The 134696-nt window shown below is 37.6% G+C and overlaps 1 protein-coding gene and 3 pseudogenes across 1 annotated transcript; 3 read left to right on the top strand and 1 right to left on the bottom strand.

Moving 5' to 3' along the window:
* The first annotated feature begins 11237 nt into the window (after positions 1 to 11237).
* On the top strand, positions 11238 to 45757 carry LOC141501221 (ceramide synthase 4-like). Its single transcript, XM_074205016.1, has 11 exons — positions 11238 to 11310; positions 18169 to 18357; positions 18969 to 19086; positions 20846 to 20964; positions 21159 to 21216; positions 23315 to 23365; positions 35263 to 35355; positions 35929 to 36057; positions 39846 to 39952; positions 40285 to 40441; positions 42892 to 45757. The coding sequence occupies exons 2-11, from the start codon at positions 18185 to 18187 to the stop codon at positions 43066 to 43068; spliced, it is 1182 nt and encodes a 393-aa protein (XP_074061117.1). The 5' UTR covers positions 11238 to 11310; positions 18169 to 18184; the 3' UTR covers positions 43069 to 45757.
* Positions 45758 to 45854: 97 nt separating this feature from the next.
* Positions 45855 to 46769, top strand: LOC141497658 (ran-specific GTPase-activating protein pseudogene; annotated as a pseudogene).
* Positions 46770 to 80879: 34110 nt separating this feature from the next.
* On the top strand, positions 80880 to 91660 carry LOC141499558 (dnaJ homolog subfamily C member 9 pseudogene; annotated as a pseudogene).
* A 35214-nt stretch (positions 91661 to 126874) lies between these two features.
* On the bottom strand, positions 126875 to 128413 carry LOC141499559 (deubiquitinase MYSM1 pseudogene; annotated as a pseudogene).
* Positions 128414 to 134696: the final 6283 nt, after the last annotated feature.

Genomic DNA, 134696 nt, shown 5'->3' on the forward strand with positions numbered 1-134696 from the left:
CAGACTCCTATTTGGCAGAACTGAGTTCTTAAATAAACTGAATGTAGCATGTATATTTAGGTCACATAATGAAAGGATGGAATTCATTGGGGAAAATTCTGATGCTGGGAAAGATTGGGGCCAAAAGGAAAAGAATGGGATAGTGTCATTAAAACTGAACATGAACTTACACCAACTTCAATAGATAGTGGAAGATAGAAGAATTTGACATGCATCACAAAAAGTCAGATATCACTGAACAACTAAATACGAAAATGCATATATAGATCAATTTCTAGGCATCTGAGTGCCTAGAAAGAATTGGAAAGGAAGGAGGAAGATTTGAAAGCATCTTATGATTACAGGTTCATAAGTAAGAAATCAAATTTGACCATGGCTTATGTGTCAAAACTTGGAATTGTAAAACTGGCAAATTACCCTTTGCTTGACCCACTCAAGAAGTTATATAATGAATTCAAGACTTTTCTAAAAGGGTAGAAGCCACATCAAGTCAAAACTGGAACACAATGGCAGCATATGAAACATGACGTAGAAGTAGAAAGGTATTAAGTCTAACCCATATTCCAGAGTATATTGGTATGGAATTCTCTCCTCATTGGTGGAGATCAATTCTCTGAACCTTTGTGAGCAATAGACCACAGTTGGTCAGAGTTGAAAAAAGGGGAGCTCCTTATTGTCTCTTGAGTAGGATCTTCAAGTATTTTTAGGTTTCAGGTATTCCTGGCTCCCATATTCAAGAAAGAAGTTGAACAATATCAACCTCACTTCAGGTTGCCGAAGGGAAAACTATGGAAAGATGCTGCCATGAGAGAAGTTTAATCTCTTTCATGTTCCTATCCATAGTTTTATGCTAAAGACTTCAGAAAACTTGCCCTTCTATGGAATTTGGGAAGTTCTCCTTACTTGGTATTATTTATTTTCTTACATAGACTAATTTCTCTGGTTTCTTTTGGGGTTTTTTTGCTATTAATATGAATAAATTGGATATTTGGTGGGAAGATAACCAAGCCTTGCATAGAAAGCTTGAGGTCTTGCTCTACTGAAATAATGAAACAGCCTTCAGACGTTAGTTTAGGGGCAGCTAGGTGGTACAGTGGATAGAGCACTGATCCTGGAGTCAAGAAGACTTGAGTTCAAATCTGGCCTCAGACACTTTTGGAAAGTCACTTAACCCCATTGCCTTGCAAAAACCAAAACGAAAAAAGAAGTTAGCTTCTAGTCTGATAGCTCCTCTCTCATAAGACAGCAGAATGACCAATCTCTTAGTCCAAATTTCCTGCTTCACTTTCTGACAGAAAATAAGGGGGGGGTAGAAGTTGGAGATGCCCATTTTGTCTCTCTTTGAGCCACACAATGATTTTCCAAGCTATATGTGGGGGGGACAGTCCTCAAAATCTAAGATTAATAAATTCCTATGGTGAATCTAGAACAAGCGAGGGAGAAAAACAAGCAATTAATAATCATTTTTGATGTATAATCAAAAGAGTTCAGAGAACTTCCAAATATTATCTCATTTTATGCTCACAACAACCTTGTAAGGTAGCTATTGTTGTGATCCTTATCCTACAGATGAGGAAATTGAGGCAAATAGAGGATAAATCACTAAGTGTCCAAGGTCACACAGCTAAATTCAGATCTTCAGGCACAGTCCTCCATACACCACTTTCACTTCCCACCCTACCCCAAGATGACCTCTCTATGTGCCTGACACGTACCTAGTAATTGTATGTCATTTTCCCCATGATAATGTGCAAAAGGGACCATAGGTAGGGACCATGTTTTTGCCTTTCTTGCTACTCCAGTGCTTAGTAAAGTCCATGGCACACAGAAAGTGTTTAATAATTGCTTGTGGGTTGAGCAAAAAATGGGTTTAAGTGAAGTCAGGAGCAGGGAGAGAGAGCACAAGCCTTCAAGGACTCATCTGGCATTCATCTCAGGGGCTCAATTCCTGGAAATGAGCAATGAGCAAGAAAGGGGATTGAGGCAAAATCAGATCATTCAGCAGCCCCATTGAGATAGAACTTTAGGCACTTGAGTGGGGGGAGGTTGTTGTGTTTGAAGGATGTACTCTTCAAGTTCTTCCAAAGGCAACAATAGACCCTGTCCCCCAAGTGAGCTTGAGGATTTTGGAAAGGAAATCAGTTAGTGTTGATTCCTTTGATTAAACTCCATTCATTAGGAGAGCTATCCCTAACAGCTAAGTCAGATTAACAAAGATGATCAGTGAAATCTAGGTTACCTATAGATTTGGTAAATAGATTGAGAGAAGCTTATTATTTAGTAGCAGATAATTTAGAGTAGGAACTTTATAGGAATAAAATAATCATAGGAATATTAGATTCTTGTTAAAGGCTAAGTTCCCCTTTCTGGCAACTGGAAAAAGGAGGCTTGTCTAAATATTAACTTTCTCTTTCCAGTCTAAGTGGACAAGCTTCCTATTTTCTTGAGCTACAACCTAAGTTGAGTAATGTAATCTTGACAGCTAGAAAATTAACATGGGGGAATAGCAGGATTTATTGCTAACCACAAACAAGTTCTGCTTTAAAGTGAGATTTCCAACTACAAAAGACATCACCTTAAGACAACAGCTTCAGGGTGGCTAGGTGGCACAATAGATAGAGCACCTGCCCTGGAGTTAGGAGGACCTGAGTTCAATTCTGATTTCAGACACTTAAAAATTATCTAGCTGTGTGGCCTTGGGAAAGCCACTTAACCCCATTGCCTTGCAAAAACCTAAAAAAAAATAAAAAAAGACAAGGGCTTCTTTGTTGATCTCACTTTGACCTCTAGATGTGACCAACAGCATAAATTTGGGTGAAACAAGCCTGGGAGAAGAAAATGATTCAAATGATCAGCCCCGCCTAATTGAGTTCTGTTTAAAGCAAGTTTCTGTAACTTTTTAAATTCCTCTCTTCTGTTAGAAAAATCAGCTCTACAAATTACTCCTTATTTAGAGGAATCAGATGACGTGGTTTTATATACAAATTTTAGATTTACAGATAAAATCATAAATACTAGATAACTTTGTACTGCAGTTTCTTTTTATTTCAGGTCATTAATTTTACCAACAGGTCATTAAATTTACACTGGTTATGTTAACTTTGTAAAGTTTCATCCAAGAATTTTTTAACCCCTTCTCATTCCTAAATTGAATTAAAAGAGATGATCAAACATTTATTAAGCACCTACTGTGTGTCAAGTACTAGTATGGAAAGAGTCAAAGATATTCCCCTTAAAAAAATCAAAAGATAGGCTCAAGGAGCCTACAAGGAGGTGACAAAACATAAATAATCATATATATTTGGCAGCTAGGTGACACAGTGGATACAGCTCTGTACTTGTACTAAGAAAGACTCATGTTCAAGAACTGAACATACATAAATACAGATGGATAGGCAGATACACACACACATATATATACACATACAAATATAACATGTATATATGTGTGTATATGTGATGAGGGGGAAGTTAGCTGGTACAATGCATAGAGCCCCAGCCCTGGAGTCATGAGGATCTGAGTTCAAATCTGTTTGACACTTGACACTTACTGTGTGATCTTGGGTAAGTCACTTAACCCTGACTTCCTCACATCCAGGGTAATCTCCAGTTGTCTTGATTCATATCTGACCACTGGACTCAGATATCTCTGGAGGAAAAAGTGAGGCTGGTGACTTAACACAGCATCCCCTCACTCAAATCCAATTCACATGCATGTCATGGCATTACCTCCCTGATATTATGGTCTTCTGTAAGAAAAAGCATCATTATATGTGATAAATTGAAGGGAAAGATGATAAAAGGGAGACTGGGAAAGCCTTCTTGTCAAAGGTAGAGCTTCAACCAAAACTTATAAAAAGCCAGGGAAGCCAGGAGGCAGAGAAGAGGAAGAAGGGTTTTACAGACATGCAGAGCAAACAGTAAAAATGCCTGGAGTCAGGAGAAAGAATATCATGTGAGAAGAACAAGGAAGTTAATATCTTCCTTGGTGTTTGAAGAGCAATTAGTATATAGGAAAATAACAACAACAATCTGTGCTTAAAGTACAGAATAAAACCATGGTCAACATACAGGAAGATGGGGGGGGGTTTTTTTAAGATTTTATTTATTTTGAGTTTTACAATTTTTCCTCTGATATTACTTCCCTCCCCCACCCCCCGCAGAAGGCAATTTGCCAGTCTTTACATTGTTTCCATGGTATACATTGATCCAAATTGAGTGTGATGAGAGAGAAATCATATCCTTAAGGAAGAAACATAAAGTATAAGAGATAGCAAGATCAGACAATAAGATATCAGTTTTTTTTTTCTAAATTAAAGGTAATAGTCTTTGGTCTTTGTTCAAACTCCACAGTTCTTTCTCTGGAAGGAAGATAGTTTTCAGAGTCAGAGGAACTATCCTTGAAGTCTGGAGGACCTGAGTTCAAATCCAGCCTCTAATACCTACCAGAACTAGATCAAGTTGTTCTGATTCCTATCTGGCCACTGGACACAGAAAGTGAGGCTGGTACATAACACAGAACCTCCTCACTCAAATTTAATTCATGTACTTGTCATAACATCACCTACCTGATGCCATGGTCTTCTTCAAGAATAAAGGACATCAGTGCAGCAATCAGGGATAATTTGGGGCTATCTGTAACGGAGAATATCATCTGTATCCAGAGAAAGAATTGTGGAGTTTGAACAAAGACCAAAGACTATTACCTTCAATTTAGAAAAAAACTGGTATCTTATTATATAATTTTGCTATCTCTTATACTTTATTTTTCTTCCTTAAGGATATGATTTCTCTCATCACATTCAACTTAGATCAATATGTACCATGGAAACAATGTAAAGACTAACAGACTGCCTTCTGTGGGGAGTGGAGGGAGGGAAGCAATAATAGGGGGAAAACTGTAAAACTCAAAATAAATAAAATCTTTCTTAAAAAAATCATCATCATCAAATTGCCAATGTTCACTGGATTAAGAAGAAATCAAAGGAGTCCCAGGAAAACATCTACTTCTGCTTCACTGATCACACTATGGCAAGTCCTCAAAGCAATGAGATTGACTTATTTGTTTTCTAAAGAAACTGTATCCAAGCCAAGATGAACATAGGTCAACTGATAAACCATTGGGAGAGGAGTACAAGAAGTCTCTGTACTGTCATCTCATTTATTTAACTTATATTCAGAATATATCATGTGAAATTCCAGGCTGGATAAATAAAAAAAAACAGAATTAAGATTACAGGTAGAAATAACAAAAATTTCAGATATGCAGATGATGTCACTTTGGTCATGGAAATCGAAAAAGAATTAAGAAACCTTTTGATGAGAGTAAAAGAGGAGAATGTAAAAACTAGCTTAAGCTTAATATCAAAAAAAGTATTCTCATGACAACTGGTCATTTCCTGGCAAATGGGGAGGAAAGGGGATGGGAGAGAGTTTTGAGGGGAGAAGGAGGGACAGAGAATGGAAGTAGTGTAAGATTTTATATGCTTGGATTCAAATGTAAACAGTGACTGCAGTCATGAAATTAAAAAATTCTTGTTCTTTGGAAAGAAAATTAGGCAAATCTGGACAGCATACTAAAAAGCAAAGACATCACCTTGCTGACAAAGTTCTGTATAGTCAAAGCTATGATTTTTCCAGTAACAATGTATAACTGTGAGAGTTGGACTATAAGGAAAGTTGAGTGCCACAGAATGGACTCTGGAATGTGGTTCTAGAAATCAGAGTCCCTTGAACAGCAAGGAGATCAAATCAGTCAATATTTAAAGAAATTAATTCAGGCTATTCACTTGAAAGTCAAATACTGAAGCTGAAGTTTAAAATTTTTGGCTACATAATGAGAAGGCAGGACTCATTGGAAAAGACCTTGAAAGGTTGAAAGCAAAAACAAAAGGTGATGACAGTGGATGAGATGGCTAGATATTGTCATGGAAATAATAAACATGAACTTGAATTTGAAAAATAATGGAGGACAGAAGAACCTGGAGTGCTATAGTCCATGGGGTCACAAAGAGTCAAGCATGACTGACCGAACAACAACAAACATACAAAACTTAAAACAATACAATCAATGGGAAAGCAGATAAAGCATATTTTGGATACAGGTAAAGAATTTTTCCCCCATTGCATCTTTTCCCTCCCTTCAGTTCACTCCTTCCCCCACATTGTCCTTTAAAGGATCAGAACTTGTTTCTCAAAATTTGTTGTCATTGAGATCTTTAATAAATGTCTGCATGGAGTTATGGGGAAATCTCTTCCTTATGAATTGTAAAACTTGCTCCAAACCACTCTCCTAAATTAGTTACTCAATTTTATCATGTTCTGGGAAAGGGGTTGAGGAGGTATTGCAAAGAGGTCAAGTAGCAGATGATAATCTTATAGATGGAATTAGCTAGGTGAGAGGTTAAAATTTGATGGCAATAGCCTAGCAGATGTCTAATAGAAAGGGATGGTGGGTGGATTCTTCTAAAGGCATTTGACACATTCCTCCCAAACAATAAAAACAAAGTTGAAAGGAAATAGAATAACTGACTCATATTCAGATTGAATTGCAAGGAAGTAAACTCTAAAGACACAGAGAAATAAAAATAAGGAAATAAGTCACAGGGAGAAGAGAGTCCACTCCAACATCTATCAATTGAATTATCATCAAAGAAGCTCCAGTCCACAGTTAGCTTTTTTTCTTTTCCTTTATTTTAATCCTGAACTTAACTCCAAATTCAGTGGGCATTTCCATGTACATTAGAGAGATGGAAGGAGGGAATGAGAATTAATTAATTACCTACCATGTGGTAATGTGCTCAGTGCTTTACAAATTTCATTTGATTTTCACAACATCCTGCGATGCAGGTACTATTACTATTTCCAATTTACAAGTTAAAGAAACTAAAGCAGAAGTGGTTAAATAACTTGCCCAGGGTCACACAACAGTCTTCTGAATCTAAACTCAACAACCTATACACTGCACCACCTGATTGCCTATCTGCCTGTTGAAGGGGAAAACCCAAAACTCAAAATCTTAATTCTATACAGTTTGCTTTAGAATTATGTAAAAATTTCAGTATGTCCATTTATCCTTTCACATTTATTCTGTTTGTCTGTCCTTCCTTCTATTCTCTTTGAATTTCTTTTTTTGCCATTGGAAAAAAGAAAAAGTGAATCCTATAAAATTTTAGAGGATAGGCATGGCTCAAAAGAAGAAATATGAGCTTCTTTGCAGAAGCAGGAGGTCTACAAGCATTGTACATTACACATTGTATTCAGACTTTTTCAATGTATTGATCAGTGTGTTGAATTTTTTCCCTTTTTTAATCTTAACAAGTACTACTTGTTATAGGAGATGAATGTTTGGGATGGGAAGGGAGAAAGAAGCTAGAAACAACTACGGTGATGTTTAAAAAACTAAATGCATCAATAAAAACATTAAAAATCAAAATAAATCCTTGTAATGAATGCACAGATAAGCAAAACAAGTTTCTTCATTGGGCCTATCTAAAAATGTATGTTTTCATTCTGCATTGTAAGTTCATCTGCTTGTGAGGGTAAGAATGGGGCTTGGGATGAATTGAATAGCTTCATTATCTTAATTAACTGTACTAAGAATCATTGCACAGTAAGTTTCAGTGTTTGAAATTAAATTAAGATCTACATTTCTTTAGAGCTATCATCAATGCCAACAACTCTAATTTTTAAACAATATGAAATTTATAAAATATCTAACTTTTGAATTTGTTGGAGTTCACATAATCTTTTAGAAAGTTCTGCCTTCCAGTTTCTTCCTTCCCCTCTTTCTTAAAACTGATATACCTCAGACTACTTTTCATGTAAAAATATATTCCAAAGAAAATGTCAATATCATTGTGAACCATTGGAAAGTACTAGGAATTAGGATTATCAAAGTTTCTAAGGCTCTAGCCTTGTTGTTCTTGCCTCATTCTCAATTATTAGCAAATGTGAACTTCCCTTTAGTCTTAACCTTTAACTTGGGTCAGAGGATTACATTTGACATCAGGGCAAGAGCGGGGGATGGGTAATCTGTTGAGGATTTTTCCAGCACAAGCTTTCTGGAAATCTCATTCACTGATGATCTAGAATGAAAATTCTAAGCCTGAGAAAGTCTTTAATCTCAATATCTTTAAAGTTAATTTTTGTTTTGTTTTTTGGGGGGAAGAAGGATAATCTTATTTATTCCCTTTTTTGATAGTAACAGGTTTAATACCCATTGTTAAGGAATTCTACTTGTTATTTGAATAGTATAATGATGCATCTTTTTTCATTTACCTTGCCCTGCATTTTGCAGCTGCCCTACAATTCAGGGCATGGTACAGCATCCCTTCATTATTGTACTAAGCTAAATTGACAGCCCTTGATGATGAGGGTCAAGTTTTGCCATTGAGCTGAGCTTCAGGCTCTAATAATAGGGTCCAAATTCACAGTTCAACAGAATAGATCCATAGATCCAGAATACTTGGTTTGGTGTGTGTGTTTGTGTGTGTGTGTGTGTGTGTGTGTGTGTGTGTGTGTGTGTGTGTGTGTGTGTTTTAGTTTCTGTTCTGATACCATCAGCTCTGTCTCAGATGGATCACATTCTTTATCACAAGTCCATCAGAGAAGTCACTTCCATATTTTTTCTGCTAATTGTAATTCCCTACATTCATTCCTCCCTACTACCATCTATTATATTTTCTCTCTCCTTTCATGATCCCCCTTCAAAAATGTACTGTGGAGGGGTGGCTAGGTGACTCAGTGGATAGAGCACTGGTCCTGGAGTCAGGGATACCTAAATTCAAATCTGGCCTCAGACACTTAATAATTACCTAGCTATTTGGCCTTGGGCAAGCCATTTAACCCCATTGCCTTGCAAAAGCTAAAAAAATTTGTGCTGTGGGGCAGCCAAGTGGCACAGCAAACAGAGCAACAGCCGTGGGGCCAAGAGGCCCCAAGCTCACATACCACCCCAGAGACCCAGCAACCACCTGGCCCTAGACAGGCCACCAAATTCCATCACCTTACGAAAAGTAAAAAAGAAAATGAGTTATATCTGACTATCCTCTCCTATGTTCTACCCTCTCCTCTATCAACCACATCCCCCCTCCCCTCCCCCTGTCCCCCTTCCTCTTCTTTTTCTTCTACATGTCTATACCCTATTGAGTGTATATGTTCTCTCTGAGCCATTCTGATGAGAATGAAGGCTCCCTCATTGCCCATTGTATTCCCCCCTTCCATACCATTGCAAAAGCTACATGAAATATCTTTTATATGAAATATCTTAGCCTATTATGCCTCTCTTTTCTCATCTTCCCAGTACATTTCCCTTTCACCTAATGACTCCATTTTTATCATACCATTATTATCATATATTATATCTTCAAATTCAGCTCTCTCCCATGCTTCATCTATAAAAGCTCCTTCTACCCACTCTTTATTGTAACCAAGAAAGCATTTCTGTGTGTGTGTGTGTGTGTGTGTGTGTGTGTGTGTGTGTGTGTGTTTTCTTTTTTGTAAAAAACAATGGGTTTAAATAACTTGCCCAAGGTCACACAGCTAAGTATTAAGTGCCTGAGTTCGGATTTGAGCTCAGGTCCTTCTGACTCCACGTTCAGTACTCTATCCAATGTGTCACCTAGCTGCCATTTGTCCTTCATTTTCAAAGAGGACCATGTCATCTTATCGTGATTTGCAAATGAATTGGATTTAAGTGAGACAACAACTGTGCAGTCACCAGCCTGCCTCTCTTCTCTAAAGTCATCTGAATGTTTTACTAACCATGAGATGAAGAAAAATCTTTTTTGATCAACTGGTGTGCCACTCCGAAAAAAAGCCATCTAACCAAAGCAAAGCTGATCCCCATTAAGTCCTTGAGTGTAGTAGAGTCCTGCTATTGTTACTTTGATCTCTTCTATGTGCATTCTTTCTTTTTTTACTTGAAGAAAATTAGAAATGACTTTAAACTTGTGAAGTCAGGGTAAGAAACGTGAGAAATAAAAAGAATAGTTCCACTTTGCAAATTAAAAAGATGTTCTCTATGTAGCATAGGTTCCATTACTATGACTCTTAGATGGCACTTTTTCTTATACAGAAGTCAAAATCAAATGTAATGCAAATAATGGCAAACAATGGCAAAAAAAAATAAATGTCAAAAATCACACTAACTTTTAATGTCAGACTATCACATATTTTTCTGTACACTTTAGGAATTCACTCCTAAAACAATCCCTGCCCTGCCTCCTGCTTGTCCCTGCCTTCTCTACCCAGGGCCCTGCCCCACAAGCCCAGGCTCTTCTTTGTCATCCTCTTCCCAGACTATATAGTCCCCAGACTCCTCCTGGGTCCTCCAGCCATCTCCCCTCACTCTAGTGATTATCTACAGTTTATTCTATCTTGCACATATTAATGTGCATATACCCCCATTAAACTGAATTCTCAGGGCATGATGTAGTTAGCAGTTCTTTTTGTAGTGGCAAAGAATTGAAAATTGAGGGTTTGCTCATCAAACGAGGAATGACTGAACAAACTGTGGTATATGTATGTGATAGAACACTATTGTTCTGTAAGAAATAATGAATGGCTAGATTTCAGAAAAACTGGAAAGACTTCCATGAACTGATGCTAAGTGAAGTGAGCAGAACCAGAACACTGTTCACAGTAACAGCAACATTGTGTGATAATCAGCTATGTTGGACTTAGCTCTTTTCAGCAGTACACAATAATCAAAGACAATTCTAAAAGACTTGTGATGGAAAATGTCATTCTCATCAGTAGAAGGAACTGTGCAGTCTGAATATAGACCATAGCATACCGTTTTCACTTGTTTAAAATTGGTTTTATGCATTTTTCCTTTTTTGTTCTTATTCTTCTTTCACAACTTGCCTAATTTGGAAGTATGTTTAATAAAGTTATACATGTATAATTTATATCAGATTACTTGCTGTCAAGGGAAGAAAAGGATGGGAAAATGTAGAACTCAAAATCTTATGAAAATGAATATTGAAAATTATATTTATATGGAGTTAAAAATAAAAATAAGTGCTATTAAAGAATTAACTGGACTGACTCCCATCCTAGGGAGATCATCATTGTCCTCCATCTCATGCCCAAGCTCCACCCTAATCCTCCTCTCCTTCTCTTGGCACTGCCTCTAGGCAGGAAGCAGTGGTTTCATGATCTATGAAGTGGTTGTTGAAAAAGGCAGGAAGTTAGCTTGCAATCAACTGGCTTGGTGTCAGACATATAAAAACTCCTGCAGCAACAGAACCAGGTGAGCCTCGGAAAGCCTCTGTCCCAACATTTGTCTTTTCATCTGCATTACAGGTAAGATCTCCCCCTCCCCAAGCTAGACCCTCCCTGCCCCTTTGCCCAAAATATTCTTGTCTGGATTAGCCCTGCCAAAGGGAAGGGAAAAGTTAGAGACTTTAAAAATTTGGTCCATCAGTGATACACTCTCACCCAAGGGAGATTTTCTGTTAATGTGCCCAAAGCCAAACTCATCATCTTTCACCCCAGATCATCCTCTCTTCCAAACGTCTCTTCTACTACCAACATCCAGGCACTCAGGCTCAGCTACTTAGGTGTCATTCTCACCTTTCCATTCTTTCACACTTCATATCCAAACACTCATGACATCCTATGTTTTGTACCCCTAGAACATGTCCTCTTCTCTTCTCAGACACTGTAATGAACCATCATCTAACGTCTAGATTATTTCATGGCTTCTGATTAGTTTTCTTACTCAAGTATCTCCATTCCAATTTGTCCTCTCCTTAAGCTGTCCAACTGATCTTCCTAAAGCCCCAATCTGCCCATGCCACCATCTCCTCCTTCACCTGTTCAATAAACCACTGGCTTCCTATCACCTCCAGAACCTTTCCCCAGCCCACTTTTCCCAACTTTTTTTCACCTTACTAAAGGACCCAAAAACTCTGGTCCTCTTGCCCTTCCTTGAATAAAACATTCCATTTTTCAGCCACTGGCATTTTTACCTGTCCCTCTTATCTGGAATTCCCTATCTCAACTCTACCTCCTGGCTTCCCTGCCTTCCTTTAAGTCTCAGCTAAATTCCCCTTTGGACAGGAAAGTTTTCTGGAGCCCCCTTAATTCTGGTTTCTTCCCTCTGGGAAGAATCCCAATTTATCCTTTATATATCTCATTTGTAAATAATTGTTTCCATGATGTCTTCCCTATTAGAAAGGAAGCTCCTTGAGAGCAGGGACTGTCTTTTGCCTTATTTTGTCTTCCCAATGCTCCTGGTACATAATAGGTGCTTAATATTTAATTATTCTTTGACTTGGCTTTAAGATCCCCTACTACTTTTATTATCCTTCTTTCTCTCTGACCTAATCTTGTGGCTACCCATCCATCATCATCATCATCATCATCATCATCATCATCATCATCTCTCTCTCTCTCTCTCTCTCTCTCTCTGTGTGTGTGTGTGTGTGTGTGTGTCGCTGACTCTGTCTCTCTGTCACTCTATCTGTTCTCTGTATCTGGCTCTGGCTCTCTCTGTATCTCTCTCTGTATCTATGTCTCTGTTTCTGTATCTTTCTATGTCGTCTGTCTGTTTCTCTTACATACACACAGACCCCACACACACACACACACACACATTCCCAAACACACAGAGCAATATCAGATAGCCCATATCACAAACACAACATGTATCAAACATAAATAGAACACTCCGTGTGAAATTCAGAGAAGGGAAGAGACAGCTATCAGCAAACCTGGAACCACCAGCAAAACTGGAACACCACAGCAGTATAAGCAGGTGCCCTCCAGGAGCAGCGTTGTCCTCTGTGCTGGTGAGCTTCCAAATTGTCAGTTGCAGGAACAGGTAATTGCCCCAGTGGTGTCCATGGTACACCCCTATTACTTCATACCTTTCCCATTCCACCCTACAGCTAAGGAGGGGCCCCTAGGGAAGATTAGGTTGCTGACTATGGAACAAGGAAACCTCAGAGCTGTCCTAGAGAGAGAATTATTGTTGCTTAACTCAGCATATCCCAAGACACAGTTTCTAATGATTCCTCTCAGGGGGAGCCAGGTAAAATATCTGCTGCCCAGAAAAAGGTGAAGAAGACTGCTCTAAAAAAGAAGCAGGTAATTAGTAGGCATTAATAATTGCTTCTTCATTGTTAATGAAGAGATTGTTAATTGAGGCAGGGAGGTGGCAAAGAGGATAGAGTAAGGAGGGTGAACTGGATTTAGGGAAACCCAAGTTCAAAAGGAGGCTTCAGACATTAAGCTAGCTACAGGACCCTGGACAAGTCAACTAATTTCTCTCTATCTCAGTTTTTTCATCTATAACATGGGGGTAATAATGATAACCTACTTTCCAGGGTTGTTGTGATGATCAAATGAAGATCAAATATGCATTGCATACCTTAAAAGATCCTATAAAATGTTGCTAGAGAAAGAACTTTAGCTCTTGCCCAAGTTAGGTTGTTGAGTTTGGTGTGAAAGAACCTGTCTGACTTGAGATCAAGTGCTGTATGACCTTGGGTAAGTCACTTAACCCCATTGTTTAGCAAAAATCCGAGAGAGAGAGAGAGAGAGAGAGAGAGAGAGAGAGAGAGAGAGAGAGAGAAAGCAATTTGTCTAAGGCCATAAAAGTAGAAATCAGCAGAGCCTGGAGTTTAAGCTAGGTCCTCTGGAATTAAGTCCAGTTCTTTTTGCAATGTGCCTGGAGAAGCTGGGGGTGGTAGGAAAGAGACTTGTGGTTTCTAGCTAAATCAAACAGTTTAATATGATAGGAAGGGAGAAAAAAAGGAAAGACTGAAGAAAAAAAAACCTTGGAGAAAGTGTTGGGGTTTGCATCTCCATAACATTGGGGATTAGCACTGGAAGTCTAAGAAAGATTTCAAGTGGTGTGGAGTTCTCTCCCAGGCAAATTGACACTTTATTCGACATTGTGCTGGCACAGTGGGATGAGGGTTGGGAGATAACTCCAGCAAAGAGGCATCTGGCAGACTCATTTATATAGGGAAAGAAGAAGGAAGAAGAGAGAAGAATTAATCTCAGATAAATAATTATCTATTTGAAGTGGGTCTGGAGGTCAGAAATTGGTGACATCAAGGGACAATTAGAAGGGACAGAACTTCTAATTAAGTTATAAAACATGCTTGTAAGAAGGGCTTTTATATATCAAAGATGACCCCAGGTACTAGAAGTAAGCCATTAAATGTCTTGACCAAACACACAGAAAAGCCAAGGCCTTGGGCAAGAGGTAGAAATAGGGGTAATAGAACCAGTCATAGTTAGAATTCCTGGTTGTGGCAAGGACCTAGGAAGGATATTCTGAGCAGATCTGAATGTTAGGGAGGGAGCTCATTAATTGGGCTCCCATCAAAAGGAGACAGATATAATTCTCCAAATCATTAACGTTAAGAAGTCTGCAAATCAAAGTGATTCTGGGCAACTAGGTGGCACAGTGGATAAAGCACCAGCCCTGGAGTCAGGAGTACCTGGGTTCAAATCCAGTCTCAGACACTTAGTAATTACCTAGCTGTGTGGCCTTGGGCAAGCCACTTAACCCCATTTGCTGGCAAAAACCTTAAAAAAATCAAAATGATTCTGAGGTTATACCTCACACATGGGTTAAACTGACAAAGATGATACAATATGGGAATAGTTCATAGTAAAGGGGTTGTGGAAGGGTACACTAAGAGCTGAGAATTGGTCTAACCATTTTGGAAAGCAATTTAAATAATCAGTTATTCAATGAGCATGTATGACTTGCTTGATGACTCGTGTGAATAAAGTCACCTGACCTCTCTGTCCTAAATGATGCTCAGTAAGTCTTTAAGCTGCTAAGTTTGACTTGCAGGGGTAGAGGGAATTCCCTAGACTAATGAAATCATACATAGAAGCTCCGAAAAATGCGATATAAAGCACTTCCATTAATGTTTGTCTCATTTTCAAAGAAGACAATGACATCAGGGAGATGATGCCATGACAAACATGAATTGTATTGGGGGGGGGTGCGCTTTGCTCAGTCACCAATCCCACTTTCTTCTCCAGAATCATCTAGTTCCAGTGACCAGATATGAATCAGAATGACTGAAGATGATCCTGGATGTGAGGCAATCAAGGTTAAGTGACTTGCCAAAGGTCACACAGCTAGTAAGAGTCAGGTGTCTGAGGTTAGATTTGAATTCCCATCCTCATGACTCCAAGACCATTGCTCTCTCCCATAACATGCACAAATTTAAGACCATACAGAATAAAGATACTTAAAGGTATTGGAACTTCCCTACCTCTGAAATTAGCACTTTATATATAGTCTTAGCTGCCTGGGATACATAGAGGTTAAATGATTTGTCCAAGGTCACACAGCCAGGATAGGTCAGAAAAAACTTGCCTGTGATTCTCCAGGTTTTGGGATCAGCTGTCTATCCACTATGCCTGACTTACCCTCAGGGTCTAACTTAGTCTAAGAGGTTCCCCCCTCCAAGAGTCCAGTCCTCCAGCAGGCCCTATGCCCAGCATAGGCAGGGTGCCCATTAAGCCTTGCCTCAGAGGGGGAGGAAGAGATGGTGAAGAACTCAAAGGGGTCCCATTTGACCTCAGCTTCTTTCATGACTTCTTGATGTTGCCCCTGGTTTATTTCTCCTCCCCCATTAGGACTTCTAATCTCACCCTCGTCCTTCCCTGGAGTCAGTCCTGTTGTTCCATTAGACCCTACTCCCAACATTAGGCAGACCCTCTTGATAGTCAGATTATAAATTTCTCTATGGAAGAAATACTCAGAAGGACTCTCTGTTGAGCTTCAAGGGTAAAAAGACAAAGCTTATGACAGGAACTCCCCCTTAACAAGCTTGCGTTATATCGTTGAGGAACAAGGGAAAAGACAACAAGAACATAGAAAATCATATATTTAGAGTTAGTAGGGGCCTTAGATTCAATTCAATACAGTGGACATTAATTAAAGGTCAAGTAGAAGGGAATAAAAAAGACAAACGACAGATCTTGCCCCCAAGAAGCAATCTAATGGGAGGAAACCCATGCAAACAAAATTAGGAAAAGCTAACTCTAGAAATAATTAAAAGAAGGAAAGCACTGAAATTAAAGAGATTAAATAAGGTGAAATTATAGAGGCCAGTTATTCAAACCCTCTCATTTTACAAATGAGGAAACTGAGGCCCACACAGGTTAAGTGGTTTGCCTAAAGAGGCAAAAGAAATTGGCAGAGCCAATTTTTGAACCCAGGTCACTCTCATTAAAAACTTATTAAGTGTGTCCTCCATTCTAAAATGAAGATAATAATAGTCTCTACCTCCCCAAGGTAATTGTGAAGAGCAAATTAGAGATTTATCAGGTGCTTAGCATATTGTCGTTGTTGTTTTTCAGTCATTTCAGTCATGTCTGATTCTCCATGACTCCATTTGTGGCAAAGATACTGGAATGGTTTGCCACTACCTTCTCCAACCTATTTTACAGATAAGAAAACTGAGGCAAACAGGGTTAAGTGACTTATCCAGGATCACAGAGCTAGTAAGTATATGAGGCTGAATTTGAACTCGGGTCTTTCTGATTCCAGAACCAGAATTCTGTCCAATGCAACACTTAGCTGCCTATACTTAGCATACTACCTGGTGTATAACAGGTCCTTAATAAATGTTTCCTTCAGGTAATTTCCATTTTTCTTAGTCATTGGAGTTAAAGGAAAAAGTTCTTAAAAACAAGAGGTAGGGTGGCTAGCTGGTGCAGTGGATAGAGCACCGGCCCTGGAGTCAGGAGTACCTGAGTTCAAATCCAGACTTAGATAGTTAATAATTACCTAACTGTGTGGCCTTGGGCAAGCCACTTAACCCCATTTGCCTTGCAAAAAAACCTAAAAAAAAAAAAATAAGAGGTATATGGGAAAGTAGAATTGACTCCCATAGTAGTTAAAAAGTTCCTATGCATTAGAAGTCTTCAAAGGGAAACCAGGCTTAGGCCCTTTTGGGGAAGAAAGGGGGCATTTTTATATTTTGATTACTTATTTGGGACTATTTCTGTTGCCTCAGGGAAATCTTTCAAGTCTGAAATTCTCAGGCGATGATAATGAGATACCAGATACAAAATTAGGAATTGGGGACATAAGAATAAAACCAACAAAAAAAATTTTAAATGCTCTTGTTGATAAAAAAAAAATGTATATTCTATTTTGAGTGATGCTTCTAACCCAGGGTAGACAACAGACATGTTTTATAGAGATGGACTGCAATCTCAGTAAAGGAAAGTCAGGATATTTTTTTCTAGAAATGTGATCATGATTGAGGGCAGTTCCAAAACCTTTCCTTGATCTCATCAGTCATTGCCATTTCGGGGCAGAAGGCCATTCAGGAGAAGGGGGGCACATTTGAGGTCTTCCTGAACTCAGGGAGGTGAGGACACAAGAGTTTGTGTTCCAAGCATTCCTCACTAATAACTTGCAGAAGGGTCACTGGCAAAGATGGGGCATAGGAGAAGGGGTCAGGGGAATCTATAGATGAAGCTTAGAGTGACAGTGTTGACTGGATCCTGAGGGAGGGTCTAGTACAATTCCCATTTGAGGCAAGAATCCTCTCCTACATTTTCTCCAGAGTCTGTCTCTGAATACTTTCAATGATGGGGAGATCACTCTTCTTCCTCAAAGCTTTGTCATTCTGTTTTTTGTTCTAAGGACTTTTTTATCTCTGAACCTCACTAAAGGTCTTCTATCTCTGATATTCTGGATTGTAAGGGCCCTGTCAGTTCTTTGGTTCTAGGATCTGTTTTCCCTCCTTGAAAAAATGACCTCCTTAACCTCTGCCACCTTTACCATTCATGGTCACATAAGAAATGGCACTGGCTTGAGTTAAGCTGTTTAAAGGAGGTGTTGGGCAGGCTGGGACACTTGAGTCTCTTATGCCAAGGAAAATAGAAAATATTAGCTGAGAACCATCTGGCCAATGGATTCTCATCACCCCAGCCCCAGTCCACTCCCAGGACCTCTGGGGGGCAAATGCAGCTTTGGACAGGGAATCTGTCATTGATTCACCATGTGACCTTGGGTAAGTTCCCTTCTATCTTTGGCCTCAGTTTCTCTATCTGTAAGGTTAAGTGGTTAGTCTTTCTTAAGGTCTCTTATAATATTAATTAATTCTCTGTTTCTAAAATTAATGATCTGGGTACACTGCCTCTATTAACTTCAGTTTCCTTCTTGAGACATTTTACCCTCAGGATGCTGACCACCCTGTACAAGTCATTTTGGAAGGATGAGTACTGGTTCCCCCCTGGGTACACATGGGCTGACCTGGAAGATTCAGATGGCATCACATACCCTCATCCCAAAGACCTGCTGACAGCCATTCCCCTAATATTTGTCTTATTAATCTTTAGATTTATCTTGGAGAGGTAAGTCAGCTGTGAGAGATTTTCCCTTACTCCCTTTTGAAAAAAGAAAATAAAATGTTTTTGATGTCTTTTGTTTTTAGAAAACATTTGCAATGAAAAAAATCTTTCTACCAACTGTTTTTGATAAAAGTCCTATATAGAGATATACAGAGATATAGTTATCTATATAGGTACCTTATTCCCCGTCAGACCATAAACTTATTAAAGGCAAGGATGGCATCTTAAAGTCTATATCTCTCTCTCCAGCTCAAGTACTGAATTTTGTATCTATTGGTAAAAATAAGTATTTACCAAATAATGAATTTCAGTGGTGGGGGGGGGGAGGCAAGGGGTAAAGAATATTTGCTCTTTGACTATGGTACAATATCTTGGGGAACCCATCTGATACAACAAAAGGGATCTTCCTGTCCCCTTTCCTGACAGTCCAAAAAGTCCTTCCCATAGGAAAATATATGATTTTTCCCCCTCTAAGGTAAATAGTATGCTCCAACACCCTCAAGCTATGTCTGATTGACTAGTGGAGCTGGTGGACAAATTTTGACTGACAGCTCCCAAAGGGAAATAAATGGGTGGGTTCCTGTGTACTCAGCTCCTCTTGTTTCCTCTCACAGAGCCATCGGGCTACCTTTGAGCAAAGTCCTGGGTGTACGTGACACCCTCAGGATTAAAGTTACTCCCAACCCCATTCTGGAGTCATTTTTCCAGACCCGGAGTAAGAATCCTAAAAAGGTGAGCAGATCTGAGGTTTGTATGCAATTAAGGATTTTGTAAGGTTTAAATCCCCATCCCCTTTAATAGGGCAGTCTCTGATGTTCACTGGTCCTTGAATAAGAAGTGGGGGGAATGGGAGGTGTTTTGTGCCTGGAGCTTCCTGAGACACCTACTCTCTGTTTTTCTGTTTCCTCTGGAGAGGGTGACATTTATTCTGAACATGAAGTTCTACCAACCTCTAACCTCAGAGGGGATTAAGAGTTCATAAGAGGGGTGGCTAGGTGGTGCAGTGGATAGAGCACCAGCCCTGGAGTCAGGAGGACCTGAGTTCCAATCTGACCTCAGACACTTAATAATTACCTAGCTGTGTGGCCTTGGGCAAGCCACTTAACCCCATTTGCCTTGAAAAAAACCTAAAAAATAAAAATAAAAAAAATAAAAGAGTTCATAAAACCTGGGTTCTAATCCCACCTCTGCCACTGACTTGCCTTGTGACCTTAATCAAGTCACTTTTTTGGGTAGTCTCATCTGTAAAATGAAGAGATGATCCAGCTTTCCCAGTTTTCCTAGTCTATGTCCTGGAGACATGGTTTTCTCCCTATGAGTCATTTCCTCTACTTCATCTACATGTTCAATATATTCAATAAGTCACCTAGTCTTATTGATTGTATTTCCATACCACGTCCCAAACTCTGCCCTTCTCTTCATTCCTCCCATAGTCACTTTAATTCAGGTTTTCAATTCCTCTGCCCCCCATTATTGTAAAGGCCTCTTCATGTGTTCCATGACCTCCAATGTCTTCCACACTACAATCCATGTGCCACACAGTTATCAATCAGATATCCCTAAAACTCCTGTCTGGCTGTGCCATGCCTATGATCCCATAAGTAACTATTGACTCCAAATTAATTCAAATGGTTCTTTTTGACCTGTAAAACCCTATGTAATTGTACTACAATCTACTTTTTAAGATTTATTGCACATCCTTAACCCTACACCCTCTGTTGTAGCAAAATTCACCAAGTAAGGAATGTTCTTCTTCTTCAGAAATACTCTCACTTCTTCATTGTGGAAATCCCAAATCCTTTCAAGGCTTTGACCTCCTTCAGAAACTTTTCCAAATCTTCCTAGTTATTAATATTCCTCTGAAAATACTTTATATTTATTTACATCTATTTTGCATTTAGTTACATGTACACATGGTGTATCCCCCTAATAGAATGTAAGTTCAGTGAAGGCAGGGAATACTTATAGTTTTCATCTTTCCACAGTGTCTAGGGGCAGCTAGGTGGAATAGTGGATAGAGCACCAGCCCTGAAGTCAGGAGGATCTTAGTTAAAATCCAGACTCAAACACTTAATAATTACCTAGCTGTGTGATCTTGGGCAAGTCACTTAACCCCATTGCCTCAACCAAAAACAAAAAAACAAAAAACAAAAATAAAAAGAAGCAAACCAAAAAAATGTAAAAACAAAGACTCTCTTCCCAACCTCCTCTTTCCCCAAGGGCAGCACAACTATGGATGGGCCAGGGTATGCTTTGGAGAATTTTTTTACAGGGAAGTTATGTTACAGCCTGGGAGTAGGGGAGGTGAGTCCTACAGAAGGAGGCTCAAGAACGTACAGCTACCATCTTCTTCAAAGCCTCCAGGACCCTGGAGAGCAGAGTCAGCCCTTCCTGAATAGAGACACTATTGTGAGTTTAAGGGAGAGGAGAGTCATCTGAAACTAAGGTCTTCCCTTTGTCTGCCCTACCCCTAATTTTCTGTTATTCCTAGGATGAGCTTGGTCACCTGGCCAGCCAGTGCAACCTCTCTGTGAGGCAAGCTGAACGTTGGTTTCGATGCCGGAGAAACCAAGAACGACCATTATTGACCAAGAAATTCACTGAAAGTTTGTGAGTTGGGGGGGGGGGGGGGGGGAGGGGGGAAATCTGATGGAAAATTTACTCCAAGGTATTGAGTCAGAGAGCTATGGAACCAGGCCTGACTTGGAAAGCAAGGTCTCCATTGTTCATCTCTCCGCTCACGCTCTCTCACCCCAGCAATATGATCTCATTCATTCATTTCTACTCTTGTTCTGTATTTTCAGTTGGAAATTTTCATTTTATTCGTGTTCTTTCTTTGGAGGTTTGTTCACCCTCTACAATGTGAGTATGTCCTGTCCCATCCCTGCCACATGACCACCCCTTTTCATTTGACTCCTCATCCATTCCATTCCCATTATCTTAGTCCTTCTGCCTTTTTCTGTCCAACCATCCTCTTTCATCATTCCCCAGTCCCTTCCATCCTCTCATCTTCTCTTGGTTCTCTGTTCCCACACTGTTAACCTTGCCCCTTCTTGCTTTCCCCATTCTTTGTGTCCATTTGCATGTCCCTATATTCATCCTTTCCAGTTCCCTTTACCTTTGTGATTTTTTTGTCCTCTCCATTTCTTATTCTCTTTATCTCTTTCCACCCTCCTTCATCCCTTGTCTTTCTAGCTCTTTTAATTGTTCCTTCTTTCATTCCTTTGATTCTTAAATTCTTTATTCTGATCCTCCATTCTCTGCCTTCTTAGGCTCCCCACACACATTTATCTTTACTTTCTCATCCTGTTCCTTATCTATTTCATTGTCACCCCACCCTTACTCCAAGTCCATCTTTCCCCCATCAACCCTAAATCATGTCCTTCATTCTCTTTTATCATCCCATACTGTAGCCCCATATGGGGCTGGGTGAGGCAAGGTCACAGACTCTCCAAGGGCGATGTAGCTAGACTGATCAATAGACAGGATGAGTCAGACAGGTACTGGAACAGAAATACTGCCACTCAATCATAGAAATGAGGGTTTCAAAAGGAGCAAGTCCATACTTGGTGGAGAAGGAGAGGAGGAAGGAGCAGGTCATAGAATCCCAGGAACTGAGACTGGGAAGGGACTGCAACTGGTATCTTGTCCAACCCATATAAGACAGGAGTTCACACAACAACATATCTGACAAGTGACTATCACTTAGCTTTGGTTTGAAGACCTCCACAGCAAGGGAAGACATCACCTTCCAGGGTTCACTTTTGGGACAGCTCTCATTAAAAATGAGAAATTTTTCAAGCCAATATTGACTTCTTTATAATTTCCACTCATTACTTCTGGTTCTGCCTTCTGGGGTCAACAAGATGAATCCCTCAACCTCGTGACAACAGACTTAAAAACATGTTCCCCTTCTTCTCCAGACCAAACAGTTTCTCTAGATCCTCATATGACAGGAATTCAAATCCCTTCCCCATCCAATCAGTTACCAAGTCTTGCTGATCCTATTTCTATAACATTTCTTGAAACTATCTCCTTCTCTCTACACCCACCAGAGCCCCCCTACTTCAGGACCTCATGATGTCTGCTCTCCACTATTGCAATAGACCTCTAATTGGCTCTGTGGTCATTATTATCTCCTTTCTAACAGTCCATTCTCCTCACAAACATACCTAAAGCTACTGTCTTACCATGCCACTTCCCCTTTCAAGAAATTTTAATGATCCTCTGTTGCCTCTAAGATGAAATACAAACTGTCCTCTTTGATCTGTAACATTCTTCATAATTTGACTCTAATCTATTTTTTGAGGCTTATCACATGTAAACCATATTCTAGATAAATTCACTTACTTCTTGCTGTTGGTTACCCTCCTCTGGACTCTCCCCTGCTTATCCATGTCCTTTTTACAGCGATGCATAGAATTGTACCCAAACCTCCAGATCAGATTTGATGAGGAAGAATATAGTTAGATTATTCTCTATTCCTAGAAGCTATCTATGCCTCTCTTAATGTAACCTAATTTACAATTAGCTCTTATGGCTGCTATATCACACTACTAAAAACCTTTAATTTTTTTTTTGAGACTGGGAATCTGGTTAAATGTTCCAATCATTTGGAAGCTTCCTAGTTTGACAGATCTCCCTAACTCAATCCATACCTCCTTGCTCTTCCAGAAGAACTAGATGCTAATGATGTGAAGGGAAGTAAAAAGGAAAAAAGGTCAAGTATCTAACCAGCAAATTCACAAAGTTTGCTTCTGACTTTTTCTGAACCTGGGAAAGAGTGAAAAGAGGAGGCCAGGTTAAGGATAGAAGATGATACGAAGTGGTGTTGCAATCATTCCTCTTAAGTGCTTAGAGGTCTCTGGGAAAAGATTCAAAATGATAGGGAGGAGCCACTGCTTGTGTGGACTAGTGATTCTGAGAGCAGTGTCTAAAACATATCCTTTGCTTCTTTTAGGAAACCTGGTTTAGCCAGCCAGAGACAACATGGATTGGATACCCTAAGCAGGTGAGCAACATTTGGCCAGTGCCGAGTGTGTCCACTGAAACAATTCCTAGGGAGTAACAAGGATGAGGAAGAGGAGGAAGAGGAGGAGGAGGATGAAAGCTATTATTTATAAAGTTCTTTAAGAGTTGTAGGGTTGGCTAGGTGGCACAGTGGATAAAGCACTGGTCCTGGAGTCAGGAGTACCTGGGTTCAAATCCAGTCTCAGACACCTAGCTGTGTGGCCTTGGGCAAGCCACTTAACCCCATTTTGGCTTGCAAAAACCTAAAAAAAAAAAAAAAGAGTTGCAAAGCACTTTACAAATGTCATATCATTTGATTCTCACAACAAATCTGTGAGGGAGGTACTTTGATTATCCTTATTTTACAGATGAGGAACCCAAGACAGATAAGGTTAAATGGCATCTCTAAGGTCGGACAGCCAGGAAGTGTCTGGGGCTAAATTTGAACTCAAGTCCTGACCCTAGGTCCAATAGACCTTCCACTTGCTCCTTAGTGGCCAGTAAAGAATGTTTGCTATACACTCTTCCCTTTTCCAATACTTACTCCAAATGCCTACCTTCAGATCACAGAATCTTAATGTTGGAAAGGAAGAGAAAAATTATCATAACTGAACAAAATTCTCATTTATAATTACTCAAAAAAAAGTTTACATCATCTTTTCAAGTCAGCCTGATCTACTTTAAGATAATCCTCTTAAGAAATTTGGTCTTAGGAATGAATGAATGAATAAAAAATAAGTTTGGTCTTACATCAAACCTAAATCTGGCCCTCTGTAGCTTCCTTCCACTAAGACTAGCTTCCAGCTTTGGAGCTGTCTGCCACATTATAGCTCTTCAAGTATTTACAGACATTAAACATGTCCTTCTTTTATTTTGTTTTATCCAAGTTAATAATGCTCAGTTATTTTAATAAATCTTGATAATGATCAAGATGACCCCAAGATGACCCCAAGATCCAAAACTATACAACTTTCAAAGTTTTTCAAAGTCTTCCTAAAATAAAGCACCCAGAACTCAGCACTATGACCAAATCAACTTCACTATAATTTTTTCCTGTCCCACAATTAATTCTTGCAAGCATTCCCTACAAAGTTGTCCCACATCTTTTCTTCTCTCATTGAGCTACCTGCACCATATTAGGCATGTTGTTAAAAAAAAGGTACAGACCCAAAGGGGAAAAATATGAAAAAATACAGAATTTGAAAAATAAAATGCTTCAATCTGCATTCAGATTCCATCAGTTCTTTCTCTGGAGGTGGATAGAGTTCTTCACTTTGAGTCCTTTGGAATTGTCTCAAAATGTTGTGTTGTTGAGAATAGCTAAATCATTCATAGTTAATCATATTACAGGGATGCTGTTTCTGTGTGCAACATTCTCCCAATTCTGGCCACTTTGCAACAGTTTAAGCATTACAGATTTTTCTGAAACTTATCTGCTCATCATTACTTATAGCACAGTAACATTCTCTGACAATCATAAACCACAATTTGTTCAGTTATTCCCCAATTAATGGGTATCCCCTCAATTTCTAATTCTTAGCTACCACAAAAAAAAAGCTACTATAAATATTTTTGTACAAATAGGTCCTTTCCCTTTTTTGGATCTCTTTTGGATAGTGCTGGATCAAAGGGTTTGCACAGTTTTATAGCTCTTTAGTTTTTTGCTAAATTGCTCTCCAGAATGGTTGAATTTACTAACAATGCATTACTGTCTCCAATTTCCCACATTCCCTCCAACATATATTATTTTTCTTTCTGTCATATTAGCCAATCTGAGGGTTGGTTTACTTTGATTTTCTCTAATCAGTACTGATTTAGAGTATTTTCATAGATAGCTTTGATTTCATCTGAAAACTACCTGTTCATATCCTTTGACTACTTATCAATTGGGGAATTGCTTACATTCTTATAAATTCTATAAATATATAGTGAATCAGTTCACTAAATGTTTAAAAAATGAGACCTTTCTAAGAGATATTGCTGGAAAAAATTATTCCCAGTTTTCTGCTTTCCCTCTAATCTTAGTTGCAATGTTTTTGTTTTGTGCAAAACTTTTTTTTATTTAATACAATCAAAATTATCCATTTTATTTCTAGTAATGGTCTCTATTCTCTTATTTGGTAATATTCTTCCCTTCTCCATAGAACCCAGGTCCATTATTTTTTGATCTCCTAATTTGCTTGAAATCACCTTTTATGTTTAATTTATGTATCCAGTTTGATCTTCTCTTGGTATACAGCCTAAGATGTTGTTCTCTATCCAGTTTCTGCCAAACAGTTTTTCAGTTTTTCCAGAAGTTTTTGCTCAACCCTGAGTTTATGTTTCAAAAGTTGGGATCCTTGGGTTTATGAAACATGAGATAACTATGGTCATTTACTACTGCATCTTGTGAACCTATTGTCTTCCACTGATCCACTACAATCTTCCTTAGCCAGTACCACATAGCTTTTTTGGTTGTTTGAGGGTTTGGGGTTTTTTTTGGCAAAACAATGGGGTTAAGTGACTTGTCCAAGGTCACACATTTAGGTAATTATTAAGTGCCAGTGGTCAATTTGAACTCAGGTCCTCCTGATTCCAGGGTTGATGCTCTATCCACTGTTCCACCTAGCTGTCCCCATGTAGTTTTGATGATTACTTCTTTGTAATGCAATGTGAGATCTGGTATAGCTAGACCACCTTCCTTCCACATTTGTTTTCATTAATTCCCTTGATATTTTTGAACTTTTATTCTTCTAGATTTTCTAGTTCTAGAAATATTTGTTGATAGTTTGATTGATATAGCATTGAATAAGTTAATCTAGGTAGAATTATCATTTTTATTATATCGGCTCAGTGTACTCATGAGCAATTGATATTTTTCCAAACATCCAAATCTGATTCTATTTGTGTGAAAAGTGTTTTGTAATTGAGTTCATGTGGTTCTTGGGTTTGTTTTGATAGATTACCTCCCAAGTATTTTATATTATCTATGGTTTAAATAAAATTTGTCTATCTCTTGCTGTTAGACTTTTTTTGGTAATATAAAGATAATGATTTATGTGGGTTTGTCTTATATCCTACAACTTTGCTATAGTTTTTAATTATTTCAAGTAATCTTTTAGTTGATTCACCAGTATTCTCTAAGTATACTATCCATCATACAAGCTGCAACACAACTAATATGGAAATATGTTTAGCATGATTGTACATGTATAATTTATATCAGATTATTCAGGGTGTTGGGAGGGAAGGGAAGGGAGGAAGGGAGAAAAATGTAGAACTTAAAACCTTACAAAAAGATGATATTGAAAACTATCTCTGAATGTAATTAAAGTATGATATTTCTGTTTCCTTGTTCCCTATTCTAATTCTTTCAATTTCTTTTTCTTATTTCTATAGCTAATATTTCTAGTACAATATTGAATACTAGTAGTGAAAATGAACATCCTTACTTTTCTCCTATTGGGAAGGCTTCTAACTCATCCCCATTATAAATTATTCTTGCTGATGATTTTAGATAAATACTTCTTATCATTTTAAGGAAAGTTTCATATAGTTTCTATTAGTTTTGTTATTGATATGGCCAATTATACTGATAGTTTTACTAATTTGGAACCAGTCTGTCATCCCTGGTATATATCCCATGTTATTTTATTTTTTCCAATTACATTCAGAGATAGTTTTCAATATCATCTTTTTGTAAGGTTTTAAGTTCTACATTTTTCTCCCTTCCTCCTTTCCCTTCACTCCCAACACCCTGAATAATCTGATATAAATTATACATGTGCAATCATGCTAAACATATTTCCATATTAGTTGTGTTGTGAAAGAAGAATCAGCACTAAAGGGAGGAAATCATGAGAAAAAAACATAAAACAAGTTTTAAAAAGTAAAAATTGTATGCTTTGGTCAGCATTCAGACGCTACAGTTTCATCCTCTGGATGTGGACAGCATCCTCCATCACAAGACTTTTAGAATTGTCCTTGATTACTGAACTGTTAAGAGGAACCAACACTATCATAGTGGATCATCATACAATGTTGATGTTAATGTGTACAGCATTCTTCTGATTCTGTTAACTCCACTAAGCATTAGCTCATGTAAGACTTTTGAGGTTTTTCTGTACTACCCATTCATGATTTCTTACAGAATCTTACTCCATCACATTCATATACCACAATTTGTTCAACCATTATTCCTTTAATTTCCAACTCTTTGCCACCACAAAAAGGGCTGTTATAAAGATTTTGTACATTTGGACTTCCTCCCTTTTTTATGATCTCTTTGGGATACAGATCTAGTAGTAGTATTGCTGAATCAAAGGGTATGCACAGTTTGACTGCCCTTATATGCCCTTTGGGCAAAGTTACAAATTGCTCCCCAGAATGATTAAAACAGTTCACAACTCCACCAGTAGTGCATTCCAGTTTTCCCACATCCCCTCCAAGTTTGATCATTTGTCTTTTTGTCATTTTAACCAATCTGATAGGAGTCAGGTAGTATCTCAGAGATGTTTTCATTTAAATCAATAATGATTTAGATCATTTTTTCATAAGACTATAGAAAACTTCAATTTTTTCTTCTGAAAACTTCATATTCTTTTGGCATTTATTAATTGGGGAATGACTTACATTCTTATAAATTTGACTCAGTTCTCTATATACTTTAGAGGAGTCCTTTATCAAAAATACTAGTTGTGAAATTTTTTTCCCCAGCTTTTTGTATTCCTTCTAGTTTTGGTTACATTGGTTTTATTTACATCAACATTCTTTAGGGAAATTTGTCTATAGTTTTATTTCTATTTTGACTCTTCCTTCTTTAGGTACCAGCACCATATTTATGTTGTAAAATTCTTGCCATATGCTTGAGAAAAGTAGCTCATAATTATTGTTTTAATTTCCTCTTCATCGGTTGTGAATTCACCCTTTTCATTTCTGATTCTGATAATTTGGTTTTCCTCTTTTTTTACATCAAATTAAACAGTGGTGTTATTTATTTTCTTGTTTTTTCTTCATAAAACCAGCTTAGTTTTATTTATTAGTTCAATAGTGTTCTTTCTATTTTATTAATCTCTCCTTTGATTTCAAATTTGCTGTTAATCAAGGATTTTATTTTTTCTTTTTCTAGTTTTTTTAATTTGCATACCTAATTCATTGATTTGTTCTTTCTCTACTTTATTCATGGAAGAGTTTAAAGATATACATTTTCACCTAAGTACTGCTTTGGTTACATCCTTTAAATTTTGGCATGTTGTGTCATTTTTTGTCATAATCTTTAATGAAATTATTGATTTTTTTCTATAATTTGTCCTTTGACTCCTCATTCTTTAGAATTAGATTATTTAGTTTTGAATTAATTTTTAATCTCTTTTCATAGTTCTTTATAAAACGTACTTTTTATTACATCATGATCTGCAAAGAATGCATTTAATATTTCTGCCTTTCTGCATTTGATTCTGAGATTTTGGGGGGGTCTTAATTCATGATCATTTTTTATGTAGGTACCATGTACCACTCAGTAAAAAAGTGTTTCTTTTCCAACTGGGTTTTCTAGAATTCTGTCCTATCTAACTTTTCTAAAATTCTTTTCACCTATTTAACATCTTGCTTGTTTATTTTATGTTAAGATTTATCTAGGTCTGAGAAGGGGAATTGAGGTTCCCCTGTAGCATAGATTTACTAGTCCTTCCTGTATTTAACTTATTCTTTAAAAATTTGAATATTATACCATTTGATGAATATATGTTAGGTTGGTTTTCTTGAAGCAATTGGGCTTAAATGGCTTGCCCAAGGTCACACAATAAGTCTCTGGGATCAAATTTGAATTCAGTTCCTCCTAACCCCAGGACTAGTTCTCTATCCATGTACCACCTAGTTACCTATATGTTTAAAATTGAAATTACTTCATTGTCTATGGTACCCTTTAGCAAGATGTAGTTTTTTCCCTTATCTCTTTCAATTAGATCTATTTGTGCTTTTGTTTTATTGAAGATCATGATTACTATTCCTGCTTTATTTTACTTCAGCTGAAGGATAATATATACTTCTCTAGTCTTTTACCTTTATTATATGTGAATCTGCTTGAAATATGTTCTTGTAAGCATCATATTGTATGATTCTCATTTTTAATTCATTTTGATATTGATTTCCACTTTATAAGTGAGTTCAGCACTCTCACATTCAGTTATGATTACTGTGTATTTCCTTCCATTTTATTTTCCACTGTTTATATTTCTTTCTCTTCTTTCATCCTTCTCTCCTCACAAGTGTTTTGCTTCCTGACCACTGCCTCTCTCAATCAGTCCTTTCTTCTATGAACTCCCCTTTTACTCCCCTTTAGAGTAGGATAGACTCTATACTCAACTGAGTATTCCTCCTTTGATTCAAATCCAATGAGAGTAAGGTTCAAGCAATGTTCACCTCCCCCTCTTCCCTCTTTCCTTCCCCTTCAATAGGTTTTTTGTGCCTTTTTTTATGTGAGATAATTACTTCAATCTACCTTTCCCCTTCCCTCTTCTCCCAGAGTGATCCTCTTTCTCATCCCTTAATTTTTATATCATTCCATCAAAGTCAACATTTTCATATCTTCTCTCTGTTTATACTTCTAATTACCAAATAATGATACAATTCTTATGAGTTTTAGGTAGAGATATAAAAGTTTAATTTTCTCTTGTTTTCTCTTTCTTATTTATCTTTTTATGATTCTTTTGAGTCCTGTATTTGAAAATGAAATTTTTTTTGTTTAGTTTGTTCTTTTCATCAGAAATGTTTGAAATTCTCTATTTCACTGAATTTTCCCCTTGAAGGATAATGCTTAGTCTTGCTAGGCAGATTATTCTTGTTTTTAATTTAAGCTGTGTGACTTTCCAGAATATCATGTTCCAAGTCTTTTGATCCTTTAATGTGGAAGATGCTAGAACCTGTATGATTCTTTTTTTATTTATTTTTATTAAAGATATTATTTGAGTTTTACAATTTTCCCCCCAATCTTGCTTCCCTCCTCCCACCCCCCACCCCCCACAGACAGCATTCTGTCAGGCTTTACTTTGTTTCCATGTTGTACCTTGATCCAATTTGGGTGTGATAAGAGAGAAATCATATCCTTAAAGAAGAGAAGAGAAGTCTCAGAGGTAACAAGATCAGACAATAAGATATCTGGGGGTTTTTTCTAAATTAAAGGGAATAGTCCTTGCACTTTGTTCAAATTCCACAGCTTCTTATTGGGATACAGATGGCACTCGCCTTTGCAGACAGCCCAAAATTGTTCCCGATTGTTGCACTGATGGAATGAGCAAGTCCTTCAAGGTTGAACATCACTCCCATGTTGCTGTCTGGATGTACAGTGTTTTTCTGGTTCTGCTCATCTCACTCAGCATCAGCTCATGCAAATCCCTCCAGGCTTCCCTGAAATCCCATCCCTCCTGGTTTCTAATAGAACAATAGTGTTCCATGACATACATATACCACAGTTTGCTAAGCCATTCCCCAATTGAAGGACATTTACTTGATTTCCAATTCTTTGCCACCACAAACAGGGCCGCTATAAATTTTTTTGTACAAGTAATGTTTTTACCCTTTTTCATCATCTCTTCAGGGTATAGACCCAGTAGTGGTATTGCTGGGTCAAAGGGTATGCACATTTTTGTTGCCCTTTGGGCATAGTAGAACCTGTATGATTCTTACTATGGCTTCTCAATATTTGAGGGTTTTTTTCTTTCTGGATGCTTGCAGTATCTGCTCCTTGACCAGAGAGTTTTCAATTTGGGATCCCTTTCAGAAGATGTTCAATGAATTCTTTCAATGATTATTTTACCCTCTAATTCCAGGTTATCAGAGTGTTTTCCTTATTTATGTTTTAAAAGAAGTTGCCTGGTCACTTTTTTTGATTGTGGTTTGTAAGTAATAATTATTAAATTGCCTCTCCTGTATCTATTTTCCAGCTCATTTGTTTATCCAGTGAGTTATTTCACATTTTCTTCTATTTTTTCATTCTTTTGATTTTGTTCTTGATGTCTTGTAGAGTCATTAGCTTCCACTTCCCAATTCTAGTTTGTTTTTAGGTTTTTGCAAAGCAAATGGGGTTAAGTGGTTTGCCCAAGGCCACACAGCTAGGTAATTATTAAGTGTCTGAGACCGGATTTGAACCCAGGTACTCCTGACTCCAAGGCTGGTACTTTATCCACTGTACCACCTAGCCACCTCTCAATTCTAGTTTTTAAGAAAAAGTTTTATTCAATTGGATTTTGTAGCTCCATTTCCTTTTGGCTCATTCTACTTTTTATGGGGTTATTTTCTCAAGTGAATATTTATACAATTTTTTTAATTTTATGCTTCCCACCATGTTGTTGACTCATTTTTTGTAATTTTCTTGCATAACACTCATTTCTTTTCCCAATTTTTCTTCTACCTTTGACTTTTTTTTTAATCTTTTTGAGTTCTTCCAGGAGTTCATATTTCTCTTTGTCATGTATAGGCATTTTGATATAGCTGTCCCCTTCTGAGTTTGTGCCTTGATCTTCCTTGTCACCATAGTAGCTTTCTATAACCAGGGTTCTTTTGACTTACTTGTTTTTTGGTTCATTTTCTAACCTATTTCATGATTTTTAAAGTTGAGCTCTGCTCCTTGGATAGGGGACTTTCCCAAATTTCTTATACCAGAGACCAGGGACCTGGCCACTGGCCTGTTGCACTGGGGCCTCCCAGGCTAGCATTTCACCTGTTGCACTAGGGCTTCCAGGCCTGGCAACTCACATGCTTGGGCAGGGCCCTTAGACCTGGCCACTCATCTGCTATGCTATGGGGCTGGAAGCCTCGCAGATAGCCGGGTCTTCAAGGCTATGGTTGCTCTGGTTAGGGACTTTCCTATGGTTTGCCCAGACTGTGTTGAACTGAAAATGAACCTTTACTGCAGTTTTTCTAAGTTATCTTGGACTGAAAATTTATTTCACCCTGTCCTTTGTGAGTTCTGCCTCTCCAGAATTCGTTTTGCAGCACTACCTTGGATTTGATTCCTTTCATAAATTTTACCTATTGTTTAATCTAGACATCCTAAATTGTCAGAATTTCTCTGGATCCTAACTGTCATAAAATTGATTATTTTCTAGCCTGATGTCATTCTGAAATTTTGTTAGCCTGTTATCTGTCTTTGAACTCATTGATAAAAACCATTATTTTAATTGCATGGGAAGGTGCAAGCATTAATCCTGGAATATCACAGTAGAGAGTCAATGTCAAACTATTATTGATGATGACTCAAATTCTGGACATTCAACCATCTCTGAATCCACCTACTGACCATTTATAAGTTAATAACTCTTATTTTGACTACTAGAATAGCCTGAGAGGTTTTGTCAAATACTTGGATAACCTCTATAGCATTTCTCTTGCTTTCCAGACTTGTAATCTTTTCAGGAAAAAACATTACTTTTTATGTTCTGTAATTTCAATCATACCCTCTCTGCAGTCTCCCTCTTAGAAAGATAGTCCTGGGCATTCTCCACAGCAATTGTTTCAATTATTGTTTTCTCTCCTTGAGCTGCCCACACCTCTCTATACATACCCTGACTCAAAAGAGGACTTTGCCTGACAGTTTACTGAGAAAAGCAATCATCACAAGCTCCCTTTTCTTCCCTTGTCCATATCTCAAAACCCCTTCATATCACCTCCCATTCTTTCCTCTATATGTCTCTAAAATGAGACAGTCCTTCTCATCAGGGCCAAACTCCCTTAACAGGTTTCATGATCTGATCCCCTTTTTCCCCTTGAATAGACTGTCACCTAATTATCCCTATTCTAATTTACAATGTCTCTCCACCTTCTAGCTTTTTCCTTATTCCCTACAAATATATTCAAGTCCATTTCTTTATTGAGAAAATGTCCCTAGTCCCACTATCCCCTTAATCTACTTGGAATTCTCTCTAGTCTTTTGCAATCTGGCAGCTGGCCTCATTACTTAGCTGCATTGTTTTTGTCTAAAGTAAGCAATAGCCCCTGAATTCCAAGATCTAATGGTCTTTTTTAAAAAAAAAAAATATATCTGTCCCTTTGACTGAGACCTTTGACATTTTTGACCACCCTGTCCTCCTGGACACTCTCCACTCCCTGATATTTTATGACATTGTTTTCTTTATAATAATAATAAACAAACAAATAAATAAATAAATAAATAATATTCCTCCAGTACTTCAAATTTTGCAAATGGTTGAGAGGTAGAATTTGAATTCAAGATTTCCCAGCTCCAAGGTCAATATTTTATCCACTGGCCATCAAACAGCCTTGTTTTTTCTACTACCTATCTTACTCTTTCACCTAAGTTTCCTTTCTTGGCTTATTATCAATATCATAGCCCTTATTCCTAAGCCTCTGTGATGTGCCTTCTTCTCTTCTCTCTCTCTCTTACTGCATAGGTGATACAGTGCATAGTATAATGGACTTGGAGTCAGGAAGACCCAAGTTCAAATCCTGTCTCAGATTTCCTAGCTGTGTGAGCTTGGCAATTCTCTTAGCTCTGTTTCCATCAGAGAAATGGAGATAATAATAGAACCTACTACCCAGGGTTGTCAGTAAGTTTAAGTGATATCACATATGTAGAGTGCTTTGTAAACCTTAAAACATTATATAAATATCAGTTGTTATTATTATGAATTATTGATTTTCTTATACTGTGTACTTTATCAGAGCTCTGGGTTTAATCATCATCTCTATGCTCATGACTCCTAGATCTCTTAGCTCTAGCCTCTCTTTCCTAAGCTTTAATCACATATATTCAATTGCCTTTTGGACCTTTCATGCTGGATGACATGTCTCAGACTCAACATGTCTAAAACAATTCATTATGTTCCCCTCAAAACCAATCTGTCTTCTAAACTTCCCTCTTCTATGGAAAGCAGCCCTATCCTTTCAAGTGAGGTTTGCAATTTCATGTACTCATCATTCTCCACACTTTCCTTTCCTTTCCCCATATCCAGTCAGTTTCTCCATCTTGTGGTTTCTACTTCCCCAACATCTGTCACATCCATCCCCTTCTCTCCACTCAAACAGTCACAGGCCCTCATCACCTCTCACCTAGACTATTTCATTAGCTTCCTCCTTGACCTCCTCACCTTAAGTCTTTCCCCTTTCAATCCATCCTACATGGAGCTGTCAGAGAAATCTGTCAATGACATCACATTCTAATTCAATAAACTTCATTTGTTACAATTAGACTTTAGGGGTCAAAGATAAACTGCTGTGTTTGGAATTTAAAGCTGTTAACTTCTCCCCTACTGACCTTTCCAGTCCTATGATACATGCCTCTTCCTCATATGTACTATGGTGCAACCAAATTGAACTCTTACTCTTTAAATACTTGATTCTCCCTCTCCCATCTCAATGTTCATCCCCTATGCTTGGAAAGCCCTCCCTTCTCACCTCCACATCTTAGAATCATTGCAATCTTTCAAGGCTTGGTCCAAATGTCACTTTCTTTGGGAAATTTTCCTTGATTAGCCAGCTGCTAGTTTCTTTCCCCAAAATTCCATTTTATCTAATTTTGTGTGTATGGAGCATCTATGCACATCTATATGCAATTATGTATATATTGTGAATGTATGTGTTTCATGAATATATGCATGTATATGTTGCTTCCTCTAATTGAATGTAAGCTTCTTGAGGGCAATAACTGTTTTATTTTTGTTTTGTATTCCCAGGGCCTATCCTAGTGCCTGGTAAGTTTAATAGATACTCATTGATTGCTGAGCATGAGCCAGTTCTAGTTCCCAGGTGTGTTCAAACATAGGCCACATCCTAGTTTGACTAGAGAATGGGAAAAGGCGGAATGTTTGGTCTCATAGTACTGGCGTTCCTAACAGTTGTTTCCTGGTGAACCTTGTGTCTCTCTATGGGCAACAACAATGACCAAGTGACTGCTTTGATCCTCAGCCTCTACAGTTTGCCATAAAGTGGTGGTACATCCTGGAGTTCAGCTTCTACTTGTCCTTGATACTCACTCTGTGCTTTGATGTGAAGAGAAAGGTGAGTCTGGAGGGAACCAGGTTTTGGAGACAGCTTTTCCCTTTCCAGTTAAGAGAGAAGAGTGGAAGGAAGATGAGTTAGGTTTCTATGAGAAAAGTATCATGCTTGGTCCTGACCCTGAAAGTCAGTTCCTGGGGCAAGCACAGGACCTTTTCCCACAGAAGCAGTAAAAGTAGATCTGGTCCACTTGAGTTTATTTGATTCTGTGGAACACTGAGTAAAGGAGCCAGAAGCTCAGGAGCCAGTTCCATTCTGTTCAGTTTTATGGCCAAGGTGGTCTCTCCAGAGTGCCTACTAGTAGGTCCATAACAAACCCAACACCAACTCTCTCTCCACTACACTGTCAATCATTTGATTCTTCCTTTTCATCTTCTCCTTGTGCCTCACCTTACATCCTCCTCTTGCCAGACTTGGACCTTCCCTAAGATGACTCTGCAGTCAAGGCAGAAGTAGTAGGAGGAGAGGTATACCTAAAATGTAGATCAAAATCTAACCCTGAGTATGGGCAAAATCAGCGTCATCCTCTGGAAAATAAGCAAGGTCTTGTCCTCATGCCTGTCCTCCTTTTCCCAGGACTTCAAGGAACAGGTCATCCACCATTTTATGGCTATCATTTTGCTCTCCTACTCTTATTCTGCCAACATTGTACGCATTGGAGTGCAAGTGCTGCTGCTACATAATGTATCAGATATCTTTCTGGAGGTAAGTGAGCTCAACATGGAAGAATGTAGCTGGGATCACTTAAGTACCAGGGAGCTTCATGTATATGAGACCACAGCCCCAGAGAGGGGAAAAGATCTAAATTCCCTTATCATTATTGAATTTCACTGTGCCTGGTATGGTAAACCCAAAAGGCCCTAATAAGAAGGACTCGGGGCTTAAATGGAACTGACTCATCTCTTGGGAGAGGAAGAGAATGACCAAAAGAAAGAAAGAACTAAGACTTTTTCTCTCCCTGGCTCTTTGTTTTTGACTCTAAGAGATCCCCATGGACAAACAGGTTTTTTCTTGGTAAAAATACTGGAATGATTTGCCATTTGCTTCTCTAATGTGTACACATTTTACAGAAGATGAATGGAAGTGACTTGCTCAGGGTCACACAGTAAGTACATGTCTAAGGATAGGTTTGAACTCAGATCTTCCTGACTCCAGGCCCTGTGTTCTATCCACTACACTATCTAGCTACCTCAGTTTTGTCCCTTCCAGAGAGTAAAAGTCCAGGGAAATCTCTATAAACAAAACTTAACTATGATTTTCATCTAGATTCTCCCCAAAATAGGGAAGGAGGCACACTAACTGGGTCCCTCCAAAAAAACTTCTCATTATGCTAGATGGGTAATAGGTATAAAACAGCTCTTCACTTCCCCACTACAAAATACTGATTCAAAAGATTCAAATATGCATTAGCAAATAGTCATTTTGCTATAATGGAACATAAGCATTCCCAAGAAATACAATGCCATTTGAAATCATCCAATAGAATATAGTTTATGAAGATAATAAGGTTCAAGACACAAAACTCAAAAACTTCATCCCCATAAAAAAGATAGTTCACTTTTACACTGATTAAATGATTTTAAAATGCCAAATAGTGGAGACTATGGAGACTATGCCTTTGACCTTGGGTTGCTGTTCTATCTACATGCCAGGTACACAAACAAGTTGGCACAAGGCCATGATAGAAGGGAATAAGGATGAAGGTAGGAGTGTTGTAGACCAACCTTTCCTTGCTTTCAGCTCCTACTAGACTAGAAGATACACAATGACACTTTACCTTTGCAAAGACCTGAAGGTCAGTTGTGGAAGTGGTGGTCAAGGAGGACTGCAGCTTCTCAGTCACTGTGAAGTGATGCCATTTTCTGGATTCATTCATTTTCCCTTTCAACAGAAATTGAATAGAAGCAAACTTAAAATTCCTGTACTGCTCAAAGTGTCCCAAATATATCAATCATGTTGGAAAAAATTCTCATTTCCAAAAGATGCATTACAGCAGAATTGACTATTCATAAACATAAAACATCACCATTAGCTCTCTACATTCATTTTACCCCTCCTGAAAGGCAGTCAGGCTCTTTGTGGCATAATGTACCAGATATTTTACTTTGGCCTCAGGTTTTCATTGTCAATATCCAGATCTCCTAACTATCCAGGGCATAGATTACTTTGGTCCTTCAGCTACAGAACAATAATAGAAATAGGGGCAGCTAGGTGGCACAGTGGATAAAGCACCGGCCTTGGAGTCAGGAGTACCTGGGTTCAAATCCAGTCTCAGACACTTAATAATTACCTAGCTGTGTGGCCTTGGGCAAGTCACTTAACCCCATCTGCCTTGCAAAAACCTATAAAAAAATAAAAAAAATAAAAAAACAATAATAGAAATAACTATCTTCTCTAGGAAATTCTTCCTCTGATAAGTTGATACCTGAATTCAGAACTCTGGAACTCTCTACCCATAGTTACCCAAAGTTGGAAATAACTATTTCTCAGGACCACTAGTCTATGACCTGTGCCACAAAAGGATGAATAGTAGTGAAATACTTTCCCCAACCCTTCTGAAAGTCCAAAGGAGCAAAAGTTTTAGCAAAGAGCCCTAATAGTAAAGGATATCAAAAAACAGTTAGCACAGATGTTTCCATAATTCTCATGGTTTACTTCTGGGAACAAGGTTCCATCTAGAGTCTGTCTTCCTGATTTTCTATAGACAATCAGTACCATAAGGTATTGCTGTATCATTCTTGCATAGTCTATCTACCTCAATAAAAGACTAAGCACCAGTCCTATATTTGAGAGATTTATCTAGCAGTACATGGTGCCTCTGAGCGACCACTTCTAGCCCAGCATTCTTCAGTTCTTCCCTCTATTGTAAAGCCTTGGCAGGAGTCATGAGGAGGTAGGATCAGGAAGGAAAATATATAAATCTTTGCAGGGGGCAGAACTGAAAGGACTGGGCAGAGAGAGCATAATTCTGAAGACCTACCCAGGCCACAGAGACTGAATAACTTGACCAAAATGGTTAATGGTGGCTTTGCTAATGAGCTCATGGCAGAAAGTAAGGAAACCTGGAAGCAACAAGGTTGAATATCTACCAGGATCCCAAAAATTTCAGCTTTAGGGTAGAGGATGCATAGAGCAAAGGGCTGGAGTTGAGATGGGGGAAAAATCAAATTGTCAGAACAGTGCTTTCTTTGGAAAAGTCCAGGGTAGGGGAAAGGAGGATGAGGAAGGGGAAGGGAAAAGGGCATGGATAGAAAGTATAATGGGAATTCAGAAAATGACACTGGCAACCACAGTTGGGATGCCCAGTTGAGAGAGACTTGAGGCAAGGGTCCTTATTAGGAGACTGCATACAGGAATGCAATTTGGGATGCATAAGAGAGAATCAGTGTCCAAAACAGGGGCCTTAACAATTCATCCAAACATACATACATCCATCAATCAACAATTATCAATTAAATGACTGCTAAAATATTAGTCACTTAAGACTGCTTACCTCAGTTTTCTCATTTGTATAAAGAGCTGGAGAAGGAACTGGCAAATCATTCCAGTGTCTTTGCCAAGAAAACTTCAAATGGGGTCAAAAAGAGTTGGATACAATTAAAACAACTGAACAACAACATGCTAGCTATTATATTGTTTGCATGTATTAATTATCTTTTTAATGTGTTTCAGAACGAGTAAACAATCCAGATTTGGTTAGAAAATAGAGTATAGGAAGGGAATATTAAGTTCAGAAAGATAAATTGGGACTAGATTATGAAGAGCTTTGAATGCCAAATATGAGGATTCATATATGATCCTGAGAATACGGAATTTTTTGAGCAGGGGTGTGATATGATTGGACCTGTATCTTAGGAATATTACATTGGCAGTTGAGTGGGGAGAGACATGAGGCAGGGGATCCAAATAGGAAACTACATTCAGTAATCCAGTAAACCATAATTAGTAACTCTAATTCTGATAGTTGGAGATAAGAAAATATAGATAGAGATGTGGATATGTGGAAGGATGGGAGAGGGGGGCAAAAGTGAAGAGTCAAAGATGATGGTGAGGTTTCAAATATAAGTGACAAGCAATGTGATGCATTTGAGAGAAATGGAGAAGACTTAGGGAGGGGAGGATGCTGAATTGTGACAATAAATGTCACAATCCATGAATGTGTGTTTATTCTGTGCCTAGCTCTGTCCTACACAAAATTAAAAGAGTAGGGTAGCATTTTTAGTCTCTAATTGATGCCCTGAAACTCAGACAATCCTCCATAGGACATGTTTAGGGTACATATAAGAAAAAGTTTTCTGATGTTCAAAGATCTCTGAAAGAAGAATTTGTCTTCTGTGAAATGTAGGAGTTTCCCATCATTGCAGACCTTCAGGTGAAATCTGAATCTAGGAGGATTCTTGACCAAGTGTAGGTTGTACTAGATACCTTCTGAGGTCCCATCTAAACTCTGGGTTTATGTATTAATAAAATTCTATCTTGTTGTTTCTTTCCAGTTGGGTAAGATGCTAAGTTACGCAGGGTGGAGGATAACTCGGGACGTCTTGTTCATCATCTTTAGTCTGGTGTTCTTAATTAGCAGACTCATTGTCTTCCCATACAAGTGAGTTTGGTCCTGGGAAGTGGGGTAGATTGAGGTCAAGGAGGAGGAGAATGGTCTGAGTAATGGGGACCTTCTGCTGCCAAGAGCTATCTCCTAGAAATAGAAGTGAGCCTCCTGCCTGATAAGGCATGCAAAAAAATGAGGTGAAAACAGGCCATGAGGGTGTGGGGGTGGTCCTTTAAAGAGATCCTTACCCCCATCCCAGGGACTTTTACTCTGTCCCTCTATTTTGAGGGATAGCAAGATATTTCTGATGACCAAAGGGTCTAAGCCTTGGCAGCCTGCCTCTTCCCTTTCTATATTATAATCCCCAGTTCCTTTTTCTTTTACAGAGTCTTCTACATTTCCTACCATATTTTCAAGAAAAACAACCAGTTCTTCTTTGGATACTATTTTGGCAATGCGTTCTTGTTGGTTGTAATGTGCCTCAATATTTTCTGGTCTGTCCTCATTGTCAAAATGTTCCTCAAACTTTTATTAGAAGGTCAGGTAGGTACAAACCTTACCCTGGCCTGTCCACCCTACTCTCTACCCATGACCACCAGCAAAGAAGGTGGAGAAAGGGCAGAAGTACTGGGGGGGTAGAAGCTGAACATTATAATGAAGACTTGGCATGCTAGTGCTGATAGACCCCAAGTAGTACCAGCAAGGCATCTTACCCAGTGCTCTTGCCTTTCACCACTTGTCTTTGCCAATTTCTCTCTGTCTCTCTGTCTGTCTCTCTGTCTGTCTGTCTCTCTCTCTCTCCTCTCTCATTTCTTTCACCTCATCTCTGGTCATCCTTCTTTCCCATTCTGTCTCACTTTGTATATTCAATCAATGTCAAATCTCATCACATCTGCCTCTACAATAATATCTCACCCTTCTAAGCCCTTTTCTCTACTCATTTAACTATCATCCTAGTGCAGATCCTTGTCACCAAAAACAGTTCATCTGAACTATCAAATTCATCCTTTATACAGTTCAAAAGTAGTTTTACCAAAATACAGATTAGGCCAAAGAGAAAGAAGATCATAGAGATCTGTATGCTTAAGAAGTTGAAAGGGGATGAGATCAGGGGTGTATATCAAGGAGTTTACTTTGGCTAAGTGAAAGGCTACAATTTTATATGAAAGTTGAAGGAGGAGAGAGCAGAAGAAGATATCGGAATAATGAGAGAAAAGGAGGAGAGGAAATGAGGGAGAATCTCATTGCATGACATCGATTGTTTCAGTGAAGAAGGAGGTGAGGTACTCACTCAGAGTAAAGAGAAGAGTATTGTAGGATTCTTGAGGAGGGATGAAAAAGTTTGGAATTTCCATTTTGGTGAATGATCTAGTAAATCAATCAGGAAAGTATAAAAGAATTCCCATCTTTACTGAGAACCTATTTGACAATATATAATAAATTTCTAGAGAATCTCAGTTATTATGGTCTAGTGTGAATATGGACAAAAGAGATGGATGGTGAATGTAATCCAAGGTTAGGATTTGAAAAAGTATAATATCTAATAGGACAATGAGGCAAGAGATTTAAATGGAGAGAATACTGTCCAGTTAGACTGATTTGCCAATAGGAGAGAAAGGAAAGTGTAGCCAGTGCAGGAGTGATAACCTGTTAAGGACCTAAGGGGTGAAGGAAATTGGAGATCACAGTAAAAAAGAAAAATATTGGGCATTGTAAAGCAAAAAGATGGAATAATAGATGATAATTGGACAAAGAAATCTCACAATTTATGTACAGAGAAGTGAAATATTTGTGGATGATAGCAAGCTCAAGGGGAAGACCATTTATTTCTATGTGTGACCCAGGTGGAGAGGGACAGGTCATGGGAGTTGAGTAATTAAGCTGGAAAGTTAAAGTTTTTAAGAGAGTATTAGTAGGTATATTGATGTCTCCTAGCATGAGAGTAGGAGTTTGGGGTGGGGAATGGAAACTATTGTTAGCTACTCTGAACTCATTAGGGAAGAAGAAAGGAGAATACTCTGGTCATTGATCATAGTCACCAAAACCTAGCCTGGGTGACAAATTCATTCAGTGAAGAACAGACTCTCTTACTCAATGAATGAGTGAATGAAAAAACACTTATTAAAGGCTTTAACCTTTATTAAGCTCCAACAACACTAAAAAAATTAAGACTGTATTGTTAAGGAAAGGGAGACAGCATATAGAGGGCACCAGTAAACAGTTTTGTTTTGGTTTCAGATTAATAGTTAGCATTTAGGTAATGATTAAGGTTTGTAGAGCACTTTACAAAAATTAACTCATTTGGGAAGTTATTGGAATTGTAAATGAGGTTGCCCTTTCCTGGAGTAATGGATCCAGGTGTAATAGAATACTGATTCAGGTTTCAAAACTGGAAATCAGGAAAAGAGGGTTTTAGGGTTCAGACACTGCCAGGGTAAATGAAATGTCAGTGGTTCAGAGACTGAAACAGCAAGCAGGATAGATAACAAGGTAATGGTGGCCATTCCACTAGCTCCCTATTACCACCAAAAGAAAGGATAGCTTCTATTTGTCATTTAAAAGATCATACCACTCAGTCCGTGTCTACTTTTCCAACTTCATCATACATTGATCCCATTGCTTCATTCATAATTCTGTTTGACTAAACCGGTCTTCTTGCTATTCCTCACCCTGGACACTATCTCTGTGTCTTTCCACATGCCTGAAACATAATCTCCCACTCACATCTTTTTCTTAGATTGGGTTCTTCTAAGACTCAAGCATCACCTAAATTAGGCATTTCCTGATTTCCTCTCAACCCCCAACTTCTGCTGCTACCCAAAATTTCCTTGTCTATTTACTATGCATATATTCTGCATATAATAGTTCTCCTGATAGAATGGAAGTTCGAGGACTATTGTATGTTTTCTTGCTTTCTTCATTACTTTGCACAGTAATGGATGCAAAGTAGGGGCTTAAGAGATGTTTGTTGACAGATTGTCTCTGTTTTTCAGTTTAAGTGTGATGTGAGGAGTGACGTAGAAGAGGAGGAGGATGATATGAGTGATGAGAAGTTGACAAAGAGTCAGCGTAGCAATGGAAGGCTCCAGCTCAGTCGTGTCACAGATGTGCGGGCCCGGGTGGTTCGAGGGACTGACCAGCTTGCCTCTGAGGCTGTACCTATGACATAATCTAGTCTAGCTTCTGGAGCATCTCTGCATTACTGAACTCATTACTTCCTGAAGACTAAATCACCCTGGGAAATGTCTCAAATTCTGATCAATCATGGACTACATTGAGCAAGCTTTATAATGGACAGGGGTCCTTGTCTCATTATATCTCAAAATATCCCATTTACTGGACCTTAGGGTAGAGGAGGGAGTATAGAATATCTCTTCTGAGGATTATATGGTGAATTTAGTGATCTTTCTGTTGAACAGCCTTTTCCCTGAACCACCCTAAGCCTTGGCTGCTGAAAGTTGCCCCTTAGAAGAACAGAGTGAGGGGGAGAGGGATGAAGAGGGAGACTTTGAACTTCCCTAAGCAATTCTTTCAAAGTTCCTTAAGTAACACATTACTCCATTCACCACAGGAAATTTCAAAATTTTTATCCCTTCTAAAACTTTCCATGTCACTCATGACTGGCAACCTTGTCTGAGATTTAGCTGAGAAAAAGTAATTTGGATTTATGCCTAGGTCACATTCAACACTGCTGCCTTGGTAGGGTACAATAAATTCCTTTTGTCTTATTTTCTGAGTTTTTCCTATTACAGCATGCAGCCTGTACATACAGGAAAAATTTTCCCTTTTAACAATTTGATGCACCAGTCTTATCACAGGCTGGTATGAACTCTCCCAGTAATTAGTCACCCATGAAGGGGTCAGAAAATTAAATTCCTCAGATGAGGAAGGATAAGGAGAAATAGGTTCAATTCAAAACCGATTCTTTATCTTTCATGATTGAAGAATAAGAATTGCATGCTTGTGGAAATGGGGCAGTGAGGAATAGATGGTCTTATTCAACCATAGGCAGCCAATATGGGGTAACAACAGGGTAAATCTCATGCTGAATCTCACTTAGGCAAACTATTAAAAGCAGAGAAAAGGTAAAATTGCACATTCAACTGAGAATGTCCAAAGTATATGACTGAATTTGAATCTTAGATAATTGTTTGAAGCAAATTTGGTCAAATAAATACGAAACTTTTGAGCAGTTTTTATGCTAAAAACAGACATAAAGTACTAACACATAGGAAAAATGAATTATTGGTATTTTGAGGTAAGAATTTCAAGCCAAGACTGCTCCTTGTTAATATGTCCATACAATCTAGATTTCTAAAAAAAAAAAAAAAAAAAACAACCCATAACCCACATAAGAAACCACTTTTGTAGGGAATAATTAAAGAAAGAACTTAATAAAAAGAAGGGAGGAAAAGATTTAATTGAGTATATTTTACTTTAAAATGGATGATAGTGACACATAGAGGGGCAGAGCCAAGATGGTGGCAGGAGAAGAGCCTCTCCTAGGTACTCTCTCCAAAATATTTGAAAAAATCTTAAAATTATGACTCTAGGGGTGGCTAGGTGGTGTAGTGGATAAAGCACTGGCCCTGAAGTCAGGAGTACCTGGGTTCAAATCTGGTCTCAGACACTTAATAATTACCTAGCTGTGTGGCCTTGGGCAAGCCACTTAACCCCATTTGCCTTGCAAAAACCTAAAAATAAAAATTATGACTCTAACTAAATTTTCAAGAGACAGAATCCACAGAAAGATCCAGTGAGGCAATTCTCCAGCCCAAGGTAACCTGTAAAATAGTGGGAAAACTCTGTTCCATGGGGTTAGAGGGGCAGTCCCGCCAGAGTGAAGAAACGTTTCCTCAACACCAAAAGAATAAAAAATTAGAAGAAAATGTGAAACATCTCATTGAAAAAAAACAACTGATCTGGAAAACAGATTCAGGAAAGATAATTTAAAAATTATTGGGATACCTGAAAGTCATGATCAGGAAAAGAGCCTTGACCTCATTTTTAAAGAATTACTACAGGAAAATTGCCCTGATATCCTAGAAGCAGAGGGCAAAATAGAAATTGAGAGAATCCACCAATCTCCCCTGGAAAGAGATGCCAAAAAAACAACCCACAGGAATATTATATCCAAGTTCTAGAATTCCCAAGTCAAAGAGAAAATATTACAAGCAGCCAAAAGGACACAATTCAAATATTGTGGAGCTGCAGTCAGGATCACACAGGACTTAGCAGCAACTACATTAAGGGCTCACAGGGCTTGGAATATAATATTCTGGAAGGCAAAGGAGCTTGGAATGCAACCAAGAATCAACTACTCAGCAAAACTGAACATCCTTTTCCAGGGGAAAAGATGAACTTTCAATGAAACAAGGCAATTTCAAATGTTCCTGTTGAAATTACCAGAGCTGAATAGAAAGTTTGACCTTCAAATACAGGACTCGGATGAAGCATAGAGAGAGTAGACAAGAAGGGTAAATTATGAGGAACTTAATGATAATGAACTGCATGTATTCCTGCATAGAAAAATGATACTGATAATACTCATATGAACCTTCTCCTTTAAAGGTAGAAGGAGCTGAAGATATATTGTTAAAATAGAGTCAATGGCTAAAAGGGAAATGTACTGGGAGTAAGAGAAAGGAGAGGTGGAATAGGCTAAGATATTTCATATAAAAGATATTTTTATTTTTTTTTTGCAATGAGCTTTTGCAGTGATATGGAAGGAGGGAAGGCGAGGGGGAATGAGGGAGCCTTCACTCTCATCAGAATTGGCTCAGAGGGCGGGGGTGCGTTTCCCGCTGCCACCGCGGTCAAGGGGCCCGGGTCGCCAGCCGGGGTGGGCAACGGGGCCGAGCTGAGGTAAGCGCGGGCCGAGGCAGCGCCAGCGCCAGACAAGCAGGGCCCGGGCCGCACCGACCGCCGCCGCCAGGACCAGCCGCCGCATCGGCCCCCTCTCCCGCCCCGATGGTGGCCGCCAAGGAAGCTCATGAGGAACACGACACGTCCACTGAGAACGTGGATGACTCAAACCATGATCCACAGTTTGAACCCATAGTGTCTCTTCCGGAGCAGGAAATTAAAACCCTGGAGGAAGATGAAGGAGAGCTCTTTAAGATGTTCCGATTTGCGTCTGAGAATGACCTTCCAGAATGGAAAGAGCGAGGGACGGGTGAGGTGAAGCTGCTGAAACACAAGGAGAAAGGCACGATTCACCTTCTCATGAGAAGGGACAAAACTCTGAAGATCTGTGCCAATCACTATATAACGCCCTTGATGGAACTGAAGCCCAATGCAGGCAGTGACAGGGCCTGGGTCTGGAACACACACGCAGACTTTGCAGATGAAAGCCCCAAGCCGGAGCTGCTGGCCATTCGGTTCCTCAACGCAGAAAACGCCCAGAAGTTTAAGGCAAATTTTGAAGAATGCAGGCATGAGATAGAAGAGAGAGACAAGAAAGGAGCAGGCAAAGAAAGCACTGAAAAAGTGGTGGAAAAGCTCTCGGAGCTGACGGTGAAGGAGAAGGACAAGGAGAAAGAGGAGAAGGAAAGCAGCCAAGAGCCTAAGAGCCCCGAGGAGCCTGAGGAGACCAAGGGCCAGGACGTGTTACTGCAATAAATCATCTCGCGGGCCTCACCTTCTTTCCTTTTATTTTCTTTATTTTGTTTCGTTTTGTTGTGTTTTTTTTTACAAGGGACTTTATATAAAGAACTGAATTCCAGCCTCCAGGTTGTTTTCTAAGTTTTTACCCTTTGGAAGATGTCATATGTACGGCACTCATAACATTCTTTTCCATAGTGGAAACACTTATTTATAGTACATCCAAAAGAGTGAATAAACCACATTTGAACGCTGTATCCAAGGACAGGACTGAGTTTTATATGTTTACCTGCACACATTGATGACTGTAAACCCTGGCATTGGTTGTTGTTGGGTGCCTTTGTCTTTGTGTTGGTGATGTAGGGTTTTCTTGGAGGGTGCATCTTTAAGTTGGATGGTGTCATTAGGAATGCTCCCCACCCTTCGCAGTAGATGCTTCTCCATTTGTGATGTACCAGCTAGCCCAGCCCAGTTGCAGAATTATTTCCTGGGGCACAATTGGCATAGCTTGAGTGATTGAGTCTTTCTGGGTAACCATGGAGTAGGGCGCTGTGCTCTATATACCTTAGTGTTGTGACCTTGGCCAGCCCCAGGATCTAGGGGAAGCTGGTGGAAGCAGCATTTGTGTGTGTGTGTGTGTGTGTGTGTGTGTGTGTGTGTGTGTGTGCATGGCCTTTATAGGCCCTGGCTTTGGGAGTGGATACAGGGGCCAGGCTGGGGTCCTTCCCCTGATCCTCCTCTGTAAGCTGTGCCTCCCTGTTTCACCTTTCTGGCATGGGTGTCCTCCCCACACCTTGTGTAATGGGTTAGCACATGAGTCAAGGTGGCACAGGGGCTGTAGGGTGAGGCCTGAGTTCCATCCCAGCTCAGCTGGGGGCCTTGGTGATAGATGGGCGACACCTGGAGTCACCAGCCTCTGGTGGGAGGCCTGGTGACTGTTCCCCTAGGTGGTGGCACTACCCAGAGGGTTTTCAGGCCAGTGCTAGCCTCTTGGCCTCTATCCTTTAGATGTGTGTTGGGTCCTGGGTGCCACCAGGGGGTCAGCTGTCTGCACCCCCAGAAGTGAAGAATACCTCAAGGAAGTCATCATGTGCATGTGGCTGTGCTGTGTGCCCCTGCCCGCTCCCCCTTTCTCTCTGGCTGCTCAGCTGGGGCCCTTGTGTCCTGTCTTAAGTTTTGCTCTATTCTCTTAAGTTTTAAGCCAAGAACTTTGAGCTTGCTTAAAATGAAAGGCCCTCCCATAGGGAGGATGGTTTTACAATTTTAAATGCTGAAGGTTTTGTTTTTTTAAAACATTTCATTCTGCCATAAGCTTGAGAAATGATGACTATCTGTGTCACCAGTGAGAACAGAGAGCCACCCAGGCTGGAGTTTTATTTCCACTATTCACTGTGAGTGTTGGAAAGCAACATAAACGGTTGAAAAGCGTTATTAGCCTCTAGTGTTTCTTAGTAGTAATAGGTAAAAGAACTTACTTCAGTGCGGTTTTTAATCTTGGCAGGTTCCCTTCAATTGTTTTCTTTACCACCCACCAAAGGTGCTTTATTTAAAACAAAACAAAGAAAGCATGTCCGTCTCAGTCTCACTTGCTGAAGGTCCTTACTTAGCATCCTCCATCAATTCACCCATGTTTATGATGTCCCACTCTAGATGTTCACGTTCCGACTTGGTGTTTTCCCTATTTGGGTCTGTGTCTGTCCATTTAAGAATACCAGCCCCTGGCCCCTTCTCAGGGGAGCACCCTTCCAAAGGAAGGGCAATGTGTTAAAGGAGAAATACACACTGACTAACCAGAAACCTTCTCCAGCCGATAAACTTGTCTTCTCATTGCCCTTTGGTCTTGTGAATCCTTGTGACTCAGACTGTGACCAGTGAGGCCAGGAAAGAGAAGGAGGTTGTGAAAGACCCCTTCAAAAAGCCGATGTGGGCATAAATAAAGCATTAAGCAATTGCACACGAAATCAAATGATCTGTTATGCTCTCTGGTGTCGATCGATACAATGGCAACTGTACTCCATGAATGTTTGTTGGCTTTGATTTCTTCCTGCGTTGTCCCCACTAGAGTGATAGTTTTGGGGGAACAGGAAGGTATGTTTTTAAATGCTTTCATTGAAGTTAATGTATGTAAAAGGGGATGTATGTCCCCATGATGCTTTCCCATTGAAGGGTGAAGCCAGGGAGGGGTGTGGGGTAGAAACATGCCAGGCACTCTCCCCCTTCCAAAAAGAGATCTTGTCTCACTCTGTAATTGTTTTGTGTTCCAATAAAGTGCCACTTAATGTAAAAAAAAAATGGCTCAGAAAGGAAAGAGCATACACACTCAATAGGGTATAGACATCTAGAGAAAAAAAAAAAGGAGAGTGGGGAAGGGGGAAGGGGGGGGGATGCGAGTGACAGAGGAGAGAGTAGACCATAGTCACATATAACACATTTTCTTTTTTACTTTTTGCAAGGGGATAGGATTGGGTGGACTATCCAGGACCACGGGGCCAGGTGGTTGCTGGGTCTCTGGGGTGGTATGGGAGCTTGGGGTCTCTTGGCCCCAGGGCTGGTGCTCTGTCCTGTGCACCGCTCAGCTACCCTACAGCACATTTTAAAAGAGGGACAGAGTGAAAGGAGAGAGAAAATACAATAGACGGTAATGGGGAGGAATGGATGGAGAGAATTACAATCAGCAACAGCAACAGTGGAAAAATACGGAAGTAACTTCTGTGATGGACTTATTATAAAGAATGTGATCCATCCAAGACAGAGTTGATGATATCAGAACACAGACTGAAACACATTTTTTCTCTTTATTTACTTTGTTTCTCATGAGGTTTTATATTTTTGTGGGGGTGGAGGTATTATGTTTACTCTTAAACAAGAATTATTTTGGGGGTGGCTAGGTGATGCAGTGGATAGAGCACTGGCCCTGGAGTCAGGAGTACCTGAGTTCAAATCCATCCTCAGATGCTTAATAATTGTGGCCTTGGGCAAGCCACTTAACCCCATATCCTTGAAAAAAACTAAAAGAAATAAAAAAGAATATTTTGGTAATGTATAAGTAGAGTCATATTAACCAAAAAAAAGAAAAGAAACCAGGAGGAAGGGATGGGAACTCAGGGAAGCGTGAAAGGATTTGCATGAACTGCAAGTGCATGAGCAAGATGAGCACAGCCAGAGAGACAGCATAGATCCTAACAGCAACATGGGGGCAATCATCATCCTTGATGGACTTACTCATTCCATCAGTGCAACAATCAGGGACAGTTTGGGGCTATCTGCGATGGAGAATACCATCTATATCCAGAGAAAGAATTATAGAGTTTGAACAAAGACCAAAGACTATTACCTTCAATTCAGAAAAAAAAAACATTATCTTATTATGTAATTTTGTTATCTCTTATACTTTATTTTTTCATTAAAGATATGATTTCTCTCTGATCATATTCAACTTAGATCATTATATACCATGGAAACAATGTAAAGACTAACAGACTGCCTTCTATGGGGAGGGAAGCAAGAATGGGGTAAATTTTAAAACTCAAAATAAATAAAATCTTTCATTGAAAAAATAAAACAAAATGGATGATAATACTAACTTGTTTTGGAGGGAGAAAGTTGTAAAGGCCTCTTAAGTTATCCTTATCTGTGAAGTTTTTAGAATTTTTTTGATTCATGCAAGGTCATAAGATCTTATCCATGCTGATAGTATTTTATAAAATGCTAAAATGATGAAATTTAAGAAACTAGAACCACTCCTATTTGAAGTGGAAGGGACTTATAAGTTTGCTTATACTACAGAGTGAGTTTCATGTGAAATATTTGACTATCACTTGTGAAAATTATGACATTTTATCAGTTAATGGACAATATGTATTGAATTTCGTCTTTCAACCAATATAGTAATAATAGACCTTAGATTCAAAATTTTCATTTTGCCTCATGAGTAAAGAGGCAATCCAGATGGGAGGTTTACTATAATCAACATTTTTCTGGAGTTTTAAGGCAACTCTCATGTATTTGCCATGTGTGAAACTCTAGTGTGATGTTCTTAATTTATAAATGAAGGATAAATGAAGAGTTATTATATGTGCTCATTGTTAGCCATTACTTCAACGTAAGAAAGTTAATAATAAAACAATAGCCCTAACTTATTTTAGTGAAATTTTGTTACATAAAGAAAATGTTCTTTGGGACTATAATGTGGTACTGTTCTGAGTTTTTACTTCAGATATGATTGTCTGAATTGGCATTAAGTCAATAGTTCACTGTTCAAGGGAAATGCTGCACCTGGGAAAGGTGAGAGGGTCAAATTTGCATGGGCAAGGTAGCATCCTCACTTTCTCCATTGTGCTATTTCCTTTATGAACAGGAAATTTTCCCATTTGGTTAATTATAAACCAGGACTTGGTACCCTGTGAATAATGTAGAATTTTTCTATATGATTTGCAGGCAATTATGACTACTTGGAACTAAACAGAGCTAAGGGAGATTTTTTCCCCTATTATGGATTATGTTAGATAATTCTATGCCCTTGAAGGGACAAAATTTTTTCATTTTAAAGATTTTATTTATTTTAAGTTTTACAATTTTTCCCCTAAGCTTGTTTCCCTCCCACCCACCCCCACAGAAAGCAATTTGCCAGTCTTTACACTGTTTCTATGGTATACATTGTTCCAAATTGAATGTGATGACAGAGAAATCATATCCTTAAGGAAGAAAAACAAAGTATAAGACATAGCAAGATTACATAATAATATCAGGGTTTTTTTCTAAATTAAAAGTAATAATAAAAAAAGCAATAGTCCTTGGTTCAAACTCCACAATTCTTTCTCTGGATAGAGATGGTATTCTCCATTGCAGATAGCCCAAAATTGTGCCTGATAGTTGCACTAATGGAATGAGCAAGTCCATCAAGGTTGATCATCGCCCCCATGTTGCTGTTAGAATATACAATGTTTTTCTGGTTCTGCTCATCTCTCTCAGCTTCAGTTCATGCAAATCCCTCCAGGCTTCCCTGAATTCCCATCCCTCCTGGATTCTAATAGAACAATAGTGTTCCATGACATACACATACCACAGTTTGTTAGACTATTCCCCAATTGAAGTACATTTACTTGATTTCCAGTTCTTTGCCACCACAAACAGGGTTGCTATTAATATATTTTTGTACAAGTGATGTTTTTGCCCTTTTTCATCTTCTCTTCAGGGTATAGACCCAGTAGCAGTATTGCTGGATCAAAGGGTATGCACATTTTTGAAAGGACAATCTTGATAAAGTCATAATCATGTCTCTCCTTTTTCTTTTCATAGCAAATTTCTATTACCAGTGTAGATGAGCAGTGGAAGTTTTGTCATCACAATAGTAAATCTGTTTACTAGCATATTAATACTAAAATACCTGAAACACTATAATAAGATGCAAACATGAAAGACCTTAAGCTATTTTTTTAATCTGAATTTGTGGTCAATTCCATATACTGAATCAACTAAGCAAACAAGTTCTTAGGCTTGCCATTCCCTCCTTAATAGTTATATATTCATGTAAAAGATTGTTTCCTTGAAGTATCTCTTTCTCCCAGGATGTTATGAAGAAAATATATTTATCCTCAAAAAAGAGATAAGAGAAAAATATAAAGTGCTTTTAAATTTTATGGAAGTAGTAAACTTAAGGAAAACAATAAGATTAAATTGTTTGAAATCAAACTTCTAGGATGCCATATAAATGATTGACTTTCAAATGTTTTTAATGAATGTATAGGCTTTAAGTATGTTCTAATAATCAGTTCTAAAACTGGATTAAATATTTTACATATTTACAATTGGGGAATGGCCTAACAAACTGTGGTATATGTATGTGATGGAACACTATTGTTCTATTAGAAACCAGGAGGGATGGGAATTCAGGGAAGCCTGGAGGGATTTGCATGAACTGACGCTGAGAGAGATGAGCAGAACCAGAACATTGCATACCCTAACAGCAGAATTGGGATGATGCTCAAACTTAATGGACTTGCTCATTTCATCAGTGCAACAGTCAAGCACAATTCTGGGCCATCCGCAATGGAGAATGCCATCTGTATCCAGAGAAAGAACTGTGGAATTTGAACAAAGACCAAAGACTATTACCTTTAATTTAAAAAAAAAAAACATTATCTTATTATGTAATTTTGCTATCCCTTATATTTTTTCCTTAAAGATATGATTTCTCTCTCAACACATTCAATTTAGATCAATGTATAACTTGGAAACAATATAAAGACTAAAAAATTGCCTTCTGTGGGGAGTGGAGGGAGGGAAGCAAGATTGAGGGAAAATTGTAAAATTCAAAAATAAATAAATTTTTAAAGAAGATTTTACAAAAAAAGATTTCACATATAAGATAATGCAAAAATTTTCAAATTTCTTTTTTTCCTATTTTGAAATAGGGATTTCATATTTCCTATTTTGAAATAGGAATCTGATAATATTAAAGGATGGAATCACTTATTTTTCAAGTCAGAGCTTTTATTCTTTGGTCTCTAGATGACATTGTCCATATCAAATAGAGGGCTTGGGTAAAAAACAGGAAGAGAAAATGCAATGTACAAACTGAATTTCTTTAAATTAGGGGTTCCTAATTTATAGCTCTGTATAAATAGGATTAGATCACAAGTTGTGAACAGATTTTTGTCCCTTGAACTGTCACATTGAATTGTCTGAATTTGTGGTGAATTGAATTGAATTGTCACATTGTACTAAACTAAACTGTCTTATCACTAGCAGTATTACCTAGAGAATCTCCATAAGTAACCTGAACCTGAAGATAGTCATGGAAATACCTTCACAGACTGTCCTAATCCCTGAATAGCTATTTGAAATATGGATAGGAAATGCTTATCATACTCCTGAAGATCATGGACAGTGCTAAAGGACTTGACTCCACTAACACTGCAGCTATATTTGGCTCCTTTATTCATCCTATTATAATTTTGCTTGCTTTATTAGTTTCTGCTTGCACTAATACCAATTTGAGAACCCAAACTCTTGTATTGAAAATCTGTTGGTCATGGTTTGTCAAAAGAATTCATGTAGAGGTCTCCAGCTACCTATCTTGTTGACAGTTTAACTCCTCATGGAAGATTATCTCTGCCCTTCTATTCATCTTAATTTGTTCAGAAGCCCTACTTTCTTCCTTCTTCCAAATTCCATTATTCCACTCTTGCCATCTCTTCCTCAGTTCCTTTCTGTCTGTCTCTTCCAATCAATTGTCAAATCTTATAGGTTTTCTCTTCCTATCTCTCACATCCAATCCTTTATGTTCACTCTTTGGTACCAATTTAGGTCATGTCCTCCTTATTCCTTACCTCCTAATTGGTGTCTCTGCCTCAACTCTTTCTCCACTCCAACTATCCTACACACTGTTTCCAAAGTAACTTTCCTTAAGTAAAGATTTTGCATATTACTCTCCTACCTAATCAATATCATGGTTTGCTATTGTTTCTAGGATAAAATAGAAATTATTCTATTTAGCTTTTAAAGAGCCATACAATTAGGCTTTAACCAGGGTTTGAAGAGAGCTGGACATTGATCTGGATGGGCCATCACTACCAACACTTATTGAGTTTTCCCATGTGCTAGACTGGGACTTGGGGGGAAAGAGAGAAAGGGAAAAAGGAAGGAGAACTTTCCCTGTCTTCGGGAAGCCAACCCTCCATTGAAGTAGGAGAGAGCAGGTAGGTGGCAACAAAAGGATCTTTATTAGATACATTTCCTCCTTAGTACAATGAGGGGTTGGACTCTGAACTCTTCTCCAGGGATTCTCCAGACTTTGACTGAGTCTGAGTTCAATAGAGTTCACAGGTTTGTGCTTAAAGACTGTTCCATAAGGAATCAAAAAGATGAACAATACAAAAATAATCAGATGATCTTTAGAAACTGATGTCATGTGAAGTAAGAAGGAAAATATTCTATAACATGACTATAACTCTGGAAATAGAAAGAATATTAAATTGATGACTTTGTGGTTAATGATCAAGTCAGGTCACAAAAAAAGAGGAAAAAAATGTACCCCTTTCCTTTCTTTGCAGAAAGATAACAGTCTACAGGTGGGTATTACCACACACTATCAGAGATGGTGGCTCCGATGGTTAGTTTTGCTGGGCTACCTATTCCTCATCCTTTTGTGATAAGGATTGACTCTATGAATTACTCTATATTGGAGAAGATGGAGGAAAAAATAGAACAAGCATTTTTTTTTTAGGTTTTTGCAAAGCGATGGGGTTAAGTAACTTGTCCAAGACCACCACAGCTAGGTAATTATTAAGTGTCTCAGGCTGGATTTGAGCTCAGGTACTCCTGACTCCAGGGCCAGTGCTCTATCCATTGCACCACCTAGCCTCCCCGAGAACAAGCATTTTTAAGCATCTAGGAGGCTCTAGGCACTGTAGTAAGCATTTTATAAATATTATCTCATTTGATAATAGGAAAAGACATCTGGAAAGGTGCTTCAGAAAAGGGTAAAGAGATCCTAGTCCCAAAATTGGAGGAATAGGTGTGGAAACAGAAACCATGTAAAAATGAAATACAAAGTTATATATTTTTTATAATCCTCAGGGTACTATAGATCAGTGAAGAGAATAATGAGGAAGAGTTCATGAGAAAAATGGACCTGTGTTGTTTTTGGATTTTGTTGCTGTTGTGGCTGGTGATTTTGGTCTTTGGGAAAAGGTCTTTCTTTAGGTTTCCAACCTCTGACCTCTCTTTTCTTTCCTCCCTTCCTGCCAATACCATATAGAAACTGGGTGTTGAGAGGGCAAAAATAATAGTATCTAGCACTTTTGACTGGTACTTTCTCAGTTAAAAAAAATGGAGTGGGGGCAGCTAGGTAGAGCAATAGATAGAGCACCCGCCCTGGAATCAGGAGTACCTGAGTTCAAATCTGGCCTCAGACATTTAATAATTACCTAGCTATGTGGCCTTGGGCAAGTCACTTAACCCCATTGCCTTGCAAAAACCTAAAAAAAAATGGAGTGGAGATCAGTTACAAAATGGAGTTGGTTTGCTATTCTAAAATCTTGAACTACCATTATATTATCCTCCATGTTGTATTTCTACAAATTATCCATGGGAAATTGGATGGTATAAGCCATCTAGTATTTCATAAATGCAAATGGATTCAATTAATCAACACCTCTCAACTCAGAAAAGAACGACCTCAAAACCTACTCACTGCCCTCCCAACACAACAGAAACTCACTCCTTCCCACTCCCAATTACCAAAGCCCCTAATCTTGCCTTCAATTACAAATCAAATTACCTAATTTAGTATGCTGACTTGTATCCTATTATTTTCTTTTAATTAATGTCTTAGCTGATTGTTTTTAATATATTAAAATCTATCTCATTTTATATTCAAATGAATTTTGTTGTTATTTTTTCTAGCTCAATAAAATAATTTTGAATAGTTTAATTACGATTACATTGAAAAAGTCTATTATTTAGGCAGAATTGTCACTCTTATTATGTTGCCTTAGCCCATTCATGAAGAATCAATATTTAACCAATTATTTAAATCTGACTTTATTTGTATACAAATCATTTTATAATTATGTTCATATAGTTTCTGGGGTGTTTTGGCAGGTATACTTCTAGGTATCTTATTGTCTGTGGTTATTTTAAATTGAAATACCTTTTATTGCAAGGCTCTGTTTGTTGGTTATATACAAAAATGCTGGTGATTATATGGGTTTATTTTATATCCTCCAATTTTGCTCAAATCATTGTTTTCACTAATTTTTAGTTTAATTTCTAGGATTTCCCAAGTATTTTATCATATCATCTTCAAAGGCTGATAGTTCCATTTCCTTAATGCTTAGTCTAATTTCTTCAATTTCTTTGTCTTCTCATTGCTACTTCTAGCATTTCTAGTAAAATATTGAATAATAATGGCGATAATGGTCATCCCTGCTTTACTTCTCATCTTAATGGGAATGTTTCTAGCTTATCCCCATTAGAGACAACATTTGTTGATGATTTTAGGTAGACGCTTCTTGTCATTCTAAGGAAAAATCCATTTCCAGCTATGTTTTTGATTTTTTAATAGGAATGAGTGCTGTATTTTGTCAAAAGTTTTTCATTTTATTATTGATATAATCAGTTATATTAATTTTTTCTTATATTGAATGGTTATATTAATGCTTTTTCTTTTATTGAACTAGCCCAGTATAAATCCCACTTGTTCACAATGGATAATTTTTGTAATATATTGCTGTAGTCTCCTAGCTAATATTTTATTTAGGATTTTTGTATCAATACTCAGTAGTAAACTTAATCTATCATTTTCTTTTTCTGTTTTTGTCTTTCCTGGTTTAGATATCAACACCATATTTGTTTCATAAAAAGGACTTTGGTAGGACTTCTCTGTTATTTATTTGTTTATTAAACAAATAATTTGTTTAATATGGAAGTAGTGAACTTTAAATGTTTGGTAGAATTCATTTATAAATTCATCTGGTCCTATGTTTTCTTAGGATGCTAATTTATGGTCTATTCAATTCTTTTTTTCTAAAATAGATTTATTTAGATATTTTATTTCCTCTTTTTAATCTAAACATCTAACATGTTTATAAGCATTCTTCATTTTCAGTTAAATTGTTAAATTTATCATTATATAATTAGGCAAAATAATTCATGATAATTTCTTTAAGTTTATCTTTATTAGTGGTGTATTTGCCCTTTTCTTTTTTGATACTGTGATTTCCTTCTCTCATTTTTAAGTATATTAACCAATGGTTTATCCATTTTATTGGTTTTAATAAAACCATCTCCTAGTTTTATTTATTAATTCAATAGTTTTATCACTTTTAATTTTCAGGTTTTCCAATTTTGTGTTTAGTTGGAAATTTTTAATTTGTTCTTTTTCTAGTTTTTTAATTGTACACTCAATTCACTGATCTATTCTTTCTCTATTTTATTTATATAAGCATTTAAAATTATAAATTTTTCTCTGATTTCTTCTTTTGGTGCATCCCTAAGTTTTGGTATGTTGTCTCATTCTCTTTAATAAAATTATATTTTTATTTCTACATTTCTTTAATATACTTATTCTTTAGGATTAGATTGTTTAGTTTTCAATTAATTTTTAATCTGCTTTTCTACACTGATTTTTTTAATTAAACTTTTATTGCATTATGATCTGAAAAGGATGCATTTAGTATTTCTGCTTTTCTTCATTTGACTTTAAGATTTTTTACCCTATCCCTCCTCAGAAATCTAGTTTACATCTGACCACTGCCTCCCTACTTCACATCCAGAATCCCTCCCATATCCTATCCTCCAATCTTCCTATTCCTCTGTAAGTTATGAGACTTTTATATATAAGCAGATGATGCCTAAGCAAATGTATATGTTATTATTTCTTCTACCCAGTTCTGGTGAAAATTAACTTCTAATGCTGCCCATTCTCCCCTCCACTATAAAAGTTCTTCCATTCATACATTTTAAATATGAGATAACATTTTTTCTATTCTACCTCTGTCAAACTGATTTTTATGTTTTAGGAGCATCTCATTAAAATCAACTCAAACCTAACCCCTCTATTTATGGATACTCTTTCTAACTACTGTTAATAATGGTAACATTCTTAATAGTTACAAATATCCTTTTCCTGTTTAAAATAGCAAATAGTTTAACTTTATTAAATCCATTATAACAAGTCTTTCATATTTACCTTCTTATCTTTCTCCCAGTTCTTGTATTTGAAAGTCAAAATTTCTGTTCAGTTCTGATCTTTTCCTCAAGGATATCTAAAAGTGAAAATAGGATGAAGGGAAATACATAGGTAATGAACATTACTGTGAAAAAAAATTTACAGTGAGTTTCTCTGTTAAAGACTTCATTTCTCAAATATAGAAAACTGAGTCAAATTTATAAAAATAAGAGTCATTCTTCAATTCAAAGAATATAAGCAAGCAGTTTTCAAACAAGCTATCTATAGTCATATAAAAAATTCTCTAAATCACCATTGAATAGAGAAATGTAAATTAAAACTTTAAGCACCTGACACCTGTCAGATTAGTTAATATGACAGAAAAAAAATGACAAATGTTAGAAGGAATGTAGCAAAATCTTGTGTTTTTTTCCTTCACAAAAAAAGTTATGAAATGATTCAACAATTATGTAGAGCAAATTGGATATATGCCCAAAGGGCTAAAAACCTTGCTTAAAATCTTTACATATAAGCCTTGGACAACTACTAGGTCTATATTCCTCAAAAAAATAAAAAATAAAAAGGAAAAGGACCAATAAGTAAAAAATATTTATTAGCAGCCCTTTAAGAGTGGCAAAGATTGATCCAGCAATACCACTACTGGGTCTATACCCTGAAGAGAAGATGAAAACGGATACAAACATCACTTGTACAAAAGTGTTCATAGCAGCCCTGTTTGTGATAGCAAAGAATTGAAAATTAAGTAAATGTCCTTCAGTTGGGGAATGGCTTAACAAACTGTGGTATATGTATGGCAAAGAACACTGTTGTTCTTTTAGAAACCAGGAGGGATGGGAATTCGGGGAAGCATAGAAGGATTTGCATGAACTGATGCTGAGTGAGATGAGCAGAATCAGAAAAATAGTGTACACCCTAACAGCAACATGGGGGTGATGATCAATTTTGATGTACTTGCTCATTCCATCAGTGCAACAATCAGGTACAATTTTGGGGTGTCTGTGATGGAGAATAGCATCTGCATCCAGAGAAAGATTTGTGGAGTTTGAACAAAGATCAAAGACTTTTACCTTCAATTTCGGGAGAAAAAAACCTGTTATATAATTTTACTATCTCTTATACTTTATTTTTCTTCCTTAAGGATATAATTTCTCTCTCATCACATTCAATTTAGATCAATGTATACCACTGAAACAACATAAAGACTAACAGACTGTCTTCTGGGGGGGGAGCAAGAATAGGGGAAAAAATTGTAAAACTCAAAATAAATAAAATCTTTCTTAGGAGTGGCAAAGATGGGTGAAGCCAAGATGGTGATAGGAGAAGAGCCTCTTTTAGGTGCTCTCTTTCTCTATAATATTTCAAAACACATAAAATAAGGACTCTAACTAAATTTTCAAGAGACAGAACCCACAGAGGGATCCAGTGAGGCAGTTTTCCAGCCCAAGGTAACCTGGAAAATAGTGGAAAGACTCCACTCCATGGGGTTAAAGGGGCAGCCTGCCAGAGTGAAGGAACTTCAGCCTCCCAGAGGCAGCCCCAGGGTGCCTGGGAGCAGGGCTCATGGCAGCAGGGGCAGTTTCCTGACCTACACCCCAGGGAGCACCAGGGACAACCTGGAAGATTAGTGGGGGGACCTCTGCCAGAGCAAGCTTGTGAAGCCCAGCTCTCAGGGCACTCAGTGAGCAGCAGTATCCATGGCAGCCCAGATCCAGGAAAAAGAAGCAGGTGGAGCCAGTAAGCAGGAGCCCCCAGGCACCTGAGCCTTGAGTGCTCAGTTTACCAAAGGGAGGGGAGTGGAGAGAGACTTCTGTCCCTGGAATGGGACTCTGGAGCTCTGAACACATTCAGATCCTGATCACAGAGTAGGACCCCCATAGAACAGCAGGGCCCCCCCCACCTCAGCCCCGTGGCAGAGGGGTGTGTTTGTGGTCATTCACAGACCAGGAGGGAAGACAGAGCTTCTTCAACACATTGAGATCCTTGTGTGTGTGGGGGTGTCCCAATAATACTAAAAAGCTCAAGAAGCACCCCAAAACCAGGCACAGGCTGGAGAAATGAGTAAACAGAGAAAAAAGAGGAACACCACTGAGAAATACATTTTCTATGATCCCAAAAAGGATCAAAACACTGTCTGAAGATGAGGAAGTACAAGCTCCTGATCTAAAGATTGCAAGAAAAACAGAAATTGGGCTCAGGCTATGACAGAGTTCAAAAAAAGATTTTGAAAATCAAGTGAGGGAGTTAGAAGAAAAACTGGGAAAAGAAAGGAGAGAGATGCAGGAAAAGTATGAAAAAGTCAGCAGCTTCAAATCTAAAAAAATGCTGAAGAAAATAACATGTTAAAAACCAACGTAGGTCAAATGGATAAAACAGTTCAAAAAGTGATTGAGGAGAAGAATGCTTTCAAAAGCAGAATTGACCAGATGGAAAAATAGATAAGAAAGCTCTCTGAGGAAAACAAATCCTTCAGAAGTAGAATGGAACTAAAAGAAGCTGATGACTTTATGAGAAGTCAAGACACAATACTTCAAAACCAAAAGAATGAAAAATTAGAAGAAAATGTGAAACATCTCATTGAAAAAACAACCAATCTGGAAAACAGATTCAGCAAAGTATTGGGATACCTGAAAGTCATGACCAGGAAAAGAGCCTTGACATCATTTTCAAAGAATTCCTACAGGAAAATTGCCCAGATATCCTAGAAGCAGAGGGCAAAATAGAAAATGAGAGAATCCACCGATCTCCCCTGGAAAGAGATCCAAAAACCAAAAAAACCCAGGAATATCATAGCCAAGTTCCAGAACTTCCAAGTCAAAGAGAAATTATTACAAGCGGGACAGCTAGGTGGCGTAGTGGATAGAGCACCAGCCCTGGAGTCAGGAGTACCTGAGTTCAAATCCAGCCTCAGACACTTAATAATTACCTAGCTGTATGGCCTTGGGCAAGCCACTTAACCCCATTTGCCTTGCAAAAACCTAAAAAAAATTATTACAAGCAACCAGAAGGACACAATTCAAATATTGTAGAGCTACAGTGAGGATCACACAGGACTTAGCAGCAACTAAGGCTCTTAGGGCTTGGAATAGAATATTCTGGAAGGCAAAAGAGCTCAGAATGCAACCAAGAATCAACTACCCAGCAAAACTGAATGTCCTTTTCCAGGAAAAAAGATGAACTTTCAATGAACCAGGGGAATTTCAAATGTTCCTTTTAAAATGGCCAGAGCTGAATAGAAAGTCTGATCTTCAAATACAGGACTCATTTGAAGCATACAGAGTGGAGTAGAAGGGGAAATTATGAGGGATTTAATGATGATGAACTACATGTATTCCTGCATAGAAAAATGATACTGATAATACTCATATGAAACTTCTCATTTAATAGAGCAGATAGAAGGAGCTTTTATAGTTGAAGCACAGAAGAGAGCTGAATCTGAAGATGCAATATATTGCAAAAATAGAGTTAATGGCTAAAAGGGAAATGCACTGGGAGTAAGAGAAAGGAGACATGGAATAGGCTAAGATATTTCATATAAAAGATATTTTTTTTGCAATGAGGTTTTGCAATGATATGGAAGGGTGGGGGAAAGTGAGGGAGAATGAGGGAACCTTCGCTCTCATCAGAGGTGGCTAGGAGAGGAAACAGCATATATACTCAATGGGATATAGACATCTAGAGTAAAAAGGAGAGAAGGGGGACAGGGGGAAGGGGGAGATGTGAGTGATGGAGGAGAGGGTGGACTGTGGGGGAGAGTGGTCAGATATACATTTTCTTTTTTAGTTTTTGCTTCTTGCAAGGGACTGGGATTGGATGGCCTGTCCAGGACCACACAGGGTAGTTGCTGAGCCTTAGGGGTGGTATGTGGGCTCAGGGCCTCTTGGCCCCAGGGTCAGTGATCAGTCTGCTGTGTCACTCAGCTACCGTACAGCACATTTAAGAAGAGGGACAGTGTGAAAGGAGAGAGAAAATATAGTATATGGTAGTGGAGAAGTACGAATGGAGGGAGTTGTGATCATCAGTGACAACAGGGGAAAAATATGGAAGTAGCTTTTGCGATGGACTTACCATAAAGAATGTGATCCACCCGTGACAGAGTTGGTGGGATTGGAACACAGACTGAAGCACATTTATTATTATCATTATTATTATTATTATTATTATTATTATTATTATTATTGTTGTTGTTGTTGTTGTTGTTGTTATTGTTATTGTTATTATTATTATTATTATCATTATTTGGGGGGAGGGTTGCAGGGCAAATGGGGTTGGGTGGCTTGCCCAGGGCCACACAGCTGAGTGATTGTTGGGTGTCTGAGGCCAGATTTGGACCTGAGTGCTCCTGGCTCCAGGGCTGGTGCTCTGTCCACTGTGCCACCTGGCCACTTTTATCATCATCATCATCATCATCATCATCATCATCATCATTATTATCTTATTTTATTTTAGTGGGTTTTTTGGTTTTGTAAGGTTGATGGGGTTGGGGTGGCTTGCCCAGAGTCACACAACTGGGTGATTGTTGGGTGTCTGGGGCCAGATTTGGACTCGGGTGCTCCTGGCTCCAGGGCTGGTGCTCTGTCCATTGCACCACCTAACTGCCCCTATTATTATTTTTTTTTATTTTTATTTTTTCTCTTTACTTTATTGCTCATGAGGATCTGTATTTGGGGGGGGAGGGAGTATTATGCTTACTCTTAAACAAGAATATTTTAGTAATATAAAAAACATCATTTGTACAAAAATAAAAACAAATATAATATACAAACCTTCATCACATTGAAAAATGAAAAAAGAGTGGCAAAGAATTGGAAATTTAGGGGATGTCCATCAATTAGGGAATGGCTGAACAAGCAGTTGTATATGATTGTGATGGAATATTATTGTGCTTTAAGGAAAAATGAGAAGGATCATCTCAGAAAAAATATGAAAATGTTTATATGAATTAATGTAACATAAAATGAGCATGACCAGGAGAACTTGTACATTGTAATATTGTATGATGATCTACTATGAATACCTTAGCTATTCTTGCAATACGATGATCCAAGTCAATTCTGTAGAACTGAATATGAAAGCTACTGTCCATCTGTAGAGAAGGAATTGATAGACCTTGAATGCCGATCAAAGATGCTTTTTCTTTACTTTCTTTTCTTGAGGTTTTTTTGTCTGTTTTCTTTCACAGAATGACTTACATGGAAATTTGCTTTGTTTAACTGCACATGTGGAACCTATGTTAAATTACTTGCCTTTTCAATAGTAGAGGTGGTGGGAGAGAAGGGAGAGAATTCAGAACTCAAAATTTGAAAAAACAGGATTAAAATAATTTTTAAATACAATTGGAGAAAAAAAGAAAATATTAAATTAAATTGAAAATAAAATAGGAAAATGTGTTTAAAAATATCTGAAAGTCATTTAATTTATTAAATATTCATTTTCCCTTGCAAGTTTACCACTAGTTTTTCTAGGTAGATTATTCTTGGTTGCAAGAATAAGATATTCTTGGTTGCTCTTTGGAATATTATTATATTCCACTTCCTATAGGCTGTTAAATCTTGTGTCATCCTGATTAATTCCACAATATTTGAATTTTTCTTTCTAGTTGCTTGTAATATTTTATCCTTGACCTGGAAGCTTTGAAACCTAGTTACTATGTTCCTGTAAGTTTTCCTTTGGAGATCTCTTTCAGGTGATAATTGGTGGGGATTTTTTTCAATTTCTCTTTTATCCTCTAATTCTAAAACTTCTGCACAATTTTCCTTAATAACTTCTTGAAATATAATGTCCAGACTTTTTTTAATCACAACATTCAGGTAGTTTGTAACAATTCTCATATTATCTCTCCTTATTCTGTTGCTTTCCCATTGAAATATTTTATGTTCTCTTCCATTTTTTTCAATGTTTTGATTTTGTTTTATAGATGCCTTAAGACATCATTGCTTCCCCTTGCCTAGTTCTATTTTTTATTTTTTTAATTCATGGAATAAAACAAGTATTTCCATATTATAACTTAATAAAAGATGATTGCACATGAAATTGCAAATCTATTATGTATAATTTGCTTTTCCTTTTAAATATGTAATGAAGTTATCATAATTTTTCTTTCATTTCTTTCCTCCTCCTGCTCTATAGATAACTACCATTAGACACAAATATGGAGATTTACATATATATATATAATATAATATATAATATATAATATAATAATATATATGATATAATTATACATGCACAAACATACATATATATACCATTAGATACAAATATGGATATATAATATATAATTATATATGCACACACACATATATACATCTAAGTATATATATAATCATTCTATATATACTTCTACTTAGCCCTTTTTTCTCTGTATGCAGATAATATCTTCCTTCATTTGTCCTTTGTAGCTATTTTGGGTATTTATAAGAGTCAAAATGACTTATTCAAAGTTGCTCTTAAAATAATATTGCTGTAAATGTATAAACATTTTCTTGATTCAGATCTAATTTTTAAGAAATTATCTTCTTCAGTAAGTTTTTGGACCTATTTTCCCAGTCATAATTTTTTGTACTTATTCATTCTTTTCCCAATTTTTCTTCAACCTCTCTGATTTGATTTTTAAGTCCTTTTTTAAGCCCCTCCTAGAATATTTTTGGGGCTTGTAGCCGTTTTGCATTTTTCTTTGAAGATTTACAAATAATTGTTTTGACTTCATTGCCTTCTTCTGAGTTTGACCTTCTCTGTCACTAACTATCTATGGTCAGGTTTTCTTTTTTCTGCTGTTTATTCATTTTAACAACCTATTTTTTGGCTGTTAAATTTTTAGGGTTGGGTTCTCCTCTCAGAGTGTCTGGGATGATGTCTCAGACTTCATGGTTTTTGTCTTGTTTTCAAAGCTCTATCTGTGGGTCTTTGACTTTTTTGTTCTTCCAATGTTCTATGATCCAAGACTAGGTAAGAGCACTGCTCTTTTGTCTTGGCTTATGGGTGACCTCAAATACTCTTTTCCATACCTGATTCATGACCAGGACCTCACAAAATAATGCCACCATAAATGCTTCCATTCAGAGTCCCATAATGTACCATTGAATTTCATTTTCTTCTGGCTGCATCAGTTTACCCCTCTCCTCTGGAACCAAAACCAGGAACTCTTCTTTGAGTGGCTACAATCAATCTTCTCCATCCTGGAACCACTAGCAAGACAACCCACTCTGCAACCACACTCACCAGCATGTGCTCACTCCTCCTTGCCTACATACCACACACCTGGGTCCCATATTCAGTGTCAGAAGAGGTCCTTGCAATCTTCCCTGATCAGCCAACACACACACACACACACACACACACACACACACACACACACACACACCTGCGTGCAAAGTTCCCAAAGCTGCTACAACACAGTTGCTTCCTTATATCTATACTTTGTTCCCATTCTAACCACCACCCCAATTGATCAGATCTTCCATAATGCCCTCCTAAATTGTCTTAGTCTGGACAACTGCTTTACCCTGGCTTTTTATTTTTTCTGTCACTCTAAAATTCAATGTGATTATTGTTTTTGTTTTTTGTTTTTGGGGGGGTTAGGTTTTTGCAAGGAAATGGGGTTAAATGGCTTGCCCAAGGCCAAACAGCTAGGTAATTATTAAGTGTCTGAGGCTGGATTTGAACTCACATCCTCCTGACTCCAAGGCCAGTGCTCTATCCACTACACCACTTAGCTGGCCCGATTATTGTTTAAAGTTATTTGGAGGGGGAATTTGGAGAGCCAAGTAATTTCTTACTTTATCTCACCATCTTTTCCTGTGGATGGCATTATCAAGAATTTGAACTATCAAGGACAGAAGAGTTATAGGATGATGGTAGCAATGGAAGAATTAAGTAAGTGGTTTGCGAAGGTAGGGGAGATATAGAGATGTTTTCAACAGTAGGAGAGGAACCAGTAGATAAAGAGGAATTGAAATTAAGTGAGAAAGTGGGGTTAACAAATGGGACAATTTGTTGGAAGAAATGAGATGGAAAGGGATTGCTTGAGCAGGTAGAGGGATTAGCCTTGATAAAATGTAAGGCCACCTCTTCATTTGAGATAGAGATAAAAGAGGAGATAGTAGCAGAAGGCCTCTGAGTGATATGAGATGAGGAAGAGGGAAAAGAAGACAGTAAATGACCTCGATTTTTCTATAAAATATAATACAAGACCCTCAACTAATAGGGGAGGGGGAGCCATTGGTTTTCGAGAAGGGGTATAAATATTTGGAAGAATCACTGAGGAAATGGGATAAGGGGTTAATAAGGGAGATAGCACCAGTAAGGGCCCAGTTGATGTTGTGTACCAGATTCATAGGGGACACATCGACAATAGCTGCATGCTTTTCTCCACAGCCAAGATTTGGAGAGAGGAGAAAAATTTTGAACCAAGTTCCAACTTGATAAGGAAGGAAAGGAAATGACCTGGAGACAACAGTTATCAGGATTTTGATTGGTCAACACTTATTGTGCGACACTGGGCAAGTCACTTAACTACTATTTACCTCAGTTTTATTATCTGTAAAATGGAGATGATAATAAAAGTACTAATTTCCCAAGTGTTGCTGTGAGGATCAAATGAAATAACCCTTATAGAGGAATGGTTACTAAGTAGGGGCAGTAGGAAGTGATAATGGGGAGCAAGGAATATTCCAGCTTCCCCACCTCAACCAATGAGCCAAGGGGAATGAGTGAAGGTGCAACCAGTACTGGAAAGAATGTTTAAAAAGCTGTATCATCAGTGGGGAGCCAGGTTTCAGGGATAACCAGAAGACTTGAAGAAATGAGAGAGAGAAAAAAATTAGAATTAAGAGAAGTTTTTTACCTTTGGAATAAATATGCCAGAGAGCAAAATGAAAACAATGGGTGGATTTTAATTAGGACTTTGAAGGGGAAAAATTGAGAAGAACAAGAAATCTGGTGGTAGGTGATAGGGATTGAGGTTTGGATGATGACCTACAGGGGTTGTATAGGGTATGACTAGGTCTGAGAATGTTCATTATTGAGTAGAAAGCATCATTTCTCTTCTCAGAGGACTAAAGATTGACCTGGAGACAAGGGCAGTGTGACATGGAAGGCACATGTTGAAATGATTAGATGGAAAGATCTGTATTACTACTCTTCCTTCCAAAGACACAAGAGATGAAAGTCTGCAATCAAAGGGGAGGTTGCTTCTTTTTTGCACTAGAGGCCCTCTACGTCACAGTTGAGATCAGTCTGGCAGTAGGAGATGGAAGTAGTCTTGTACTGGCACAGATGAAATTCATCACCCTGGTCTGTCAGAGCCTTCCCTCAGCAGGCATGTGCAGTGAGAGATGGTAGGCTATCAGTCAAAGAAAAGTCTTGCTTCTCTTCTCAAATAAGGTTGAAGATCACCTCAGGGTCAATGCTGCTCCCCACCCCAAAATTCTGAGGTGGAAGAGTAGGACAGAAAACTTCAGATTCTCCAAATTTCCTCCACAAAAAAGACAGAACATCACCTCAGAGTGAACATGGAGCAGCAGAAATAAACAGCAATCAGAGTAAAACAGTTGTCCTCCTAAAATAATTTGAGAGAACCTCAGGAAATAAACACCTTCAGGTCAATTCCACTGAATCTACAACAAAAACCTAAGGACAACTATGTTGGGAGGCAGTCTCAATCAAAGGAATTTTCATCTCATGAGCAGTGTGGTAGTCTTATAACTGTATAGGAAAAAGATTAAAGGACCTTCTACTATCAAGGGATGTCAGATATAGCTATGGTGACCAGATCCATCCTAGGCTTCGCCTGAAGGTGAAAAGGTGCCAGCACATACCTGGGATGCAGTAAAAGAGGGTTGGGTATCCTACTGGCTATGGGCACTTGCAAAAGAACAAAATCCCTGGTTTCATTTCCAGGGCAGAGAAGCAACTGAAGTTTGTAACCACCAGAGAAAGCACAGGGCGCAAAACTTCCTCATGTCTAATCTACCCCAGTCTAAATTTCTTCTTCCTGCTGAAAGACCTATATCACCAACTCTTAACAGAACCTGCAATTTGTAATGTTTAAGATTCTCATAATCTTCATTGGTCTCAGTTTCTTCATTTGTAAAAATGAAGGGATAGAACTAACTGACCTCTCAGGTCCTTTCCAGTTCTAATTCTATGATCCAGTTGAATATTTGATTTTTATTCTCTTATTTGACTTCAGAAGAGAAGAGAAAGAGATCTCCATTTTTGGCATCCATCTCATGTAGAGCCTGTAGACAGAGAATCATATGTTGAAAAAGAAAATAAAGAATTTATGGACAGGAGGAGACTTTGGATCAGAGACTAGGGACACCATTTCAAGATAACTGAGAGGAGGACTCAGATATGTACTAACTCACTGGGTAATACCTACAGCTTGATAGTGCCTACCATGGTACAAGACAGAACCATGCATAAGACAGTTTATGAAAAATGATATCCATGACTTCAGGAAGGTCATTTATGTCAGGCAATGACTAGGAAATAAAGATTAAGATTTTGAAGGAAATGCTACTTTTGATGAAGATAAATGAAAAAGTCAATCAAAAGGCACTTATTAAGCACCTTGTGTGTGTGTGTGTGTGTGTGTGTGTGTGTGTGTGTGTGTGGTCAGACATGATGCTGACACCGGAGAAAAATTCCCTATAAGTTTTAAAACTTGGGGCAGCTAGGTGGCTCAGTACACAAAGCATCAGGCCCAGAATCAAGAAGACCTGAGTTTGAATCTGGCCTCGGACACCTATTTGTGTAACACTGGGCAAGTCACTGTTTACCTCAGTTTTATTATCTGTAAAATGGAGATGATGATAAAAGCACTAATTTTCCAAGTGTTGCTGTGAGGATCATATGAAATAACCCTTATAGAGTGCCCAGCATAGAAAGGGTTATACAAATATTAGCTATAATTATTATACATTTAAGGGTCTTTGAAGACTGGAGGTGGCCTTTGTAAAATCCCAGGACCTGAGATTGTGGCTGATATCTGAGCACAGAATGATGCTTTATTTTGAAAGTTACTAGTCCCAACAAGTTAAGAACACTGTAGTATCAATGTGAGAACCTGAGAGGTGTGCTCAGAGAATTATCACTATGAGATGATAGCTTACTGTGGTAAGAGCTGGGGATACAAACAAGAAAAAGAAAGATAGTTCCTTCCCTCAAGGGGTTTACAATCTAATAGGGAAGACAATATGCAAAGAAAAACTGAGAAGTTGAGCAAAATGCCAAAGGTGCCCAAGACAAGGAGATAAGGAAGATGATGACAGAGTGACTGGTGGTACATGGAGAGATGGTTGCCATTTTGAGCCCTCTAGAAAGTGAAGCTATGGGAGGAAATTTTTGCTTTGCCCTCTGATTAGAAAGGCAGAAGAAACTGAGGGAACTGATGAGGTGTGTGAGTGGCAAAGATGAAGTAAAGTCCATGATGAGTTTCCTGGCAATGACATTATTTGGTGATGAGTTCATCTTAGACATTACATGATGAAGATGATGATAGATTGAAGTCAAGCTAAGCAGCTAGTGTCAAATAAAAGTGTTATTGAGATAAAAACATAAAATTCAGTCTAAGATTGATTTAGATTCACTTCTGAATCTGAAAGAAAGGTTAGAGAAGATATTGAGGAAGGTGGAGATGAACTATGTTGTAGCAATGAAGCAGGTCATCACAACCCTGATATATCTGCAGGCAAAACTGGGACAGATGATGAAAGGATAATGCCAGACCCAGAGATATGGAACCTTGTTCAAAACCAAGGTCAATCTGGTAACCAACATTAAACATCTGTTAGAGGATGGGGAGAACTTAAATCTTGTACATGCCTTGGCCAGTGGTTGAAGATCTTTTGCACCGCATCCATAAGACTATCACCATAAGACTATAGCAAAGTGAAAGAAGAGACCAAAAACACCAAGATCTTTTGTTGTTAGAGTCACCAATACAAAACATGAGCAAGACAGGAAGTAAATAAGTAAATAGAGGTTTGTTTTTGTTTAATCATTTTCAATGAATGTTCAGTTCTTCATGACCCACATTTTGTGCCTGAGGTGGGGGGGGGCGGTTTATTGATAAAAATAATGGAATGTTTGCCACTTCCTTCTCCTGTTCATTTTACAGATGAGGAACTGAGGCAAACAGAGTTAACTGATTTACTCAGGTCACATGGCTAATAAGTATCTGAGGCCAGATGAAGATAAGTGCCAGAGCTCTATTTGCCACCTACCTGCCCTAATAATAAAGACTATGTAGTCAGGGGGAAAAAAATTAAGTAATGGTTTGAGAAAACCTGTAGATAATAGTGAGAAAAATGGAGGGAATTTCCTTCTATCTTTCAAAGAGGAGGAAGAGTGTTCTTGAGAGGAAAGTTTACTTGGTACCTTGAATAAAGAAATCCTACAGTTCTGTTTCTGAAAGTAAGAAGTCATCTGCAGTTGCAATGATAATTAGAGGTACCCCTTGCTGTGATCATTCTCACAACTAAAACATTGTAAGGAACCATTTGTGTGTGTTATTGATTATATTGCTAAGTTGTATAATCAATAAATTTACATTTAATTTGTCCCAGGAGATAAGGAAAGATGATATATAGAGGGATATGAGTAATTGCTTAGGAGAAGTTTTAGTAGTTTAAGAAATGATGATTGATAAACTGGGGTGGAATCTCCATGCTAATGAGAGATGTTGCAATTTAGCAATTAATGGGGGGGGGGGTGGCTACATGGTGCAGTGGATGGAGCACTGGCCTTGGAGTCAGGAGTACCTGAGTTCAGATCCAACCTCAGACACTTAGTGATTACCTAGCTGTGTGGCCTTGGGCAAGCCACTTAACCCCATTGCCTTGAAAAAAAAAATCTAAAAATCTAAAAATTTAGCAATTAATGTTGAAATATTCAAATATATTCCTGGATTACTTTAGTACTCAGGATGATGAGTATAAGTTAAATAGCAGTCTGATGGGATTGTGGTCAATATTGTAAATGAAAAGAGCATTAAAATTAACTCAAAAGTTTGCTGAACTCCTGGGGAAAAGATGAGGAAATTGGATAACAAGAAAAATCACTTTTGGTTTGAGAGGCAAAAGAGATAGGCCTATCTAGAAATGACTGTAATATTGGATTAAAGATTTTGAACTGGAAGGGATCTTAAATGCCTTAGAGTCAAAACTCCCATTGATAACAGAACTGACAAGAGGACAAATGACTTGCCTAAGGTCACACAAGTAGTAAGTAGCAGAGCTGAGATTTGAATTAGGTCCTCCTACTCCAAATCCAGAATGCTTTCTACTTTACCAAATTACCTCCAGAGAAAAAGGTACCAGTAACACTTTAATTTTAAAAAAATAAATAAATAAAATAAAAAAAGAAGGAAGGTCACCATTGACTCACATTTCAGGCCTTACCAGATGAACACTAAAATTAATGCCAAGGAGCAGATTCTTGGGTTCAGGGTAGGTAATCCCATCTGAATTCTTCATTTCAGTTCATGAATATATCCAGGAAAGAGCCGGAATTCAACCTTGAAAAACCACTAAAGCAGGTTAACCAGCATCTTGGGGCAAAAGGGTAATAACCCAAAATATCTAACTAAGAGAAAGTGGTAAAGTGGAAAGGTGAAAAATTTAAGATTAATATAAAGAAATTCTTCCTAATTATGAAAGTTATCCAAAAGGGGAAGGGGCTTTCTCAAAAGGTAGTGGGTTTCCCCTTTCTGGAAACCCCAGAAAACATCTAGAGTTTATAACAGGAAAGGATCTTAGAAGACATCAAGTCCAACTTCCTCATTTTATAGTACCCAGATCAAAGTTCTGGAAGTATATAGACAAACAGAGGTCTAGAGATTATAACTGCACAAGAGAACATAGATGCTCCTAGTGGAACCTAAATTTGAAATCAGATTCTATAAATGAAAATAGAACCCTTTTTTTTATTTGAAGCTAAAAATGTATAAGATAGGGGAATGACTGAGCAAGGATCTTAGATGTACCCAAGATCCTGATTACAGGAGTTAGCTTCCTTCAACATTTATTAAATATTGCCATAGCCTGAGAGTGTTTAATTATCAATTTCCCTCATCTGCCCAGCAAAAAGAATCTGGAAGATAAAAGTTACATGATGTTAGACACCATTTTTCATTATATCTCAAGTACTGAGTATAATTGTTGATGCATAGTAAATGCTTAGCAAATAAATGCTTATTGGGTTGAATTGGATTGGAGCCCAGTAGACTGACCCCTTCCCACCATGTTCCCCTACTCCTGTCTTCTCAGAACAGGTATTAACTACAGTCACCAGCTTCTCACCATTGTTGGTCTGATTTCCTCATTCCTCATTCATCCATCTCCTTATCTCAGCCTAAGACATTTCTGAAATCTCTAAATGATTCCTGTGGAATTCTGTCAGTTCCTAAGAGAGCTCCTGAAGAGAATCTGAGCTCCAGGAAGTGAAAAAGATGAGGTAAGGAGGGAAGAAGACTTCTTCCCCAGACACAAACCTGAGACTGGAGATGGAGTTGTTGGTCTCTCTGAGGAATCACAATGGAAGAAGAAGAGTTCCAGGGAAAATCCCTGGGTCTTTGAGTTGAAATATTATAAGTGAATACCCTGGTAGCTTCCAACTATTGATTGCCTAACTCTCTGGCCCAATTGCCTTTCCCTCTGTTTATCGTGATTGCTGATTCCAAAACCACTTACTTGCCTGAACCTGTAAAATAAGCAAGGAAATAATGAAGAGAAAGGAGAGGAGAGGGCAAGGTAGAAAATAAAATGTAGCCTACAGTCATCAATAGGAACAAAGAAATAAACACCATTCTTCTTTCATTTTGGGGCAGAAGAGGGTATGATGCAGAGAAAGAAAACAGAAATTATCTATAGAAGTTTCAAAAAAATTGAAAAGAAGATCACTGAAGCATTTTTTTTTTGAAGCACCAAAGAGAGCAGAAGATAATCAGGATATCTAAATTTATTGAACTCCTGGTGTATTCTTTTAAAAATAAGTTAAACTATTTCTCCAGCCTGAAATCCCTTCCAGGCTTATAATTCAGAAAAAAAATGGGATAAACAAAGGCTAGAGTCTTCCTGAGAAATGAAGTAAAGGTGGTAAACAAATACAATTCTTGTCTAGGCATTGCTTATTCACCCCTGAAGTGAAAGGTGCCAAGACCCACCTGTGGATAATATATTCTCCTGAAATTCAAGGTTAAGGGGTGGCTAGGTGATGCAGTGGATAGAGCACCAGCCCTGGAGTCAGGAGTACCTGAGTTCAAATCCGGCCTCAGACACTTAATAATTACCTAGCTGTGTGGCCTTGGGCAAGCCACTTAACTCCATTGCCTTGCAAAAACCTAAAAACAAACAAACAAATGAAATTCAAGGTTAAAAATACCAATCACAGAACTTGGTCCAGGAAGAAACCAAGCAGAGAATATTCCATAATGTTAACCCAAAGCTATGCTTTAACACATTGTGATCTTTTCCTTACTCAAGATTTCTTTGTTACCTGAAATCTTGAGGCAAAGAATCATATAGAAGGCATGGGGAACTAGGTAAATTTGGACATGTCTCTCTCTCCAAACTAGAAATGACTTGGATATAATGCAAAATTATGTAAAATTGTAAAATTGTTTCTGGCAGACTTGAGTCTAAATTGCAAAGTACATCATTAGAATATTTTTTTCTTTGACAAAGGACATTGATCAACTACAGTAGGTCAATAAGCATGGTGAATGAAAATGAACATCATTTTGTATGAGGATAAGGTAAAAGAACCTGGAGAATAATGTGACTTCTGAGATAGATAGTGAGAGATGAATAACAAGGTAGTTAAGTGGCATAATAAATAGAAAACCTGAGTTTCGATACTGCAACAGTTTCACCAACTATGTAATTCTGAGTCACAAAACTTGTCTTGGCTTCGATTTCCCTATCTCTAATATGAGGATGATAACAACCCTTATCTCTCAAGGTTGCTGTATGGTTATCAAATATTATCAAATGAGATGATATATGTATACCATTTACAAATCTTTAAAGTCATATTTAAATGTTGGGTGTTATTTTTAATATACCCAAAGGGAGCACCTCCAAAAAGTGACTAGGGTAAAAGATTAAGTGAGAGTTGAGTAAGGTAGGAAATACATGATAACATTGGTTTGTGGGAGTCTCCAGATTTCTGTTTTTCCTTTACATTTAGAGAAGTGAAGGAAAATAAATGAGCATTTATTAAGTGTTTAGCATGGTGTTAAGCATTTTACAAATATTATTTCATTTGGTCTTTTCAATAACCCTAGGAGGTGTGTGTCCTTATTATCCCCATTTTAGAAGTGAGGAAGTCCAATAACTTACCCAGGGTAACACAACTGGTAAGTGTCTGAGGCTAAATTTGAACTCAGACTTAGGAGTAGGTAAAAAAAGAGACGTGCCATATTGGGTTAACCTTCCAAACAGTTAGAAAATCAGGAAGATTACCCTGAGCCTCTGTTAGAGAAGGAAAAGAGGTAAGGTGTGAGATGAGATGCTCCTGGAGTATTATAGAGCTCCACCAGGAACCCAGAATTCAGAGATCAGGTTGGAGTTGAACCTAGGGTTAACCTAGAAGCAGGTCATCTCTGGTTGTCTTGATTTTTATCTTGCCATTGGACTTAGATAACTCTGGAGGAGAGAATGAGGTTTTTAACTTTGGAAAGAAGCTCTCCCTTACTTAAATCCAATTCACTCAAAAGTCAAGACATCACCCTTGTGGGTGGGTGTCTTTTGGTCCTCTTCAAGAAAGAAGAATGGACGAATAACAAACAGCCACAAGGAAAATAAGAATGCTCATTCCAGAGTTTCTCCCTGCCTCTTCCGACCCAAAATTTGATGAAGAATCTCTATGAATTCTAGGGGCGGCTAGGTGGTGCAGTGGATAGAGCACTGGCCCTGGAATCAGGAGCACCTGAGTTCAAATCCGACCTCAAATACTTAATAATTACCTAGCTATGTGTCCTTGGGCAAACCACTTAACCCCATTTGCCTTGCAAAAACCTAAAAAAAAAAAACTCTATGAATTCTAAACACTTGTTAAATATTTCTTCTTTCTTCTTGCCAACTCCAAGGAGGCATATAGAGAAGGGGAACTTGAGAGAGACTGCACCCAAATTACATTGAGGAAAAGTGACCAGAACTTAATCAGTAGCGATTTTTTTTAAATGGGGGTAATGGGAAGAGGATAATTCCTGAAATATAAGGACTTAATAAATAATTGTCTGACTGAGTGAATAAGGAAAAGATAGGAGCTCAAAGAGCAGGGAATAGAGGGGTTTTGTATTTTCAATACTTTGGGAAATTCTTCCAGATTATATCCCTAATCCTTGACCACTAAAGGGAATAGTTTATGTGTGAATAATGAGTGTCATCTAGTGGTCAAATTATATACTACAACTACTTGGTTAACTAATCTTGGAATAGCTTGCCACTCTGTAAAGCAGCAAAAAAGGTAAGAAACAAGCCATATTATTAGGACCAGTTCCTAAAGGTCAGGAGTGGGGATTTCCTATTCTGAGAAATCATTTGGTTTGGCACTCACAACGGGGAATCAAAATTCAATGAATCTAGACGCTTTCCAGTGGTGAATTCATTAAATGTTTGACCAAAACAGCAGACTAATTTTTAAGTTGATAATTTTGTATAGCCTGTGAATGATGTTACAAATATCCAAATGATCCTTGGCAGAAAAAAAAGGTTTTCCACCCCTGCTATAGGTCAAGGAAAGATTTCAGAATAGCTGCACAGTCTCATATGATCTGTAGTCTTCACAGCCAAGTCTGAGACTGAACTATCATAGACTTGTATTGGAGAACAGAATTTCTACCTCGATGGAAATTTTTGAATTGTTATGCAAAGGAATAGGTCAAGACATATAAACCAGACTCTATGACAGAACAACAATCCCAGAAGCAAAATGGAACTCTTTGAAAAGGAACAGAATAACTGTTGAACAGCCAGAGCCTTCCCTTGATTGCTGCCCTGTTGGATGAAACAATCCTCCTTGGAAGAGAAAGAATCACATCCAAAGAATCTAAGTAGCTGGTCAAGTGTCTCTTTCTTTTTCTTTCCCCTTTATCATCCCAAAGAGGGGATAATATTCAAAATTCTCTATTTCTTTTAAGTTTTTAATTTGTTGTTTTCAATAATGCTTGAAATCCATATTTCCCTAGATAAAGATAAGATCAATTTTCATCACTAAGCATTGTGTATCTTTGTGTACAAAGAATATCAAGACAAGGACATTAGCAACTGGAATAAATGCACAAGAATTTAAAGAGATCAGGAAATATTGATGAGACTATTCTAATCTGGAGGTTCTGAACTTTGGTGTTTTTTATTAACAACCTGTGTTCTTAAACTCTCTGAAATTACAGAGAAAGAATTCCATATAGAGCCGAACAGTTCTACTTAGGAAAAAAAAAATAGGAGTTCATTGTTTGCTGTAGCCAAATCCTTAGGAGGTGTGTCTTCTCTCTCCCTCCCTTCAGTTCTTCCCCCTCTTTGAGAAACTATTCCCCAGGCTCCAAAAGAGGGCTAGGAGAAATCAGTGACTAAAAGAAAGATAACACCCCTAAGTCTGACCAATGGGAAGAGAAAGGAATACAGATATTTCTTGCTTCATGTAAATTCACATTACACAAATGACTCTAAGTAAAGAATTCTGAAAAAAAAATCTGCATTTAAAAAAAAGAAAAAGAAAAAAACCTATTGTAAAGTGTTGTGCTCTATCTCCACTCCTGCAGGCTCCTACCCAATTTCACACACACACACACACACACACACACACACACACATATATATATATATAAACACAACCCCCCCCCTTAAAAAAAAAGCCCTTCTGAGAACAGAAAAGCAGAACAACAACCATCCCTATTGGATTGGGGGCTTGAGATCTCTGGTTGGAAAGAGGAGACTTGCTCACTCTGCCCATCTGACCATGTTTTCCCCTGACCCCTCATGTCTGTCCACATACAGGTCCAGCATGTCTGTTCCCAACCCATGACCCAATCCTATCCTCTCTTGTTTGTGTCCAGTCCCCATATTTCTGCTTCCCTGACCTCTCAGTTCTGACTAAGCCCCCACATGTGCTTGAACTATGTGCTGACCCCCTCCAGAGACATGTGGATCATCTTTCTGCTTCCCTCACTTCCTACCTTTCCCACCTCCTCAGGCAAATTGTTTTACATAGAGGTCTGTAGAACAATCCACTTGCATAAGGCAAAAACTATCTGTAGTTCTAGAAAGAATCAACTGCTTCTCAACATTTAGAAAAGGGAAGCAAAAGTACAAATTTGTTCTTTATAGAGATATCTACTGGTTTCCCATATTTGAGTGTACATATGCAGACCTGAAAACATAAGATAAACCACTCAATCCACCAACAAACATTTTTTAAAGTGCCTAGTAAGAGTAATCATAATAGTTTTGCATCAGTCACTAAACTAGGCAGAAGCACTACCCATACTCCTTGCACATTCATTTATTTATTTGATCCTTACAAGAACCCTGGAGACAGATATTATAAATATTATCTCCACTTTACAAATGAGGATAGACAAAAGTTAAACAACTTGTCTGCTGCCTCACATTTAATAAGGATGAAAGACAAGATTCAAACTTAGATGTCTCCTAACTTCAAGACCCTGCGCCCTACAAGACTGTGACCCCTTCTCAGGAAGAAAAACCATAGGAAGCAACATGAGAGAGTTGCCCTCAAGCATCTCAAAGCATGTGTGGATTAGTCTTGTCCTGTCACCAACAAGTAGAGCCATGTAAAAGAAGAATGAGATCGCTAATGAGAAAGTGGTTTTTTTCTGTCTCCTATCTATTTTGTCAAGAGTGGAGTTCCTCCAGAGTTGAGTTAATTCCCCCAGTTAAATTGGTTTCTTTTTTTTTAATTTTTTTAAAGTTTTTGCAAGGCAAGTGACTTGCCCAAGGTCACACAGCTAGGTAATTAAGTGTATGAGGCTAGATTTGAACTCAGGTCCTCCTGACTCCAGGACTGGTGTTCTATTCATTGCTCCACCTAGTCACCCAAGTTGGCTTCTTTTAAAGACCATTTGGGATGAGGTGAATTTTTCCCCCAGACATTGATCTGGCTTACCTTATAATCCAAATCAAAGGGCTTTTTCAGACTTCCTAAACATATTTCTTTGTATTTTGTTAACATATTAATAATTCCATCATGTCTATAATTGCAACAATTAACAAGGGAGGAATCCTGCTTTATCTTTCACCCCCACCTGACTGTAAACTCACCTGTTTGGCATTTAAAAACTCCTGACTCCAACCTATTTGTCTAAATTTATTATAAAAGATGACCCTTCATGCACATAATGATTTGGACAAAATAGGTTTTTTTGGGCACTGTTTTTCATTTACACACTGCATGTTCCATTTCCTTGCCTTTCTACTGACTGTGCTCAGTTCCTAGAATGCTGTTCTGAGTTGAGATTGACAGAGGACAGATCCTCCAGATTATCTTTGGCTCATTAATTTCCATTCTTTAGATCTAATTAGTCTTATGCTACTTAAATGTAATATTATCCAGCACATTTTTGTCCAACATGTCCAAAATGTTATGATGATAATTTTTGTGGAGAATGATTTTTGTGTATTTATGTTCATTTATTTGTTAAATATTTCCTAATTACATGTAAAAAGTTTTAAAATTTGTTTTTAAAATGTTGAGTTTCAAATTCTCTCCCTCCCTTCAGTTCTTCCCCCTCTTTGAGAAAGCAAGGAATTTGATATTGATTATATGTGTGAAGTCTCACAAAACATATTTGCATATTTGTCATGTTGCAAAAGAAAAAACACACCAAGAAAAATAAAGTTTAAAAAATTACATTTCAATCTCCACTCAGATTGCATTCATTTTCTCTCTAGAGGTGAATAGCATTTTTCATCATGGGTCCTTTGGAATCATCTTAAATCATTTGTCTTCATCAAAGTACCTAAGTCTTTCACAGTGCTCATACTTACAATATTGTACAATGTTCTCCTGGTTTTACTCACTTCATTTTGCAAGACTTTTTCTTAATAAGCTCCTGGGAATTGAGCATAATGTAGTAAGAAAAACACAAGATTTGAATTCAGAGGTCTTGGGCTTGAATCTAGGCTCTACTATTTGTTAATATATAACCTTTGATAAATAATGTGGTCTTTCTGGGCCTTAGTCAATTCATCTATAAAATGGGAAGGAGGGAGAGGAATGAAATTGGAACAATTGAACATGCCTCTCATTCAGTGCTTCCCATTGGAACATACCTCTGTTCTCTTGGCTGATATAGATTGCACATAAGGTTTTCTATGTTGTTCCTAGGACCCAGAGGAATTGTATCATTAAACCAGCTCTGTGAGTATGGGTCTGGAATGGGGAAGGAGAAGGTCTTTAGGAAAGAAAGGGTGAAGAGCCCCAAATACGGAATTTGAAGAGCTGGCGTTGAAGCACCAAGCAAAATTAGTTTCCAGTCATCTGTAATCTCTGTGAATTTGTCTTCTGAAAAACACTGTGCATCTTAACAGAAACATGGGGGTGATGATCAGCCTGGATGGACTTGCTCATACCATCAGTGCAACAACCAGAGACAATTTTGGGGTATCTGCGATGGAGAATACCACCTGTATCCAGAGAAAGAATTGTGGATTTTGAATAAAGACCAAAGACTAATACCTTCAATTTAGGGGAAAAAACTGTTATCTTATTGTGTAATTTTGCTATCTCATACTTTATTTTCCTTCCTTAAGGATATGATTTCTCTCTCATCACATTCAACTGAGATCAATGTATACCATGGAAACAATGTAAAGACTAACAGAATGCCTTCTGTGGGAGGTATGGGGAGGAAAGCAAGAATGGGTGGGGGGGATTGTAAAACTCATAAATAAAATCTTTCTTTAAAAAAATTTGTCTTCTGAGATATATAAAACTTAACTCTTTTCCTTTTAAAGCTAGAGCTTGTGCTCTAAGATCAACTGCAAGCAAAAATGATCTAACCCCTTGCCAAATATTCAAATCTCCCAACAGCATGTCTCCCAACATCACAATACCCCAGGATACCACCATGCTGGCAACTCACATTCCATCTATGGCTTTCCCGAGGGAGAGCTGTCCTGAGTGCTGAGTATGAAGGCATTCACCCAGAATCATCGGCGTTTTTGTGACTGGGAATCCTGATTAGAAACAATACCAACTCAAAGTCTCAGTTTTGAGTTGACCTGGAGAAATGGATTCATTTATTTCTTCTATAAGGTAATGAATACCTTCTGCCCTTTTCATTAGAGGAAGCTAGGTGGCACTGCAAACAAAGAATACTGAGTCTGACGTCAAGAAGACTGAGTTCAAATCCAACTTCAGACAATTATTAGTGTATGACCCTAGGCAGATCATTTAACCTTTGTCTATCTCAGTTTCCTCAACTGTAAAATGAGAATAACAATAACACCTGTTTCCCGGCACTATCTGTATTACAGATATTTGCAAAATCATGAATATAGTAAGAGTGTGTGTGTGTTAGAAATCTGAATTTTGAGACACCTCTATCACTTTCTGATAGTGTGTATCACACTCAAGTAAATAAACTGTGATTTACCTATATGTCTGTATCCTTTGGGCACTGGCTAGCAAGGATTCTGAAAATTCTCATGACCAAAGATGTGGGAAGAGACTAATGGTAGGCAGACCAACCAGCAGACTATTGCAGGTAATGAGGAACTCTATAAGAATGATGGCAACAACAGAGAAGAGAAGGGAGCACATTCAAGATATATAGAATCAATGACCTGGGCAATAGATTAGATATGGGGAGGGTGCTACAATTCTGGGGTTACCAGGAAGGATGGCAGCATTGTTGGCGGGTTTGAGGAGGGATTTAAAAAGTTTGAAAGGGGGGGCAGCTAGGTGGCACAGTGGATAGAGCATGGGCCCTGGAGTCAGGAGTACCTGGGTTTAAATTCGGCCTCAGACACGTAATAATTACCTAGCTGTGTGGCCTTGGGCAAGCCACTTAACCCCATTTGCCTTGCAAAAACCTAAAAAAAAAAAGTTTGAAAGAGCTACTAGAGAGAGTGAGATAGGGTATCTCTCTAGGAGTAGCTAAGTGGTGAAGTAGATGGAACCTTGGCCCTGGAGTCAAGAGGACCTGAGTTCAAATCCAACTTCAGACTCTTAATACTTACTTAGCTGTGTGCCCTTGGGCAAATCACTTAACCCCACTGCCTTGCAAAAATTTTTTTAAAAGAGAGTATCTCTTTAGGCATCCTCACCTCCACTTTTACCTGCTCACATTCAATGAGATAGTAAATGTTACTCTTGCTCCTTGACCAGGGACAGTACAAGCACAGAAATCCCCAGAATAATTTTCCTTCTTTTTCCATCTCATCATTCACACCAAAAACCCTTCAGGTCAAAGGAATTAGAAATCTGAGTACTCTGAGGAAATGTGTACCCACACATATTCCAACATACTAAGTCTCTATAACCATTTATTCCTAAGCTCTCTGGTGTTTTTGTTAGGAATGAGTGCTATATTTTGTCAAAAACTTTTTTCAGCATCTTTTGAGATAATTTTTTAATTGATATGATCAAATATGCTGAAAGTTTTCCTAAATATTAAATCAATCCTGCATTCCTGGTATAACCTTATCTGATCATAGTGTGTTATCCTGATGATAACTTGTTGCAATCTTTTTGCTAATTTTTTATTTAAAATTTTCGCATCAATATTCATTGGGGAAATTGGTTTATGATTTTCTTGCTCTTTTTGACTATTATAAAAGAAGTTTTTCAAAGTGCTTTCAAAGTATGCTTTGCTCTGCATTAAAACTCCATAGGTTTTCTCTGGATGTGGATGGCATTGCCCATAACAGTTCTTTGAGGATCAAGGGATCTCTGAACTGCTGAAAGGACCCATGTCCATCATAAATGGATCATTTCACAATGTTACTGTTAATGTGTACATATGGTATTCTTTGTTCTACTCACATCACTCAGCATCAATTCATGCAAATCATTCTTTTTTGGGGGGGGGGAGTGGCTAGGCAATGGGGTAAAGTGACTTGCCCAAGGCCACACAACTAGGTAATTATTAAGTGTCTGAGGCTGAATTTGAATTCAGGTCCTCCTGACTCCAGGGCCAGTGCTCTATCCACTGAGCCACCTAGCTGTCCTGTTCATGCAAATTTTTCCAGGATTTTTCAAAGTCCTCCTGCTCCTGATTTCTTATAGAATATTAGTACTCCATCACATTCATAAATCACAAGTTGTTCAGTCATCCCCCCAATTGATAGACATCCCCTCAATTTCCAATTCTTTGCCAGTACAAAAAGAACTGCTATAAATATTTTTGTACATGTGTATCTTTTCCCCTTTTTTTATGATCTCTTTGAAATATAGACCTAACAGTAGTATTGCTAGATCAAAGGGCATATGCAGTTCCCATCCTGTGCCCAGGTAGTAGGCCCTTAAGTCTAGATAACTCCCTCACCAACTTTTTGGGTCTAGGCAGTAGTCCTACAGATCCAATAATGTCCCTCTAGTGCTAGTTGGTCTTCCAGGAATAGTTTCCAACAAATGGATAATACCATTCCTCTTTACTTCCAAGGGGCCCTCTTAAATAGGCCATATAATCATCATGATAATAGGTACATTTCCAAAGTTGCTGTACCTCCTTCCACTGCAAGTTTTTATATCAATGTCTTTAGAAAAGTCTTCCTGGCTCCAAAATCCAAACTAAATTCCTGATTTTGTGCCATTGGATAAACCCTAAGAATAGCTAATATACCTAGTGGTATTCCTTAAATTATCTTTCTTGCAAATGGCCATTTCAACACTTTCCTTGCAAATCCATACTAACTCATAATCATTTTCCCTTAACAAATGCCCCAGTTTGCACATCTTTACAAGGGATCCAGGTACAATCATTCATCTCACATGAGTCTGAGTTCACCTATCTCTAAGTTGTACAGTTCTGAATTGATGTGCCCTGCTTCTGGACATGTCCAGACATTTGCTACTCCCCAGGCAAATATCCTAGCCAGTCACTTATAAACAATAGTCACCCTGAACTGACTCAGTCACATGCCACTGGTATCTCTCTCCTCTGGATCAGAATCCTGTGTCACCATGCACCTCTGACAAGGGACTGAGAATCTAGGCCAGACCCAGGGGTACCCAAGGCCAATTCTCAAACTGCTGTGAAGTATGGCAAGTTTACAAAAGACTGTGCATTGACTTTTTTTTTTTAGGATTTTTTGTAAGGCAAATGGGGTTAAGTGGCTTGGCCAAGACCACATAGCTAGGTAATTATTAAGTGTCTGAGACCGGATTTGAACCCAGGTACCTCTCACTCCAGGGCCTGTGATTTATCCACTGCACCACCTAGCCACCCTGGGCATTGACTTCTGCCAGCTAGACTCTCCTCCCACCTTTACTAACAACCTGTTGTCTAAATCAGATAGGACTCATTCCCTATACAGACTCACATAGCTATAATAATGTCACCCAATAATCTCCCTCTTTCTTTCTCAATGGAGAACATTTTCACCCTGCCTCCCCTCCTTTCCATAAGGAGAAGGGCATAAGTAGGGGTGTCATCCTTACAGAGTCAAGGGGAAGTTACAGATAAACAATGTACACATAGATGAGAGATGGTGGAGATAACTGGTCCAGTGTCTCTCCTCTCCTCTTCTCTTCTCCCTTGGAGACATCCAATGTCCTTCAGCAGCTTCTGAATCTGTTCCAAAAAGCCCTCTCCAGCTCTGACTCCTTGAGACCTTGTCTTCTGGTAGAGAAACTGCTTAACATCTTATTCAGATCAAAACACATGCTTCCATCACTAAACAATGAGATTCTGGAGCTTATTACAATTTACATTTTGCCTTATTGCCATATTGACACACATAGTTCACTTTTAACACAGACTTCCATTAGTATTTTACTACATGAGCAAACTCACAAGCTTGAGTCAATGTGATCATTCTCATTGGGAATTTGCTCCATACACATACATTCAACAGTCGTCTTTGTTCTAAGAGTACCCAGCATCTGGCTTAAAATAAAACAATTTTAACCTTTGCTCTCATTACAATAATAACTCAAACAGCCTTAATCAAAATGAATTTTTTTCTCCCAAATATTCCCATATTTTCCTTTTCCTGGTATACTTTTCTAACACACTCATTTCTTCAAACTAGAACTTGAAACTGTAATTATCCTAAGAATTTCCCATTCTTCTTACCTAAATATCCTCTCTAATACAAAAACTAAAGAAACTTAATTCCTGTCTTAGCATGTAGCTGATAGCAGGTGTCAGAGCCAGACACGTAACCCATCTCTGGCTATTAGATCTAAGAGATATTATCCAAATGTCATTTTGGGGAAATCAAGTCAAAGGGGTCCAACCTCAGTCATATTGAGAAGCTGCCCCTTAGGCTGCCCATCCCTGTCACCTGACATCCTTGACCCATTGGCTTTCTTGGCTCCAAGAACATAACATTTACCCAGTAGCATTTCTTTTTGTTGACCATTCTGGTATCTGACATAGGAGAAAATTAAAAGTCCTGTGATCTAAAATAGTTGTCTTAACTAATTAGAACTTCCAGTGAAAGCAATTCAGTAAATTCCAATTATAATCTTAATAGAGTCCATATTAACGAAAGCCCTACCTGAAGTTCAATTATCCTTCCTGGGTTTTTGCCTAAAACCTGGTATTCTAACTATGACTGGCCCTACAGGCCTGGCTCCTACCTCTTACTAGAGACATCGCTTTTTCTGAAATCATATCTACTCCATCTCTATAAAGATGACATATCAGATTCCCCTTGGCTAGAGAAACCTCCTGTTGTATCTTACAACAAATAAATTCCTCCTTTGTCCAGGAGATTGCACAGAGAAATATCAAATTATCTTGTGTTTATCTTTCCTACATTATATAGTGTTCTCACTTCAAAGCAAATAACTACTGCTTTGGAATATATATATATATACACAAAATATTCCCAATTCACATACATAGCTAGAAACTTCTATACATAAAATTGTTTACCTACTCATCAACATACAAATGGTTATTTTTCCCAAGGCAATTGGGTTAAGTGACTTGTCCAAGGTCACAGAGCTAAGCAATCATTAAATATCTGAGGCCTGACCTGAACCCAGGTCTCCTGACTCCAGGGCCGGTGCTCTATCCACTGAGCCACCTAGCCACCCCCTAACATACAAATTACTTTTCAGAATTCTTTAAAACCATTAAAACATCTTAGGTAGCCTTAAATTTCCAACATGCGTTATTGATTTCATTATAACAGAATAGTAATAAGAGTAACAGAGTAACACACAAATTACTAGATTGTACAAAGCAATCACTCCATTCATGAACCCACAGATCTATCCCAGAAAGAGCCATACTTTTTCATATTTCCCTTATTGCCCTTCGAATCAATCAGACTATAGTCCCAGGCTTTAACAATACAGAATTTAAATAACATATTCACCATAGATAACTAAATATTGCAAATATAATCTCTTTGCAGTTACAAAAGAATATCACATAACTGATAAAAACATCTTATTCATCAATAAGTTGCCTTACAATAGGGCCCACAATTGCAATTTGTTCAGAGCCCCTCCATCAGCTGCCTGCAGTTACCAAGAGAGAAGTCCACATTCTTGACTTCTTTAAACATGCATTGTTAATAGACATTAAACATTAAGATTCTTATTTAAACATCTCATTTCCCTTAGAACAAGAGCAAAATGTATATCCCATGTTCTTTACACTTTTGTCTCTTTATCCAAATTCTCAGAATCCAATCTCATACATGATACATTTAAAACCCCAATGTAATTACAACTCAACTAACTTTCCAACAGTTAAGTTTGATAAAAACTTTAGAGTACTTTACACAGAGAATCCATCACTCATATTCCAAAAGCTCTATCCAAAATAAAAATAGAATTGTTAGCATTATTAGGCTTAACATTAAAACCAATTAGAGCTTTTCTCCAAAATAAATCAGTAAACATCCCTGATAACCTAGGTATTTCTCTTCTTAGTAACCCAGTACCATTTTTCTTTAACCCAAAGGTATTAGAGTAGTTTAAAATCCCAAACCACATTAACTCCTTGCAAAAGTTACAATAGTGTTAAAATAGTTTAATCACAAAATAATTTAACAGTCTAGGTTATTTAATTCCTCCCATTCTGTACAAATTTTGTAAGAATGTTACAACACTAGTATCCCTCTTTTAAAACCCTCAGCATGCTTCCCAAAACTCTAGTTCAGAAACTTTAAAAACAATAGGAGTGGCCGGCTAGGCCGGCTAGGTGGTGTAGTGGATAAAGCACCTGCCTTGGAGTCAGGAGTACCTGGGTTCAAATCTGGTCTCAGACACTTAATAATTACCTAGCGTGTGGCGTTGGGCAAGCCATTTAACCCCATTTGCCTTGGGGGGAAAAAAAACTAAAAAAAAAAACCTAAAAAACAATAGAAGTCACCACTCAGGCCACATGGCCAGCAGATATTCATTAAAGGTGATCTCCTTTCAATAAAGGAGTCTCTTAATCCCTGGATCTTATACATTTTTTTTCTTTCCTATCAGACATCCCACCTGTGAAGGGATCTTTCCCTTTAAGGCTTAAGCACTTGTGCTCTCCTGTCTCCCCCCCATCCCTCCATGGGTGGGTGGGGCAATTAGGTAGATTCAGTCTAGGGTTCAAGTCTTAACAAGATGGTGGATGGCATCAAGACCACCACATGTGCACCCATCACCCCTTCCCCTCAACCCAGGGAGAAAGCATGGGATCTTTCCCAGACACTCCTAAGGATAAAAAAATCTTCCCCCCCCTAGAACTTCTCAATCTTTCCCTTAAAGGTTCTTTCTTCTCTTAAACTCTTCTAAACTCTCCCCAAACCACAGCTTTTTCTCTTTAGGAATCCCCCTCCCTTCCCTTAACTCTACACACCTAGCACAGCGACTACTGGCTCAGTGAGGGAAGGCCTGATTTCCACGTCAGGGGCCACTGCACACTACTTCCTTCTCCCCCACCTTCTGAAACTCCTGGGCCTAACTCCCCAGCTATACCTCTTTTAAAACTTGAGCTGGGTCCTCAGACCCAGAGTTGGCTTAAAGAGACACGTACACAAGACAGGACAGAACAAATACACACACTCCCGGGGGAATGTTCAAACTCACTCACACAGCACTGGATCTAATCAGCTTCCTTAATTTAGAAAGCATTTCTTTTTCTCCTCTCTCCAGACTTTCCCTTTCCTCTTGGGCCCTGCTGTTAGCCTCCTCCTCTCTAGGAGCAACCAGAGGATCCCACCTAGTTTTTTTTATCTTTTTCTAACTTGCTTAGAAATAATTTAGCATCCCCAATTATCCAGCATGCTGCATACTTCACCTCCTCTTTATTTAAAAGTACCTTATGGTTCACTGTTCATCAGACCCAAGCCTTGGCCACCAGACAGACTGTCCTTGGATGGGGATTTGTGGCCATTCAGAATAGCAGTATCTGATGAATTTACTTTTCTCTTTACCCTGGACAGCATCCTCACTGTCACAGCTAGCTCATTTCCTACCCAAAGGCCTCTCCTTGGGTATTGGATTGGGGGGGGGGGTCTCTTCCTCTCCTCCCTGAGGCACCTTTTCAACCTCTGGCCTCACATCTAGGACTTCCTTTCCTGGAATTGTCTACAATCACCCTTGAAAGATAAAAACCAAAGTTTCCCTACCTTTCTGGGTCATTTCCACAGTTTTCCATCACTGTCCCTGTCAATGGCAGGGTTTCAGGTTCATTCAGAAATCCACCTGAGGGAACCCTAGAAAAGAGGATCTGGCTTGAAATCATGATATGAGTGCTCCTTCCCCGGTCTCTTCTGGAGCTTTCTTGAGGGGTTCTGAAGATCCTGGCATGAGCTCCCAATTTGTTATAAATGAATGAAAAGAAAAACCTGCTAGAGTGAGAGAAAATTGTATATTTTACTCACGACCCTTGCAAGATACACCTTACCTTTCCATGATGTGCCCCTAATTTGATCCCCCCCACACACATCATAGGACACATGATATGCTAAAGAACCCAAATCATCGGGGGGGGGGGGGGTTAATATTCAATTACCTAATTGTACAAACTCAGTAGCATTAGGTGAAGATCTCTAGGTCACTTTTGACTGGTTGAGAACCAGTTTGGGGTTTGGTATCCCTGGAATGGGATTAGGAAAACTCTTCCAGTCTTGTGATTGGCAGGGCCATTCCCCCTTTGTAATGGATTCCCTAAGGGCTCCCCTCCACACCATGTGAAGACCAATACCCTACATTTCTCACAATTGCCTATGGTCATAGTTGCAAATTGACCTCCAGAATGGTTGGAACAGTTCACAACTGTTCACAACAGTCCATTGATTTCCCATATCCTCTCCATTCTATTAAGTTCTTAAGACTAGCCATAATGTTAAATATAGGACCACAGGTTGCAATACATATGGCAGACTGAACCAAATTAAAATCTAATTGGGAAATATTTAACTAAAAACATTTATATAAAATAGAATAATTTTGATGTGTGGTTTTCTAAGTCTATATTAAGTTAGCAGGAATCCTTAGATTTGTTTTAAAGATCTCCTTTTCTATTTGAATTTAATATCACTAGTCAACAAAACAATAAATCCAGTCCTTATTTGTATTATTTCCTGAGGTATAAATGTTCACCCTGTAACAATCAAATCCTGGGCTAACTTCTAGCACACCTTCAGGAACTCCCCACATACAAAATACAAGAAGTTTTCCTCTACTTCTCCTCAATTCACCCACCCCCTGCATAGATGGGTAACAACTAAGATTCATTCATTTCTCACAAGTAAATCTAAATCCTTGTCTACTTAACGTTTTGGCTCAGGTTTCTTGTTCAATTTGATCTAGAGTTTAAAATATGTCATTAGCATATCCTATTTCATAACTCTGCCACAGCTGGTTCATATTTCCCATCTATATTTATCTCCTTATCTTAAGTTACTTAAAAAAGAAAACATACATTATAATTCTAAATACATAAAATTTGCATTTAAAAGATATGTTTGACAACTGCTTTTCGACTCTATTCAGGTTGCAGCTTCCATTTATTAATAGAACAACACTTCCCTGAGGTTGTTGGCAGTAGAGAGTTAAGAAATATTTCCTGCAACTTCAATTTTGGTATCAATTTCCTGAAATCTCAGGGTTGTTTTTGATGTTCATTTCTCTTAGTGATTTGAAACATGTGTTTGAAAATATTTTGAATTCCTTTAAGAATTATTTGTTCAAGGGGTGGCTAGGTGGCGCAGTGGATAAAGTACTGGCCTTGGAGTCAGTAGTACCTGGGTTCAAATCCAGCCTCAGACACTTAATAATCACCTAGCTGTGTGGCCTTGGGCAAGCTACTTTAACCCCATTTGCCTTGCAAAAAAACCTAAAGAAAAAAAGATGCCCTAAAAATTGTCTTCTATACCTAACCCTGATCTACTTTACCATAGCAGACAGGGGTCCTAACCTGTAGTGGAAGCAAAATATACAAAATTTTTGCAAAACTGATTCCATTCAATTCCATTAGTCCATGGAATATGCATATGCTTATGGACAACAAAAAATACAGTAGATCTGAAAGGTGAATAGTTCTTGATATGAAAAAACTCAGCAGGTATAACATCCAAATAGCAACCCTGAGTGAAATAGAAATAACAAATGAAGCCAGCTTACTAAAGTTGAAGGTGGATACACATGTTTCTGGAGTGGCCACAGTGATAAGGAGTGCTATGAAGCTGACACAGGGATGAAATTGATTCTAATCTGGTCAAAAATTTTGAACACCTCCCTAAAGGAGTAAACAACAGATTCATGACAATGTATTTGCCACACCACCATCCTAAGTGCATATACTCCTACAATGTTGAATGCCAATAAAGTCAAAACAAGTTTATGAAGACCTGGAGACCTAGGAATTCTGGGAAGATAGTGTAGTAAATCAAAAATTTTCCAGGCTCTACAAATTTCCTCAACAGACAGAATATTGCCACAAAATGAAAATAGGGAAGCAAAAATCAAGGGCTAAAACAGTTGTCCTTCCAAGATATCTTGAGAAAACCTTAAAGAAGATTCCAGAAGATGCAGTGAAGTGCAAACACCTCCAGGTCGCTTCCACTGAATCAACAAACAATAAACCCTGTGGGAAGCAAACTAAACCTCAAGAAAGTCACCTCAAGAACTGTCACCTTTACTGAGTGAGGAAAGATTGAAGGATCTTCTACTGGTTCAGGAGGTCTGAGTTAGATTCTGTCCAGACCCAATATCTGGCTGTACTTTAGGTGAGGAAGGGACAAGCAGGGACACTGAACATTTTGGTGAAAGCATGACTGGGACTTAGGGGAGGAAGAGAAAAAAAGTCTGAGGTAGAACTCCCAGAAGGATTTCAAAAAGACCTGAGGATTAGAGCAACTTTACCCACAATGTGGAATTAAAATTTGATTATTCCAAATATTAAACTGCTAAAAATAAAATAAGAAATTAAAAATAAAAATGAGTGAGCAAAGGAAAAAGATCTGGCTATTGATAGCTACTTTTATATTCAGAGGAAGATAGTGACATTAAAAGAAAAGCTGGCTCTTTCCTGCGGGAAAAGAAAACCGGTGGCGGCTGGGAGGGGCGAGTCCGGGGACGGGGCCAGGACCGGGCCTTGGCTACCGCAAGGCCTCCCTGAGGCTGCACCCGGACCTTGTGGCCGAGGACGGCCGGGAAGGAGGCCACCCGCCACTTCCAGATCCTGGGCAAGCCCTCTACGATCCTGAGTGACCCCGAGGTGCGGGCGGCATATGACCAGCAGAGCGCGGTGGACTAGGAGTCGGAGGTGCTGAGCCAGGAGCGGGACTGGGTGGCCCACTGGCAGCTGCTCTTTAGGGAGATAACTTTTGAGGACATTAAGACCTTTGAAGAGAAGTACATTGGTTCAGAAGAAGAGCTAGCTGATATTAAACAAGCCTATATGGACTTCAAGGGCAATATGGATCAAATCATGCAGTCTGTATTATGTGCAGAATACACTGACGAACCCAGAATATGGAACATAATACAACAGGCCATCGATTCTGGAGAAGTTCCACCCTTTAAAGCTTTCCTCAAAGAGTCGAAGCAAAAAATGAATGCAAGGAAAAGGAGGGCTCCAGAAGAAGCCAAAGAAGCAGAAAAGACCAGAAAGGAGCTGGACCTAGGGGATGAACCAGGTGATCTAAAAGCACTTATCCAGAGCAGAAAAAAGGATCGAGTAAAAGAAATGGACAGTTTTCTGGCCCAGATGGAAGCAAAGTACTGCAACTCTTCCAAAAAAGGGAAAAAACCAACTGACAAGAAAGGAAAAAAATAATGAAGCAATGCTTTTGTTTCTTCAGTGGGCCTTCTATTTAACTGGTACTCCCTCACCTACCGAATAAAATGAGAAAATCTTTATTATTAAAAAAAAAAAAAGAAAAGCTGCTCCTAATCTAAAGAATAACACAAATAATAATTAAGCCAAAAAGAAATCTTGGAAGAATTCAAAAATCAAACAAGAGTGAGGGGAAAATTAGGGGAAAAAATAAAAGCAATTCAAGAAAATTATGAAAAGATAGTTAACCAATTGGGGAAAAAAGTTACAAAATCTTAAAGAAGAAAATAAAAAGGAATTCTAAAACCAAATGAAAGAATGAGGAAAAATAGAAAAAAAATAAAAAAGTAATCCAAGAAAATTCTGAAAACAAATTTAATCAATTAGAAAAATAGAAATAAAATCTTAAGGAAGAAAATAAATCCTTGAAAACTAGAATTGGGCAAATGATACTGAATGATATTATAAGATATTAAGATATAATAAAATTAGAAAAAATAGAAGAGAATATGAAACATCTCATGAGAAAAAACAACTGATCTGGAGAACAGGTAAGGAGAGACAATATAAGAATTGTCAGACTACCTGAAAATTATGATCAAAAAAAAAGAATCTGGATACAAGATTCAAGAAATTATTAAGGAAAATTGCCCTGAAGTTCTAGAACAAGAAGGCAAATTAGAAATAGAAAAAAAATCTACCAGTTAACATCTGAAAGAGAATATAGGGAAGAAACTTACAGGAATGTCATATTTAAATTTCAAAATTCCCAAGACAAAGAGAAAATATTTTAAGCAATAAAGAAAAAATTTTAAACATTGCAGAAAATCAATCAAGATTTTATAAGACTTAGCTGCTTCAACTCTAAAAAAACATATTTCAAAGACCAAAGGAGTTAGAATTGCATCCAAGAATAACTTATCCATCAAAGTTTAGTACAGTTCTGAATAAAAAAATTATATTTGACAAACTGAAAAACTTCTAGGTATTTGTTACAAAAAGACCAGAATTCAATGGAAAGTTTAATATTAAAGATCCAGAAGAGATACAAGGAAATATTTAAAATCAAACTGTTCAGTTATGATATATGAAATTATTATTAGTAGTAATAGTAATCTTAAAACTTATTACTAAAGTAGTTTGAATGAAAGGTTGAGACTGAGTATGATGAGGTAATTAGAAAAAACAAAATTGGGTAGGAAAAGGTTAAAAAGGCAAAATTATCTCTTGAAAACAGGGTGTGAAAGGAAGAACTGATATAAGAGGAAGCAGATGTGGGGTGAAGGACTGGCAATAGTGAAATCTAACTCATCTGGGTTGAAGAGGAAACAGATCTGAAGAGGTTTAGAAGTCTTCTGAACTTCTAGAGTGGTTGGAAAACTGGAGGATAGAATGTGAGACTTTTAGAAAGGTATATAGATTGATATTAGGAAGATGGGGTGAATAAATAAGAAAGCATCTTTTAAAGGGATGACTAAAATAAGGAATAAGAGAATAAGGGGAGAAGATAATGTAACAGTCATAAGGTAAAAAGAGAGAATGAGGGGGGAAAATAATGAGTAAAAATATAGTAGGACATTCACAAATAGCAATTATCACTTTGAATGTGAATTAGAAAAAATAAGAACAAAATTCATTTGTTAAAACAAATAAGTCAAGCCAATTAAAAGGAGGTTTAACAATAACAGATCTTAAATTGTATTATATATTGTTATATATATTGTTAAATCTATCTGGTACTGGCTAAGAAAGAGAAAGGTAAATCAGTGGAATAGAGTACACATTCAATTTACAGCAGCAAATAAACAAAATCTTCTATTTGATAAGTGCAAAGATTTTGATATTTAGGGATAAGAATTCATTATTTGGGGGCGGCTAGGTGGTGCAGTGGATAGAGCACCAGCCCTGGAGTCAGGAGTACCTAAGTTCAAATCCAGCCTCAGACACTTAATAATTACCTAGCTGTGCAGCCTTGGGCAAGTCACTTAACCCCACTGCCTTGAAAAAACTAAAAAAAAAAAAAATTCATTATTTGGTAAAAATTGTTGAGAAAAGGGCTGGCTAGGTGGAGTAGTGGATAAAGCACAGGCCCTGGAGTCAGGAGTACCTGGGTTCAAATCCAGTCTCAGACGCTTAGTAATTACCTAGCTGTATGGCCTTGGGCAAGCCACTTAACCCCATTTGCCTTGCAAAAACCTAAAAAAAAAATTGTTGGGAAAACTCAAAAACAGTATTGGACATAGATCAATGTTTTAAATCATTCACCAAAAATAAGAAAAAATGAATACATGATATAGATATAGAGATTTTTATAAGAAAAATCAGAACATAGAACATCAGACTTATAGATAAATAAGAACAAACAAGAAATTGAGAGCAAAATTAGGTGTAAAATAAACAATCTTGATTACACTAAATTAAAAAGACTTTGCATAAGTAAAATAAATGTATCCAAGATTATAAGAAAAGGAGGAAATGGGGGAAGTTTTCTATAGATAGTTTATCAGATAAAGTTTTCTTATCAAAAATATATAAAGAACTTTATTAAATCTATAAAAATAAGTCATTCCTCAATTGTTAGATGATGAAAGAATGGAAAAAGGCAGTTTTCTGAAGAATATATCAAAACAATTTATAGTCATATGAAAAAATGTTCCAAATCATTATTCTCATTCTTTTTTTATTATTATTAGGCAATTACTAAGTGTCTGAATCTAGATTTGAACCCAGGTCTTTCTGACTCTGTCTGGGACCAGAGCTCTATCCACTGTACCACCTAAGCTGCCCCTCCAAATCATTATTAATTAGTGAAATGCAAACTAAAACAGTCTTGAGATACCATTTTACATCTACTAGATTGATTAAAATGATAGAAGGTAAAAGTGAAAAATATCAGAAGGAACATGGAAAAATTGAAACACTAATTGTTGAGAAATCATTGAGGGAATCATGAAAAGATTCAATGATTTTTAGAGAGCTGTATGGAATTGTGCCCAAAGAGTTATTAAACTACCTATATCCTATGCCCAGCAGTACCACAACTTGCCTATTTATGAAGATAATTAGGGGAAAAGGAAAAGAACCTTTTTGTTCTAAAATATTTATAGCAGTTCCCTTTGTAGAGGCAAAGAACTTTGTTCTTTGAGGAATACACATCAACTGGGGAATGACTGAGCACATTGTGATATATGATTATAATGAAATGCTACTGTGCTATAATGAGCTCAGTGATTTTAGAAACATATGGAAAGATGTATGAAATAATGAAGAGAAAAATGAGTAGAACCAAAAAATGTGTATACATTGCAGTAACAGAGATATTGTTTTAAGAACAACTTTGAGTGAATAATTTATTTTAACTATTACAAATACCCAAATTAACTCTAAAGGTCCTATTAAAAAAAATCTCTCATCCACAGAAAATACTGATGAATAGAAGTATGCATAGAACAATTTTATATATATCTATTAGTGTCTAATGGTAGCCATCTCTAGGGGTACAGGGTGGGAGGGAGAAAAGAAAAAAGATATTTACATGATAATTTTCCAGGAATAATATTTGAATGGAATTTCTGTCATGTTTTTAATTGTATTGTTATATAAATACTTGTTTTATTCCATAAATTAAAAATAAAAATTAAGGACCTGTAGACCCACATCATCAATGTGCCAAAAAAAACATGTTTGTAATTCTGTATTACTTTAATACCAGACTAGGCAAAGCTTATCAAATATAGCAGGAAGTCCTCTTGAGAAATGGAGTTGGAAGCAGCATTTGATCATTTACTACTAAAGACCTTTTAGTTTTTTTAGTTGTATACCCAATTCATTGATCTCCTCTTTCTCCATTTTATTCACATATGCATTTAGAGATATAAAATTTCCCCTCGATGACAACTTTGGCTGAATTCCACAAATTTTGGTAATTGTCTCATTATTATCATTGTGATGGAAAAATTATTAATTATTTCTATGATTTGTTATTTGATCCACTCATTCTTTAATTTAGGCTATATTTCCATAATGTCAACAGACATCATCAACCAGTGCTGAAGACATTCATCATAATAATTCAGGTGGAAATCTGTCCCTCTCTAGTTGAACTTCCAAATGAAGAAGAGATCTTGAGTGCCATTATTCTCCTCTCATGTGGTAAACTGCCTGGTGCTGGTTCTATTTCAGCTGATATTTAAGGCAGGATCCACTGCTCATACAAAAACTCATTGAAATCTTCTGGGTTTTATGGCAAGAGAAGGTTATACCACGGTAGTTCAAGGATGTCTCTTTTGTCCATCTCTAAACAGAGTGCTCACTAATAAGGCTGCTCCTTCACCTAGAAGAAGGTTACCTTCTTCAGAATCAGTGTGACTTCAGAAAGGGACAAGAAACAATTAATATAGTGTTTGCTGCCCAACATATCAAGGAAAAATGCCAGACACAAAATAGAAGTCTGTCCACAACTGTATTGTCAGCTGTGAGGGCTTGCAAAATTAGGTTACCTGGAGGAGTTCATGCCAGTTTCACAATCACATGCTGACACAGATTTTGAATAATAGATGATGCTCTCTGGCTTTCCTAGTTACCAACCAAGTAAAGTCAGCAAAGTTTAACAAAGTCAAAAATAGCATCAAGATTAGCCACCACACCAAAGGCAAATTATTGAACTTGAAAAGGCTATGTGCCAAGACAAAAGAGGAAGAAAATTTGGTAAGTGACTTTTTGTCTGAAATACATTGCACACTTAAAGAAGCATCAGAGTTGAAATGTAATAGATTATGGATGGATTCTTTGCTACTTATATTAATTTTGACCTGATAATTAACACCAAGAAAACACAAGTTCTCCACTAGCCAGCACCATTTGTGGATCATCAGTTATAGAAAATAGAGAAATTTTGAATGTTATGGATAATTCCTCTTCTCTGGCATCCCACTTTTCCTGGGATGTAGATGATGAGATGGATGCATGAATTGTCAGAACTAGCTCATTGTTTGGGAGGTTCCAAAGGAAAGTGTAGGAGGCTATTAGGCTATCTACCAAACTGATAGAGTCTCTGTGCTGACCTCATACTGTATGCAATAAAATTATCTAATATCACTGGACAATATACCAGTGACATGCCAGGAAGCTAAATCACCTTCTTAGAAAAATTCTGAAGATTCCCTGGCAAGATAAGGATCTAGTCATGGAAGTTATTTGACAAGCTGAACTAACAAAGTTCAAACTCTTCTGCAAAGAGTACAACTCCAAGGGACTGGTCACATTGTTTGAATTTGTCTAAAAGGCTGTTTTACAGAGAATTCATCCAAGGCAAGCACTCATGTGGAGATTAAAAGAAGCAATACAAGGACATTCTCAAGGTCTTTCTAAAGAACTTTAAGTGAAACATGGGAGATACTATCACAGGACTACGCAACCTGACATGACAACATCCAAGAAAGCAGTGTGGTCTATAAATGAAACAGAATTACAGTTGCTCAAAAGAAATGTGAGATGTGCAGATTTGAAGACATTTCCACCTCAAATGTTCATTTGGACTACATGTGCCCAATTTTCCAAAAATCTTCCAAGCTTGTAGTAGTCTCATTGGTTGCAGTTAGAACCTATGTACCATGACTCTAACAATGTGGTGTCATTTTGATTTTATTCAAGCTTAAAAGACAACAAAGAAACAACCATGGAGGAATGGCTACTAGTTTATATATAAACATAGTATATATTTATATATGTATAAGTTTATGTCTACATATATTATATGTGCATATTGACAAATTTGTATAAACATTAAGTGTTCACTTACCTTACCTAAACCCTAAAAGACAAAAAAAAAATTTTCCCATTTAACAGCTTCCCTTCTTATCCTAGGTACATTGATTTTGTCTGAGCAAAAGTTTTAGGCTTCAGTTGTCCAAGTTATCTATTGAATCTTTTATAATTTGTTTATATCACTTGTTTGGTTAAGAATATATCTCCTTGGGGCAGTTAGAATAGGCGATGGAGAGAGCACAGGCCCTGCAGTCAGAAGGCTCTGAGTTCAAATTCAGCTTCAAACACTTAATTGCCTAGCTATGACCTTGGGCAAATCACTTTAATTAATCAATTAATTAAAATTAAAAAAGAAAATTTTTTTTAAAAAGAATATATCCCCTACCCAATGGCAGTGAGATGCATATGATCTGTTTCTCTTCTAATTTTTAAATAATATGATCTTTAATATTGTGATCATTTAAACTATTTTATGAAAAATGTGGTTTTGTCTATGCTTAAAACTACTTTCTAGTTTTCTCAAGTAGGGAGTATCAAAAGAGTGCTTTCCTAAGTTATTTATGTTTTCAATTATACCAAACAATGGGTTATTGAGTTCCATTGTTTTTGATTCCATCTTGCCATCTGTTCCATTCATCTACTTCTCTATTTTTAAACCAATACCAAATGATTTTGATGACTGTACTTTATATTATAGCTTGATACTTCAAAGTGTTATTATTCTCTCTTTGTTCCTACCCTCTTTTAGTCATTTCCCTTGATATTTTGGATCTTTTGTTTTTTCCAAATGAATTTTGTTATCAAGTTCTATAAAGTATCCCTTTGATAATTTGATTGATACAACCCCAAAACTATAAATTAAATTTGCAATATTATTATTGTTATTATATTGGCATAGCCCATATATACATGAGTATTGAATATTCCTCCAAATATGTAAGTTCTGTATTTCTTTAAGGAGCACTTTATAATTGAATCTATACAAGTCTTTTTTGTGCTTGGAAGATTGATCTCCATATACTTTATGCATTTTGTAGTTCTTTGAGTTGAGATTTCTTTTGCTATTATTGTTTCTTATATTTTGTTATACAGAAATATATTGGGATCCTGTCTTAGGCGATCTCTCATAAAACCCATAAGCTTAGGACTCTAACTAAATTTTCAAGAGACAGAACCCACAGAGGGACCCAGTGAGGCAGTTCTCCTACTCAAGGTAACCTGGAAAAGAGCAGAAAGGCTCTGCTCCCTGGGATTGGAGCGGTGGCCTGCCAGAGTGAAAGAACTTTAGCCTCCTGGAGGTAGCCCCAAGGTTCTGGGAGCTGCAGCTCACAGCAGGAGAGGAGTTTCCTGAACTACGCTCCAGGGAGCACCAAGCACAAATTGGGGGAACAGTAGGAGGGGGACCTCTGCCAGAGGGAGCACATAGAGAGCAGCTTGGCCAGCACAGCCAAGTTCCAGGAAACAGAAGTAGGTGGAGCCGGTAAGCAGGAGCCCCCAGGGTATGCGCCCATTGAACCTAGGGAGGGGAGTGAAGAGAGAGAGAGACTGCCCAGCTCTGTCCTCTGCCCCTGCAACAGGACTCTGGGGTTCTGACCACATTCAGATCCTGATCACAGTCTAGGTCCCCCCATAGAACAGCAGGGGCTGCCTCCATTTCAGCCCCATGGCAGAGGGGGGCGCATATGTCATTCACAGACCAGGAGGGAGGACAGGGCCTCACACACGGAGACCCTTGTGGGAGTGTCCCAAAAGCTCAGGAAGCACCCCAAAAACAGGCTCAGGCTTGGAAAATGAGCAAGCAGAGAAACAAGAGGAACACCATTGAGAAATACATTATCTATGATCCCAAGAAGGATCAATATACTCAGTCTGAAGATGAGGAAGCACAAGCTCCTGCATCTAAAGACTCCAAGAAAAATAGAAATTGGGTTCAGGCTATGACAGAGCTCAAAAAAGACTTTGAAAATCAAATGAGGGAGTTAGAAGAAAAACTGGGAAAAGAAATGAGAGAGATGCAGGAGAAACATGAAAATGAAGTCAGCAGTCCACTCAAGGAAATTCAAAAAAATGCTGAAGAAAATAGCATGCTAAAAAACAGCTTAGGTCAAATGGATAAAACAGTTCAAAAAGTTATTGAGGAGAAGAATACTTTAAAAAGCAAAATTGGCCAGATAGAAAAAGAGATGAGAAAATTCCCTGAGGAAAACAAATCCTTCAGACAAAGAATAGAACTCAGGGAGATTGATGAATTTACCAGAAATCAGGAATCAATACTTCAAAACCAAAAAAGTGAAAAATTAGAAGAAAATGTGAAATATCTCACTGAAAAAACAACTGATATGGAAAACAGACTTAGGAAAGATAACTTTAAAATTATTGGAATACCTGAAAGTCATGATCAGGAAAAGAGCCTTGATATCATTTTCAAAGAATTACTACAGGAAAATTGCCCTGATATTCTAGAAGCAGAGGGCAAAATAGAAATGGAGAGAATCCACCAATCCCCCTAAGAAAGAGATCCCAAAAAGACAACCCTTAGGAATATTATAGCCAAGTTCCAGTACTCCCAAGTCAAAGAGAAAATATTACAAGCAGCCAGAAGGACACAGTTCAAATCGTGGAGCTGCAGTCAGGATCACACAGGACTTAGAAGCAACTTAGAAGCAACACTGGAAGCTCGTAGGGTTTGGAATACAATATACTGGACGGCAAAAGAGCTTAGAATGCAGCCAAGAATGAACTACCCAGCAAGGCTGAATGTCCTCTTTCAGGGAAAAAGATGGACTTTCAATGAACCAGGGGAATTTCAAAGGTTCCTTTTGGAATGGCCAGAGCTGAACAGAAGGTTTGATCTTCAGATACAGGACTCAGGTGAAGCATGGAGATTGGAGAAGAGGGGGGAAATATGAGGGACTTAATGAGGATGAACTGCATGTATAGAAAAATGATACTGATAATATTCATATGAACCTTCACAGTTAATAGAGCAGGTAGAGGGAACTTTTATAGTTGAAGCACAGGAGAAAGCTGAATTCGAAGATAAAATATGTGTAAAAATGGAGTCAATAGAAGAAAAGGGAAATGGAATGGGAGAAAGAAAAAGGAGAGGGGGAATAGTCCAAGATATTTCACATAATAAGATTTTTTTTTATTATAATGAGCTATTGCAATGATATGGAAGGGGGAGGCAAGGGGGAATGAGGGAACCTTTGCTCTCATCAGAGGTGGTTAGGAGAGGAAACAGCATATATACTCAATGGGGTATAGGCATCTGGAGTAAGAAGGAGAGGGGGTGGGACAGGGGAAAGGGGGGGGATGTGTGTGATGGAGGAGAGGATGGACCATGGGGGAGAATGGTCAGATATAACACATTTTCTTTTTAACTTCTTACAAGGGACTGGGATTGGAAGGCCTGTCCAAGACCATAGGGCCAGGTGGATGCTGGGCCTAAGGGGTGGTATGGGGGCTCAGGGCTTCTTGGCCCCAGGACCAGGGATCTGTCTGCTGCGCCACTCAGCAACCCTACAGCAGAGTCACAGTGAAAGGAGAGAGAAAATATAGTACATGGTAGTGGAGAAATAAGAAAGGAGGGAGTTGCTATCAGTAATGGCAACATTGGAAAAATATGGAAGTAACTTTTGTGATGGACTTATCATAAAGAATGTGATCCACCCGTGACAGAGTTGTTGGTGTTGGAACAAAGACTGAAGCACATTTTTTGTTATTATTATCTGGGGGAGAGTGCAGGGCAAGTGGGGTTGGGTGGCCTGCCTGGGGCCACATAGCGGGGTGATCTTTGGGTGTCTGGGGCCGGATTTGGACCCAGGTGCTCCTGGCTCAAGGGCCAATGCTCTGTCTGCCACCCAGCCACCCCTACTATTATTACTTTTTTATTTTATTTTGGGTCCTTTTTTTCTTTCTTTTTTTTTTTTTGCAGGGCAGTGGGGTTCAGGTGGCTTGCATGTCACATAGCTGGGTGATTGTTGGGTGTACGGGGCCAGATGTGGGCTCAGGTGCTCATGGCTCCAGGGCTGGTACTCTGTCCATTGCACCACCTGGCCATACCTACAATTATTGCTATTATTTTGGGGGGGGGGTTGCAAGGCAAATGGGGTTAAGTGGCTTGCCCAAGGCCACACAGCTAGGTAATTAAGTGTCTGAGACAAGATTTGAACCCAGGTACTCCTGACTCCAAGGCCAGTACTTTATCCACTATGCCACCTAGCCGCCCCACTATTATTTTTTTTAATTTTAATTTTTTTCTCTCCCCTTTATCCCTCAAGCAAGTCTATATTTATGGGGGGAGGGGGTATTTTGTTTACTCTTAAACAAGAATATTTTATTAATGTATAAAAAAGTTATTTGTACAAAATGAGAATAAATATTAAATAAACATAAAAAAAGAAATATATTTGGTTTTTGAGGGTTTATTTTGTAAATTCCAACTTTGCTGAAGCTATTCATTGTCTCTATTAAAGAATTGTTTTTATCTTTCTGTTCCCAAGGGTTATTACAATTTCTGCCACAAAATAAATGCTTAATAAATGCTTACTGATAAATGAGAGTGTAGAACTCTATCCAAAATCTGGCTGTAGGCAATCCATTGTCACTTGGTCTGATATGCCACCTGACAAGATTGCCTGGCATGATATCATGGCATGCTATAATATGGAAAACTTAAACAGTCTGTTCTCTCAGTTATAAATAGACATCTCAGTGCAATAATGGTGACCTTTTGCCACAGGCTGATTTGGTCATCCTCCATTCCTGTAACATATCATAAATGGAGAGGAAATACCCAGAGATTTTCTGAACTATGGCCTAATTTGCTCAAAGAAATTTTTTATAATAATAGTTAGAGATTATGTAGGGTGCATTACTGTTCTTGTAGGTTAGGTACATTTTCATATGGGTCTGTCTAAACACAGGAGGCATGGATATATGTCATCTGTACTTCATACCTGAAGGAGAACAAGAGAAGGGTCCACAAGGCCAGTTTGTTCTGCATTCCTCACAGAGAAGATATCAGATTATATATCTATCTGCTCCTCCAAATATTGCCAGTCAGGGGAGGGGGAGGGGGAGAGAATTGAGTTCAGACCACTTTTCCTGATTGCTATACCTTAATGGGAAATAAATGCTCCAAACTATATCCAAAGGCTTGACTCCCTCCCAAACAAATGCAAATTATATAAATACCATCCCACATAGTGAATAGCAAATAAACCCAATTATCCAAACCAATAGCAATCACAAGTCAGAGAAGTTATGCATAGTGGAATATAGAATGAATGAGCTCTCCTACCAAGAATGAGATGTCTCAGTTTAGCAGAGATAGAGATCTTATTCAATGAAAAATTCTCCAAAGTCTCTAGTGTAGTAAGACTAGTGTAGTAAGCTGGAAATAGTATTCTTCAAAGCACTGGCTTCTCTATATGGCAGCACAAAGACTTTCTATCTCTCTTATAGGAGCTTCCTCTTAAAGAGAGCCTGGAATTGCATTTATTTTTCCTTGGAAGTAGAAAACTGAAGAAAAAGAAAATCTCTCCTCTCCCAAAGTTTTTGCATATCTCATAACCCTAACCCTACTTCCTCCTCCCCCATCTTCTGAAACTCCCCGACCCAACTTCCAGCTCCACCAGTTTGAAACTTAGACAGAAGTCCCCAGCCCTGTAAATAACTAACACAGACCACTTACACAAGACAGGACATATATGAAATGAAAATTCAAACTTACTCATACATCAGACTGAATCCAATTGGCTTCCTTGCTTCTGGCTACCAGTCATGAGGCTTCCTTGCCCCCCAAGTCTTCCAGCAACATTCCCCTTGGTGGGCTTTAAGATTTGGGGAAAATTTATGAAGAGGGACCCCAAATCCCCCTCCCTCCCTTTGGGGCACCCTATCATCCTTTGACCTCTCCTTCCAGATAGATCTCCCACCTGAAGGACTTCTCAGCCAGCCAGGGCAGTTCTGGCCACCACTCCACCACCCTGAAGATCACCCCTCACTGTGGTTCTTACCCCCAGACATTTTAATCACTCACAGTCCCAATCCCTGGGCCAACCTTCCCAAGAAACTCTAAGATATTTCCCCATAGAGAACACCAAGAAAGTGGGCTTGATACCAAGCTGTTTGCACACATTATTTTCTTGTGCTCTCCCAGGAAAATACTGGAAAAAGAGATGTACATTGTATCTGGAACGAGCCCCCAAATTGTTATAAGTGACTCGTGAATACTTAGACCACGGTGATGGGTTTTTTAATTGACATCTTAATAAACAGCACACCTCTCTCTCAAGGGGAGAGGGGCCCTGAGATCCCAAAATGCTAGACGTTATATGGACTTTCAAAGGCTTTGTTCCTGCCCCTTTGCTCCAATCATTGGCTGGAGTCACAGTCTAATTAATATAATTTGCCCCCCATGTTTTTCCTGCCCTGCTCATTATACTTTAACAATCTAAATTATTTAACTAATGAGCAAGAACAGCTACCTCCTTGAGCATGTGCAAAGAAGAACTGAGACCCTAGTTAACTTAGAACTCAATGGGGCAGATCTGACCTAATCCCAGGTTTTTTTGATCAGGTGAGACTAAATCTTAGGCAACAATACAGATAGACCCCAGCCTTTGTAATGTAAACTAACAATTCTTCCTTCACATTCCGGTGGAACCTAAACACCCCCATTTTCCTCACAGTAAGCATCTGAGGGAAGATTCAAATTCAAGTCCAACATACAATCTACCATAGCTGTTCTTTTTAGTCAGCATCTCAGATGGGTGACTTATTAATGCAGGACTTTGAGTCAGGAAAGTGCGAATTCAAATCTAGTTTTGGACATTTACCTTAAAATTTAAATGTTATCAAAATCATCAGGACAAACTGACCTTCCTCTCCACCCCTCTTTCAGTTTATCTAATTGCCAATGAACTCACTGAGTATCTTAATAATAGTAGCATAATTCTTCACAAGTTTAGAATAATAGCTACCAAACTCCTGAAGAGTCTTTAGTTTCTGAAGATCCATTGAATGGGATCAGCTAACCAGAACTGTGCTCTTCTCTAGGTCAGGGCTAGCCTGGTTGAGACATCATGTGAATCAGGTACTTAGCAAGGATAGATAAAGAGCTTCTTAAGATGATTAAGAAGACAAGCCTTTGTTCTGTTAACAACAGTAGGAATCCCCTAGCTGTGTGAGTTGGGCAAGCCACTTAACCCATTTGCCTTGCAAAACAAAAACCTAAAAAAAAAAAAAAAAAAAACAATGTGGGAGTACTCTCTAAGCACATGGCTAATTGACTTGATTAAAGGTGACCTACTTTGGCATCTAAGTCAAAGTTGTACCTTATCCTCTACTCTGTTCTTTAATTTGATCTAATTAAAAAGGAGACTTTTTGTGAAAAGTGAATTTTCAGCTACTTGTGTTACAGATATATAGGAGATATATATATATATATATATATATATATATATATCCATACATATATGTGTGTGTTACATATACATATGGGGGTGGGTATATCCAGATAGATAGATAGATCTGTGTGAAAGTATTTTATTATTTACATATTGTAGTTCAAATTTACAACTCATTTCTCCATGAGTGCCTAAGATACAACCAGTACCTCAAAGATTCCTTAGAGAATATGTGCTAATTAGCGGAATCATGCAAATCAAATTATTGCTGTCTGCCCCTTATCTTCCTCTGTCACTGGGATCTGATAATATCCACTGCCAAAATCCAATAAAGGAAAGGACAGAGACTAAAATTCTATATTTATATAGCTCTTCCCCATCTTCTTCCCTAGGTTCTCTATCAGTACTCTCACCTTCTACAGAAAGCCTACATAATGTTAGTGCCTTCCTTCTGCTGATTGTTTCCAATTTATCCTGTGCTTTACCATGTTTGTACGTAGTTGTTTGCATGTTGTCTCTTCCATTATACTGTGAGTTCCTTGAAAGAATGGATTGGTCCTACATCAAAATAAGAGCAAATGAGTACAGGAGGGGCAGCTAGGTGGCACAGTGGATAAGCACCAACCCTGGAGTCAGGAGGACTTGAGTTCAAATCCAACCTCAAACACTTAATAATTACTTAGTTACGTGACCTTGGTCAAGTCACATAACCCCATTGCCTCGCAAAAAAAAAATGGGTCTGATTTAGACATACAGGGCAATACCATAGACAAATTAAGAGAATAAGAAGGGGAGGCTAGGTGGCACAGTAAATAGAGCACTGACCCTGGTGTCAGGAGTATCTGAGTTCAAATCTGGCCTCAGACACTTAATAATTGCCTAGCTGTTGCCTTGCAAAAAAACAAAAAATAAGAGAATAAGAAATATTCTTATCTCTTGGAACTATGGAAAAGGGAGAAATTTATGATCAAGCAAGGAATAGAGAACATTATAAATTGCAAAATGGATGATTTTGACCATATTAAATTAAAAGTTTTTGTGCTAATAAAATTAATTCAACCAAGATTAGAAGAAAAATAGAAACCTAGGAAACTATTTTTCATAACAAGTAAAGGCCTCCTTTCTAAAATATATAGAGAAGTGAATCAAATTTATAAGATTACAAGGCATTCCGCAATTGATAAATGGTTAAAGGATATGAAGAGGCAGTTTTCAGATGAAGTAATTAAAGCTTTATATAGGGGGGCACCTAGGTGACACAGTAAATAATGATCATCAGCCCTGGAGTCAAGAAGACCTACGTTCAAATCCAGCCTCAAATATTTAATACTTATTTAACTGTGTGACCTTATACAAGTAACTTAACCCATTGCCCCCCCCCAAAAAAATATATATATATATATATATATATATATATATATATATATATATATAGTCATGGTCATATGAAAAAAAATGCTACAAATCATTATTGATTAGAGAAATGCAAATTAAAACAACTATAGGTGCCACTCACACCTATCAGATTGACTAAAATGACAAAAAAGGAAAATGATCAATGTTGCAGAAGATGGGGGGAAATTGGGATATTAATGAATTATTGATGGAGTTGTGAATTGATCCAGCCATTCTGGAAAGCAATCTGGAACTATGCCCAAAGAGCAATAAAACTGATCATAGTTTAGCAAAAAAAAAAATCATAATAAACAGGAAAAATCTCACATGTTCAAAAATATATATAGCAACTCTTTGTAGTGGCAGAGAATTGGAAATTGAGAGTATGTCCATCAATTGGGGAATGATTGAAGAAGTTATGGTATATGAATGATATGGAATACTATTGTTCTATAAGAAACCATCAATGATTGGACTTTAGAGAAGCATGGAAAGAATTAAATGAACTGATGCTCAGTGAAAGGAGTGGTATCAAGAGAACATTGTACACACTAACAACAACATTGTAAGATGATCAGCTATGATGGGTTACAGCTCCTCTCACAGATCAAAGACAACACCAAGAGACCTATTATGGACAATGCCATCTACATCCAGAGGGAAAAAAATGGAATCTGAATACATACTATGTATGCTTTTTTAAACTTCTCATATTTTTCCTTCCTTTTTCATGACTTTTTTCTTTCCCCTTAGTTTTAATTCCTCTTTCACAAAATGACTAATATGTAGGTGGCTAGGTGGTGCAGTGGATAAAGCACCGGCCCTGGAATCAGGAGTACCTGGGTTCAAATCCGGTCTCAGACAGTTAATAATTACCTAGCTGTGTGGCCTTGGGCAAGCCACTTAACCCCATTTGCCTTGCAAAAAACCTAAAAAAAAATACTAATATGTAAATATGCTTCACATGTCCAACTTTTACCAGATTGTTCAACACCAAGGGAAGTGGGGAGGGAAGGGAGTGTGAAAAAGTGGACCCATAAATTTGCAAATGGATGAATGTTGAAAAAGTACCATTGTATGTAACTGGAAAAATAAAATGAAATCTCGATTTTGAAAAAAAAAAGAGAAAATGGATTGGATGGGGGGATGGGGGTTGGGTGAATTTCTTTGTATCCACAACACAGCACAGAACTTGGCTCATAGTAAGCATTTAATAGATGCTTCTTGGGCAGCCAGGTGGCACAGTGGATAGAGAATGAGGGCTGGATTCAGGAAGACTAATCTTAAATCTGTTTGCCTCAGTTCCTCATCTGTAAAATGAGCAGAAGGAAATAGCAAACCACTTCAGTATCTCTGCCAAGAAGACCCCCAATGGGGGTCATGAAAAGTTGAACATAACTGAAAAATGACTGACCAGTCATTTGGCTGACACACTATTGGTGTCTATAAGGATTCTATTCAGCCCATTTGGGTGGTTTCTGTAGTGGAGAAGATTAAAGAAGCCCTTAACGTTCTAAACTGGTGAAATTATGATGGAACAAGACATGCCTTCAGATCCTTAATGGGGACATATGCCTTGCTGCGTTGAATATACAGAATCTTTAACTGGTAACAGATTCAGGAGACTAGAATCTTATCCATCCACAAGAGCTGTGGGGATAATGCATTATTGATGGAGTTGTGAACTAATTTAACTTTTCTAGAGAGCAATTTGGAATTATGCCCAAAATGGAATAAAACTGTATATGCCCTTTGATTCTGCAATACCACTACTGGCCTGTATCCTGAGGAGATTGTAAAAAAAATAGTAAAAATCCCATATGTACAAAAATATTCAGAGCAATTCTTTTTTTTAGGGGTAAAAAACTGATGGATAGAGCACTGGCCCTAGAGTCAAGAGGACCTGAGTTCAAATCCAACCTCAGATACTTAATAATTGCCTAGCTGTGTGGCCTTGGGCAAGTCACTTAAATCCTATTACCTTAAATAAATGAAACTTAAAAATATATTTAAAATAATTGGAAATCAAGGGGATTCCCATCTATTGGGGAATGATTGAACAAATTGTGGTATATGACTGTGATGAAACACTATTGTTCTATAAGAAATCATGAGGGACAGGACTTCAGAAATGCCTGGAAAGACTTGTGTGGCTTGATGTTGAGTGAAATGGGTGATGATCAACTATGATAGGCTTGGTCATGTCAGCAGTGTAATAATCAAAGACAGTTCTAAAAGACTTGTATTAGAAAATACCATCCATATCCAGAGAAGAAACTGTGAAGTTTAAATGAAGAACAAAGCTATCTTCAATTTTTAGAAGTTGTCTTTTGCTTTTTTCCTTATAATGTTTTTTTCCCTGCTTCAATTTAATTCTTCTTTCATAACATGATTAATATGGATCCAGGTTTAGTATAGTTATATATGCAGAACCTATATTAGATTGCTTTCTGTAAGGAGGAGGGGAGAGGGAAGAGAGGAAGAGAAAATATACAAAACTCAAAATCTTGCAAAAAATTATTAGTGAAAAGTACCATTGCATGAAGTTGGAAAAACAAATAAGCAAAATGTGAGATTGAAAACAACTAGCCTGGAAAATAGGTCATAGAGACAATATAAGAGTTATCATATTCTCTGAACATTTTGATCAGAAAAATGTCTGGGTACCATATTCCAGGAAATTACAATTGAAAATTTCCCAGAATTTTTGGGCTGGAAACCAAACTAAAAATAAAAGAACCTACTAATCACCTCCTGAAAGAAACCACAAAAGAAAAACTCTCAGGGACAACACATTAAAATCCTGAGCATCAAGGTCAAAAAAAAAAATGTTCCAAGCAACTATAAAGGAGTTCAAATATTAAGGAACCTTGATAAGGATTACACAAGACTTAACATCTGCCATTATAAAGAAGATGACAGTGTAAAATATGATATTCTAAAAGATAAGAGATTAGAATAATTTATCCAACAAAATTAACATTAAGCCTACAATAAGAATGTAGATTAAAGATTTCCAAATATTCCTGATGAAAAGAACAGAAATTAGTAGACATTAGAAATAAAAATGCAGGTACCAAGATAAACACAAAGGTATGTATTGTATATTCATTTACTAGAAAAGGAATATATTGGGATGAATTGTTTACATATTAATGGAAGAATAGAAAGAAATGTCTTTGCAGAACACAGATATATTTGAGTCATTAAAAAAAGTTAAAATGGCAGCAGGACTATGATTGCTATTGTTCAGTTTTAATGGCTTTAAGAGAAGATAAAAATAAGAAGAATGGGGGATTATTATGTAGGAAAGGAGGAGGAAGGAGGAAATTACTATTACATAATAGAGATGTATAAGTTTAAGAGTATCTATCCATGATAGAAAAGATGAGGGGGAAATGGGCATCTCATAGACCTCATATTCATTTGAATAAGATGAAAAATGAATAAAATCATACATATGTAAAAAGAAATGTCAGTATAGAAATATATTAAGTATATTAAACTCAAAAGGGAAATGGGAACAGGGACAAGAGAATGATAGAGAGAAATCTAAGAAGAACAAGATAGATAAGTCATAAGCAAAATAATATCAAATGTTGGAAGGAAATATATGAAGGGATGATTAAAAGGAAAAAAGGAGGAAGGAAGAATAAAGATCTGGAATCAGGGAAGGGTAAGGAAAAGATAAGAGTTTTAACAGTAGAAACAGATTATTTCAGTTTTAAGATCATAAATTCCAATCAAATTCCCTGTCTTTTAGGACCTCATTTATTGAAAGGGAGGCAATACTAAAATGATAATAATAATACCTGCCTTAAACAATGTTATGCCAATCAAACTCCCAAAAGAAGATTTTTATGGAGCTATAAAAATAATAACAAATTCATAAAAAAGGAACAAAAGGCCAATAATCTCAAGGGTAATAATGGGGAAAATGGAAACAGTAAACTGGACACATAATTAAAAATATTACAATAACAACAAATCAAAAATTCCCAACTAAATAGAAATTCTGAAAAACTAAAGCAGATATTAATAAAATTGAAAAAAGAAAACTATTGAATTGATAAACAAAATAAGATAAACTGATTTTTAAAAAGATAGGGTGGGGCAGCTAGGTAGTATAGTGGATAAAGCACCAGCCTTGGAGTCAGGAGTACCTGGGTTCAAATCTGGTCTCAGACACTTAATAATTACCTAGCTGTGTGGCCTTGGGCAAGCCACTTAACCCCATTTGCCTTGCAAAAACCTAAAAAAAAAAAAAAGATAGGGTATGGGTGAGGAAATGATAAAATTAATAGTTACTTATGCTCATTTATAAAGGAGAGAGAGAAAAACCAAATTGTACATATCAAAAATGAAAAAAAGAATTTGCAACAATGAAAAAGGAAATAAAGAAAATTATCAGAAATTATTTTGACAAAATAGAGAAGAGATATATAATTAGAAATATATAAAATACCCAGATTAACAAAAGAAGAAACAAACTATTTAAATAATTTGACATCAGAAAAATAAAGAATAAGGTATAAATGAATTCCCAAAGGAAAAGTTTCTAGGATCAGATGGATTCACAAGTGCATTCTACCAAAAATATTCAAAACAGCAATTAATTCCAATACTATACAAAATGTTTGAAACAATAAGGGATATTTCAATATATCTATGTGATATAAATGTAGTTTTGATACCAAAAGTTGGAAGTGATAAAGTAGAGGAGGGAAAATAACCACAAACTAATATCCTTAGTTCATATAGGCACAAAAAAATAAATAAAATAACAAAACAGTTAAACTAACATAGTAGAAAGATTATATACTATAACCAGATTAGTTTTGTACCAGGTATTCAGTTTGGTTCAATATAATGAATACTATAAATATAATAAACCATGTTAATAATATAAACAATGAAAAAGGGAAGCTAAAAAAGTTGATTTTGACAAAAACTAAAACCCATTTCTTTTTAAAAATTCTAGAAATCAAAGGAATAAAACTTCCCTTAATCTAGTAAAAGAATATTTCCCTAAATTCAAGAACAAATATTATATGTAGTGAAGAAAAGCTTTTCCAATACGTTCAAGGGTAAAACAAGAATGCAGCTGTACTTTTTAACAATATGCTAAAAATGCCAGCTGAAGCAATACAACAAAGAAAGAAATTGAGGTAATGAACAGAGACAAGGAGAAAATAAATTTTATGGGGTTTTGCATATGATACTATGGTATATTTAGAGTCTGAAGTAAATTTTTTAAATTTAATAAATTTACTAAAATCTGAGTACAGACTCAAGCAGAATCACTTTAACTGTTAACAAAGAGCAGGGCAGCTAGGTGGCACAATGGATAGAGCACCAGCCTTGGAGTCAGGAGTACCTGGGTTCAAATCCAGCCTCAGACACTTAATAATTACCTAGCTGTGTGGCCTTGGGCAAGCCACTTAACCCCATTTGCCTTGCAAAAACCTAAAAAAAAAAAACTGTTAATAAAGAGCACTAACAACCTCAGCAAAGTCAGTGACCCCAAGAGAAAGAAAGGACCTTCTTAACTAACACAACAAATAGGTTGATAGGAATGAAGAAAAGGTCATCGATTGTAGGATTGGGGCAGGAACAATATGGTTGACTATACGGAAGAAAGTAGACTGGCATTCAGGTAAGGCTAATCATGCTCCTCTCTAACAATTAAGAAATGTTAATTGTTTTATGGGCATCATCTCCATCTTGTAGTCTTTGCTAAAAGATCACAACTAACATGCTTCCTTTCAAATTCCCTTAATTACAAAAAAAAACAGAAAAGGACAGGTGACGGATCTTTTGGGGATGGTAATTTTGTGGGGCTCAACAGATAATCAGGAAGTATCTCAAAGGATACCAACATGAAAGATACAACTTTACTTTTTTTTTTTTAATAAGGCATACTCTTTTATAGCTTAAGTAGTTATTTTTTATGGCAATTCTTTTTCTAGCTCTTCTGGCTGATTTTATTGGTTATAAATAGGAAGGTTGATGATTTCTGTGGATTCATTTTTTATCCTGCAATTTTGCGGAAATTATTATTTCAATTAGTTTTAACTGACTCTCGGGTAATCTGATGAAAATATAAAATTAATATTGCCTTTATTGATTCTACAATACTATATTGATTTTGTAATTGAGTCTAAAGTCACCTTGCCACATCCTTGAGTTGAGTTCTCCCTCTGAGTTACCTTAGTTTAAAAGTAAATTTGTGGGTCAGCTAGGTGGCACAGTGCATAGAGCACTGGCTCTGGAGTCAGGAAGACCTGAATTCAAATCCAACCTCAAACAATAATTATCTAATTATGTGACCTTGGGCAAGCCACTTAATCCCATTTCCTTGCAAAAACCAAACAGAAAAACAAATTTAAAAAACTGCATCTTCCATGATATATCCAGAAACTCTATGAATTTAACCAAAAAATGTCCTTTGTGGAAATAGAGAAATAAATAATTGGAGAAAAATCGTGCATGGTTAGATTAAGATAGTATTTTAATAAAAATGATACTAACACCCAAATTAATTTACTTAGACAATGTTATTCCATTCAAACTCCCAACAGAATACTTTATGGCGCTATAAAAAATAATAACAAAATTCATATAAAGGAACACAAGGTCAAAAATCTCAAGTGTATTAATGAAAAAAAGTAGAAAGAAAATAGGAGGAAATGGGGGGGGCTTCAATACCAGATCTCAAACTGTACTTGAAAACAGTAATCTTTATAAAGGATCTGGTGTTGTTTCTTTTGTTTTGTTTTGTTTTTTAGTTTTTTGCAAGGCAATGGGGTTAAGTGGCTTGCCCAAGGCCATACAGCTAGGTAATTATTAAGTGTCTGAGGCCAGATTTGAACCCAGGTACTCCTGACTCCAGGGCCGGTGCTCTATCCACTGCGCCACCTAGCCACCCCCTGGTGCTGTTTTAAAGGGAAAAAAGAGAGGTTATTCAGTAAAATAGATTAGGTACACACTCTTTGGTTGGTTATTGTCCTTCATTCTCAAAGAGGTGTCTCAAAGTGTGTCCAACTGTGGGAGATCAGACCAATACAAGCTTGAAAGGTTTTACCATAGATTGAGTATAAATAGTCCACATGAACATTTGAAGTGTTCCTAAAGTATTCCTAAATTTGTTTATCTCACATTTCTTTTGAGTTACTACAATTCCGCTTCTATATGATGCATACTTGGCAGTATACTTTTTTAGGATGTGCACATAGATGATGAGTTTGATTGTCAAAGCTAGCTAAAGAGACTAGCTTGGGAAGCTCCAAAGGAAAGTGTGAGACGGAAAAAAAAAATTAGATGGCCCACCACATTGAAAGTCTACAGAGGGGGTGGCTAGGTGGCGACTAGGTGGCGCAGTGGATAGAGCACCAGTCCTAGAGTCAGGAGTACCTGGGTTCAAATCCGGTCTCAGACACTTAATAATTACCTAGCTGTGCGGCCTTGGGCAAGCCACTTAACCCCACTTGCCTCACACAAAAAAAAAATTTTTAAAAGTCTACATTGTGCTGATCTCATTGTTGCATGTTTGTGAAACCTGTACAGTATACCAGCTTCTTGCCAGAAACTGAAAGTACACTGCCTTTTTGTATTCAGACAAGCCATGTTGAGCAGTCCTTTGCCAGTGTCTCTCTCAAGTCACAGAATTGATTCCAACATTCTTCAGAGAGACCTTGAAAGTGTTCTTGTATTGTTTCTTCTGACCTCCATGTGAGCATTTGCTTTGTGTGAGTTTTCCATAAAATAGTCATTTAGGCAAACCTATGCTTAGTCAGTCCATCAGAACTGAACTCTTTGTAGTTAAGTTTGAATGCTTGGCAGTTCAGTTTGAGAAATGAACTCCCTGCCCAGTATCTTATCTTGATAGTTGATTGTCAGAATCTTCCTAAGATAAAACAATTCAGGTGATTCCGTTTTCTGACTAGAGCTGTCCAGGTTTCACAAGCATACAACAATGAAATCAGCATAATGGCTCTGTAGACCTTCAATTTAGTTGGCAGGCTAATACTTTTTCTCTCCTACATTTTCCTTTGGAGTATCTCAAACATTGAGTTAGCTCTGGCAATCAACCTCATCATCTATGTGCCTATTCTAGAAAAGTATACTGTCAAATTCAAATCAGTGTTTGATAGATCCAAAGACCTCAGTTGCTAGGAAAAGTTCTCTCTATTTAACAAAATCTTTTGAGAAAACTTGACAAGCAGTCTAATGGAAATTTAGGTTCCAATCAGTACAACATCCTATGCCAGGATAACTTCCAAATTTATATGTTATACAAAGTTATATCATAAAAAAATTAGAAGGGCAAGGAAGAAATTACCTTTCTAATCTTTGGATAGAGGAAGAGTTCATGATTAAGCAAGTGATAAAATTATATAAGATAAAACACAATTTTTTATATAAAACTTAAGTTTTTTTGCACAACAAATCTAATGTGATAAAAATTAAAAGGGAAAGAGATAAGTGGGGGACAAATATTTCCAACAAGTTTCTCTAGTAAAGTCTCATTTAAATTTTTTATAATTAATTTTATTTTATTTTCAATTCCAATTCTCTCCCTCTCCACTTCTCTTCTTGCATTTATTGAGACAGCAAGAAACATAAATCCCATTACAAATATGTAGTGTCATTCTAAACAAATTTCTACATTAACCATGTACAAAAGAAAGAGAAGAAAATATACTTCACTCTGGGTCCATCAGTTCTCTATTTGGAGTTAGAAAGCATGTGTCCTTATCAGTGCTTCAGAATTATATTGAATTATTTTGTCAGTTACTAGGTCTTTTGAAGTTGATTATAATACTGTTACTATAAATTGTTCTCCTTGTTCTGCTCTCTTCACTTTGCAACAATTCTTAGATGTCTTTTTCCTCTTTTTTATTTTATTTTTTTGGTTTATTTATTTTATATTATTACAATAATCTTACGATAACAAACATAAATCCCCCTTCCCCTCCAGAAAGATGAGAAACCTCAAGAATAGTGAGAGAGAAACAAAGTGTACTTCAATCTGTGTTCAGATTCCAACGGCTCTGTCTCTGGGATGAATTGATTTCTTTATCCATAAGTCCACCAGAGGAGTTGCTTCATTATTTTTCTTACAGTTACTATTTCTAGCTGTATTTCCCTCCACTCTATTCCTCCCAACTCTCATTTATTCCATTCTCTCTCTCCTTTCATCCTGTCACTGTATAGAAGTGTGTTGTATCTGAGAACTTTCTCCATGATCTTCCCTCTCTTCTATGACCTATTCCCCCCATTCCCCCTTACCGCATCACTTTCCTCTCATTTTTCTCTGGGATGAGAGATTTCTATGCCCTATTAAGTGTGTTATTTCCTCTCTGAGCCATTTCTGATGAGAATGAAGGCTTACTCATTCCCCCCTCACCTTCCCCTGTTCCACTCCATTGTAAAAGCTTCTTCTTGACTCTTATGTGAAATATCTTAGCCCCTTCTTCCTCTCCTGTCTCTTCCTCTCAGTACTTTATCACCCATTGACTTCATCTTTTTTTACTATATTATACTATTATATTCAGCTCCTTCCTGTGCCTTGTTTATATATGCTCCTTCTAACTGTTCTTATAAATGAGAAAGTTCATATGAGTTATCAGTATCTTCTTCCCATGCAGGAATACAAACAGTTCAACATCATTAAGTTCCTCATCATCCTCATCATCTCATCCATCCCCTCTATGGTTCACCTGAGTCTTGTACTTGGAGATCAAACTTTCTGTTCAGCTCCAGTTATTTCAACAAGAAAGTTTGAAAGTCCCCTATTTCATTGAAAGTTCATCTTTTCACAGAACCAGAAAAACATTGTACACCCTAACAGCAACATGGGGGCGATGATCAACCTCGATGGACTCGCTCATTCCAGCAGTGCAACAATCAGGGACAATTTGGGGCTGTCTGCAATGGAGAATACTATTTGTATCCAGAGAAAGAACTGTGGAGTTTGAACAAAGACCATGGACTATTACCTTTAATTTAGAAAAAAAACTGATATCTTATTGTCTGATCATGCTATCTCTTATACATTATGTTTCTTCCTTAAGGATATGATTTCTCTCTCATCACATTCAATTTGGATCAATGTATGCCATGGAAACAATGTAAAGACTGGAAAATTGCCTTCTGTGGGGGGTGGAGGGAAGGGAAGTAAGATTAGGGGGAAAATTGTAAAACTTAAAATAAATAAAATCTTGAAGTAAAAAAAGGCATAACAAAGTGCTATGTTAGTTCTAAGAAAAAAGATTATTGCCAACCAAGGAAGAAGGACGGATGGGATGACAATTTCAAGTAGGCTTTAAAGATTTATTAGAAATTAATGAATGATGATCAGAAATAAAGACATTATTATAAAGGCACCTTAAAAAAAAGAAAGTTTATCTTTTCCCCTGAAAGAGGATATTCAATTTTGCTGGGTAGTTGATTCTCAGTTGTAAACCAAGATCTTTTGCCTTCCAGAATATCAAATGCCAAGACCTACAGGCCCTTAATGTAGATGCTGCCAGATCCTGTGTAATCCTAACTATAGAGCCATGGTATTGAATTGTTTGTTTCTGGAAGCTTTTACTATTTTCTCTGACTTGGGAGTTTTAGAGTTTGGCTATAATATTCCTGGGAGTTTTTCTTATGGAATCTCTTTCAGGAGGCGAATGGTGAATTCCCTCAATTTCTATCTTTACCCTCTGCTTCTAGGATCTCAGGGAAATTTTGCTGTATTATTTCTTTTTTTTTTAATTAAATTTATTTTTTTATTCTCATTTTGTACAAATGTTTTTTTTACATTAATAAAATACACTTGTTTACAAGTAAACAAAATACCCCTCCCCCCATGAATATAGATAGACATGCTTGGGTGAAAAAGTAAAGGGGAGAGAAAAAAATTAAAATTAAAAAATAATAGTAATAATTGTAGGTATGGTCAGGTGGCGCAATGGACGAAGCACCAGCCCTGGAGCCATGAGCACCTGAGTCCATATCCAGCCTCGTAAACCCAATAATCACCCAGCCATGTGACATGCAAGCCACCCAATCCCCACTGCTCTGCAAAAACCAAAAAGAAGGAAAAAAAAAGACCCAAAATAAAATAAAATAAAATAGTAATAATAGTAGGGGTGGCTGGGTGTCAGACAGAGCATTGGCCCTTGAGCCAGGAGCACCTGGGTCCAAATCCAGCCCCAGACACCCAAAGATCATTCTGCTATGTGGCCCCAGGCAGGCCACCCAGCCCCACTTGCCCTGCACCCTCCCCCAAATAATAATAACAAAAAATGTGCTTCAGTCTTTGTTCCAACATCATCAACTCTGTCGTGGGTGGATGTTCTTTATGATAAGTCCATCACAAAAGTTACTTCCATATTTTTCCAATATTGCCATTGCTGATCGCAACTCCCTCCTTTCTTATTTCTCCACTACCATGTACTATATTTTCTCTCTCCTTTCACTCTGACTCTGCTGTAGGGTCGCTGAGTGGCACAGCAGACAGATCCCTGGTCCTGGGGCCCAGAAGCCCTGAGCCCCCATACCACCCCTTAGGCCCAGAATCCACCTGGCCCTATGGTCCTGGGCAGGCCATCCAATCCCAGCCCCTTGCAAGAAGTAAAAAAGAAAATGTGTTATATCTAACCATTCTCCCCCATAGTCCATCCTCTCCTCCATCACTCACATCACCCCCCTTCCCCCTGTCCCACCCCCTCTCCTTCTTACTCCAGATGCCTATACCCCATTGAGTATATATATGCTATTTCCTCTCCTAACCACCTCTGATGAGAGCGAAGATTCCCTCATTCCCCCTTGCCTCCCCCCTTCCATATCATTGCAATAGCTCATTGTAATAAAAAAAAAATCTTATTATGTGAAATATCTTGGACTATTCCCCCTCTCCTTTTTCTTTCTCCCATTCCATTTCCCTTTTTTTCCCTATTGACTCCATTTTTACACCATATTTTATCTTCAAATTCAGCTTTCTCCTGTGCTTCAACTATAAAAGTTCCCTCTACCTGCTCTATTAACTGTGAAGGTTCATATCAATATTATCAGTATCATTTTTCTATACATGCAGTTCATCCTCATTAAATCCCTCATATTTCCCCCCTCTCCTCCAATCTCCATGCTTCACCTGAGTCCTGTATCTGAAGATCAAACCTTCTGTTCAGCTCTGGCCATTCCAAAAGGAACCTTTGAAATTCCCCTGGTTCATTGAAAGTCCATCTTTTTCCCTGAAAGAGGACATTCAGCCTTGCTGGGTAGTTCATTCTTGGCTGCATTCTAAGCTCTTTTGCCTTCCAATATATTGTATTCCAAGCCCTACGAGCTTCCAATGTAGTTGCTGCTAAGTCCTGTGTGATCCTGACTGCAGCTCCACGATATTTGAACTGTGTCCTTCTGGCTCCTTGTAATATTTTCTCTTTGACTTGGGAGTACTGGAACTTGGCTATAATATTCCTGGGGGTTGGTTTTTTGGGATCTCTTTCTCGGGGGGGATCGGTGGATTCTCTCCATTTCTATTTTGCCCTCTGCTTCTAGAATATCAGGGCAATTTTCCTGTAGTAATTCTTTGAAAATGATGTCAAGGTTCTTTTCTTGATCATGACTTTCAGGTATTCCAATAATTTTCAAATTATCTTTCCTAAGTCTGTTTTCCAAATCAGTTGTTTTTTCAATGAGATATTTCACATTTTCTTCTAATTTTTCATTTTTTTGGTTTTGAAGTATTGATTCCTGATTTCTGGTAAATTCATCAATCTCCCTGAATTCTATTCTTTATCTGAAGAATTTGTTCTCCTCAGAGAGTTTTCTTATCTCTTTTTCCATCTGGCCAATTTTGCTTTTTAAAGCATTCTTCTCAATAACTTTTTGAACTGTTTTATCCATTTGACCTAAGCTGTTTTTTAGCATGCTATTTTCTTCAACATTTTTTTGTATTTCCTTGACTAAGCTGCTGACTTCATTTTCATGTTTTTCCTGCATCTCTCTCCTTTCTTTTCCCAGTTTTTCTTCCAACTCCCTCATTTGATTTTCGAAGTCTTTTTTGAGCTCTATCATAGCCTGAGCCCAATTTCTGTTTTTCTTGGAATCTTTAGATGCAGGAGCTTGTGCTTCCTCATCTTCAGACTGAGTATTTTGATCCTTCTTGGGCTCATTTGCAAAATATTTCTCAATGGTCTTCCTCTTGTTTCTTTGCTTGTTCATTTTCCCAGCCTAAGCCTGTTTTTCCTGAGCTTTTGGGACACTCCCACCAGGGTCTCAGTGTGTGAGGCTCTGTCTTCCCTCCTAGTCTGTGAATGACCATAAGCGCCCCCCTCTGCCACGGGGCCAAGGTGGGGGGGGGGGCCTGTTGTTCTATTGGGGGGGGGCGTCTAGACTGGGATCAGGATCTGAATGTGGTCAGAGCCCCAGAGTCCTGTTCTAGGGGCAGAGGACAGAGCTCTGCAGTCTCTCTCTCCTCACTCCCCTCCCTCAGCTCAATGGGCTCATGCCCTGGGGGCTCCTGCTTCCTGGCTCTGCCTGCTTCTATTTCCCGGTCTGGGCTGCCCAAAGACCAAGCTGCTTGCTGTGTGCCCTGGGGGCTGGGCTCCACGTGCTCGCTCTGGCAGAGGTCCCCTGCTGTTCCCCTACTTTGTGCCCGGTGCTCCCCGGGGTGCAGCTCAGGAGACTCCCCCACTGCTGTGAGCTGCGGCTCCCAGTGCCCTGGGGCTGCCTTTGAGAGGCTGAAGTTTTTTTGGTCTGGCGGGCCACCCCTCTGGCGGGCTGCCCCTCCAACCCCAGGGAGCTGAGCCTTTCTGCTCTTTTCCAGGTTACCTTGAGTAGGAGAACTGCCTCACTGGGTCCCTTTGTGGGTTCTGTCTCTAGAAAGTTTAGTTAGAGTCCTTAGTTTATGAGTTTTCATCAGAGAGCTCCTAAGACTCGATCCCTTCATGTCCTCATCTTGGCTCCGCCCCCCGCCCCCCCCATATTATTTCTTGAAAAATCAAGTCTAGACTCTTTTCCTTTAAATTATTTCTACTATATCTGTTTTCAAGGTTGGTTGTTTTTTCCAGTGAGATATTTCACATTTCCTTCTAATTTTTGGTTTTTTGTTATAATTTTATTTTTTCCCAGTTTCTTGTAAACAGCTTCCTTTAGTTCCATTCTGCATTTAAAGGAGTTATTTTCTTCAGAGAGATTTTTTTTTAGGTTTTTGCAAGGCAAATGGGGTTAAGTGGCTTGCCCAAGGCCACAGAGCTAGGTAATTATTAAGTGTCTGAGACCAGATTTGAACCCAGGTACTCCTGACTCCAAGGCTGGTGCTTTATCCACTATGCCACCTAGCTGCCCTTTCAGAGAGATTTTTAATCTCCTTTTCCAGATGGCCAATTCTACTTTTTAAGTCATTCTTCTCCTCATTTGCCTTTTGTTTTGCCCTAAATTGGTTTTTACCATATTATTTTCTTCAGTATTTTTTTGTATTTCTTTCACCAAGCTGCTAATTCGGTTTTCATGATTTTTTCTGCATTGTTCTCATTTCTCCTCCCAATTTTTGCTCTACTTCCCTTAATTGCTTTTCAAAGTCTTTTTTTTTTTTTGAGTTCATCCATAACCTGAGCCCATTTTCTATTTCTCTTGGAGGTTTTGGATACAGAAGCTTAACTTTGTCATCTTTTGAATATGTATTTTGGTCCTCCATGGGACCAAAGTAATTTCCTATGCTCAAATTCTTCTTTTTCTGTTATTTGCTCATTTTCTCAGCCTATAACTGATTTACCACACTTCCAAGGCTTTGGGGGACAATCCACAAAGACCTTAATTCCCCCAAGTTCTTATGAGGGGCTCTGACCATTCTGTGGTCTATGCTTTGATATGTGGATGACTACAGGCCCTTCTCCTCTGCCCTGGAGCTGTGAGGAGAGTTCCTGTTTGGCTATGGTGGTATGGGAGCCCAAAGTGCACCCTGCATCTGAGTGTGGGAAAACAGCAGAGTCTTGCCCCAAGGATAGCAGAGAGACCTCTGCAGTATCCCCCAAACCCCTTACTATCCGTGGGCTGGGAACTCTGGAAGTGCTAGGTGGCTCCACTGATTCCCACTACAGGTTCTCATTGCAGGGCTGCTCTGAGGCCAGTGCAATCACTCTGTGAGGCAGAGTTCTCTCACCACCCCTTCCAGCTATCCCCAGTGATCCCTGGGCCAGGAGGTCTGGAAACCGCTCCCTCTGCCATGAACCTAGGCACCCAGGCCCAGCTGTGCTATGCTGTGACTGTGGCTCTATCTAACCCCCAGTCCCAGTGAAACAGACCTTTCCTGTGGGACCTCTAAGTTGTCTTGGACTGGGAAATTGTATCACTCAGTCTTTCTGTGGGTTCTGCCCCTCTAAATTTTGACTAGAGTCATAATTTAATGACTTTTGGAGTTTTGGGGGGAACGAGTTTCTGGGAATTCCTGTCTTCACACTACCATCTTGGCTCTGCCCCAATTCTTAGATGTTCTCCCAGGTTTTAATGAAATCTCTAATATTTTTTCTCTCCTATACTTTCCTTTGGAGCCTCCCAATAACTGGGCTATTATATTTTATTACAGTCAAATATCACAAGTTGTCCAATTATGTCCAATTGATGACCATCACCTCAGTTTCTAATAATTTGTCACCACCACTGGTATAAGTATTTTTGTACTTATGGAGAATTTTCTTTTTTCTTTGATCTCTTTAGGATATAGTAGTATCTCTGGGTCAGAGGGTATGCACAATTTAGTAGTTTTTTCGTTTAGTTCCAAATTGTTCTCCAGAATAATTGAACCAATTCACAACTCCACAACCAAATATTAGTTTACTTTTTTCCCACAATTCCTTCAGCATTTTTCATTTTTCTTTTCTATTATTTGAGTCAATCTGATGGGTGTGATGTGGTACCTCAAAATTGTTTAAATTTGCATTTTTGTAATTGCTAGTGATTTAGAGAATTTTTTTCATAGTTAGTGATAATTTATATCTCTTCCTCTGAAAAATTCCTGTTCATATGCTTTTATCATTTAGCAACAAGTTTTATGACTTGTATATTACACTAAAATTTTTGGAATACCATGTAGAGGAAACTAATTCAAATAAAAAAGACTGAGTCATTGCACAATAAATGGTTAAAGAATATGAACAGGCAGTTTTCAAAGGAAGAAATCCAAGTAATATAAATCACTAAGATTTAGGAAAACACAAATTAAAGCACTGCTGATGGTTTCATGAATTGATCCAGCCATTATGGAAAGCAATTTGGAACTATGCCTAAAATGTTATTAAACTGCATGTACCCTCTGATCTAAATATACCACTATCAGTCCTATATCCCAAAGAAATCAAGGAAAGTTGGAGTTTATATGTACAAATATATTTATAGCAACTCTTTTCATGATACCCCAAAAAATGGAAACTAAGGGGTCATTATCCTTTTGGGGAATGATTAAACAAATTGTGGGATATGAATAAAGTGAAATATTGTTGTAACATAAGAAATAATGAAATGGACAATTTCATTGGAAAACTGGTAAGACTTTTATGAACTGATGCAGAACATAGCACTCAAAATAGGAGAGCAATTTTTTTTTTTTAGGTTTTTGCAAGGCAATGGGGTTAAGTTGCCCAAGGCCACACAGCTAGGTAATTATTAAGTGTCTGAGACTGGATATGAACTCAGGTCCTCCTGACTCCAGGGCTGGTGCTCTATCCACTGTGCTACCTAGCTGCCCCCAGATTGCAATTTATACAATGATAACATTACAGAGAAAAATAACTTTGAAAGACTTTAGAATTCTGCTCAATATCATGATAAAACACAAATCTAAAAGAATGAAGCTGGCTGAAACATGCCACTCACTTCCTGATTAATGATGATGAACTTAAAATACACAATGAGATAAAAAAAATTTCAAACATGACTAATGTAGGAATTTTTGCCAGACCACATAAACATACATCTAAGGATTTTTTTTTTCATTTGCTCAGTGGAGGGACTGGCTAATAGAAGGAATGAATTCATATGAAATACTTGTTACTTGAAAAATAAAAGAACAATTTTGAAAAGAGTATAAACATGTCTGAAAATTTTTGCAAAGATAGCAAATGGGTGATTATGAATAGTGCCATCTCATAAAGCAGAGAGAAGTGGCAGAAGTCCAAAAAAGCAGTTTAAACAAAGATTGGCAAGATGTCTAGTTCAACTAGTTCAGCCCAAGAGCATTTAAGCATGAAAATGGAAGGAAGATGACAAAGTGAAGAAAAGATTTGCAGGAGTCATTTAAACAAACTTTTCCATCAAAGAAAATAGAACCACTATACTTGGACCCTAACAGTACAGTTCTAGAAGTTCTTTTGGAGGAGGAAAAATCAAACTAAAAAGAACAGGAAAAGGCATCATATTTGACTAACTCTCTATAGAGGAAATCCATAGTAACATAATTGTGAGAAATTTAAGAGACCAGGCACTGTGCTAAAGTGCTTTACAATTACTAACTCATTTGATCCTCACAACAATCCAGTAAAGGAGATGCTTTTATTTCCATTTTACAAATGAGAAACTGAGGCAGTGGCTAAGTGTCTACCTAGTAAATATCTGATACCAGATGGAACATAGATCTTCCTAATTCCTCACCCAGTACTGTATCTATGGTATAGCTTGACTTCCCCAAGATTCCACAGTACTTATTTGTCAGCAAAAAAGCTTTTGATTTAGTAGAAAGAAACACCACCTTCCGTTTGTAAAAGCAGATTGTACTTCTAGGGTGAGGAGGCTTCTGGAGCATAGTGGATTATATTCATCAGATCAGGAGTGGAGTACAAAGAGGAATAAGACTGGCAAATGTTCTCTTTATAGATCTGCCAGAGTAGAGTGAACTAATGAGAATAAATGACCATCTTAGGTCTCGTGTACAGTCTACATGAGTCCAAAGTCTTGGGATGTCATTATTATTTGATTATATAAGTTATGTAAATATCAATATTTTTTAAATCTTGTATAAGAGTGAAGAAGGGACTTAGATTCCCCCTCCCAATCACCTGATAAAAATCACAAATGAAGAGGTGTGATTGTACTTAGGAAGGAAACAATCATTTCCTGCTACCAAGTTTCAAAAATCTATTAGTGGAATAGAAAAAGAACCCTGACTGACTGACTGGCTGTTCTCAAAAGATAGTTTGAGAAGTCAAGGTAGTCAAAGAGAAAAGGGGGAAAAAAACAGCTCCTTACCTCTTAAGGGGGAGGTATGATGGTATCATAGAAAGAGACATCTCTTTCAAAAGTTAAATTCTGTGGAACAATTGAGTAAGACAGAGACCTGGATACAGAGAGACAGTTACCAAAGATCAGAAGCAACTTCAAAAAGTATAATAGTTGACAGGAGAAAAGACAACCAGCCAGCTATGAACTAGACAGTCACTGTTCCCAGTGAGGAGAAGAATCTAGAAACAACACATTCCAGTGGGTTCTTTGTAAAGGATTCCACAGAAGTTATAAACTGATTCAACTTTACAGAGAGCAATTTCTATGTACAAAGGGAAAGAAAACTATACATTCTCTTTGATCCAGGAATACCACTCCTAGGTCTGTATCCCAAAGAGATCACAAAAAAGGGTAATAAAGAACCCACATGTACAAAAATATTTAGAGCAGTTCTTTTCATAGTGACAAAGAATTGGATTGAGGGGATGTCCATCTATTGGGGAATGATTGAACAAATTCTGCTATATGAATGTGATAGAGTTCTATTGTTCTGTGAGAAATCATGAGAGATAGGACTTCAGAAAAGCCTGAAAAGAAGTGCATGAAACTAATGCTGAGTGAAGTGAGCAAAACCAGAAGAACACTGAACATACTACCAGCAATACTGGGCGATGATCGACTATAATGAACATGTTCATTTCAGCAGCACAGTAATCAAAGACAATTCTAAGAGACTTTTGATGGAAAATACCATCTATATCAGAGAAGGAATTGTGAAGTTTAAATGGAAACCAAAGCTCACTATCTTCAATTTTTAAAAGTTGTCTTAGATATACTTTTTTCTCTCTAATGTTTTTTTCTTTAAATTTAATTCTTTTTTCTTAATATGATTGATATAGATCTATATTTACCAGTTTATACTATATACTCTGTGTGTGTGTGTGTGTGTGTGTGTGTGTGTGTATATATATATATATATATAATATATATATATATATATATATATACACTATACATGCCTATATTAGATTGCTTTCTGTTGGGGGAGGGAAGAGTGAAGGGAGGGAGGGGAGAAAAAATGTAAAACTTAAACCTTTGCAAAAAATATTGTTGAAATAAATACTAGTTGAATGACTAAAAGAAATAGTTTTTTAAAGGACCCTACAAGGGGCAGCTAGATGGCGCAGTGGATAAAGCACCGGCCCTGGAGTCAGGAGTACCTGGGTTCAAATCCGGTCTCAGACACTTAATGATTACCTAGCTGTGTGGCCTTGGGCAAGCCACTTAACCCCATTGCCTTGTGAAAACCTAAAAAAAAAAAAAGGACCCTACAGAAGAGAAAGGATTTTATGCCCTGAAATTCAAAGTAAGGAGTACCTTATGTAGAGATCCTAGAGTGCATAATTGCTTCAAATTATTTACAGAATACAAATAGTTCTGTGTCTGAACCCTTATATGTTCTGACAAGGACCTACCTTCTTCCCCAATTCTTCCACATCTTAAAGAACACACCCAATATCCTTGACTCGCATTTAGTCAACAGACCTGATTATATCATTTCTTCAAAGGCATCTAAGTCCATCATTTCACACCAACATTCCAGGATCCGTACCAACATAGTGCTAATTTTCACTTAACTTGTTATCACAGTGTACCCAAGCATGCAACAGATATCAGAAATTAAGCACACAATCATGCAATCATGCAAAGGTTATAATAAAATGACTAGTTTGGTCTGTCAAAATCACAATAGAAAATTCTACTGTTCATAGCATAGGAGGGGGGGAAAACCTAAAGCTATGCACACATGCATGTATATGTGTGCTATGCATGTGCATGTTTACATATTCATGTAAAACACATGTGAAAGCATGTGTGGTGCAAATATAATGTATGTTTGAGTACACACAAGAAGCTGACATAAATCAACTAGAAATAATTAGTGTTTGTTTTTTTTTATTTTTGTTTTTATCTGAGTGTCCTCTTTTATCTTTATGTGAAGAGTTTGAGGGCAAGGAATGATCTTTGTTACAAAGAGAACCTATAACAAATTTTTAAGATTTCTTAGTAACATAGAGGACAAATCTTGAGTTTGAAGACTAAAATGAATGTCCTTTATGACCAATGACCACATTCCAAAGCTTTGGCTCTCAATTTTTTTCATTCCCAAATGAGTCATTTTATAAGACAAAATGCCCTTATGGATATATGAAGGCTCTTGTATATATGCTGCATATTTTTCTATTGTCTATGTACTTCCATCCCACACTGACCTCCCCCACTTCGTTTTTTAATTGATATTTTATTTTATTTTTGCAATTATATGCCATGGTAGTTTTTCAACATTCATCCATTTACAAATTTATAAGTTACACATTTTTCTACTACCCTCCCTTGGAGGCAAAACACTCTAGTAAAAGTTGTACCTGTACAACTGTGTTTAACATATTTACATAATAGTCATTTTGTGTAAAAGGAATTAGGATTAAGGAAAAAGAAAGAAAACCATGAGATAGAAAGGAAAGAAAATTTTTTAAAAAGTGAACATATTATAAATGTTTTGGTTTTGGTTTTTTGCTTTTTTCCTCTGGAAATGGATGGCATTGTCCATAACAGGTTTCCCAGGGTTGTCCTTGATCTCTAAACTCCTGAAAGTTGCTGCATCCATCATATTGTTGTTAATGTGTACAATGTTCTCTTGGTTCTGCTCCCTTTACTCAGCATCAGTTCATATAATTCTTTCCATGCTTCTCTAAAGTCAGACTACTCAAGTAGTACAATAATACTCCATAAGAAGGCTCAACTGCAAAGATATCAACTACCTTATCAACTTTAGAGTATCTTCCTCCTAAGAGACCAATCAGTTCTGCCATGAAAATATGAGTATGCAAATCTATATTAAAGTGCTTCTGAAACCACTCACACCTAAAATTTGCTTCACTGAAGAGACTTCAAGGAATCATCTGGAAGGGATTAAAGGAGCTTTTGAATTGCCTGGGCACTTTGAAAGATTTCATAGATATGTTTTTTTCATCTTCCCTGCTTCTGGCTAACTCTTCAACTGAGAGATACTTAAATGTCTGTCCTTCCAAATTTCTTGCATCATACCAGTCCCCCCTGAAGTCTCCTATTTGCCACCTGGGCAAGGAATGGGCTTGTTGGACTAATTGATACATTTCTTTTCCTTCTGTTCCTTCCCTGACTCATGTCTTATTAGTTGACTGGGGTATGTTTTGCAAAGCCTGCCTACCTCCAAAATTGATCATCCTATTAACTCCAGGTATGTGTTTATCCATCTAATAAAGTTCTTCAGTCCTGACTACACTAAGGTCACATTCAAATAGTGCAGTTTGCATCTTTCCCACTGATCTAAAATGTAATTCCTAGTCTTCAAATATCATTCCGGTGCCTTGGTCTGGCCACCCTCAAAAACTCAGGAATGAGGGGGCGGCTAGGTGGTCCAGTGGATAGAGCACCAGCCCTGGAGTCAGGAGGACCTAAGTTCAAATCCAGCCTCAGACACTTAATAATTACCTAGCTGTTTGGCCTTGGGCAAGCCACTTAACCCCATTTGCCTTACAAAAATCTAGAAAAAAAAAAAAGAAAAAAACTCAGGGATGGCTTGCTTCTATTCTTCCTGAGCTGCATTTCTATTTACTTCTACCTCTTGTTCAAATCTCCTCCCCCCTACTTGTCCCCTTGGCAGGAAGGATGAAAAAGCACCTCACTATCAGGGACATCTTTTACCTTCTGCCAAGTTCTGGGTAGAATTTGATGTCCCCCAACATTCCTCTTCCATCCTGCTGGGCACTTCCTTCTGTACCAAAATTAGATGTCTGATTCAGAGACTTGTCTATCATCCACCATTGTTGTTGGACTTCTGCAACAGGAAGCAATCTCCAGGACAGAAATTGCTTCTCTCCAGCTTTGTGAAAGGTTTTGAAAGTCCTTCCTGGGAGTTGAAGAAATGGCATAGTCTTGTCCCTTTGGAGGAGTGAGCCCTCAAGCTCCATTTTTATGGTCTGATTTATTGAGAACATCAAATAAAAGATCCCTCTGAGGAGGATCTGAAAAAAATGTATCTAATTCATCAGCAATGTTTACTTTTTCATCATTAGATAATGACTCAATTTTTACAACATTCAAGTTAGATTCAGCACACCTTCATACACTTAATGAGGACCAGGACTTCTCCTCCCGAAAGTTCATCTGGGGCCAGAAGGTGACTATTGTTCTTCTGCTAGGACCTTTGTCCAGATCATCTTTGTCTTGTTAAAGCAGTCTGGTGTAACTCTTGTAAAACAATGCAGTTACCTATTAGTTTTGCAATTCTTTTCCACCTCCAGATAAACTTGTCCAGGACTTTATTCAAATAGTTCATTTACTCCCATCATCTCACATGATTGAGTGAGTGACCAGTTTTATAAATGACTGTAATCATGAGTTTTCCTGATTTTTATTAACTTTTCATAAACTTTTTATTGCTTTTCTTTTAGATCAAGTCAGGATTTGTCTAGAAGTGATTTGCTAGACATATAATATTCTTCTAATAACCTTTTCTTGATGAAAGCTTGGTTCTCAACATTACATCCAGAGTCCAAGAAATGAAATAATTATCCTTCTCCAGGTTGAATTAAGGTAATGATCTTGCTTTAAACCAAATGTATTTTCATTGCCTCTGGATAGAGGAGGAACTGCTGCCTCTAGGTCTCCCTCAATATCCACCTCTCAGCAACAATGATCATGATCATGACTTGAGATCTACCATGTAACCTCCAGAGAAAAATTTTTCAAATGGGGAGAATGTAAGAGGGGTTTTATACGAGTCCAGAGTATCTTTAGATGGCATTTCTTCATATGGAGAGAGGGGAGCTTGTATCTAGAATAGTCAATTGACATGTAAAGGAAGTGACTTAAAAGATAAATATTGTGCTTCTGGTCCTCTAACCACAAGGTGAATGGGAAACACTTTGATTGCTTTCAGAGGCACAGTCTCTCTTGACTTATTCCTCTAGGCTGGCTCTCTATCTAGTGGTATGAATCTTTTCCTGTAGGAACTTGATAGAAGATCATGATGTAAGAGGAGAGGCTCTGGGGATTTCTCCCCTTTGAGAACATGTGTCCCAAGAAATGAATCTTGATTCTTGGCATCTACATTTGTTCTTATTTTTGTTTTTTTCCTGTTTTAGGTGAAATGATTGTAACCTCCAGAATTGTGAGTTTCTAAAGGTCAAGAAGGCACCTTGGGTATCCCACTGTTCCAAGTCAGAGTCCAAGTCAGTTCAGTATGGCTGTCACAAAAAGCAAGAAGCAAACTTTGGGATGACCCAAGAGAGGAACTGCAAAGACAAAAACTTGTCTAATAGCAAGGCAGTTTTTAGATGGGAATTTAATGAAATCAATGCTAATATAAGAACTGAGTTAAGTTGAAAGGATTCATCCTCAGAAAGAAGGTAAAATAGAGAAAAGTATGCCTCTGAGATATTAGGGGAAGTGTTTATACTTTATTTTTGCTATATCTCTAAAGTAAACACACCTTTGTAAAAGTTAATATTAAGTAATTAAAAGATGAGAAAAATCATGTTGAGGAGGTTGTAGGAAATTATGGATGCTACAGCATAATTGGTGGAGTAATAAATAAGAATAATCATTTTGGAAAGTTATTTGGAATTAAGTAAATGAAGTTACTAAAATGTCCATACTCTAACTCAGGTGCTCCATTTCTGGGTACACATATCCTAAGAAGGTCACTGATAAAAATAAAGTATAAAAATAAAGCCTTTTTTCCCCCCCTTTAAATAGAAAAGGAAGTTTCCTTTTGAACAAGTTTCCCTTTGGGCATAGATTTTCTCTTCAGTTTAGGAAAATTTAGTTTCAGTTAAATGCTATGGCCAGAAGTCAGACTGCAGAAGGATTAGAAGACTGAGAAGAGAGGAGGAAAAGAAACAAAATGTTGCTATCAATAGCAAGAAATCAAACAGGAATATCCAAAGAACTGAAAAATGAATATCACTCAGATAGCAAAAGAGAAGCACATGGTAGGTATGAGAGATCTGAAATGTATAATAAATGAGTAATTTCTAAAAGACTAAGATTATGATAGTATTAGGGGAAATCATAAGAAATAAAATCACTGAAAAAAAATGTTAAAGATTTAAAAAGTCCCAGATCCCTCAAATACTCCACTATCTACCTCCTACCACATTGACATGAAGTCCATAACAACTATCTATAATTAAATATAAGAACTCTGAGGTATCACCTAATACCCATCAAACTGGCCAACATGATAGGAAAGAAAAATGACAAGTGATAGAGAGATGTAAAAAAATTGGGACACTAATGTCCCATTAGTGGGGTCGTGAACTGGTTCAACTATTCTAGACAACAGTTTAGAATTCTATCCAAAGGGCTACAAAATTACTACGACTATATTCCCAGCCCCTTTAAATCTGATTCAACATGACTGATATGGAAATATGTTAAACAGGATTGTATATGTATAACCTATTACTCGCTGTCATGAGGAGGGGGGGAGGGAAGGGAAAATCGTAAAAAAATTGTGGAATTCAAAGTTTATAAAAAATCAATGTTGAAAATTATCTTTGCATGTAATTGGAAAAAAATAAACCAAAATAGCTTTTTTAAAAATTCCACATACCCTTTGACCCAGTGATACCATTACTATATCCCAAAGAGATCAAAAAAAAAAGGAATAGGACCTATGTATACCAAAAATTTTATAGTTACTCTTTATGTAGTGGCAAAGATTTGAAAACCTGAAGAGATTCCCAATAATTGGGGAATGGCTGAACAAATGTAGTATATGATTGGGCTGGAATATTATTGGGCTGGAATAAATGATGAAGGAGATGATTTCATAAAAACCTGTGAAGACTTGCAAAGAAAAATGAGCAGAACCAGAGCACTGAACAAATAGCAATATTGTAATGATGATCAACTGAAAGACTTAGCTACTCTGATCAATACAATGATCCAAGAAAATTTCAAAGGACTATCAATGAAGAATGCTATCTGCCTCCACAGAGAAAAACTGATGAAATCTGAGTGCAGATTGAAGCCCACTTTTTTTTCCCTTACTTTATTTTTCTTGTTTTGTTTGCTTTTTTTTTTACATATCTAATAGGGAAGTGTATTTTGCAAGGCTTCACATGTATACTTAATAACATTTTGCTTACTTTCCCAGAGAAGAGACACAAAAGGGAGGGAGGGAAAGAATTTGGAATTTTTAAATGAATGTTAAAATAAATCAAATATATTTTTTAAAAATATAACTTTTATACAAATATTAAAATAAATTAAATATATTTTTAAAAATACAGCTTCTATGCAGTCAGTTCCAAATCTATCTAATATATTATCATCTAGTCTGTAGTTCTTCATCTTTCCACAGGAATTGCACTAAATACTTCAAAGTGTTTTTTTTAATCTAAGTAACAATTATATTTGCAGTATTTTGTAATCTTGTCAAAAAAGAAAATAAGATTGATCTGACTTAACTGGTTCTTCATGTAGTCATATTGACTCTGGGATTCTCACATTTCTTTCCAAATGTTCTCCAACCATCTCTTTCATGGATTAACTTTATTCTGTATGGTCTCAGAGGGCAGAATTGGAAAAATGGTTATAAACTGCAAAGAGGAAGAATTCAGTTTGTTGCTCAGATATGAGCAATGCTACTTACTAATAATTGGAGTTATGTGGTCAGTTAACAGGGACTGATTATGTCCAATAGTGGAAAAGACCGTCTCAAGAGAGACTGTCTCAGGAGACCTCCCCTCAGTGGAGGTCTTCAAGAAAAGATTGTATGACAATCACTTGTCAGGTTATTGCAGAAGAGATTCACATTCAGACCCAGGTAAAAGTAAGATTATAGTGAGCTTTCTTCTCAAGTGGAGATTCTATGAGGCTTGTGATTTTGAAACACACCACAGGAGAGAGTTAAGAAACAGCATTAAAATGGGAGGAGACAGGAAAGAGGAATTGGGGCCAAAAAATGACCTAAAACAGCAGCCTCAGAGAGACATGTGGTCCAATGCCATTGGACAGAAAAACAAGGGTGGAGAAACTGGTCAACTCTGAAAGACTAGAAACCCTAAAACCAAAAAGATTGGCAATATTGATTAAAGGATGTTGGAGACAGTTTGGATCAGAGGAAAGAGAACCAAATTTGGAGACAGTAGAACTGGGCTCAGACCCCATCTCTGTCACTTTCATCTTAAGTGGTTTTGGGGAAGTATTTTCCTATCTATGCCTCAGTTTCCCTTTCTGCAGAATGAGTAATTTAAGCTAAATAGTTTCCATGGTCCCTTTAACTTCTCTATATATTAACTTAACTATGTCCTATAAAATCCCCAAGGATAAGGAGAGTTTTTACTTTTGTCTTTGTATCTCTGGTTCTTAAAAAATGCTTGTTGAACCAATGAAGTTTTATCAACTTTAGTTTGACATATAAATATAAATTAGGATGGCTATATATTACATTTTATAACTATAAGGCACTTTAAGTTTTGTGATCCTTTTGATCCTCCACCTTTGAGTTTCAGTCATGTGGCAAGGGTGATGCTTCCTTTAATCTACATAGAGTAAGTAACCTACATAAGTAAGAGTAACATATCACTGTATGAATTAATCAGCAAGGTAGTAAAATATCTTAGTTAAGGCATTAGCCATTCACACAATAGTCTTGTTAGATTTTTTATCTAGTATATTCCTTTTTTAAAATTTTCTCTTTATTTTTATTTATTGGTTACATGCAAAACCAATTTTCAACATTCCCTTCCAAAACTTTGAGTTCCAAATTCTCTTCCTTCTTCCCACTTCTCATTGAGAAATCAAGTAACTTGATAGAGGTTAAAAATTGTGTAGTAATTAAAAACATTATCATAGTAGTTATGTTTTAAAAGTAAACATACCCCCCCAAAAGAAGAAAAATCTCAAGAAAAATAAAGTAAAACAAAAAGTATAGTTCATGCCTTTCTAATGAGATTTATTACTCTGCTAGCTATTAGATGGAACTCTGCCTGCAAATGCCTAGATTAACACTTCCACCAACATTTTTTGCTGTTGATATTGTGTTTAGTTATCAGTCATGTCTGATTTTTTGTGACTACATCTGGGGTTTTTTTGGCAAAGATATTGGAGTGGTTTACCATTTCCTTCTCCAACTCATTTTACAGATGAGGAAACTGAGGCAGAGTGAAGTGATTTGCCCAGGATCACAAAGTTTGAGCTAGATTTGAACTCAGAAAGTTGAGCCCTTCCAGTACCCTATTCACTCTACTTCCTGGTTGCCACACCACCATCACAACAATCAATAGCACCAATTCTAACCTTTTTTTTTTCAGCAACAAGGATTCTTGGATTCTCAGACCCACTGACATGGCCTGAAACAAAATAAGAGAATGAAATGGATTATTATTTTAAAAGTTAAAATATAAAAGTTATATAAATATAACTTTATTTATATTTATTTTTATATATTTATATTTTGTATATATTATATATATATTAAGTTATAAATATAAAATAAATCTAAGAGTTAGTTAGTGAATAGAACATTAGGCTTGGAGTCAGGAAGATTCATCTTCCTCAGTTCAAATTTGGCCTCAGACCACTTATTATTTGCAAGTCACTTATTTCTTTGTGCCTCAGTTTCCTCAATTGTAAAATGAGCTGGAAAAGGAAATGGCATCTTTGTCAAGAAAACTCTAAATGGGGTTAACAATAAGTTATTCACAACTTGAAACAACTGAAAAACAACATACAAGTCACCAGTTTCTGACCTTTCTAGGCTCTCCTCTTTTAGTTCATAACACTCCCCACTCCCCTGCCTATATTCACTGGATTTAGAGAAGCTATATTAACCTAGTCTGTTTTATATAATCTAAAGTATGATGGCAATCAAGTATTTCATTCATCTCCAGTTCTCTCCTAAACTATACTCTCAGATCTTTGGGTACAACTAATGGAACTCTTGATCATATGCATCAACAATTCGTGGAAAGGAAAAAAGGAAGGGGATGTCTACAAGCAGTCTCAGGATCATGGACTAAAAACAAATGAAAGCAGGAAAGACTTAGGGGGAAATAAGTCATCATACACACACACACTCATTCACATATTCACATACTCATTAACTCACCAGCCCAAAGGGATTCACAATAGTTGTCTAGCATGGCAATTCTGGATCTTTTCTCTTGTAACTCCTAGTCCTAATCCTCACTTCAGCGAAGAGAACTCTCCTGATCAGTTAGGTGGCACAGTGGATAGAGC

This window comes from Macrotis lagotis, chromosome X, assembly GCF_037893015.1.
Source record: "Macrotis lagotis isolate mMagLag1 chromosome X, bilby.v1.9.chrom.fasta, whole genome shotgun sequence".
NCBI lineage: Eukaryota > Metazoa > Chordata > Mammalia > Peramelemorphia > Peramelidae > Macrotis > Macrotis lagotis.

Bases quoted from the DNA above. Each gene is read 5' to 3' on its own strand.
- LOC141501221 (XM_074205016.1), top strand. From the start codon at position 18,185: ATGCTGACCACCCTGTACAAGTCATTTTGGAAGGATGAGTACTGGTTC. The intron at 35,356-35,928 runs GTGAGTCTGGAG...TCCTTTTCCCAG, and splicing joins GCTTTGATGTGAAGAGAAAG to GACTTCAAGGAACAGGTCAT. The intron at 40,442-42,891 runs GTAGGTACAAAC...TCTGTTTTTCAG, and splicing joins AACTTTTATTAGAAGGTCAG to TTTAAGTGTGATGTGAGGAG.